A 144,179-nucleotide genomic window follows, 5' to 3' on the forward strand; every position below is an offset into this window, starting at 1 on the left:
GAGACTGGGAATTACCAGCTGAATGGAGGCTTCACAAGCAGAACCGGTGGACATCCCCTACAGCCTCTCTGTGTTTCTCCCTTCAGTCTTTAGTAAAGTTTTTGTTGGTTTGTTTGTTTGTTTGTTTGGAAAATTTCCAACCTCATTCTCATGGAAAGAAGAGGCAAAACTTTTACCCACCATGGTAAGGCCTGGTGGTCTTGCAGTAAAGCTGCCCTTGTGTGGCAGATTGGGCTGCAGAGGAAGTGGGTTGTGCATCTCCGTTACAGTGATGGAATGTTTGGCTTCCTTAGGCCAACAGCACGTTAAGTGAACGCGAGGTGAGCAGAGGTTTTAAATGTGCTCGCTTGGTTTGGCTGGGTCTTTTGTACTTCTGCCATTCACCATAAGACATCCTCTGTGAAACCTCTGATTCCAGAATGAAGCACATGGAACATTCCTGATCCTAACCCAAAGCCTAGAGCAGGTCTACCCCCAGATGACCCACAGACCCAGGAGCAAGACAAAGAAAGAGTGGTGGTTATGAGCTCCTGAGATTTTGTGGGAGGGGCTTGTCATGCAGCATATCACAGTGCAAAATCTGACTAACACACTTTGAAAGTGTGGGAGTTCTTCCGCTGAGGGAGGCCACTCTCTTGGAAGTAAGCAGTCTGTCAGGAAGTGGGTCCTCTGAGCTGTGGCCACTCTATATTCTTCCAAAGATGCCCTAGGAACACTGAAGGGCTCAGCCACCATATTTCAACCCCCACCCAGCGGAGTCTCCAGAAGGAGTTTCAGCATCTTTTCTGGAGCAATCTGCCCTACCCTGCATCCTGAGTCTCCCGGGATCTTTACCAGCTGTGTGGCCATAAGCAAGTTAATTGCCCTCTTTCAGCCTTAGTTTCTTCACCTGTAAAAGGGAATAATACTAATCCTTAGCTTTTGGGGGAACTAATGGAGAGAATGCACGCAAAACACACATTTATAGCACCTGGCACATGATAAATAGATCAAAAACTGTCAGGTTTATAATTATTTATTTTTGAAATTGCTGGAGGAGCAAAAATGCATTTGAATGTTCAGTCTGCTCCTCTAAGCCTCGGGAACACCATGCAATTGGCGTGTCTGTACTCCGGAGCAGACAAACCCCCAGGTGCCTAAACTCAGAAGAGGCATCTGGGCCACTGAAGAAGCAAATTTTGATTGGTTTTGTTTTGGTTTGTTGGGATTTTTTCTCCCTCGATTTTCAGTTTCTGTTTTGGTTACTTGAAATCACACAGCCGATTTATTTATTTTGATTGCTCTTCACACAAGTAAAAATAAAACAAAGAAGTGCGAACAGTGACAGCCTTTGCTACAACTTTAACTCAGGACAAAGAACCATGGCTAGAAGAAAAGTCACAATTCCATTAAGTGGGAAAACACTGAACTCTCACGCTTCATTTCCATCGGAAATTTACTGTGAGGTGGGATTTTCATGCCAATTGACAAACCGGCCCCCAGTTCAGACTCCTTCAGGCTCTGCCTTCCTCAGCCTTCTGTCCCTTACTGTGCAGTGTGCAGCTTGGAATGAAAAGAGTGATCATTGTTAAATTATAATAGCAGAGCAGCCATGTATTGGGCACTGACCAGGTACCAAGCACCACGCTCAGTGTTTGATGTGTTAAGTGCTTCATTGAGTTCTCAACACATTGCTGGGAGGCTGCTATGCATTCTCTCTCAGCCAAGGAAACTGCCATTCAGAGAATGTAAATGATGTGCCCAAGATCTGGGACTTGAACCCAGCTCTACTTCCAAAGTTTGTGCCCCATACCCTATTTTGGGCCACAGTGCGTGGTCCACGGTCCCGAGGACTCTGAGGTCCTGAGTCCTCAGAGGAGGTTGGTTAAGTGACAGTCATCTCCATCACGTGCGGAGCCCCAGAAGGCAGCTCAGCTCCACGGCATGCCTTCTCTTTATGCACGATCTGTCCCAGCCTGTGAATTGGCCCCGTGGCTCCCCTCATCTCCTGGAAGGGATGGATCACAAAGCTGCAGCTCCTTCAGGGCCCTCTCTGGCCACATCCAGGAAAGAAAGAAAGAACCTTCTGCCCTCACAGCAAACTGCCCAGTTCCAGCCTCGGAGGCAGGCGGGCTTCTCCACTGCCAAGGGCACTGAGTTAGGAGTGGCACAGCCATGTCTGACCTTTTCCCAGCCGTGTGGCCTAATCTCCCTGAGCCCCAGTTTCCCTATCTGTAAAGCAGTGGCACAAACTTGTCTCAGTGGTTTCCAGACACTATCAGGCAAGGAAAGCACAGATGAAAGCACTCGCAGATCTGTGTGCAAAACCAATGAAAGAGCAGCTGTTCCAGACAAAAGAGGCCTGGGTCTTGGCGCCCCACAGTCTCCACGGGGAGCAGTCACGATACTCCTGACCTAGCCCATCCCAGAGGCCCCACACGGCTCTGATTTTCTGTGAATCTTGGATCTTGACACATGTCTCACCAGAAAGGTTTTTCTTCCCAAATGTGCTCATCAAAACTCTTGGGGTGCAAGAGACAAAAACTCAATTCAAACCAAGTTAAGCAAAAAAAGAAAGGTATGGGCAAGATCCCTAAAATTCCACTTTGTCTTTTCTCAAAATCGAGCCGATCTTTATAACGAGGAAAGCAGACTCTGTCACTCCCCGGTTTAAGGCCTTCTTAGATGGCTTTCCTTCTTAAATGGACCTGGGGAAAGGTATAAATGCCTTACTTCAGCCTGTAAGTATGTGCACATTCTGGTCCCTGATTCTCACACCAACCCCATTTTGAGCCTTTCCTACCTCTGGGCCTTTGCACATGCTATGCCCCCTACCTGAGATGACCATCCCCTAGCTCTTCCATATCCAGCTCTTTCTCACCATTCACGCTTCAGCTCAAATGGCAGCCCTTCACAGTGGCCTTTCTTGTCCACCCCAGCTTAATTAGCCCACCCTTTTTACCCCCAATCACTCCTTAGCACGTCACCTGGCCTTGTTTTCTTATCATACTCTGTACTAGTCTTATCTATTTGCTCACTTATCTACTGTCTGTCTCCTCATTAGAATGTCCATTGCATAAGACACTTCGCATTGCTTCCTGCAATATTCTTGACATCTAACACCATGCTTGCCCATGTCCAACTGCCCCATAAATAATTGTCGAATGAATGAGTAGGCGATTGACTGTGATGCCCCATGCTTTATCAAGTCCAGACTCCTCAGATTCAACATGTCCCTGTAAACCAGATCCCCTTGCTTCTCTCAGTGAGAAGCCACACCACCCAGCCACACCTGTAAGCCTGTCCATCCATCCCTGGCACCTCCCTCCCATCCCCATGTCCTGCCAATCTACCCCTAATTTCTCAAAGCCATCCACCCCTCTCCATCTCCATCTTTTCCACTCCCCTCGAAGCCAAACTCCCAGCTCGCTCTTGGGGCATCTGCAGCAGCCTCCCCGAGGTCTCCGGAATCCCTTCTTGCCCACTTCCAACCTGATTGCCCCAGTGCTATCCTGAGAGTGTCACCTTTTGCTGATAAGTTATCAATTTCACCATCTGGTACATTCCAAGGAAGCTCCAGATGCCTTCCCCCGGGCTGCAGGCTCCACATAGCCTGGCCTCCCGCTGCCCCTTGCAGCTCAGAGCACTTATCACAGTTGGTTCATACATTTACACTGTGAATACCGGATCGAGGCTCTTCCCCTGCCTCACTATACACTCCATCGGGGGAGTGACCTTGTCTGGCTTTGCCGCGTTCCTGGCATTTGGTGGATGCTTGCTTGATAAATATGGGTAAATGAATAAATAAGTAAATGCTGCTGAATACCTATATATGCCAGATATTAAGCTAACATGGAAATAAATTTCAGTTGTTTACTCATTATTTCATTTTTTTCAACAATCTTATGAGGATGAATGATTGAACAAATGAATGGAAGAATGAATGAATGAACTATGAACTAACAAGGGAGGAGGAGTCACCATCCAAAAGCACACAGGAGGTTGGATGTGGTGGCTCACACCTGTAATCCCAGTATTTTGGGAGGCCAAGACGGGTGGATCACTTGAGTCCAGGAGTTTGAGGCGGGTGGATCACTTGAGGCCAGACTGGCCAACATAGTGAAACCCCATGTTTACTAAAAATACAAAAATTAGCCGGGCTTGGTGGCGTACGCCTATAGTCCCAGCTACTTGGGAGGCTGAGGGAGGAGAATTGCTTGAACCAGGAGGCAGAGGTTGCAGTGAGCAGAAATTGTGCCACCGCACTGTAGCCTGGGTGACAGAGTGAGTGCGACTCCATCCCCCAGAAAAAGATATACAGGAGCCAGGAGGGAATATAAACAAGTGAGAGGAGAAGCGCCAGTGTAAGGTACTCACAAGTGGATGGTACCGTGGCAAAATGAAGTGCCGTGGTATGTGTTAGGGGCTGAATTCTACCCCCCAAAATTCACATGCTGAAGTCCTAACCCCTGGTATCTCAGAATGCAGCCTTATTTGAAGATGGGGCCTTTACAAGGATAATCAAGTTAACATGAGGTCATCAGGGTGGGCCCCGATCCAGTGTGACTAATGTCCTTATAGAAAAGGGAAATTCAAGCACAGACATGTACAGAGGGAAGACAGTGTGAAGACACAGGGAGAAGATGGCCATCTACAAGCCAAGGAGAGAGGCGCAGAATAGATCCATCCCCTCCAGCCCTCAGAAGAAACCAACTCTGCCCACGCCTTGATCTCAGACTTCCAGCCTCCAGAAGCATGAGACAATTTCAGTTGTTTACTCCACCCACCTTGTGGTACTTTGTTATGGCAGCCCCAGGGAACAAATATAGCATCCAAAGGCATCCACGTTCAAAAGCGTTTTTCGACCCTGGCTAGGCCAAATAAGATTTGTCTGAAGGCCACGTTCTGCCCGAGAGGGCGCAGGTGGCAACCCCTGCAGCCTGGAGAGTTCTCAGAGCACACCCTGTCCACCAGGGAATCGGCACTATGGGAGGCTGAGGTCAAACAGATCAAATGGGAATTCAATTATGGTTTGGAGACAAGTCCGTGAGGTCACAGATTAAATGAGGGCAGGGACTGCAGCCTGGGCCTCGCTGTGGTGTTCTTGCTCCGGGCTCCAGAAGCTGCACTGCTGCCTCTCACAGAGCCGGAGGAGGCCCAGCCTGCTTGTCACATAGAAGGGAAACCGAAATTTAAAAAATAGATAGGTCGGATCAGTTTCTATGTGGCTGTGGACTAACACCCGCAGCATATGGCAACCAGTATGCTGCGAGGCACACTGGAACTCCTGTATATAAGTATCTGTTAATTATTGAAATTGAATCTATTTTTCTCCCCTTTATTTAGTTGAGAAATCTCACATTACACAGAAAGGTTAATTACAAACTGACTTCAAGAACCCTTTGTTGGAAGCTTCTGTTTCAGTTTCTCCAAGATGAGTCCTTGAGCTCCCTATTTGGGAATGCAGACACAGGCTGGCTTAGCAAAATCGCTTCCTCACTCTAGCAGACCCCAGATGGAGCAAACCTCTCAGATGGCTCCATGGAGCTGGAATTAACCAGAAACCACTTCAAACCACCCATAACCATCTAAAATGTGGTTTTGTTGCTTTTTCCATTTAGAACAAAGACCACCATCTTTTCAACATGTTGTCCTGGTTGCAAAAGTAAGAGGGTCTCAAGTTCTGGGACCCCAGTGGGAGACATACAATATTCCAGTGGCTACACCAATTAGGTCTGCTTGCCCCCGGCTTTGGGGAAGGTAAGTGGCCTATTACTTGGCAGATAATGCATACCACATGGCATTCCTTAGCCTCAAGGAAGCCTCAGAGGCCTCATATTTCTAGAGATAACTGGAATGGCAGGGTGCAGAGCAGGCCTTCAGTACCAAGGCTGAGCCTCTTCCCCACCAGAAGCTCTACCAAAGAGCCATGGCCCCATCACAGCCTTTCCAGATTCAGTTCTCTCCAGCAATGCTTGGAAACTTCCTTGCAGTAGGTGGACGTAGTACTGGTTTATGTCTATCTGACTACTTTCTGCTTCCTCTGCCCTCTTTAACTCCATGTGTTTCCACGTGGTCTCAACAGACTGTTATTATGGTGCCCAGACCCTGGGCATCATGGGTACATGCCTCAAACTGTGCCAGTCATAGCGCAGCTGTGTCCCTCTGTTTGGTTCAGGGATGGGCACATAACCCACATTCCCAGGGATTCAAAGCTAGTGTGTAAAAATAGTCCTTCCCTCTTTTTGTTTTCTTTTGTTTTTTTCTTACATTTTTGTGCTATAGGGATATAGATTCAGGCTTCTAAGAACCAACTGTCTGGCCTGATGGAATATTCCTGGCTGCAGCTGATCACAAAATAAATAATAATAATGATAATAACAAAGACTAATTTAGTATTTACTGTGCCTAACACTATTTTCAGCACATTACACATATTACCTCACTGAATCCCCACAAGCCTCCTCCTCCTCCTCAGCACCCTTACCACCACGCATTCTATAAAAATGAATAAACTGAGGCATAGAAAGGCTAAGCCACTTGCCCAAGGTCACATAAGAAGTAAGATTCAAACCCAGGTGTCTGGCTTGAGAGTCTTTACTCTTAACCATTACCAGAGAGTGAGCAAGGGAAAGAGGAAGGGATGACATCAATTAAGCCCCTGGATCCAGCCATGCCTGAAGCTACCCCTGGATTTCTCAGGTAACAAGCCAATTCATTCTCTCTAAGCTGCTTTGTTTTGCTGTATCTTACAACCAAAGAGTCTTGCTTAATACATACTTCTAACATGTTCTTCCTGGGTGGAAGATAGGCTAAAAGCATCTTAGTGTTTCCGATAGTGCGTTTAGCACAGTGCTCCTATAAACACAAAACCCCTTCCTGTGGTTCTATTAGTAATTTCATTCTGCAGACTATGAAACTATGAGGCCCAAAGAAGTTAAGCTACTTGTCTAAAACTGTAGAGCAAACAAGAGCAGATGTGCCAGAATCCACTCAGGTCCACCTGACTCACTTTCCATAATCCTCCTTCTAAATCTATAGTGTCATTATACTAATTTTAATGCATAGCCCAACTACTTTAAAAACTAACATAAAGGAGGCCGGGCACGGTGGCTCACACCTGTAATCCCAGCACTTTGGGAGGCCAAGGCAGGCGGATCATGAGGTCAGGATATCGAGACCATCCTGACTAACTGAAACCTCGTCTCTACTAAAAATAAAAATAAAAAAATTAGCCAGGCGTGGCGGTCCCAGCTACTCGGGAGGCTGAGCCAGGAGAATGGCATGGACCCAGGAGGCAGAGCTTGTCGTGAGCCAAGATTGAGCCACTGCACTCCAGCCTGGGCTACAGAGTGAGACTCTGTCTCAAAAAAAAAAAAAAAGAAAGAAAAAAGAAAAAAGAAAAAGCTAACATAAAGGGCTGTAGTCGGAACACAGAAGCCAAGACAGTTAAAATTAGGCTTAAAAAATAACATCAGCACCATAGCAAAAGGGAAAAATTTTAATTAAAAAAAAAGACTAATATATGTATGATTCACATACAATGCAATTCAACCATTTAAAGTGGACAAGTCAATTATTTTTGTATATTCATGGCAGAATATACAACCATCACCAAAATCAATTTCAGAACATGTTCATCACCCTCCGCAAAAGCACTGTGTGCCCATTAGCAATAACTCTGTGTTTCTCTCCAAATCCCTCCCCAACCCTAAACTACCACTAGTCTACTTTCTGTCTCTACAGATTTGCCTGTTCTGGACATTTCATGTCGATAGAATCATGCAATATGTGAGCTGTGTGTCTGGATTCTTTTACTTAGAACGTTTTCAAGGTTCATCATGTTGTGGCATGTATCAGTACTTTGTTTCTTTTTATTCCCAACACTGGAATTTATATGATACATTACATTGAATGTATCCATTCATCAGTTGAGGGATATCTGGGTTGTTTTCACTTTTTGGCTATTATGAATAATTCTGCCATGAATATTTGTGTGCAAGTTTTCGTGTTTTTTATTCCTTGGTTATATACCCAGAAATTTCTAGGTTCCTCGGTAAGTCTATGTTTAACATTTTGAAGAACTTCCAGACTATTTTCCAAAGTGGTTGCACCATTTTACATTCTCACCAGCAATGTATGATGGTTCCAGTTTCTCTACATCTTCAGCAACACTGGTTATTGTTATTATTATCTGTCTTTTGCATTTCCTGAATAGCTAATGAGGTTGAGCATCTTTTCATGTGCTTATTGGCCATTTGTATGTAATTTTTTACAGAATTGTCCGTTCAGGTCTTTGGTTCAATTTTTAATTGGAATGTCTTTTTGTTTTTTGTTTTTTTTGAGACAGGGTCTCACTCTGTTGCCTAGCCTGGCCTAAAGTCATCCTCCCACCTCAACCTCTCAAGTACCTGGGACTACAGGTGCACAACACTAATTAGATTGTCTGGCCCATCTAATTAGATTGTCTTTTTATTATTGAATTGTAAGAGTTCTTTATATGTTCTATAAGCAAGTCCCTTATCATAAGCAAGTCCCTTATCATATGATTTGCAACTATTTTCTCCCATTTCATGAGTTATCTTTTCAGTTTCTTGATTGTATCCTTTAAAACACAAACGTTTTACATTTTAATGGAGTCCAATTTATCAATGTTTATTTAGTTGCTTTTGTTTTGGTACAATGTAAAAAACCCAATCTAAGGCCATGAAGATTTATCATTGTTTTCTTCTAAGAGGTTTTTTTGTTTTTGTTTTTTTTCCCCCCCGCTTTTTGACAGGGTCTTCACTCTGTCACACAGGCTGGAGTTCAATGGTGTGATCACAGCTCACTGCAGCCTCAACTGCCTGGGCTTAAGTGATCCTCCCACCTCAGCCTCCCAAGTAGCTGGGACCACTGGTGTGCACCACCACACCTGGCTAATTTATTTATTTATATTTTTTGTAGAGATGAGGCCTCCCTATGCTGCCCAGGCTGTTCTGAGAGTTTTATAGTTTTAGCTCTTACATTTAGGATCTCGATCCATTTTGAGTTAATATTTTATACCATGTGAAATAGAGATCTGTCTTTCTTCTTTTGCATGTGGATATTCAATTGTCCCAGCACCATTTGTGGAAAATATTATTCTTTCCCTATTGCACTGTTTTGGTAACCTCATGAAAAATCAGTTGACCATAAACATGAGAATTTATTTCTGGACTCTCAATTCTATTCCATTGATCTATATGTCTATGTCAGTACCAAGACTGCCTTGTTTACTGTTGCTTTGCACTAAGTTTTCAAATCAGAAAGTGTGAGCCCCTTAATTTTCTTGTTTTTTTTTTTTTTTTTTTTTTTTAAGATTATTTTGGCTATTCTGAGTCCCTTGTACTTTCTTATGACTATTGGGATCAGCTTGTCAATTTCTGCAAAGAAGTCAGTGAATAGGGACTGTGTTAAGTCTGTAGAGCAATTCAGAGAAGTCCTGCCATCTTACCAATATTAAATCTTTTGGTTGGTGAACATGGGGTGTCTTTCTACTTATTTAGGTCTTGTAAAAATTTCTTTCAACAATGTTTTATAGTTTTCAAAGCATAGGTTTTGTACTTTTAAATTTTATTTTATTTTATATTTTAAAGGATACTCAACCTGAATTTATTTCATTTATAAAAATAATATGTATTATACATGTATTTATAAAAATAAAAATATACACATATAAGATCTGTATGCTGAAAACTACAAACACTGATGAAAGAAATCAAAGACCTAAAGCAATGGAGAGACATACTATGTTCATGGATCAGAAGATTGTACAGAGTAAAGTTGTCAACATTCCCCAAATTGATGAACAGATTTAACACAATTCCAGCAGGATTTCTGTTGTTGCTGATGTAGACAAGTTAATTCTAAAATTTGTATGGAAAGGCAAAGACACTAGAATACTCAGAACAATTTTTGCAAAGAAGAGTAAAATTGGAGGAAGATAATCAAAACGATGTGGCATTGGTGAAGGGAACGATTCATGTATCAGATAGAGAGAGTAAGGAGTCCAAAAACAGACCCACACAAAGGAGGTTTTGCACTTCCTTGTTAAACTAATTCTTAAGTATTTTGTTCTTTCTGATGCTATTGTAAAATGGAATTGTTTTCTTAATTTCATTTTCAGATTGTTCACTACAAGTGTATAGAAATACAAGTGATTTTTGTATATTGGTCTTTTATCTTACAACCTTGCAGAACTTGTTCATTAGCTATAATAGGTATTTAGCAGACTGCTTAGGATATTCCATATACAAGATTATGTCATCTGCAAATAGAGATAATTTTACTTCTTCCTTTCCATCTGTATGCCTTTAATGTCATTTTTTAACCTAATTCCTGGATTCCTCGCAGGGAGTCCCAGTACAATGTTGCACAGAAATGGCAAGAGCACTTCTTGTCTTATCTCATTCCTGATCTCAGGTGAAAGCATTCAGTCTTTCATCCCTAAGTGGGATGCCAGCTGTAGGTTTCTCATAGGTGCCCTTTATCACATTAAGAAAATTTCCTTCTAGTCCTCATTTGTTGAGTGTTTTTTAATCATAAAAGTGAATGCTAGTTTTAAAAAGAGACTTTAGGACTTGCAGGCAAAGGTGGACCCTTGAACACAGGTCATTTTGTTCCCTCTTGGAACCACTTAAACTAGAGTAAAGGATTTATTTTTTTCTTTACTGAAAAACAAACAGACAAACAAACAAACAAAAACTGCACAGGACTGGGAGAATGGAGAGGAGACAATGAGAAAATATTTTAAGCTAAAAATAGATGGGTAGGCAGGCACTACCTTGAGAAAGCCAAATCCTAAGCCAAGTTGTAAAATCCAAGAACCAATGGAATCCTCCAGAGCTCAAGAATTTGTTGCTCTTATAATTCCAGAAGTGGAGGTGAAGGGTGGGGAGGACTAAACAAGGAGTGGGTTAAAGCTGTTAAAAGAGTAGATGGATCTGCTCCTTAGATCTGCTCCTTAGTCCCGGCCCTCACTCTAGGCTGCAGGACACTGTCCTCCCCAATCCACTCTAGGTGGGGCTTTGCCCTCTGGAGAGGGTGACACAGAGGTCCCCAGGGCAGGATGTGTGACTTTACATAATGAAGACTGAGACTCCAGACTGCTGTCTAGGCAGAAGACTGGAAGGGCTGACTAGGCCAAGGGGGAAGACCTAAAGACTTTTATATTTGGGTTTCCCCCAAACAGAGCCAACCACATCCCTCTAAGTTTAATGCCCTCTGCTCTTGGGTTGGTGTTTTCACCTTTATTGTCCTCCACACTTCTTTCTTTTCTTTTTCTCTTTTTGAGACAGTGTCTCATTCTGTGGCCCAGGCTGGAGTGCAGTGGTGCCATCAGAGCTCACTGCAGCCTTGACCTCCCAGGCTAAAGCAATCCTCTCACCTCAACTTTCTGAGTAGCTGGGACTATCAGCATGCACCACCACACCTAACTAATTTTAAAATTTTTTGTAGAGACAAGCTCTCACTATGTTGCCCAGACTAGTCTCGAACTCCTAGCCTCAAGCAATCCTCCCACTTTCACCTCCCAAAGTGCTGGGATTACAGGCATGAGCCACTGTGCCCGGCTCTCCTTCACTGTTAAATAGGAAATTTAGGAGATTTAGACACACCTGAGAAAATCCTCTATGAAACAAGGAACTTGACAACAGAGACTAGTCTGGGAAAAGAAAGCTTTGAATATATGCATCATTAATTTTCTCAGAGAAATGAAATAATATATTGCAGGCATGAAATAAGAAGAGGATGTAACAGGGCCGGGAGCGGTGGCTCACCCCTATAATCCCAGCACTTTGGGAGGCCAAGGCGGGTGGATCACTTGAGGTCAGGAGATCGAGACCAGCCTGGCCAATATGGTAAAACCCCATCTCTAATTTAAAAAAAAAAAAACAAAAAGAGAGAGAAAGAGAGAGAGAGAAGTAGAGGTGACCAAAAGGATATGTACAAATGAATGGCTCTTGGAAATTTGAAACATGATGGAAGAAATGAAGAACTTAACAGTAAGAACTAGAGGCAACGATGGAGTATATTAGTTTGCTAGGGCTGCCATAACACATGTGAAAAGAAAAACTTTAGGTAAATTAAATTTAATGGAGTTTAATTGCATAAAGAACAATTTGACAATTGGGCAGCTCCTTGAACCAGAACATGTTCAGAGAGACTCCGGGGCTGCCACATGGTGGGGTAATATTTATGGAGAGAAAAAGGAAAGCGAGGTACAGGAAATGGAAGTGAGGCACAGAAACAGCTGAATTGGCTACACCTGGGTGTTTGCCTTATTTGAACATGGTTTGAACAGCTGGCAGCCTGTGATTGGCCAAAACTCTGTGATTGGTACAAGAGTAGGTTACAGTCTATTTCCACATCCAGTTGGGTTACCGTTCACTGTGTGCAGAGAAACCTCTAGGTTGAACTTGAAATATGTAAGGACGCAGCTTTGGGCTAAAGTAGAGGCTAAGCTTAATACAAGGTACCACAAACTGAGTGGTTTAAACAACAGAAATGTATCATCTCACTTTTCTGAAGCCCAGAAGTGAAAATCGGCAGTGTTGGTTCCTCCTGGGGCTGTGAGAGCCCATCTGTGCCCTGCCCCTCTCTTAGTTCCTGGTGGGTTGCTGGCACTCTTGGGCATTCCCTGGCTTGTGATTTATTGCCAGATCTGTCTTTATATGGTGTTCTCCCTGTGTGTGTGTTTGTCTCCGTATCCAAATTTTCCCTTTGTATAAGGATACAGTCATATTGGATTAGGGACCTGCCCTAATAATGATCTCATCTTAACCTGATCATCTGCAAAGACCCTATTTTCAAATAAGGTCACATTCACAGGCAATTGGGGTTAGGACTTCAACATCTTCTGGAGAGGCACAGTGCAACCCCCGCATAACATGAGGAATTCTCCTTCCGAGAAGAACAAAAGCATAAAGAGATACACAAGACAACACAATACAAGACAGAAATTGCAAGAAAATTAGAGGAGATCCAATACCTGAATAGCTGGAGGTCTAGGAAGAAAACAGAAAAAAAATGAAGAGAAGGAAGTCATTAGTGAAATATTTCAAGGAAATTTCCCAACACTGAAGGACTGAAAGGGCTCATTGGGTATTTGGCACAGTGGTGAAAAGAGACCCACACCAAAGAGCATAGTCATGAAACCTCAGTATACTGAAGACACAGAGAAGATTCTTTAAGTTTCCAGAGAGAAACTTAAAGAATCAGGAATCAGAGGGCTTTGATTTTCTCATCAGTGTCACCAGCTGTGAGGAAGGAAAACCACTTCCTCCTGGGAGATTATGCCAGTCAAGCTATCAGTCAAACGTAAAGGAAGAATAAAGACATTATTAATCTTGAAAGGTCTCAAAGAATGTACCTCCCACACACACATCCTTTCTCAGGAAGCTACTGCACGATGAGCTCCACCAAAATGAGGGAGTAAGCAAAGAAGGAGAAAGACAAAGCCTGCAGGAATTAGGATATACAACACTGAAGAGAAGGAAGGGAGTCCCAGGATGACCATCAAGGAGATCCCGCTGTGACAGCAGGGCCCCCCAGCCTGGATGGAGCAGGTCAGGAGGCTCTGCTCTGAGAGACATGTCTCCAAAAGCTGAAACTGCTATAATACCTGAAGCCTGTGAATCTGCTGAGAAGAAATGAGACTACTGGATGAATGTGCTGGGAGTCTCCACCATGGCCCACCTCTTTCTGCCTTTCTTTGGCCGGCAGCCTCCAGGAGGCTGTCTCTGTGGATTGAAACTCCTGGCTCCCTCACCTGGGTTCTGATTGAGTTTGGCTAATGGGAGGCACTGGAAAGACATGCGAGCAGAAGAAAAGAGAGAGGCCAAGTGTATTCCATGCCTCTCCCTGACTGCTTTGATGCCACCTGGTAAGGTTTGGATTTGTGTCCCCACCCAAATCTCATGTCAAATTGCAATCCCGAATGTTGGAGGAGGGGCCTAATGGGAGGTGACTGGATCGTCGGGGTGGACATCCCCCTTGCTGTTCTTGTGATAGTGTGTGAGTTCTCATGAGAACTGGTTGTTTAAAGGTGTGTAGCACCTCCTCCTTCATTCTCTTCCTCCTGCTCCGCCATGGTGAGATGTGCCTCCTTCCTCTTCACCTTCCGCCATGATTGTAAGTTTCCTCAGGTCTCCCCAGTCATGCTTCCTGTACAGCATGCAGAACTGAGAGCCAATTAAAACTCTTTTCCTTATAAATTACCCAATCTCAGGTAGGTCCTTATAGCAGTATGGGAGCAGACTGATAAACCACCATTTCAGCAGTGGCTATGTCATCCCTCCCCAAACACAGCTCCTACAGGCATCCCCTCCACAGCTCAATCTCCTAGGCTCCAGGAACACTATTTCCTTCCCTTGCCCTTCAGGCCTGGCACTGTCAACAGCATCCTACTGTTGCTGAAGTCCTGGGGTGCCTCTCCATCCTCGTCCACACCTCTCTCAACAGCCCCTTCATTTACAAACCCTTGGATTAAAACCTCTGTGTGAAATGCTACATCCAACCAGGACTCCAACTCCCCCTGCCCGTGTTTGTGGTAGAACTGATCATAAAGAAGCAAACAAAAAAAAAATCATAAACTCTAGGAAAACAAAAAATTGTGTAGGAAAGGTTTTACCTTAATATCATAGTTTTACCATAAAACACCACTGTGATGATGCGCATTAATAAAGTCAAAACAATAGAAATAGTGAATATTGATTTAGCCAAATACAGTATAATAATATCGCGAGTTGGGCAGGGAGTGAGAGAAAAGTCTGCTTACATGGGATGAGGATGGGCAGAAGGAATAAGGGCTAAAATCTCATCTTCCATAGTGGAAAGTCAAGAGAAAACACTGAAGATGGAAAACACAGCAAGGAGCTCTAGGCATGATTCTTAAGAGATGTGGAAAGAAGTACCAAAGAAATAATGATACACAACAGAAAATGTTTCCTCTGAAGAAGGGGAGAAGGGAAGAGGGTAGGGCTGGGGATTGGGGCTGCTATTTTCCTTTTTCTTTCTTTCTTTTATTTTGAGACAGGGTCTCGCTGTTACCCAGGCTGGAATACAGTGGCGCAATCTCAGCTCACTTCAGCCTCTACCCCCTGGGCTCAAATGATCCTCCCACCTCAGCCTCTCGAGTAGCTGGGACTACATGTACACTCCACCATGCGTGACTAATTTTAAAATTTTTTTTGCAGAGATGGTGGTCCCACGATGTTGTTCAGGCTCGGCTCGAGCACTATTCCCACCTCAGCCTCCCAAAGTACTGAGATTACAGGTGTGAGCCACTGCACCCGGCATGTTTTTCTTAATGTATTGTGATGCTTGGGCTGTCATAACAAAATACCAAAGACTAGGTGGCTTAAACAACAGACATTTATTTCTCACTGTTCTGGAGGCTGATCGTCTAAGATCAAGGTGCCAGCAGGACTGGTCCCTCCTGAGGCCTCTCTCCCTGGCTTTCAGATCGTTGCCTTCACGCTGTGTCCTCACATGGCCATTCCTCTGTGTCTCTTCCTCTTCTTACAAGGACACCAGTCCTATTAGGTTAGGGCCCTGCCCTTGTAACTTCATTTAACCTTGATCGCTTCTTTAAAGGCTCTGTCTCCAAATACAGGGTTAGGGCTTCAACATATGAATTTGGTGGTGGTAGCTTGGGTGGCAAGGACACAATCCAATCCATTACACTTAGCATGCTGTGTAGATCTAGGAAATTCCCTAAATTATGAGTATGTTAAGCAAGGTACTTCCAAGGAGCATGAACTATGTGTTAAAATCATCCTGATATAAAGGCCAGTACTGGGGGCATAAAGAGGCAGGCCCCAAGTTTGGTTAATTATAGACATTTGTTAAACACACCCATTTTACTAGTCTTCTCTTTTGCCCATCACAAAGACTCCCAGAGTCCAAGTGCCTCTGCCTGGTTTTGCTTTTCTTCCAATTTTAACAATGTGGCAAGAATGGAAAACCAGGTTTTTCTGTTGAGCGTGTCTCCTTGGCTGCAGAGGGTTGAGTAGAGTGAAATTGAGGAAGCTGGGTTTGGTTTAATTCCCGCTCGTTTTTGATCAATTTCTGTTTGTGTTCTTGTATCCCAATAAAATCGTGTGGCAGATCGATTAATGCTCAGAATGTGTGTTTCCTCTCCCTCTGGCACCCTCCTGGTGGGATGATTATACATCCCACTCTTCTGTGGTCAGGAGTGATCATGTACTTCTTAGGCTAGTAAAATGTGAGCAAAAGTGATGTGTGTCGCCTCTAAACAGAGGTTGAAGAGCCAGTGCATGGTTTGCTATCCCTTCTGCCTCAAGGTTGACAATAATATCCCAGAGAGAGGCTGCTCCATCAGCCTGGGTTCCAGAGTAATGCACAGATACACTGGTATGGGTGAGAAACAAGCTTTTATTGTTAGCCTTGGAGATTTGAGGTCATTTGTTACAGTAGCAAAACACAGCCTCAGCTGATTGATTCTGGTGGGCATATCTTCCATTCGAAGCAGCCCAACAGTGCCCCATTAACTTATGTGACCCTCACATTCTCTGCATTATACATATTCTTTTTCAAGGAAGAAGCCATTTAGCAGAAGAGAAGTGAGAGCCATACCAAGATTATCTGGATCCCTTTTAGCTTGCAGTAGCACTTCCACTTAAGACCATGGAAGCATTCTAGACTCTAATAAAAATTACAAACCTGGTCAGGCACAGTGGCTCACGTCTGTAATTCCACCACTGGGAGGCGAAGGCAGGCAGACCACTTGAAGTCAGAAGTGTGAGACCAGCCTGGCCAACATGGTGAAACCCCGTCTCCACTAAAAATACAAAAATTAGCAAGGCATGGTGGCAGGCATCTGTAATCCCAGCTACTTGGGAGGCTGAGGCAGGAGAATCGTTTGAACCCAGGAGGCAGAGGTCACACCATTGCACTCCAGCCTGGGCAACAGAGAGAGACTCTGTCTTTTAAAAAAAAAATTACAAACCCTGCCTCCAATAAAAATGCACATTTGCCATCACACACACACACATATTTTTGTGAAAATTTTCAAGAAGGAACTTGTGTCACAGACCCTCTGAGGCCATTCATGAATCCTTCATTTAAGACCTAACTTCAGTCTCATCTTCAAAAACTCCCAGCAGCAGAGACTAACTCGGCTAGCTGAAACCTAACTTAGCACTTAAGACAGTTTCCGCTAGAAGACAGGGACTCTATTATTCAGCTCTGGATCAATATGGTAATTAGTACAAAGCAGGCAGTCAAGAAATATATATTGGATTAAACACAGCAGCCCTACGAAAAAAGGTATTAATATGACCTGGTTGTATAGGAAAAATCCTCAAGGTCATCTAGTTATTAAGTGACAGGTGGATTTGGACCCAAAATCCACTAACCTTAAACCCTTGCATTGTCCATAGTTCCAAGCTACTCAAACCCAGGGCTACAGGAGGCTTCAGGAGAAATGTGGCCTATTTTTTCTGGGGGGCGGGGAGCATCAGTTTTACTAGAAATTTTGAAAATCAGTTAATACCAACTTCATCTACATATAACAGAAAGAAAACTCAAAAGTAATAGTGGCTTAAATAAAAGAGAAATTAGTTTATGTCACCTGTAAGAGGTCAAATGCTAGAGAGGGCCGACCTGGAACAGCAACTTCATGGTTCACTTGGGACCCGGGCTTCTGTCGTTCAGCTCTTGCCATACTTAATATGTGGCTTCCATCCTTAATGTTCCCCTTATGGTCTAAGATCACTGATAGAGTTCCAGGCATCACATTCAAGTTCCAAGCTGGAAAGCTAGAAGATGCTTGTCTCTCCACTTCCACTCCCATCATTTGAGAACACTTCCCAGAAGAGACACATGGCACTTCAGCTTGCTTTGCATTGGCTAGAAATGGTCACATGGCCATGCTTAGCTACAAGGGAGGCTGGGAACTGTTGTCTTCATCCCAGAAGGCAATCAGCCCGGCTAATCACTGGGATTCCATTAGGAAAAAGGAAGGGAAGAAAAGACCAGGCGCAGTAACTCACACCTGTAATCCCAGCACTTTGGGAGTCCGAGGCAGGGGGATTGCCTCAGGTCAGGGGTTCGAGACTGGCCTGGCCAACATGGTGAAAACCCATCTCTACAAAAAACACAAAAATTAGCTGGGCGTGGTGGCAGGCACCTGTAATCCCAGGTACTCAGGAGGCTGAGGCAGGAGAATTGCTTGAACCTGGGAGGTGGAAGTTGCAGTGAGCTGAGATCATGTCATTGCACTCCAGCCTGGGTGACAAGAGCTAGACTTCGTCTCAAAAAAAAAAAAAAAAAGAAAAAGAAAAAAGAAAGGGAAGAAAGGAGATTGAGAAGCAATTTAAATAATTTAAATTCTCTACCATGTAGTAATTGAGAGATGTCATTGCTTTTATATTCAAATACAAGCCCTTCTCATCAGACAAACCTGCTTTCCAGCGTGGCTGTGCGCTAAGAGAAAAGCAGCCAAGCAGAATCATACAAAACTCAGGGAATAAAATGTTACACCTTTCAAAGCGACAGTGGAAGGCTGACTGCCATCTTGGCTCCCCTCCTCCTGAAGGGCCTGCTGCTGCTTAGGATACAAACTCCCAGCAGGATGGGCGGCCCTGGAACGGGAGCACCTGTTCCCCAAGAGGATGGTGAGGTAGGACAGGGAGGAGCTGGAGAAGGGGGTGGTATTGACCATGTCACTGTCTTGCAACTGTGTCCTTTGATCCAAACAGCAGCAGAGGCTGGGCGCGGTGGCTCATGCCTGTAATCGCAGCACTTTGGGAGGCCAAGGTGGGTAGATCACCTGAGGTCAGGAGTTCGAGACCAGCTTGACCAACATGGTGAAACCTTGTCTCTACTAAAAATACAAAAAATTAGCTGGGCGTGACAGCTCACAGCTGTAATCCCAGCTACTCGGGAGGCTGAGGCAGGAGAATCATTTGAAGCCGGAGGTAGAGGTTGCAGTAAGCCAAGATAGTACCATTGCACTCCAACCTAGGCAACAAGAGCGAAACTCTGGCTCAAAAACAAAACACAACAAAAATGACAACAGAGTCAATGCTGGTCTTCCATTGGCTTTTTGGGGTGCTGGGATGATTGATTTTCATGCTTTTGAGAGGCCTTCAGGAGTATGTGTGAGAGACAGCCGCTGGCTCAATCTGCCAACTGCCAGAGACTAGCAAATGCACATGGAATCTGGAACAAACAAACAAAAACACCTGCTCATGGGAGGGCCTGGGAACTCATACTTTGTCAAATACATACCTCCCCCTCCTTCCAACCCTCCCCAAACTAGGCACTCTGTGGGGTGGGAGGTAGGAAGGTAGCAGGCTTTTTCAAACTTTCCAGCCAAAGTGCCATCAGGGCAGAAGAGTATACTAAGAACAGGAAATTTCTGAGTTCTTCCCTTTTGTTCTTAGAATACATGTTGAATTTGCATTTCACCAAACTCCATAATTTGGGTAGTGAGATCATCTGCTGAGCTCCTGCTGTGTGCCAGGTGGTGTGCCACCTTCCCTCTCTCCCCCTGGGGAGGGCCAGCCTTTTCCAGGAAGGCAAGCGTAGGCACTGATGAGGGAATTACCCTGGCTCAGGCAGAGTAAGTCCAAGGCTGGGCTCGCCAAGTCCCAACACACCTTCTGGCAGCAGAGTCTATTAAGCAAAATCTTCAGATGTCTGGGTCGCGGGGCAGCCGGGGATTTTCGAAAGCACTGAAGTGAATGGTCACGTCAAGAGGCTGCCAGCCTCTCACCTGCTGTCAGGAAGAAAGGCTTCTGGTGTCCAGGGAGTCAAGAACGACTCACTTAAGCAGGAGTGTGACTAAGATGAGAGCGGATTCAAGAGCGCTACTGACAGCCAGAGTACACTGTTAGATCTCTCCCAGAAAATGATGGACGAGAAACCCACAAGGCGGGAGTGCGGCTCCCTGCCACGGTGCCGGGCTGGGCCATGCTGTTGGCATGCAGATGCTCCGGGAGCATTTTCCGGTCTGCAATTATGATGCCAGAACCTTCCCTCTTCTGCAGTTGGGATTGCATTTGATGGCTCTGAATGGTCCTATCTGTAACCACTAGGCACCTGAACTGAACGTGAAATGAGCTGTCACGTTGCAAAGCTACAGTGGTTCCCAAAGCTACAGTGGCCCCTACGGTGGGAAACAGCAGGTTGCAGGACATCGGAGTTAGTACCCAAGTGGAGGAGGGAACTGTCATTTTCTGGGCATCTACCAGGAGCCAGGACCTCATCAGCTCACTAAATCCTTACAACTGTCTTACCGTTCTACAGAGAAAGAAATGAAGGTTCAGAGAGGTTTAATGATGCGCTCAAGGTCACGGATGCAAATTGTACCTAGTATGTCTTACCTGCAAATCCCTCGCTCTGTTCACTTAAGCTTTCACCCAAGCTATATAAGTTGGTGGAAGGTAGGTCAAATTTTTTTAAGTTTTTAAAACACCATAGTAAAGAAAGTTAAATGGGTCTCTTTCCTGCAGCACTTCTCAGAGCCTTTGATACGCTAATGATCACTGTGAAACTTCAAGAAGGCGTCTATGTCAAACAGTCATTGCCAAACACATTTGACCAAAGCTAGGCATCTGGCCTACTTGATGTTTCAAGGAACACTCTTTGGGGCAAGCTGTGCATTCAGTCTCTTGAAAACTAAAAGCCAGGGCTCTACATTAGACAGCCTTGATTCAAACCTTGACTCCCCCACTCACTAGCTGGGTAACCTTCCTGTGCCCAAGCATCCTCATTTGTAAAGCAGGGAGTTAGGATTCCTGCCTTCCACAACTATTTATTGAGTTCTTACTGAGTCTCCAGACATGGAGGGCTGTATCAGTGCTTACCTCACAGAACGTGACTAAGATGGTATTGCAGAGGTTCGCACACTTTTTCTAGAAAGGGCCAGAGTATAAATATTTTAGGCTCTGGGCCGCACAGTCTCTGTTGCAATGACTCCACTCTGCTGTCGTGGTGGGGAAAACAGCCAGTCATAGACAATACATAAATGAATAATTGTGCTGTGTTCCAATAAAACTTTATCTACAGACACAAAAATTTGAATTTCATATAATTTTCACATCACAATTATTCTTCAAAAATCACTTAATAATCATTAAGATTATTTATTTTATTTATTTTTTGAGATGGAGTCTCGCTCTGCTGCCAGGCTGGAGTGCAATGGCATGATCTTGGCTCACTGCAACGTCTGCCTCCTCGGTTCAACTGATTCGCCTGCCTCAGCCTCCTGAGTAGTTGGGATTACAGGTGCACGCCACCATGCCCAGCTAATTTTTTGTTTTTTTAGTAGGGATGGGGTTTCACCATGTTGGCCAGGCTGGTCTTGAACTCCTGACCTCAAGAGATCCACTTGTCTCAGCCTCCCAAAGTGTTGACATTACAGGTGTGAACCACTGCATCCAGCCTAAATTATTATTCTTTAAATATTTTTTTCAACCATTAAAAAAATGTAAAAGTAATTCTTAGCTTGAGGGCTGTGCAAAGACAGGCATTGGGATGGATTAGGCCCATGGGCTGTAGTTGCCAACCCTTGCTATATTCAATAGAGTCACTGTGAAGATTAAACGTGTTTACAATGCCTTATTAAAACAGTACCAATAAAATGTGCCATTCTTTCTATTTCGGTAAGTTTTGCAATGATGATACCAATCCATGTTGCATAGAACTAATGAATAACTGACCAGGCACGGTGGCTCATGCCTGTAATCCCAGCACTTTGGGAGGCTGAGGCGGGAGGATCACTTGAGGTCAGGAGTTTGAGACCAGCCTGCCCAACATGGTGAAACCCTGTCTCTACTAAATCCAAAAAATTAGCTGGGCGTGGTGGCACATACCTTTAATCCCAGCCACTTGGAGGGCTGAGGCAGGAGAATCCCTTGTATCCCGGAGGTGGAGGTTGCACTGAGCCAAGATTGCAACATTGCACTCCAGCCTAGGCAGCAAGAGCAAAACTCCATCTCAAAAAAAAAAGAAAAACAAAAAAGCAAAAAACAAACCACTAATGAATAACTGTCAGAGGGCTGGGAACATAAACAAAGGTTGTAGAGTCAACTGTTGTTCCCACCACTTCTCCTCACGTGTGTCTCCATTTCCAGTTCACTCAGTCTCAACTGGGCCTAAGCTCCCACTCGGGATTTATCAACCTCTGCAGAAGAGGGGTGAGCCCAGCCGAGGTGTTGGCATTCCTGCCTCTGCTCAGCAGCCCACCAAAGTGGTCCCCATCTTGCCGGCCAGCACAGGCCACACGCGACACCACGACACGACACGATTAACAGCATTAACAGCACTGGAGGCCGCTGATTGTTCTAAGATGGATGGAAGCCACTTGTAATTCTCCCTCTTATTCCCCTATTTGTTTGCTGCCTTCGTGTGCATTGTCAGGATGATTTCTACAAGCAGGAGTTGCTTGAAACTTCACAGTATAATTTATTAGAGGTTTTTGCCTCTTGGGAATGCCTTGAATTCACACATTTTCTAGATTGCTCTAATTCCAACCAATAAGATAACTTTATTGGAGACTTCTCCAAACGGGTACAAATTCCTTTTAATGTGAAGAGGCAATGAATACAATTTGTAAACCTGCCTGGCTCCCAGACACCGAGCGCTCCTCATTCTGAGGCTGCTGTGATGGTTGAATGACTCAGGCTGGAAAAAATGATTCTCATCTAGAATTCACTCCATGAGTGTATTTGTGGCAGATCTAGGGGTTTGTAGCTCAAACTTCTCTGTGCAAAAAGCCTGTGGCATTTATGCACCAATGAGAAAAAATCCCATTCTCAAGAAGATATACATGTATGTACGTACACATTTATTTATGCACAACCCAGGAATTAATGCTTAGTAAGCTTCTACTGTGTGATCACAGCAGGTACCATGCATGTCTCTACTTCTCCCATCAACTTTCAACTTTTACCTTTTCAATAACAACAGGACAGTAAACGTCATTTTTAAAAAATCGAATGTTTAATGATGAAAGGTCGTATCCATTACAACACTGTTTGTAGACATAGAAACATCAAGCAGGTGTCAAAAATCCCACTGGACTTTATTTACATGCAGGCTTTAACCAACTTTGCTCTTTGTTTTAGTACAGGAAAATTCATGAATTAAAACTTGAAAACACAATAAATCACAAAACAAATTCTCTTCGTTTCCGATGTCATCAGTGAAGCATCAGAATGAAAGTTCAGAAAAAGTTTTTGCTCCCCGTTATTAAAAACATGGTAACACACAACCCACCTCTGGGGGCACTGCGCCATGATTCCTTGCAGCAGAGAACACAGCAGGAGCGCATACACCTCTAATCCCTATTTGAGAACTGAGGGAAATGGCCCAGTCGGCTGACTTGCCCAAGGACACCCAGGCAGTCAGAGGTAGGAGTCTCGCCTAGTTCTGTGGTTTCCAGGAATCATATCCGTGTGATGTTCTACTCTGCTATTTGAGAGTCCCGGGTTGACAGAACCAGTGGGACAACTTGAGCAAGTAGCTCCTGGTCTGGCCTGTAGGGTAAGACACTGGCAGGGCTTCAGGTCTGGGGTTCAGGGCTGCATTTAAAGTTACAGTGCTCAATACTGGCCTCCCTAAGAATCCCCTGGTCTGTCCGTTTTCAACAGGAAGTTGAACTCTTTGAAGAGTTGGGTGCTAGATATGTAGTTTTCTTCCTTCCCGACTCCTCCAAGCCTTTCAGCTGGCCTTCTTGGATTCATGCAGTTCCACAATTGAAGCGTTCATTAAAAACTGCCTTGAAGGGTTTCCCAGTTCTTTGGGGTGGGTTTCGTCCAGGGAAGGACTGGCAAATGGGTTGCACCAGTGCTTCCCATGGCTAGAGTGTGACAGGATCATGCTTAGGGACTGGATGTCTTGTAGTGAGCCCCCATCCAGCCTTGTAGTTAATGCCTGGAGAGAGGCACTATCAGGCAGAACATCACACCTGCATATCTACCTTCCCTCCCCAGGCTTCTAGACACATCCTAGGATCCTGTCTCGGAAAATCAGAGCCCTCCTGCAGTATCTAGTTGTCTACGTCCATTGTACTTTCCTGACAGAAGCCCTAAAGACAGGCCGTGGGCTTCCTTCAGTGGTTAGCAAACACCTTTCTCAGGAGTTTTGATCCTAACACAAAGATTGCTCTAACCTTCCTTGCTATGGTTTGAAGGTTAGGAGTGGCCTTCCAGAACCGCTGGGAGGTCAGGGGCGTGGACGTCCCTTACGTTCTCTTCACTGCCCAAGGTGGAGTCTGGCTGGTTTCCATTTCCACATTGCATGGCTATGAAATCAGAGAGCACAAGCCTGGGCCCTTGCTGGCTGAAGTCGCCACTCCACCCTTGATCAAGAATAATTGAGCAAGAGCTGCTTCCATGATCCTGTCACATTCTAGCCATGGGATTTCTCAATACGGGGTCTGGACACTTGGTGTTAACACTAGAGTCTGGCTGAGGACTAGAGAAAACCTTTTTGCGTCCCTTTCCGTCCACACAACTGGTAAGAAATGACTCTTCCTTGTGCCTCCCCTGTAAAGGCCAAGTGCTTGCTTTGGCCCACACCTAGTAAGGGAGACAATTCCCATCCTCCTCCAAAGGGCCACCAGCAGTGGGGGCCCTCACAGAGAACTCCTCAGGCACAAAAGCAAGCAGAGGGGCATGGGGTTAGCAGATTGCACGTTTGTATCCAAAATGGCCTATGGGAAACATCAGAGACCCCATCCAATCCCCGTCCTTCAACCCTTCCAGATCCTTTCCTAGACTTTTGAGGGGCCAAACCTGGGTCATGTTCAGTACTAAAAAATGAGGACGAAGAACAGAACTTGCTGTTTTATCAAAACAGACCCATTTTCAGCTCAACATCCTGCGCTATCTACACTCTTTTCCTTCCGGCGCTAGTTCAGGTGCAGACCCAGGACAAAATAATCGGGGATGGATCTTGACGTGTTTTAAGTGGTTTCTTAATTCTTTGGAAGGTTATAGACTGGTGTGCCTCAGCACCTGCAGCAGCAGGCAGGAGTCTCCCTAGCATGGGGCAGTAAGTGAGCTTGTGTGGCTTTTAGGTTAGTAACACTCTTTATTCACATCTCTGAGACAGAGTTGACCTAAACTCCAGTTGGCCAGAGACAGGGGTTGTCTTCTGAGGATTTTCAGTCCTCAATTAGCAATTTTTAGCATTATCTCCATTTTCTTTCCTTAAATCCCATTTCCTTCCTTTACATCATTGCAATTTATCTCAAAGGTTACACTTAGGAGGCAGTCCATTTTCTTCCAAATTTTGGTGATTCTTTTGCTCAATTATGTCTTCTTTTGCATCGTTGAGGCATGTACTTAAGCACCCAGCTACTTCAGCTTCTGATAAGCTTCTGTATTCTAAAATACAAAGTGAGCTCCCTATTCACATTGGAAATATTCCACAGGTTAAAAATTATTATTCTAAAGGCTAAAATCTATACACACAAAAATAGAGATTTCCAATGTAAATTTTACTATTTTATTTGTGAAAAAACTACAAGCAGAATTCATAAATAGACATTTCTATTTAAAGCAGGAAAATGATAAAGTGGCTTCTAATAACATAGTCGTGCACATGCCAGTAACAGGAATATATTAACATCTTTTATTTGCTAGACAAAGAGCAGTGTCCAATATAAATTTCCCCCAAAACATTTAAGACCTGTGAATTTTTGACCAGTTCACAAAACCACCAACTGACACTTTAGCATGAAGAAAAAAAACAAACCTAACAGACTGTCAGCTCTAAAGACATTACAGAGCAGAAACTTCCAAAAGCGTTATACAAGCTGTCTTTCTGGGCAAATGAAAAATATAGCTCGTATAATACATTAACAAAAATTCACAAGATAAGATTGTTTTGACATACTTAACAAGCATTCTCTATTTGTCTCCAACAAACAAAGCTAAGGAAATAATGTAACCATCTTTACACAGTAAATTAAGGTTACAAGTCATACACAAGAACAGAACTGCTTGCGCATTAAAAACTGTTCAGCTCCATTGTCATACTCTAAATGTTGGCTCTTAAACCATTTTCGGTTACATACAAGCAAAGGTTATTATATATTCAGCAATTAATAAATTTTCAATAATTTAAGATACGGTAGCTTAAAAAAGTAGACTGAGAATGGTCTTGATAAGGCAGGTGAAACATCTTAGTGGAACTAAACTCACAGAAGCTTCTGCCAATGTTTTTAAATATCCAGATTGAAACTGAAAGGTTTTGATTAGAATATTGTGTGGGTGTCAAGATGTCTTTTTTTTTTTAACTGCATGACTCAAGCAGAGCAAAGTCAGGTAAGCTCTGTGTGCGTGCACACGCACCAGTGTAAAAGATTGCGTGGTATTAAAACAAATGGAAACTTGCAAGCATAACACTGTGCTTTTTGTTTAACCTGCTTTCTGTGCCACTGAATACCAAGTATTTCTGGTCCTCTTTTAATATATATCTTTATAATCTACACTAGTGTTTTTACACGCTGCCTACTAATTGTAGGGCAAACTGAAGACACAGGAAGTTACAGGAATTCCATTTCCAGAATACATGCCTGAGGGATGTCATCAATTTCCAAAATTAAAAGTCTATAAAGTACCTACTACCTCACTACCCAACAGAATACACCACAGCAACTAAAGGGCTGGCCCTGTAACATCTGATTGCTTAGATAACTCCCACTGTTAGCTGTGGTTTCTATGAAGATGGTAATTTCATGCCACTTGCTCTAAAGCAATCCTCCCCTTCCTTCACCCCTCCCCATTCTTTAATTTATCACGGAGGCAAAACTGAAAAACCAAAACATTGGCATGAATGAATTAGCAGCCTATGAGTAGCTGGTTAATCAGCTTTTTCCACTAATCTATGGGGTCCAATCACTTTACATGAAACTAGTTTTTGAAAAAGTACACAGTGTGTCTGAACAAAGTGCATACCAACACTTATTGGTTCAAAAAGCAGTGCAACCTACAGGAGTTTGGTGGCATTTAAGTTTTTTTTTAAAAAAGTTAAAAACAGCAATTCCTTAAACCTCTGGAAAATAAATATGGCTGACTAATTTACCCTCCCTGAGACCCTTAATAAAAGGAATATTAAAACTTTAGAAGGAATGTCTTTGCAATATCCCACTAATATTAAAATGTGGATTGAAAATTCATAGTCAAATCACTATGTATTATATATTCTGATGCCTACAGAAAGCATCTGATTTCCTTTGGTTCATTAATAAATACCTTAAAAATGTATTTAAAAAGGTAAGAGTAGCTTGCATCCCAGACACAAGCATTATTTTAAAAACGGGGGAACATTGTCCATGCATTTGAGAATAGGACCACAGCAACAAATGGCACTGCTTTATAATCTATACCTTTGAGAAAAGAATTTAAATTATGGTACATTAGTGACTACAGAATAGTTTTAATGTAAATGTGAAAGGAACCTTTCCTGTTGGCTACTCAATTCAAGCTGTTAATTTTTTTATTTGTTGCCTCCACAGACAGAAATTACTTCTATTATTAAGCAAACCAGGATTTTAACACCAAAATGTGGTGCTTCATTACAAATTAGGCTGCCCTCCTGAGTCCCTAAACGTCAAATAAAGAGAGGTAACCTCAAATTCTCATGCTTGAAATGTCTCTGAAGTACTACAAACTCTGTATCTAAATGTAAAAGTCAAATAGAAGAGAGACCCCACATCCAAACAACAGCAAAACCAAAATTTAAAAAATTATTTTAATAAGGAGAGGTGGAATTGTATTAGTGGTCTTTCATTACTATTGTTATTAGTATTTTTTTTTTTGCAAGACAGTAAAAAGAGTGAAGAGAATGAAATAGAACAGTTTATTCAAGCTATCTTTACGTCCAGGAAGAAAAAAGATTACATGCTGCTCGCAGTACGAGCTTTCCCTGCAACTCTGGCTGCAGGCGCGCAAGCCGTTCACCACTGGAGTTCCTACCACAGCAGGAGATTGAGAAACGTCTCCAAACACTGAAAAGCTCCATGTCAGGACTAGATGTGTGGTTGATAACCTTTGTTCAGTAAAACAAATCATAGTAGATTCTGAGAAGGAAAAACAAAGAATGCTCACAACTGAATCGGTAGAGTGAAGGTTTATGAGACGAAGGGACATGAGGCAAACAAATTTTAATTACAGAAACCACCACTGCAATGTCATGTAGAAAGTAGAAACAAGGGACAGCTTCCTGTATGGACCAAAAATACAGTTTATAGACCGCTTCAATCCTAAAACTAAAACAATTTCTAGATTTACCTCAGACACGAGTAGAGGTCTGGAAAATGGAGGATGGAATTCGAGTTACAGAATACCATATTTTCATGAGTGCTTATGTAAGAACAGCAAATGATAACATGTAACCATAATTTACACGAATACTTGGCATTCTGGAGCTAGTTTAGTTACTTCTGAATGATCAAAGCCCTCCCCAACTAAACCACTTGTGATTTGTCAGTTATTCCATTGCAAATGCAGGCTATCTGGAGCAGTCTTTAAATTTGAGATCACATTGTTTAAAAAATATATATTTTTATATCGTCCAGTATTCTTTAGACAGATGAGAGAGTCAAGTTCCCACATGGATTGGAACATACTTCATGTAAGACTGATTTTAGTTAAATTTCAGCACTTTCATAGAAGGGACTGTCCCAGATCTGTAACTGTTCAATGTTGTATTCACTTCACAGTGTATCAAGCACCAGCGTTGCCATGGATTGGTTTCAAATAACCCTTTATATATAATTTTATATTTATATATATATAGTTATATCAAAACTGATAGTACATAGTATAACTGGAAGAAAGAACTAAACTTAAAAGGATATGCTGAAAGGATGGAGTTTGTGAACACAATAAATAAAAGTTCCCTCCCCCTCCCAACCCTCCCCCCGCAACAAAACAAAAACAAAAAACCAGTTGTAATGTACATGGAAAATTGTGCACAGCAGATTTTTTTTTTTTTTTTTTTATAAAAAGTAGATTCAGGAGCACATCCAATTATAAATGATTGTTAGGAAAATCATATAAAACAATGGAATACATAAAAGTGTCAAGAGTAATCGTCAGGGTGCGAAATTCCTTGGTGGCCAGATGCCCATGGCAAGCAGAAATTATCCTGGCAGCATCACTAAGAGGTCGATGTCCACAGAAGATTCTCCAGGGATGCAAGCAGCATGGGCAGGTGGAGGATTTGAATTTCATACCCTGATTCATAGTTTTCACAATTCCATGTGCAATTTCAGAAAGATTCATCATTGACTGCTGACATGTCGCCCTTTGGCGTGGAGGAACGGGAGGAGCCCTTGTCTGTGCTCTCGGACCCCGAGCTGCTCTGGTTCTGCTGTTCTGACCCTGCACTGGAGGTCACTGTGGATGAGGATGTTGATGAGGAGCGAGTCTTTTCCTTAAAGTCTGTGATAATGACGGTGACGTTGCCCACAGTTACTGCCAACTGCTGTGCAGTGCTCCTGTCCACGTTTTTCAGCCGGGGCCTAGAAGCAACACCACAGGGGAAGAGCCAATTAAATAAGTTACGGATCAAAAACAGCTTCTGGCAGAATGTCATCAATACACACAAGACTTCACGACACTGTGGCAATGAATCTGAACTGCCTACCGCACATGCCAAAGCCGACTACAAAGTGTGCTGCTCAGCTTTAGCAATAATCAATACAACAAGCACAGACAGCAAAGTTTGAGACCACTGTAAAATTACTAGCCTACAAATCCAAGGCACAAAACCACCCCAGGTTCATGATTACGATTAAGTAAATCAGAGCGGTAATTTAGTATGTCATTCTAGCTTTCGAGTACCTTGAGGTGTGATTTGTTTCGCTGGTCTTTGTTGTAGCATTTGCAGACTGTATGCTGTTTGCTTCGCTAGGAGGATCTTTCAGAATGTCAGACTTTGGTCTAAATGAGGGAGATACAAAATAAACAAACAAAAAACAGGCATTTAGAAGATATCTTGAATTCACTTGCAAAGTAATATCCTGTACTTTGTTAACCAGAAACTTACTTGGTTTTCTTGTTGGTATTTTTCTTGGTAACACTAGGACTAATTTCCTTGTCTTTCTCAGGTTTCTCTTTGTCCTGCTTTTCAACTTTCTCCTTCTTCTCCTTTTTAGGGGGTGGTGGGGTGGCATACTGCTGTGCCACTTGCTGTGCCACCAGCTGAGAATTGATCCGAGGTTTTCTAAAATGTTCAAAAAATATGTATCACTATTTGCTTTATAATTTTTTTTTTAACATTTTTATCTGGTCTCACAATACCTTGGGTATTTTATTACTGATATCTGACAACTCAAAACTAAATTATATGGTTCGTGTTATTTCTGCATGATTTTGTATGGATTATTTAGTATGGATACTAAACTTTTCCTTTTTCAAAGGAAATGATACATTCACAAGTGATAACACTAACATACACATCCCCGTGCAGTAAAATAGTCTTTGAGCCAATAAAACATGACAGTGTTTCTGAGAGTGCTGAGAACACTACTTCTTTCAAGCCGTCAAGATTATACTGACTGACAGCTTTCAAATACTCCTGCTGCAGAGGGTTAATCTCATTTTATTAAATGGACACGAGTAATCCCTTGAAAAGAGAATGAAATTAGAAGTGTGACATTCACTCCTCAATCTAATTATTCCAACTTGTTCTGCTCCCCTGCAGCTCTGTGATTGGCACAGACAACATATATAGAGCAATAAAGGTAACTATAGCTCATACTAGCTCCCAAGGGAGTGAAGACTGAAAGTCACTGTAAAAAAAATCTTACACAAGTGACACATTCATTGTGCCATAAACCATTATGTCTGTGCCAATCTCCAACTGACACTGGCTCTTAGCACTATTGTTCACAAATTCTAAGAGATGCCAAACACTTTCACAATGCATGACCATTCACAGCCCTAAATGAGACAGAGAGAGAGGAATGCCTATGCTTTATTTCTACATAATATTAATTCTCCAAGACATTCCCATCTAGATAGATACTTACAATATAATAAACTTTCCAAGTTTAAGATAGAAAACAAATATAGAAATGGTTCATTAACAAAGTAAAACAACTGGCTACCACAATGTAACAGTCTCCTTTAGATCCAATAGCTCCCTCTCCAATTCCCCAGGATGGAGAAACGGACTGGAGAAAAATAACTGGACAGACCAAGTCTGACTCATCAATGGGAGAGTCAGTGGTGGAGGATTAGAAAACAAAAACCTAAAAACAAAACCCAAAACAAAGCTGCTGCATTCTTACCTAACGCTGTTATTGTTTGTTTGTTTTGAGGTGGAGTCTCACTCTGTTGCCCAGGCTGGAGTGCAGTGGCACGATCTTGGCTCACTAAAACCTCCACCTTCCAGGTTCGAGTGCTTCTCCTGACTCAGCCTCCTGAGTAGCTTGGTTGGATTACACGTGCCTGCCACTATGCCTGGCTAATTTTTGTATTTTTAGTAAAGACGGGGTTTCACCAAACTGTTGGCCAGGCTGGTCTCGAACTCCTGATCCACCCGACTCCGCCTCCCAAAGTGCTGGGGTAATACAGGTGTGAACCACTGCACCTGGCCAATTTTGCTATTCTTTACCAGGAAACAAAATGAGAGCCACTAGGTACATGACATGCTGGCTCCCTAAGCCATAAGTGTGGTGACTGGAGCACCTCTTGGGCAGTGGCTATGATATAGCTGACAGGGGCCACAGGAGAGGTGGGGACAGATGCTCATGCCATGACAGTATCACAGTTAATCTGAGCATTGAAGGAACTGGTTATGTTCTGAGTGTTTCAGAACTGGTCATGACTCTGCAAGAAAACACTGTGAAAAAAGGAGCAAGCTCAGAGCAAGCTTACCACTGGTCTCTAGCAACACAAGTTTTGGTCATGGGATGGCATACCACGAAACCTTGTATTACCTGAGCCTGGATCACAAGTGACAAGGGATTCAAACACATGTGAAAGCGCCCTGGAGAAGGGGCATGTACTTACTCTAAGCCCCTCTCTTCCAAGAAACACACAGGACCCCCTAGGTAAAAGGTGACTTTCCCTTTTTCACAGATTCTAACAGCAGCAGTAGTCATTCTAACACATTTTACTCCTTTTAAAGAGGAAGTATGATTGTGTTAATACTTAAAAAAATAATGACCACTACAAGACATTGCACATGCACTCACTAGGGACACAGATCAGCTGTCTACAGGGATTACTAAACAGTTTAAATTGGTGCTAAAATAAACTACCATACATTAACCAATATTCAGGTGTTAAAATGAAATAATGTAGCCAGAGTTAATAATGTGAATAAACCATTCAAACTATGAGAAACTACACCCTGATGAAGAGTTTCAATTAAGCCAATATGGGTACTTTACGCCAGAGAAATCCGATCCAAGAACAAGAGAGGACACCTGAACACCAATTTAAGACTATCCTAAACACGAGAAGCAAAGGTAAGCCAGGTGCTTGGCCCCAGAGAAATCTCAGCCTAATCACCAGGCCCACCCAATCTGAGACGGAGGAGCCTGCCTTACTCCGGGACAACCTATAAAAGTTGTCACTTACCACGTTACACTGTACCTGTCAATCAACTGTATACTACTCCATAGCAAAGACCACATTTAATCATCTTTGTCATCATGGCATTAGGCAGTGCTAGGTACTCAATAAAATTATCTACTGGATGAATAAATGAACACCACAGAGAAAGACAAAGTAAGATGCAAACTGAGAAGAGGGCCTAAGCTTTGGAGATTGAGGTCGCTGGTGACTTTTAGGAGAGTGGGATCACTCTCCTATGTGGGATCAGGGCGGCAAGAATTAAGAGCCTGAAGGTTGTCAGAGGAAGAGCACAGGAGCTCTTCCTCACCTCAGAACTGTGATGCTGAAGTAAGGGATTGCTCTGCTCATTACCCAAGCAAACTGAGGAGGATTTCTGTAGGAAACAGTGTCATGGATGATGCTGTACAATCAAAAAGGGAGAACGATGGAGGGCATGCAAGACAGAAGGGTTAAATCATCGGTCAAAGGGAGAGAAAGAACACAAACAAAAGGCCTAGGGAAAGGAATGGGGACACTTTCTACTGAGACATGTGAGGGATGCTAGGTAAAGATAAAGTGACATTTTTACTAGAAAAGATGACAATCTGAGGAAGTTCTCTCAGTTGGTCTCTCCCTTCCCAGGGAGGCACGCAACATGGCAGAGGTAGTGTAGGGGTCGTGAGCAGAATTTGGAAATGAGAAATCAGAAAAGAGATTAAATGAACCATGGAGATCAAAAGCAGTGCCTGGTTTGGTGAGTAGCAGGCACTAACAGTATAGGAGAAAAGAGAGCAGGTGATGAACGAGAGAGAAAAGGAAATTTACTTGCATCTCACAAATTACTCTTAATAGCATGAATATAGCATGCCTAAAAGAAGCAGGTCTCCACTACCCAGAGATCATGCTTATCCAAAATGGCTTATTCCCTAAAACACAGCCCATCTGCCAGGAATATTTATTGGCACACTGTAGACAACAGGTAAGGTGCCCTTTGAATGGTTCTGCCACTGATATCATTCAACAGTTCAGCAAATGCACACTCAGAATTCTTCAGTGCACGCAACACAATCTGGTATCTACAGGATGAAGTCTGTATGTACAAAAGGTAAATTTCAGCCGTAAGTCCTCTTAAAATGCAACATATAAGCACAACTGGGTGAAAGTCTCACTCGTTCCTAATGAAATGTTTGACTAGTATGGTGAAGTGTTTCTCCCTCTGTTGGTCAACAAACCAAAATTTCACAAATGAAAAGGATGCAAGACTATTCGGGATCTAGTTATTATCAAGAAAAATGGGGCATCTGCTAAACCACCTGTGTTGTTTGAAAAGTACTGCTGTGTTCCGAACATCCTGTATGTGTCCTTAAGTGACAACCTAACTCTTAAACCATCACTTGCCCCCCTTCCCCACCCAAATCCCTCAACAACAGGCAAGCATTTATCATCTTAACTAGTGTAACTGCTTTTTCAAACTAGTTCTCCCAACAAATGCCACAGTACTCCTAGAGTTGGGGAGCAGGGGATGAGGTAGGGAAATTCGCCTTTTAGAAGGCGAATGAACAGAAAAATACAAAGGCCACCAGGCTGAGCCCTCCCATATAAAGATGCTACATTGTCAGAGATGTTCTGGCGGCTCTTGCAATCTGTCCCCTTCCCCACTTCTAGGCTAATACTCTCTTCGCTGCATGGCAAGTGGAAGAATGAGAAAGTCCAATTTCCATTGAGAGCTATGCACACTCCCACACTCCACTCCTAGGATGCTGTGCCAGGCTCTCCAGGTTAAACATTACAAATGTACCTAACATGGGAGAGCGGCAGAACCTTTTCAAAGCTACCAGAGGACAGGCACATCAAGAAGTCAGAGTCAGCACAACATGCCCTCAAGGAGGAACTGTCATCTCCATGTTACAAATTAGGAAGACTGAGGAGCAGAAAGAGTAAGAAATTCATCCAAGGTTCAGCTCCATCTGTACTCTTTATGGACTCCTCTTATCTTCAGGTATCCTTAAACACTCTACAATGATGCCTTTGAAGAGTTCAGCCTGGCATGCGTGTGTCAGGGGTGGCAATGTGAGATGAAAAGGGTGATGAGGGTACTAGGGACTGAAAAACTCAGGTCCAAGTTACCGTTTAGCTAGACTCCTCCCTGAGAACAGCACTGCCACCTTTGTTAGCCTCACCATGCCTTACTCTGGCAAGGGAACTACTTAGTTGTCTTTAAGAAAAGAGAAGGGGGCGGGGGAACAGGCAAGACTGTTTTCCTTGCTTTCCACTGCCTTTAGAACATTCTAAGGAATGAACCCATATTATGATACTTAACACTGCTGATCGGTGAGAAATAGTGACTTCCCACAAATTCACATTGCTTAATGAAATCTTCTAAGTGTCATACAACACACTGTAAATAGCACTCATTTAATGGGCAAAACTTTCAACATGTTGTGGCAAGTCACTTCTTCAATACGAAGCTGACAGCTTAGTCTCCGAGATTATTCAAGTTTCCCCAACGAATCTTAAACAAGCAGATAAACACCTTCACAATACAGCAGTAAATGTTAGATCAGAGCCCACGGCCTACAGCTTTTGGTGTCTAAGTCTCAAATTAAAACCAATCATTCACCACCACCAGCACTACCAATCTCCAAAACAAAACAAAACAAAAATGACCAGAGATTCAAGATAGTAAACAGTTTCCCTCATAAATTTAGCAAACAAGCTTTTTGTGTCTTCTTCACGACTGTATTTTCTTATGAAAAGGGTATCTTCTTGAAATATTTAACAGGTTTATTGTTGCCATTTCAGTAGCATATAAATGAAAATGTGCTATGAAACTACAATAATAGACATCATCAGGAAAATATTTATTTGCATTTAAGCAGCTAACATTTCAGAAGAGTCCATTCTATAAAAAGTGAAGCAGATCTTTATCTGGGGCATCCTTAGTGTCTGGAAAGGAAAAACTTCAGAGAGTTCAAATGTACACAACCACAAATGAGAACAGAAAACAAGACACCTTTCCTGGATTGCTTTGGTATGTGTACTGATACCACTTTCAGGGAGCACAGGTAAAACAGTTATTTTTTAAAGAGGCATTTTTCCTGTGTACTACTCTTTTCCTTTTCCTCTTGTGCAACGTGAGATCTTACTGCTCATTTCTCACATACTTCTCTGGATCTCAGCTACCACAACAAGCAAGGAGATGACAAAGCCATCTTGTGATTCAGGCAATAAAGAGCAAGAAGAGTCTCTAATAAATTGCACCCTTTCCTTGATTATGTGTCCAGCTTTTCATAAACTATCAACCATGTGTCCATTTTGCTCACTTTCCGAATTCCACCTGGCATTTCACTTTTCAATTAAAATACCCACGGGTTGTGGAATTAAGACAATAAACCCATCCATCTCAAAGAAAAGGTACTTTACAATTAACACAGTTCCTTACAACCTACAAAATGCCTTCATCAAATCAGCTTACATCGAGCCCTTGAGTTCTTTGTATGCTGCTTTTATGTTCCCCCTAACCCTTCCTTGCTTTGGCAATCTATTAGTCTAAGAATTAGCAGCTTCAAGAATTTAACAACTCTGGGCAAGTCTCTCCACTGAATGCACTCTTTATCAGGATTCTTTATGATAGGTCACATTATGATACTGTAATTAGCCTTCTCACATGACCTGTTTTCCTGTCCCTACATCCAGAAGGTCATATACATGTACACTGTATAGACACACACATGTGGACTGGGTTGGCTAGGACAGATTTTACCACATCCAATAATGACTGAATTTTTATATTACTGATGTCCCAAAATGCATATATCCCACCTTGGAACCTACCAAAGTATACAACTCAGCTGTTATTCTGTAACACCTGCCGACTAAAACATTCTGAAAACAAAATAGGAATGGTAGTAAAATCCAACTGCAGGAAACTAGGTGGGCCACATGTGTGAAAATGCTTTATAAACTGCATACAAGTTTTTTTTCTTCTTTGCAAAAGTACCTTGTTAAAGCCATACTGAGGCTAAATCTTTGTCTGGACTTGTCTAAGATAACATATTCCAAGTTGTAAATAACCAAATTGCAAATATGTTTGTGGAATACAATCCATGTTTAAGTTGGGCAACATATCTATTTACTTCTAAGGAAAGCAGTGTTAAAGTGTGAAAGCATTGGAGTTGTTTTATCCCAACAGCACTGTCCAGTAAACACTACTGGTCTCTGGCTTTGATGATTAATACAATTTGTTTTCTGTTCGCTTAACCCATATACTCTGTTCCATTATATTTTTTATATACCAAGGAACCTATATGACCTCATGACTTGACTGAAGCCAACCATCATTATAATATGAATAATTAAAAACCCAATTGTCACTTTACCAAGATCATACATTGCAGGACATTATTAATTTCCCTCTGCTTCCCAAACAGTATTTTTTTCTGCAGTTCTTTTGTCTCTTAAATAGTACTTTCCTCTTTCACGTAAACACTTTTCTTCCATTTCTCAAATCCTTTGGCCCATCTACAAGGAGCTACTAGGTGACCTGAAGGAGGTCCTAGTCCCATTCTAGGTTACTCTTTCCCACATACATCCTTGACTCAAGAGAATCACTCTGCTCTGTATTAGAAAACTAAAAATTTCCCTCAAATTTAATCCTATCAAAATTTCACAACTCAAGTCATCCCCTTTCTTCCTAATCTTTCCTTCCGTCACCTTCACAGGTAATAGGGAAACAGAATAGTATAAAGGAAGAGTATAGACTTTGGAGTTAAGACAGCCTTTGGACTTTATCCAGACCTGCTACTGAGCTTAGGTAAATTACCTGAAATGAGAATGAGGCCACACCTACTTTCACAGGGCTGAGGTCAGGATGAAATGAGGATGAAATTAGGTACCATTCACTTAGCTCTTGTAACAGGACATGTAGATAGATAATCCACAAGATAACTCCCTGTAAAAATAATATATACATTCCAAAACACTACTTTTCCAGCCGTAGATGTGTCTGCCACCCTTCTTCAGATATACTGGAAGGCAAGTGGAAAGATTTACAAGTGAAAGAAGCTGGTAAGTCTGCCCTGGGAAATGGTTCTAGAGACATAAATCCTTCGCATATGTTAGCATCCTAAAGTTAATTATGCTGTCTAACAGCAACAGCAGCACTAAGGAGCCTCACCAACATAGCTACCAGTTTTTCTGCATATTTCAGAGAGAATTTTGGTTTTGCAGAAATCCCTTTTAAAAGAGGATGCCTTTAGGGAAGGCCACTGAACTTCAATTGTACAATATCCACACATGGTGTTACACAAACTCTCACCAGATACAGCTTGGTTAGAAACAACTGGCTCCAACACGACTAACAAGTATCTTTACCTTAATTAACAGCAGATTCTGAAATGTTCTCCTTCACCTTAAATTTTCATTTTGGATATTAAAATGTCTCTTATGTCCTGAAAACAGACTTTCACCTGAGCACCAACAGGTGAAAACACCATAACTTTTCTGCAACTCAGGAACATATATTCAATAAACAAAAAGAGCTAAAAGTGGTTCTGATTTTTGGAAACAAAAGACCTATTTTATAAATCAATCTGGCAGCAACAGTTATCTCAGCCCAGTGGGCCTCAAAGTGTTGATCCAGAGACTCTTGGGTGTCCACACGACCCTTTCAGGAGGATCTACGAAACAAAACTATTTCCATAATAATTTTAAAACATTACTTGCCTTTTCACTTTCTTTTCTTCAAGAGTTTACAATGGAGCTTTCCAAAGCAATGACATCTGACGTCACTGGTCTGAGAGTTTGTATATTTTCATGTTTTAAACATTTCTTAGTTTTAGTTTCTGATATGGGAAGTATCTATACATATAACTAAGATGAACAAAAGCTCCTTGGGGTCATTAATACTCTTACGAAACGTAAGAGATCTTCTGACCAAAACACTTGCGAACGGCCACCGCAGCACCATGCCAAATATTGGACTGTGCGACTCTACTGCACCACGGGTCAAGAAAGAGACAGTCTTCAGAAGGCAACTTCTCAGGCTTAAATTTTTCCTCAAAAAAAGGTGAAAAGCAGCATTGACTCCAATTGCTGGAAACATTTTGAAAATAAAGAAAAATCTTAAACTTATTTAACACTAGAACAACTTTCTAAAAGTGGGCTTCAAGTATTTAAGCCATAGACTATAAAGCTGGCTTCCTTCCATTTCCTCTCTCCTGTGGTGCCTATAACAGAATTTTATTTGTGGTTATTCAAATATTTTAAGTAAATGTCCCATAATAAATAGTCCCTTTAGCTCTCCCTCAGCCCTTCTCCAAAGAACATGCCCACTAACAAAGAATGTGTTAGTTCAATGTATCATGTAAAGAAAAGCATTCCCTAAATCGTTTTGAAAATGGACTTTTGTTGGAAAACGGCTACATTTCTTTTTGATACCTCCATTCCATATTTTCAACACAAACTTTCTTCTATGGTAAAAGATTTTTTTTGCTTGCTGATCATCCGGTTTAGTAGTGTTGCAGAATCACTGTCCCATCTGAGGCAGTGTGAGCACCACAGCAGCTGCGGGTACTACAACTACAGGCAAGGTAGAGGCAAACTTCTCCTCACCTGACTCCCTGGAAGGAGCAAAAGCCTACGTGGACATCCAACCCTACTCTCTGCGTCAGAGATGTAACATTTCTTGTGCCATCTCCTCTCGCATCTCAACTCTATCTTCGGCATTCTGGCTTATGCCACCTCCTCTCCATCTCAGTTTCACCTTCAGCATTTTGACTAACGTTCTCAAACTCATGCAACAGACTTCTCCAAGTGCCTAGCAAATGCAGAGGCACGGTGCTGTGCATTCTGGATGTGTGTGAATACACGTTCATTTTCCAACGGGCTGATTGAGATATAACACAAGAGATTCCAACAGCCCAGACCTCTGGTGAGGACCTTTGTCTTACATGGGGTCTGCCCTGTCATACAAGCTGGGACACAGCCCTTTAGAGAAAGGGCTATCTAGACCTCCCCCTTTTTGCTTTCATATTATCTTGGAACCCTAAGTCTGTGACTTTGGATGAGTTAGATAATCTCTCCAAACTTCAATTTCTTTGTTGACAAAAAGATTACAGTAAGTGATCTATAAGGTTCCTTTAGCTCAGACACTTGTATTGAGTATTTAATAAAGACAACTAAATAAAGTATTTGTTCTTGAGGTGCAGGCAAGTTTGCAGTTTATGTTCTTAGTAACTCATGCAAGTGAGAAATAAACATCATGCTTTTACAAACCTTCTACAAACTACATATCGTTGGTTTAGTGACTTAGACATGACTGTTCCTTCTTCCCCACCAAAAATGATACACAAAAGTACCTTCTAAACCATGTCAATGATGAAGATGAATCCCAGAAACTAAGAATCTCTAAGCAAATGCCATTTTCAGATGCAAATAAATGTGACAAATCAAGTCTTTCTCCAAGAAACATTACACTAAAGCAATCCAATCTGCTCTGCAAATTACTTTAAAGCTGTCAAAGATCCTATTTAAAATGCATTTAATGATTCTGAAATTACAGTTCATGTCACAAACATGGGTACTTGCAAAACACAAAAGAATTAGTAACTTACCAAAGACAGAAGCTATTAGATAAGCCACAGTCTAACAAATACTTAACTAGTTGCCCTCCTCAGGTGTTAGTTTCCTCACCTATCAAATTAAGATTCCAACTAAACTAAGGTAAATTTTAAGGTTTCCCTCAAATCTAACCTTTAAAACAAAACAAAAACTTAAATAATACAAAATAACAGCCCTGACAAATTCATTCATGGTCAAGAGATCTATTATAATTACTGGTTATTAAAACTTTATTGGTTTTAATACTTTACAATTCTATTAGTGGTTATTAAAAATCACATTACTGGTTATTAAAAACTTTCTTGAAGCCCATTATCACTTCAGAAGATTCTCAACACTTCACTAACTGCAGTGTTCACAATCTGAGCATTATTCATTATTTTGGGCCCCATAATTCTTTGTTGTGGGAGCTGTGCTATGCATTGGCGAATGTTTAGCAGCCCACTAGATGCCAGCAGTACCACTCTCTCTCAAGTTATGACACCCAAATTTGCTTCTAGACATTGCCAAATGTTCCCCAGAAGAAAAAAAATCACTCCCAGGTGAGCTTCACTGGTCTACTGTCTAACCTTAACTACAGGAATACAATATAAGGGAGTAGAAACTTTTGCAAATATGGGAGGGCAATCTAGAACAAAGAGAACTTCTCTTGTGCAGTTTTATCAAAAGATGCCTGCACAAGACATCTGCATATGTGTTCACTGTTCTGACTGGTAGGGGCTATAAAAGGGTAGGACATAAGGAGAGGAATCCCAAGAACACTGAGTATACTGATACTATATTATCTCTGTATTCAGACGTGTGATCACTCTTCTCTCGCCAGATGGAAAGACAATTTGATGGTCTCTATACAATTACAACTCTGACAATACCATCTATACCTCAAACATTTCTGGTAATCATGGTCTTTATTTCCATTAAGGAAAGGAAATGACTTTTGAGTAAGGGAAGAAAAGTTTTAGGGTATCTTTATTTACTTGGTCAAATGGCTGAAAAATCAGGTATGAGTGAAGGTGAAGAAGACTCTAAAATTACCAGTATCTATTACTAGAAACACTAGCACCAAGCTTGATAATTCCTTCAACTCCATAAAAATGGTTTTGTTTTTCTGGGGGCTGGGAGGGCACAGAGTGGCACAGGTAGATGAGAATTCATATGTCAATTTAAATAGTGATCTTTGAACTTAAAATGTTGGTCATATTTTTTTACATATGGATGAAATATTTATCAGAATAACCAGAACACATTTGCATAAGAATAGAAACTTGAATAAAGAGGAGAAACTTCAAGGCTATCAACAGTCATGTACTACATCCTAACACACCCAAGCAGGCACATCTTAGTGCCTAAGAAATTAATCATGCAAGTATCAAAGTCCACTCTAACTAAAGAAAACATCTGTCAGGAAATCTTAACCAATTCTTTCATTCTGTACTCTTTTCATTTTGAAGAACCAGAGGGTGTTAATAAGTATTTCTACATAAAAACTTAATTCTGCACAGCTCCCACTCATGAGTACTTTTCTTACCTAAGCAAAATTCTCCAAAGAACTTTTCAAGCAAGTGTGGTGAAATGATGTTTAAAAAAATGTATCAGAATGTGTATCATCTAATGTATTCAGCATCAATTAGTTAAGATGATTATGTTCGGAACACACTGCTGGGGATACTCCAGTATGTGAACTCTCCCCTCACCCTCATTCTTCACATGCCAAGGAAACCTCAGAAAGGACTCTCTAATCTCCTATACTCACCTTTCATCTTCATTGTCTTCCTCCGTGCTAGTTCAGGACCTAAGTATCTTCCTATGTCCATAAGGTCCTATCTGGTCTTTTCTAGTCCTCCCTCTAGCTATTATACATGATGCTAAAGGCCAAAGGGCCTAAAGAGAAAAGGTGAATTGCCTGTTCCTCTGATTAAAACTCTGCCTGCTGCTAACAGAATAAAATCCTAACTCCCTAGCATGATATATAGGCTCTTCACAAGTTTCTTCAGACACTTCTCTCAGCTTGCTTTTTCTCCACACTCACTGTCCCAGGCCTCTCATTCATAGGAGCTCAAGTCACACTAAACTTTATCTTATCTTTTTCAGAAGATACCTTTTACCACTTGTTTTATTTCTTATCTGCTATTCCTTAGCTTCTGCAATGCCCTTTTTCTCCATATTTCTTCAATAAAACCCATACCTGCTTTAAGATCCAGCTCAAATGCCACTTCTTTCCCAACTTCTCCTGGCAAGTAAGTTTGTGGCCAGGTTTTCAGTGTCCCCAAACCACCCTGACATACCTCCACCACTTAAGGTTCTACATTATAATTTATCACCCTAGTTGTCTATGTCTCCCTACTAGATGATGAACATCTCTGAGACAGTACCAACCTTTTCAATGTTATGTATACTCCCCAAACTTGCTTCAAAATAGTAATTTCTTGCCAGTAGGTCAGCTAATGCTGGCTGCAGGAGTGTATGTCCTCTGTATAATGCAGTGCAGACAGCAGATGCTACATCAGCATGTTGCATAACATTGTATTATAATGATACACTTAACTGTCTCTCTCTGAGCCTCAGAACTGAGCTCTTTGGGGATACTATATATATGAGAGAGAGAGATCTCAATGTATATGATACATGAGAGAGACAGACAAGAGAGATCCCAATGAATATAAAGATCTACCCAGAGATAGAACTGCTCGCCATTAAAAGAGGGAAGAAGTAAGAAAATTAACAGGTAATGAAAGTTTCCTATGAGGAAGCACTGTGTTGAGCATTCTACATACATCACCTCTCACTATCCTCATGACTTCTTGAAGTTATTAAATAAACCAAACACCCAACAGTAAAAACGAGACTAGTGCAAGTAGAGTTTAACCTAAGTTTCTGCTCTTTCCACCAAACCTTAAGAAGGAAGGGAGATGAACAGAAGCCAGTAAAAGAGGGGAAAACGAAGAGAATGAGATGCCATTTTAAAAGGGAAAGAAGATTTTCCAGGAAAGAATGGTCAATAATATTAAAAATAATCTTAAAAGCTATTAACAAATAAGGCCTGAGGACAATCCTATGAACCTGGCAATCAGGAAGGTATCCTTCCAAAGCGTTTCTTTTCCAATTCCTTCACCAGATTACATACATGCCCCTTAACCCTCCACCTTTCCTCCTACCTCAAATAGCCCAACTACCAAAACATGTCCCACCTATACTGGTATGAAAAAAGCTACTTTTGCAATCTGCTCTAGAATGCCTATGATTTTTAAAAATCTTAGAACAAGGAACTAGGACAAACTTCTTAGGAAGTTGAATCTAGTCCTTTAGGAATGCTCTTTGTCTTTTTCTGTTTCTCTATCAAAACAGAAAAGGTCTATAGGTAGTAAAACTGAGTCCCCAGAGCAGGGCATAATACGCCTGCTTTTCTAACCTCAGAGAAACTACGTTATCACAAGCCCAAGTATTGTGGCATCAAGTGAGATTCTCACACTACTAGTAAGATCTCCAATTACAGACTTACCTAAAATCTTAGCTTTAAGAAAGGGATATTTTGAAAATTGGGATTGTATACTGCATACGTGGAAGTACCTGCATGACCGTAATCATTCTGACACAAAAGCTTTTCAATTTAGTACTCCACTCCAAATTATCTACCTTTAGCATCAGTGTAATCCAGTTTTTATCACCTGTAAAAAGTTTCCAACAAGGTGAGGATTCTGTATGTTCCATAAATGACTTGGAAATGTCTTTATTTGAGGGGGGTGGGAGGGAAGCCAGGTGTGGTGGCTCACACCTGTAATACCAGCACTTTGAGAGGCCGAGGCGGGCCAATTACTTGACCCCAAAGTTCAAGACCAGCCTGGGCAACATGGGAAGACCCCATCTCTACCAAAATACAAAAAAAATTAGCTGGGTGCGGTGGCACATGCCTGCAGTCCCAGTTACTCAGGAGGCTGCGGTGGGCAAACTGTTTGAGCCCAGAAGGTCAAGGATGCAGCGAGCTGTGATCATGCACCACTGCACTCTGACCTGTGCGACAGAGCAAGACCCTGTTAGGAGAAAGAGAGGGAAAGAGGGAGGGAGATACTCTCCCTGTAAGTGTACTTTCTGCAAAGACTTGCTGAAAATGATTCACTAATTTGCAAAGACAAAACAGATTTTTCAAATGCCTTTTTAGAAGTAGAAATTTTAGATGCTTTATTAACTAGTTTTTGACTTACAGAAAAGTTGCAAAAATAGTAGAGTTCTCATATACCCCTCACCCCGTTCTCCCTAATGTTACTATCGTATATAAACACAGAATGATCAAAACTGGAACACTAACATCTGTACAATTCCGTTAACTAAACCTTTCCTGAACCTCACCTGTTTTCCCACTAAAGTCCTTTTTCTGTTTCAGGATCCTATCTAGGTCTCCCATCACATTCTGTTCTTATTTCTCATTTTTTGGGCTCCTCCTGATATTTTTCTGGCCTTTGTCCTTTATGAACCTGAAACTCTCGAGGACTGGTCAGTTATTTCACAGAAATGCTCCTTAATTTGGGTCTGATGTTTTCTCATGATCAGAATGAAGGTCGTGCCACGGCAATGATGTGCCCTCCTCAGTGTATCACATCAAAGGGTTCATGATGATGTTTTATATTTCTCCACCTTAAAGTTATTGTCTTTCAAATAAATATTCTGGCAGAGATACTGAGACTATATAAATAAGCTGTTTCTCCTGAAACTTTATATTAATTTTAGCATCCAAATGTGGATTCGGCACAAATCTCTAACTTTCTGTTGGTAGTGGTGGTATTTTTGTCCTAATGGTGATTTTCTAGTTCCTTCTTTCCTTTTATAATTATTAAGTGGAATTTTTCTTTAAGAGCTGTCTCTACTCTCCCATATTTACTCAATTATTTATATCAATATGAATTAATGGATACTTATTTTATCCTATAGGTTAAAACAGAAAACTGTCAAATGTTCATTTGAGCATTTTTTGCTCAAATTGTTCCAGCTTTGGCCATCAGGAGCTCCTCCTTCAGGCTGTCTCCTATTTTCTCTTCTTTTACAAAAAGAGACAGGGTCTCATTCTATTGAGCAGGCTGAAATGCAGTGAAGTGATCAAAACTCACTGCAGCCTCAAATATTTAGGCTCAAGTGAACCTGCTACCTCAGCCTTCTGAGTAGCTGGGATTACATACAGGCACATCACACCATGCCTGTAGGGACGGGGGCGTCTTACTGCGTTGCCCAGGCTGGTTTTGAACTCCTGGACGCAAGTGATCTGCCCACCTCAGCCTCGCAAAGTGCTGGGATAACAGGTGTAAGTCACAGCACCCAGTCCCTATTTCCTTTCGACAAGCCCCCATCCTTTTTTGAACCCTTAAAAGTCTAGAAGACTTTTAGGAACAAATGTTTCTTGGACTTTTTCACATTCCTAAGCACTGTACTCAAAGAAAACCATTACAGGCCACCTAAAGAAGGATTACAACATTCTAATCAGTAAGTCACGTGAAGTGATATATCATTATACCCTATCCCAATCAGCCTTATATTCCAGACAGCACAACCAACACCAAAAGTTAGGTGTGGGATGTCTGAATATCATTATGAATATATTTTCTCAGAGTTTTAAACTAATTTATATCACGAATCGAATACCTCTGCTAGTGGGAAACTGCTGTGTTCTAAAGACATACTTAAGCATCAAACAATTTGTGACCAAAAGTAGAAATATCAGGAGAAATAATGATAGATTCATTAGTTTAGACAAAGTGTTCTCTAAAACATTAAACATGTTTTTCTGGGATTGTGGGGAAGGGAGAGGAAAATATTTCAGTCTCTGAAAGAAACTGGAGCTATCCTGCCCAGGAATAAGGATTTAAGAGCCAAAGCTTCATCTTCCAAAGAAGACCCAAACAGCCTGTAGTAGAAGAAAGCAGCAAAGAATCCCATTACTTCTGACCCTATCCAGCCCTCCCTACAGCTGGAATAGAACTAAAGACTAGAGGTACCTCCAAAATTACACCCTGCTTGTTTACAGGTGAATGATTACCTGCCATTCAAACAAAAATAAAAACAAAAAAGGTGAAGAAGAATAGGTGCTGCAGTTTACTGACATGGCCAATGTTTGCCTAGGGTAAATTTTAATGAGGTACAATCTACATACAATAAAGTGTACAGTTTTAAGAAGTTGTGACATACATATACAACCATATAATCATCACTCCTAATCCTCTTCGGTGCCCCTTCTAGACAATCCCCATTCCCAGCTCCAGGAAGTCACTGACGTTTTCTGTCACTATGGATTTGATTTGTCTTCCCTGGAATTTCACATAAATGGAATTATACAGTATATATTCTTCTTTATGTGTAAGGCTACTTTCACTGCATAGTATTTCTGAGAATCATCCATGTTGTTATGTGTTTTGTTTATCCAGGCTCCTGTTGATGGATACTTGGGCTTCTTCCAGCTTGCCACTATTATAAATAAAGCTGAAATGAACATTCATTAACAAGTCTTTGTGCAGACATATGTTTTCATTTATCTTGGCTAAAACGCCTATGGCAAGTATATGTTTAACTTTATGGCAAGTATATATTCAACTTTATAATGAACTGCCACACTCTTTTTCAAAGGGATTGTACTACTTTACATTCCCTCCAGCAAAGGATGAGCATTCCAATTGCTCCACATCCTCAACAACACTTGGTTCTGTCAGTCTTTTTAATCTGAGCCATTAAAGTGGGTGTACAGTAGCATCCCAATGTGATTTTAATTTGTAATTCCCCAATGACTAATGGTGTGTAGCCAATTTTTTGCCCAGAATGCACTTTTATACAAGTGCACTGTTAAGCTGATGGCTTAACACAAACAATAAGCCCATACAGTATTTATGAAGATCAAGAGGCCTGCCAATATACAAACTGTTGATGCTGGGTGATGAACAAGGAGATTATTTCTATTCTTGTGTTTCAGTTATATCCATTTTTAAAAGTTAAAAATAAACTAGAAGCCCGCTGAGTTTCATGCCCAAAGAATGTCTTAATTGAGGTACAAGAACTCAGAAGAGAATGAAAGTAAAGACAGCTACTTGTCAAATTTTGGCGCAGAGTAATAGAATAAAGTATTTTTTACTCTAAGCTAAACAGCTTTATAAGAAGGTACTATCAACCACCTCTTAAAAATGAACCATTGACCTAGATGAGTAAGAGTGTATGCACTGCATAAAGGTTTGTAGAATCGGTGAATTGGAAGTAAACACAGAAGACAAACGACAAGACTGGAAAGGAGAGATGGATGGATATGCTGCACTTTGGATGAGACAACCAAAATCTGAAGGGGTTCAGCGAACTGGAATAATAGATTTTGAGATCAGACAACAAGATTTCACATCATAGTAATATTTAGAGCTCATCTGCTTGCTTTTTTTTTTTTTTTTTTTTTTAGGACAGGCTCTTGCTCTGTCACCCAGACTGAAGTGCAGTGATGTGATCACAGCTCACTGTACCCTTGAACTGCTGGGCTCAAGCAATCCTCCTCCCTCAGTCTCCCGAGTAGCTGAGAGTACAGGTGCATACCACTGTGTCCAATTTTGTTTTGTTTTGTTTTTTTATAGTCAGAATCTTGCTTTGTTGCCCAGGCTGGTCTCAAACTCCTGGCTTTAAGCAATCCTCCTGCCTTGGCCTCCCAAGGTGCTGGGACTCCAGGATGACCCACGTGATCGGCCCTTGCATTTCTTAATCTGCATGTAACTCTAGTGAAAAGAGTAACAGATGTTAAGAAAATGGAATTTTAGCCCTGGTTCTTTTATTAATTTGCAGATGACTTGTAAGAACGAATCACAGCCTTCAGCTTGTTTTCCCAACTGCTAAAACAAAGAAAATACCTGTCCTACATTCTCATCAATATGATTGAGGAAAAAAAGGTTGGAATCGGTAAAATAGACACTTGGAAGAAAAAGTATACAAGTGCTATTTTGTTTTTCTTACACACTTGTATATACGTATTAATAAAGCAAATTCAAGTTTTAAAAACTTTGGTCTTAGTGAAATCAGAAGAATATATTTTCCCCCAAGTTTCAGACAAATATATGCCTCAGAATGTGGATGCTACATAAAAAATATTCCAAAAGAAAAAAAGCCTTAATTGCCACACTATATTTATTGAGCACCACCACTGATTCTAGTTTTTAAAAACTGTATTCTATAGACCCTGTATCATTTAATACTACATGGAAAATAATGTTTTCTTCTTTTGATTACTTTAGGTTGCTATTACGGTGAGATTCCCTGAAGAAGTATTCAGAGCTGCCCTACGCAATACAGCTCCTGCCACTGTTTTGATGGTTTACAGCAATGACAGTGTCCCACCTGTTACTCTAGCAGCTGTCCATGGTTCCTGCTATTATTGTGTCTTCCACACCAGCACCCAGCCCTCATTATGGGAGACACACGCATTTAAAGCAACACACTAGAATTGAGAATATAATTGTTTCAGAAGCAGACCACAATTTTGAGTTCCATCCATGACCAATAACAAAGCATCTTCTCCAAGTGTCCTTTAAAGAGACTTACCCTCTTAAATAAGGTATTCCTGCATTAAATTTATCAGTCATAAAAAGCACGTTTAAAACTTCCTCCTATGGCCAGGTATGGTGGCTCACGCCTGTAATCCCAGCACTTTGGGAGACTGAGGCGGGCAAATCACCTGAGGTCAGGGGTTTGAGACCAGCCTGGAGAACACGGTAAATCCCGTCTCTGCTAAAAACACAAAAATTAGCTGGGCGTGGTGGTGCGCACCTGTAATCCCAGCTACTCTGGAGGTGAGGCAGGAGAATCACTTGAACCGGGGAGGCGGAGGTTGCAGTAAGCCAAGATCGCACCACTGTACTCCAGCCTGGGTGACAGAGCAAGACTCTGTCTCAAAAACAAAAAACAAACAAAAAAACCACCAACTTCCTTTCATACTCAACTATTTTTAATAAGCAACCCACAACACCATATTATTTCAGTATGTTTCCACATCCCAAACATAACATTTAGTAAGAAAAATTTCAAGAATACTCAAACACATCAATAGTCTCTTATACGAAGTATCATCTCATGGGAACAACAAATACAGTCAACCGGAGCTAAATCCATTGCTTTTCAAACAAGAGTTAGGAAATATATTTGGGATTGGTAGGGATATAAGTGAGGACATACCAGGACTAACCACTGAAACCTTAATCATAAAACAGGTGTTGCCTATCCAGCAAATGACCCATCTTCTCTGAAGGAATTAGCAAATTCAACTAAGAATATTTCCAAAAGCACAAAATTCAAAATAAGCCTTGGCACAGAAAAAAATACTCAATAATTATCAATTTAATTGATCTGTTTGCATAATAACAATTAACTTTATTTAACCTTCTGAAATATTTAAGATCATGACAAACCCCCCGGCTGACAAGGTTTTTGCAGAACTGAACAAACTGTCCCACAGATTAACTATGAACACGTTTAAAACAGAAGTGGTAAGTGTTTGATTGTGGGGGAGGGTACTGCATATGGTGATTTCCCCCTCTAAATTTTTTAGTTCTGAGTAGCTATCCACACTCAGACCAACAGCTGCAATGACTAGCCTGGACAGTGGCGCTGCCAACCAAAATCTTTCTTGTGCAGACTGGTTCCAGGACCCCCATGGATACCAAAATCTGTGGGTGCTCAAGTCCTTTACGTAAAATGGCATATTTGCATTTAACCCATGCACATCCTCCTATATGCTTTTTAATCTCTAGATTACTAATAATGCTTAATACAATGTAAACGCTATGGAAATTATCAAACTGTATTATTTTTAATTGTTGTATTGTTATTTTTATTGGTTTTATTCTCTTGAATACATTTTCAACAAGTGGTTGGCTGAATCCGAGGAGTGAAACCTGGGATACAAAGGACTGTATGTTGAAACTTCAACCTACTCAGAAATAAATACACACACAAATGTCTGCATGCAATTTCAGAGGCCTTGTGGATCTCAAATAATGAACGTCTGGTAGAGCAGATCCCCGTTTACAAAAAACAAACAATAGGGATGACTGGCTAAGATTCCATGTGGGACCTACAGAATCTCAGGTAGTACATTTAATATGTCTGATTTTTAATTTTTCTCAAGTTATCAACTATGAGAACTAAAAAACATAGCATTTACATTGGATTATGCCTTGACGACTATTCGAAAACATAGCTAAATTGACTGAAAATGACCACACACAAATGCCGTCTACCTCTTTTCTACAGATATTTTCATCTACACAGTGACACAATCATGGAGCAACTTAATATCTACACCCAAGAAACTTCCCTCTCCACCCCAGCCCCATCAATGCTTTTTATTGCAGAAGAATTGACAGAGTTTATATTCTGTTTTTACTTGCTTATATATTCTTAAATTGAGTTTTGGGGTATTTAATTTCGTAACTAAATCTTAAGTACCTCATGATCAAGAAATACAGTTTTCACTCTTTCTTTTAAAACCCAAGCCTCTGGAAAATAGTATCTCAAAGAGTAAGTAAGAATGTCAACACCTGGTATTGCACGATCAACCACCACTGTGTTTCTTTCCTCTGATGACACTTGACCAATAGCCTGATTTTAAAATTCACACTTTAAGGTCTTCTCAGAATAGAGATGCTCTGGGGTATGTTCCAATAGGAGGGAATAAGTCTTTGTATATTAATCAATCTCCTTCACAGATAAATCCATTGGGCCAATTTGGAACCATGAAAATTAAGAGTCCAGAGATACCTCAAGCAAACCCTCGAGTTGACGGAGGTAACCACAATGGGGTGGCTTGGGTGAGATGCATTCCACAGGCTTGTGCAGCGAAGTCATCCATATAAAATTCGCATGTGTATGTATGTACATATATATTGTGTATTTGTAATGAAATAATCCCAGTTCAGGACAAAAGCAGCCCCCAAAAGTAGAGATACGGCCTCTCCTAGGCGCCTCCAAATGAAATCCTAACCCACCTGATGACAGTGGGGAGTCTATTCTTTCCCACCAATCAACTTTCCTTCCAGATAACACAGCATCCCAGTGTTACCCTACTCCAACCTCACCTCAGACACACCAGCATACACTCGCCCTTCAGAGAGGTACATGTGCGCACATGCACACACACACAAACCTGCCCATGCCCCTCAAGCAATCTATCCCCACACAAGTGCACACACCCCTCAAATGCACATGCCTTCAAACACATACACACACCAAGATACCAACAAAAAATACACACACCATCCAAATAAACACGCCTAATTTCACCCAAAATATACATGCTCATGTGCCTCCCTTCTGCTGCTTGACTAGGCAGGTCACCAAGACCTACTATATGTAACCCAACCATATCCCTAAAAGAAATACAATCCATCAATGCCTTCCAATGCATATATACTACAGCCCACTACCATTGCCACTGCCACCACTACCACTGAAATAGATTGCAGTGGTTCTAAAATTTGTCCATAAATTTTTTGATACTCCTCCCTTAAAAGAAGAAAATAGGGAGCCTAATTCTATTCTCCTTCCTTGACTGTGGGGCTAGACTTAGAGAATCACAGTTAACAGAATATGAGATAAGTGACTTCTGAGTTAGAATATAAAAGAAATCCTGGCTTCCCACCTTGCTCTCCCTCGGGTCACTGGTGGAGGCTAGCAGTCACATCATGAGGACACTCATAAAGTCTTATGGAGAGGTTCGTATGGTCAACAATTAAGACCTGCCTGCCAAAACCCGGCAAGGAACAGAGGTCTTCAGCAGTCATGTAAGTGAGTTATCTTGAAAAGCAGATCCTCCAGCCCCAGTCAAGCCTTCAGATGACTGCAGCCCCAGTCAACATTTTGTTATAGCTTCATTAGGAACTCTGAGCCAGAATCACCCAGCTAAGCCACTCCCAGATTCCTGACTCTCAAAAATCTGTGTGAGATAATATTTAAGTGGCTAATTTCAGAGTAATGTGTTACACAGCAACAGACAATGAATAGACAGACATGCACTTTCCACACCCTCAAACATTCCTGGCCTCAGGTGATCCACCCACCTGGGCCTCCCAAAGTGCTGGGATTACAAGCATGAGGCGCTGTTCCTGGCCATGTATTGTATTCCTTTGGACCAGGGATCAGCAATTTTTTTCTGTAAAGGGTCTGATAATAACTCTTTTAGGCCAAGAAACAAAATCAAGAATATTATGTAGACACATACACAATCATTTAAAACTGTAAAAAACCATCCTGAGCTCCCAGACCCAAAAAATACAGAGGGTAAGTAGGGCAACTAGAGTGTAGATGACAAGAGCTACCTGGAATAGCAAACCTTGCTTTTTCATGAGAGTAAGGTTTGCTATTCTCAAGTTAACAATATTTGGTATCCACTCAACCACACAGCCCTAAAGAATAAAGACATACAATCCTGTCAAACTGGAAAAATGCACATTTGTTTCAGTTAGGATACTGGGGAAAATGGACTTACTGTGATACGAATGTTTGTGTCCTCTTCGCCCCCACAACTCATACGTTGAAATCCTAATCCCCAAGGTGATGATACTAGGTGGTAGGGCCTGTGGAAGGTAGTTAAGTCACAGCTCTCATGAATGGGATTAGTGCTCTCATAGAGAGAGGCCCCTCTCCCCTTACAGCATGTAAGAACAGCCAAAAGGTTGTGATGAACCACGTACTGACTCAATCTGCCAGCACCTTGATCTTGGGCTTCACAGCCTTCAGAACTGTGAGAAATAAATTCCTGTTGCTTATAAACTATCCAGTCCATGATATTTTGTTAGAGCAACCTGAACGGACTAAGACAGGGGTGGCGGTGGTAATGTTCCTAGCAAATATCCATCATTAAGCAAGTAAGGGGTCTGAGTAGCAAGGCTGACATACTGGTGACCCATGTAGGCAAACAAGTATACAATTTACCTTTGACTACTGATATTATCACATTCTTTGGTTACAGGCTTCATATTTTTTTTTAAAAAAAGAAAAAGCACACAGCTCTGTAAACTCAATTTATTTGAACCAATAGATGCTTGGGATGAAGTTAATCTGATTAAATTAGCCCTCATAACAATAAGGTGGTGAAGTGACCAACGTCTGGCCCTCATGCATAGTAACTAGCTGTGCGATCCTTGCTCCGTCATTTGTTTTCTCTGGCATTCAGCCTCTTCATGACGGGGCTATAATTTATTATATCTGAAACCTTTGAATGACAAGAAGAAATTTTGGTCTGGAAAATGCACCACTGCTTAGGTTCTCATATTAGGAAAATTCTTCTTTTCAAGAACCCGGTGAAATGTTTTCTGAAGGGAATGCCAGTCCCCCTGTTTAATTTGTCTTAAAACAGTGTTTTGTCTCTGTCTCTAAAATTATAGACCCATTAATCTTCTCAGTAGAATTCTTTTTTCCCCAATAAAAACTTCCCATTAAATGTCCATTTCTCAAGTGAAAATATCACTGAAAGCACTTGGAATCAGTCTAGTGGGCCAATCTATGATCCTGAATATCCCCATAGGAAAAATAAAAGGATCAAGTTACATCTGCCACAAATGCAGAGCTGGGTGCTCATTGTGAAATTATACATAGTCTTGAATTTGCTTGGCTATACTTGGTGGCTGAGAGCATTATCCTATATTTCACATCCGATAACAGGTAAGGATCCAGCTTGAATCTAACTACCATATGCACTGATAAATTGTTTAAAGTCTTCAAAATTTCAGACATATTTAGTCTAAAGTTGTGCATGTACTTTACATAGGGTATATACTAAAGTAAAATTCTTTAAAAACTGAAAAATATTAAGTACCTTAGGAGAAGTCAATAACAAGAAATCTTTTTTTAAAAATGTAGTTTTTAGTAAATTTAGCACTGTTCCATGGCTAATCAACTCCCTTCCAATAAACCTATTCTATATATTATTTTAATGTAGGTTTAAGACAGGGATAGAAAACACCTAGATGTTTCAAAGTAAAGAGTGGAAACAAATATTTTAAATGTGCTTATTAGTAGAAAATTGGGACTAGCAAAAAGAACAAATATACAATATACAACATGTTTGCAATGGTTGGGTGAACTCCAGGTAGCTCTGATGAAAAAGGACAGAAGACAGGGATGAATTAACGATGGGGACACAAGAGAAGCCAGCAAAGCAAGTAAGTTTCTTAGGGTTAAGACAAGAGAGGGTCCCTGCATGTTTGACACTCTTCTGGGTTCAGCAGCCTCTGATTAGCTCCATTTGATCCTTCAGGAAAGACAGCCTGGGGGAAAAGGGACTAAACTGCCTCTAATCTTCCTTAAATGCAAGTTTTTGTTTTTGTTTTTGCCACTTTTGGGAAGAAGCTGGATAGAAAGCAGTAGAGGAAACATTTTCTAAGGGGTCTAGATATTAGAAACCAGGTATAGAGATAGGCGCTGAAGTATGGCAAAAATTAAGGAACTTAAAATCAGGTCAGGCCATCCTACCCCACTGTGGGGTAAACAGTAGAGACAGTGGAAGGCAAAGCCATTAGGTATCTGGAGGGCCTACTGCAGCACATGTACCAATACTAAACTGACTCCCCAAAGTTGTACATCACAGGTCATTTAAGGCAACTTTTGCATGGAAAATTTTCCGACCAGGTGCCCACCAGGATCACAGAAAAGCCTTCAAGATACTGCCATGGATATTCTGGCTTTGACAATGCATTCGGATGAGCTTAGCCACTAAATAGGCTTAGGCTTCCTGCAAGGCTAGTCATTAGCAAAGAACACTGATAATCAATCCCCATGCATCTTACTCCCAGGACAATTAAACACAGGAACAATTACAGAAAAAATTAAAAAGCACCAATCATGATTACCATTTTTCCTTGTATTAGGATCTGTTTTCTTTTAAGCTGTGGGGTAAGTCCAGACAATAAATAGTGGGCAACCATACTCTGTTGTCCCTTCCCACTTAGAATATATTTAGTCCAATTTTTTCTACCAGTAGTCCATTTTATCTGCGGAGGATATGTTCCAAGTCCCCCAGTGGATGCCTGAAACTTCAGACAGTACTGAACCCTACATACTATGCTTTTTCCTACACTTACATACTTATGATAAACTTTAATTTATAAATCAGACACAGTGAGACTAACAATATTAAAACAGAACAATTATAATGTACTGTATTAAAAATTATGTGAACATGGTATATGTTGCTCTCTCTTCCTACCTCAAAATATCTTACTGTACTCACCTATTTTCCAATAGAAGTTGACAGTGGGTAACAAACTGGTAAGTGAAATCGCAGATATGGGGGACTACTGTATTTTACAGATGAAATGCAAATACTAAGTGATTTGCCGAAAGTTTTACTGCTATTTAGTGTCTGCTAACTTCTGGGTACAGTAGTCTTGCTTTTTTAAAAAAATCTTGTTACACTGTCTTCCTTATAAAATTCATATAAATATCTTGGATTTAATGTTCATAAATACATGAAAATATATTTCTAAAATATTAAAAATCTGTCCTGGGATTCATCTGCTATTAACAAACAATCAAAAGAATGAACAAGTAGTCTGCCTGCCAATTTAGAACTTCAAAAAGGTTTGGATTATCCTAATTTAAAAAAAAAAAAAAAGATCAACCCAAAGAAATCCAAACTACTTAAATTTTGCTACAACAAGCATTAACTATCATCTGATAACAATTCCTCTAAAAATTAACCACCCTTTATAAACACTAGCTATTTCTCCTCCACAAGGTTTCCCACACTGACTTTACCATTCATCCTTAGTCATTTCTCAAAAGCCCAGAGATGACAAACACCCAAGCATAAATAAATGCTCTCCGTCCTAAATCCACAGGAAACACAGCAGAAAATGGGGCTCCAGATTCCTCAAAACTACACTCCAGGAAGCCAAAATAAAACCTATATCCTACTCATTTCTCACACATAGTATTTCCAGTTCCTTCCTTACCGTTCCCACTTTAGCCTCTACCCTAAAGTTAAATTCATCTTTTAACAATACTGCTTTAATCCCTCCTCTAAGACCCTCAATGTCTTTCAACTAAAGCCTAAACCCCTCAATTTGATACCAATTTAATGTTTGCCTTTCCCAAGCAAGATCCCTATACCCTAAACAAATAGGTCTGGTTACTTTACCCATTTTCCCACTATTTCTCACCCCCAAATCTGACAACCATTACCCTCTTCCTTATTTCTACCTCCGATTTACAGCCTTCCCTGACTATTCCTGTCCATTATAATTTCTCCAGCCCCAGAAGCCTTTACATTACTGCATTGCTCTCCTATTCGGTTCTACATACAACTAATTGAATTTCTGTCTAGTTACCTTGTACTTTTCATTTATGCATTCATTCAACGTCTGCTGTATCTCAGGCACTGAGGAGATGCTAGAAATACAAAGATGGATAAGAATAGGCAGATTCAAAAAGCTTGGTCTAATAAGGGAGCCAAACAAGCAAATAATCACACACAGATAGAAAATTGCAAATGAAGGAAGTGTTCCAAAAGACAGGAACATCAAGGACTTTTTCAAAAAATGTGGCCATGTCTGGGCCAGGGGTGGAGTACGGGGTGGCCAAGGATGGGTGGTCTCAGTCAGGAAAAACATGGAAAATGACCCTGTGGTAGGAAGAAAAATCATACGTTAGTTAACACTAAAAGAAGACTAGGGTGGCTAAGCTGAAGAGACTGGGCTGGCAAGACTGGGCTGACAAGACAAGGCAGGAACTGAAGGCAAGGAGCCAGATCAGCACTGTTACTTACAGATCATGTATGTACTCAGCTACTATGAACCCTTATACCATACTATTGTACTATCTAATTGGAAACTTAAAATTCACTTGAAGATTAAACAAAATACAAACACACTACTAAAAAATAAGCAACCTGGGAGACAAAAGACACCAGATCACATCATTGATTCTCAACCATGCTTGTCCTAGAGATCAGTGGCTCAAAAATCTGACTGCACATTAGATCAGTTGGGGAGCCTTTAAAAGAACAATGAGGTTCTGGTCCAGCCTAAACTATGTCACAAATGGAGATCTGTCACCCTGACACAAGTGTCAGATGAAGTCTTTGAATGAATTAATTAAAAGAAAATCAAAGTCTGCTTAGTAAATGGCTTCAACCTCTAAAACTCCTAAGTTTAAATAGGTAAAATGTTGTTTCCTTAACAGACACTGATTTAATGGGTAGGAGATAGGCCCACCTAAACAAAGGTATTTTAAATAGCTCCCCCTAGGAGATTCTAGAAAGGTGAAATCCCAGTAGAGAACTACTTGCCTCAGGTACAACTCTCTTAACAAGCTTCTCAGAAAATAGAATTTTGTTTCTCACAGCCCTTCCTCAAAACACTAGACATTCCCCCACCTCATTCCTCCTAGATTTAACCCAACTCCTGCGGTCTCCTCCTACTCCCCATCTGAGTAGCTAAATCTCAGGAACCACACTGTTTTCATACCCTTTCAAACTAGCAAGTTTGTATCAAAAATTCAGTAGGGAGTGCAGTATTGGGCTGGAATAATAAAGCTACCCTGAAAGTAAGCAATTTGGTCTTGAATACTCTAATCAAAACTCTATTCTGTAGGAGATGGTGTAAAATCCATAAAGTGGCAGAAAAAAATGAGATGAGTGATTTCTGTCCAACAAAGAAGTTTCTCCCCTATTCTCAAGAAAGGAAAAAAGGAAAGGGAAACTACAGAACCCAGGTTTGCTTGTGTCCCAGGTAGTTTTTGAGAATCTGATAGATAAGGACAGACGCAGGGTTCCAAGAGACTGGAAGAGAGAAGCTGCACTCAAAACTACTCCTAAAGTTCCTGGCATATTACAGTTAGAAGAATTCAAATGCAAGTCACATATAGGTCAACTCTTAAGCTATTACAATTGCCTAAATACAAGTAGAGACACCTTGGCTGAAAAGCCTGTGCTCTGTTATATAAGAAAATTGATAGCCAGTGTTAGTTATCTGTACCAATAGGACTCTGCCCCCAATACTGGTTATATACACAGGTTAATGTATATAATAATTCAAAACTAAACTCCCTTTATGAATAGTTTTAGATTTCACTGGTTACTTGGACTTATCTGTGCATCTGTTTTTACCATCAGGCTGTCGCACATCTTTAATAAGAAATGTTCACATTAAAGCATAAGGAGACTTGAACCATTAAGCAGGCAGTTTTACACATGAAAAAAAACAAGACTTGTTTACCAAAATTTATCTCATAAGTAAAAAACGCAATGTAACGTTCACTTCTCTATTTTAAAAACAGATCCACTCTGAGGGCCAATTACAATTGCCATAATGAGAAAAATCAGTTCTCTCAAAGAACTAAGGTGAATCTGGGCCAAATGTAAATTACACCATCCTGGCACTATTGTTTGAAGTTGCTTTTCACTAAAACAGTCTCCCATCAACGCCAGAAATATCTTTCAATACCTATCCCACCTACTGTCCACAAACTTTCCACAGCTACACTTGTACAGTCTTCACTGACCACAGTACACAGAGACAGATGTGAGAACAGGTTACTGGGTTTCTTAAAGCTCATCCCACCTGTTAGCTAACGGCTGCACACCTGGCCTCATGACTGAACTCTGTAACACATGTGATTTTGTCAGCCTGACACAGATGCCATATGGAGCCTTAAATGAATGAAAAGAAAAACAATGCTTAGCAAATGCCTTCAGTCTCCAAAACTTCTAAGTTCCAATATACATGAAATGTTTCTTTAAATCTGTGAAGAACATTACATCCCACCTTTTGATGACATAATTTAAAACACATTTTATTCATATTTTTATTTCCTTCCCAAACACAGTTACACTTTGAAGAAAAAAAAAAGGATGACTTACATATGTCTTCCAATAGAAATCTCTGTTTTAACAATAGGTGAATTCTTAGAAATGTGTTCTGCTCCACCATCCCCATTAAAGCAATGGTATGTCTTTATATTAAAGTATTAACTTATAAATCAATCTCTGTGCTGACTGAAATACTGCTGAATTGCTTTATCGTACATCAGGCATCTTTTTCAAATACATTCCTTTTCATGCAGTACATATGTTATTTCTATAAACTCAGCAATTTCACACTTCTAAACCATTTCCTCCACTTTATTTCATCCAATTGATACAGATTAAAAAACTAAACTACCACTTCTTCCTAAAACTTTTTTTACAAGTAATAAGCCTGTTTATACTGGTTTCAGTTCAATTACAAGTTAGAAGTTATTACAATTTCCCTTTTGGAGATTATGAGCTAAACCTATGAACACCACAAAATATTCAGAGCACACAAAGCAAAAATATTTGATGCACGCGCCTATAGTTTGGATGTGGTCTGTCTCCACCAAAACTCATGTTGAAATCTGATTTTCAATGTGGCGGTGTTAGTGGGTGGGGCCTAGTCAGAGGTGTTTGGGTCATGGGAGGGATACCTAATAAATAAGACTATGTCATCTTGTGGCAGTGAGTTCTTGCTCTCACAGGACTGGATTCATTACTCCAAGAGTGGGTTGTTCCTTCTCCTTGCACATGCTGGCTTCCTTCCGTTTTCTGCCATGAACCGAAGGAGCACAAGACCCTCAACCAAAGGGGCTGCCTGATGTTGGACTCTCCAACCTCAGAATCATGAGCCAAATAAAATTATTTTCTTTATAAATATCCAGTCTCAGGTATTGTTATAGCAACACAAAATGTACTAAGATGTACACTAGAAAGTACAGTCAGTGGATTCGCAGTGGATGAATTGGCAAAGCAGTTATAGCAGTATGTTGTAATAAATCATGACTTTCTATAGAAGAAACTAAACACTTCTTGATATCATATGAATCTACCTGATTTAAATCTCTGGGGCCGAGGGGAGGAAGCTGACAAGATGCTCTAAGGCATTTCAGAAATAAATGTAATTACGAAGAAGGTTTGCAGGTAGGAATTAAAAACAAGTGACTCGCTCTATCTGTTCTACAGAAGGTAAAGAAGTGTGAGAGAAAAAAATGTTGTCCATTCCATAAAGGTAGCTTTGAAATGTAAAACGATATAATGTATACAGCCAAATATTTGAATAAAAGTTCTATTTTCATTACTTCTTTGGGTGGTTAATATGGTTAAATTACTGACGTGGGAAGTTAAATTACTACACACAGTTCTTAGCTTTACTTTCAAGAAAATTCAACTGTTATTTTCCTCTGCAAATTCAGAGCTTTCACAATACACTGCTACTACTCATTCATCACTTGATCTTTTAAAAATATGTAATAAGCATTATCAAGTGTGACCCTTCCTCACAGTATGAGCAATGTTCAATGAAACAGAACAAACGTAAAAGTCTGACTAAATCCTTCAGTAAATAATTAAAACAAAAACAAGTAACTGTTTCCAAAAGAAGGAAAACCTGCTTCACCTTTGTTCCCCACCAAATCTGTAAAGGCAAAGTCTGAGAGATCCAGTGTGAAGGGCAACCCTTGCAGCACCACAACTACCATCCCTCCTGCTTTCTTCTTCCCCTCTCTCTTCCATGTAACTACTTCATCTGCAACTTAAGTTACTGTATCATACTACCTTCTATGTATTTTCTGGATGGCTTATTTCTATCCTCATCTTTTAAATGGGGGTAAAAACAGGTGTCTTCAGCTGCTGTCAAGACAAAAATCATCTATAAGGTGCTTTGTACTTGGTCTAACATACAACGGTCATTCAATAAATGGTAAGTATCCCACCTCCTGCATCAGATCAAAGTAGGGCTACCTTGGAAGTATCAGCTTGGGTTACCACAATGCACTACAGGCCAGATCTAAGGTTTTAATTAACTTCACAATCCATTCCCATGTAGCACTGGTACTTCCAGACATTCTCCAGAGGCCCCTTTTGCATAGACTACTCTTTCTGGGCCCCAATTCAACCTGGAGTGTCATTCTTGTTAATTCTATCTTGGAATTTCACTTCTTTCATTGGCTCGACAAACATTTACTGAACATCCACTATATGGCAGACTTTATATATTAGTCTCTCTGACTGACAAGAGAAGTGATAGAAACCTCTCAACAATCCACTTAGAATTTGTTCACTGCAGTTCACGCATCTATTTTGTTGCCATCTCACTTTCAACACACTTGCTCAAATATTCAAGAAACTCTCCCAAAACAACAATTTTACAAATGAGAAAATGGTATGAGAAGCCCAGAGATGGTGGTGACCTTTCAACATATCAGGTGGTGACAATGCAGGCAATCTCATCTAGGTCTTCTGGGTACATACCTCCTTTGAAGCCCTATCTATCCATCTATCTATCTATCTATCTATCTATCTATCTATCTATCTATCTATCTAATCTATCAAATACTATGCCGGCTCATTCACTGCAATTAATTACATACCTGCATTTGAAGTATTATGGTTTTACATCACTCAGAATGTGCTTTAATGTTCCTATGCCCAGTCAGGCTATGGTTACGGATTCAGCTGGGTTGAGCGTGGTATTTTAATGAAGCCATGATGGTATTTCTATCTCCACAAAGGCCAACGTGTTCTGCTGTTTGGTGCCCTCTGAATGGTTCATTCTGGGTTTTGGGGGTTTGTTTTTTGAGACGGAGTCTCGCCCTGTCACCCAGGCTGGAATGCAGTGGCACAATCTTGGCTCACTGCAACCTCCACCTCCCAGGTTTAAGCGATTCTCCTGCCTCAGCCTCCTGAGTTGCTGGGACTACAGGAACCTGCCACCACACCTGGCTAATTTTTTTGTATTTTTAGTAGAGATGGGGTTTCACCAACATGTAGGCCAGGCTGGTCTTGAACTCTAGACCTCAGGTGATCCGCCTGCCTCAGCCTTCCAAAGTGCTGGGATTACATGCATGAGCCGCCGCGCCCGGCCACTGCCATTGTTAATACTGCAAAACTTTACTGTAAAATGCCTACCTTATACAGCAAACGTGAACCAACCACTCGTTCAACATTCAACCAACACACATTATGCGTTAACAAATCTAACAGTCCCTGCCTTCCAGGGATGGATAGAAATAGGAATGGTGAGGCAATTCTGTAAAATATTATTTTTAAATGTGATAGGTAATGATTTTAAGTGCAGGTACTGCAGCACAAAAGAGGGAATACCAACCTTGTGCTGGCAGATGACTAAGGGCTTCACAAAGGAAGTGACTCTTCAAGTTCAGTGAACTAGGTGAACAAAGGGAACATCCCCAACAGAGAAGGAAACCTATGTAAGGTGAAAGACAAATAAAAAGTACAGGAATTCCAAATAATTTGAGCAGCCAAACCACATTACTGCCCGTGAAAGAAAGGACTACAGGAAGTTCACTAAGTATTTGGGTTATTGAAAAGCCAAAAGCATATGCCAGGTGATGTCTCAAAGTACTAAGAACAACTCTGCAGCCAGTTTTGTTTTGCATTTGTAAATCTGAATGAGAAATAATAATTATATCACAGTGTACTCTCTAGGTCTATGACCCTTCTCAGTCTGAACCACGGAACACCCAAAAAATGATGACAGTGATTATTTTCTCAATTCTTCCAAGTATCTATTATAACCAGTACCATTCTGAATGCATACGAGAAAAAGTAACTGTCTACAATGGAAGTCTTAGAGCAGGAGGGCTTAATTCTCTCAGAGCTGGTTAAGAAAGGCTGATGGGTATAAGAACTCTTTGCAGTTACCCAAATACTGAACACACAGAACTCTGTCCTGAGGTTTGTGCTCTTATCCGAAAGCTAGTAAACAGTAAGGAACTTTCACTGTGATTACAAAAGCAGTAATGCTATTTTCCACAATCTATAAAAATGTGCAAATAATTTAATTGTTAAGCCTTATCAGATAATTACTTATCTTTTACTCTAAGCTATTCAGAAATTTTAAAGTGTATTATAAACTATATAGACATCTCAGAACACAAACCTAAGGACATTTTACATACATATAAAGAGAATGAGAAATCAACTTTAGCCCAGATAACAAGTTCTAAACCAACAAATAGCAAAGATTAAGGATGGGTCAGCCAATTCATAAATCGGTTATAAGAAGCCATCTCAATGTTTATCTATGGAAATCAATGTTTTTTTTAAAAAAAAAAAAAAAAAAAAAAAAGGATCCCCCATATCCCATGAAGCCATTTCATCGGTGACAAGAACTACAGATGCACTTTAGATGTACTAACAGCCATGATCTGCAGGGAGGTCAATAGTGAAGTTGGTTTATTCTTATCAGTCTCGAAAGATTCAGAAGGGTTCCAATCAATCCTCTTTTGCAGCTATACTAATGATGAGAATAAGAGACAAGAGATACTACATTTATATTGCACCAAATGAGATTCCATTATTTGTCAGGAGGTTTACCTTTTCACACACATTATGCCCACATGAAGTAGAGCAGCCTAGAGCTGAGGTAGTAGCACAAGTCTCCCAGTCATATCAGCATTCCTTCCCCAAATGCCCTCCCCCTCCCCACTCCCAAAGACACTAATAAACAAAAGTGTCAGAGAATACGCTTCAAAAACAGAAAAGTAAAAAGCATCATTAGTGCTGAATCTTGTAAGGAAAACGTAATTAAACCATACAATGAAAATGCAGCTAATGAGGGCAAAACCTGTCATGCTTGGGAAAGAATTAAAGAAGGAAATCAAGTCCAGTCACCTGTTATCCACATTTCAACAGCCTGCAAAACATGCTTCCTGGTTTGTAACTGAGGGAAAACATCCAAATCAGCTTGGACAATCCATTCAGTTTATTAGGCAGTGCTTGGTAAGAGGACAAAATCAGACTACCTACATGGCCACATGTAGCTCTTTGCTAACTAACTGTAGCCTAACTAAAAGACTGTGGTTAACTCAGCAGTACCCATCATCACCAGAGAAGACTTGAAAACACTCAAAATCCATTTCAGGCAAGCTCCAAGATAATGTATGTTTAAAAGATTGCAACATGCTTAGTAAAACGCTGTCCTTATTATCCATATTAGCACTTCTGTGCATCAACTATGCTGGAAAAATATTGTGTTAAGTTAATGTCTGCATGAAGCACGTGCTTCATCTGTTACATGAATCTCCACATAACTGTAAAATACAAAATAAGAGAGATCTTCCAAAAAGGCATAGCCAATTCTCTGATGTGAATAATCTTGCACCAGAGCTGATATGTGAATCCACCAACACTCCAAGTCACTCACTTTCTCCCTCGTAGAGTTCTCATTTAAAAAGCTTCGCAGTAAAGCACCAACGAAATCCCTATTAACTTTTTCCCCATCTAACCACCAGTTTAGGGAGGTCAATTTTACTTTTTAAGCAAGAAAAATTTTTCTTTTGCAGGCAAAAAATACGTATGAATTGGAAAATGTATACTCCTACTATGATGTGAATGTTTGTGTCCCCTCCATAATTCATGTTGAAAATCCCAAGGCAACAGCATTTGAGGTGACAGCATTAAGCGGTAGGGCCTTTAAGAGGTGATTAGGCCATTCTGGCTGTGCCCTATAGATGGGATCAGAGCCTCCTAAAAGGGGGACCGGGCGCACTGTAATCCCAGCACTTTGCAAAGGCCGAGGTGGGAGGATCACTTGAGGCCGTGAATTCAAGAACAGCCTGGGCAACATAGGGAGATGCTATCTCTATAAAAAAATTAAAATAAAGAGAGGGGCTTGGAGGGAACTAGCAAGGACTTTCTGCCCTTCCACGTTCTGCCATGTGGGGACACAGCAACAAAGCTGGAAGTAGAGAGCAGCCCTCACCAGACAATCTGCCGGTATCCCAATCTTGGACTTCCCAGCCTCCAGAACTGTGAGAAATAAATTTCTACTATTTTTTGTAACTTTAAATTAGTCTGTGGCTTGATTACTTGTTCTTCAAGAAAAAGACCTGAGCAGGCCTAGGCTGAGAGAATATCTATTGCTTTTCACTACAAAGTAATACAATGAAAACTTCTCACAGATTTGTAATACAGTAATCTCCTTTTATCTGAGACTTTGCTTTCTGAAGTTAACCATGGTCCAAAAACATTAAATGGAAAATTCCAGAAATAAACAATTCTTAAGTTGTGAACTGCATGCTGTTCTGAACAGCGTGATAAAATCCCTCACTGTTCCACTCTGTCCCACAAGGGATATGAATCACTCCTTTGTTCAAGATATCCATGTTGTAGACACCATCTGCCTGTCAATAGCCATTTCAGTTTGACTGTGGTGGTATCAGTCTTGTGTTTAAGTCACCCTTATTTGACTTAATCATGACCCAAAATGCAAGAGTAGTGAGGTTATTTTTGTTAATCTCTTAACTGTACTTAATGTATAATTAAACTTTTATCACAGGAATGTATGCACAAGAAAAAACAGAGTTTATCTAGGGTTCAGCTCTATCCACAGTTTCAGGCATCCACTGGGAGGTCTTGAAATGTATCTCCCACTAATGGGGCAGGGAAGACTAGTATACATCTAGAAGGTTCCGAACAGAAATACAAATACGTTAAATGGTTTTTTCGTTTTGGGATAAGAAAACTAAAAACCAAGAATCAAGGCAGTATCCCAACATGGTTTTAGAAACTAACTTAAAAAGGCTCATGAAGTATACCTCATTGTTTCACTGATAAAATTACCTTCTTGAAAAACACATTTCTATAGAATTATAAAATGAACTCTTAGTCCATCAAAATGCCTGATACTGGGTAATTTATAAATAACAGAAATTTACTCCTCACATTTTGGAGCCCTGGAGGTCCCAAATCAAGACACCAGCGTATCTGGTATCTGGTAAAGCCCATTCCTCAACTGTTTACAACTCAATAAATAAGACAGACAACCCAATGTTTAAAATGGTAAAATATACGAATAGACGACACTTGACCAAAGAAGATCTACAAATGGCTAATGACAAGAAATGGTGCTAAATATCATTAGTCATTTGAGAGATGCAAATTTTTAAAAATCACAATGAGGTTTCACAACACACCAACTCAAAAGTCTATAATTAAAAAAATACCAAGTGTTGGTGAGAATATAGAGAAACTGGAACCTTCATATGTTGGTGGTAATATAAAATTACCACTTTGGAAAAACAGCGTGGCAGTTTCTTTAAAAGTTAAAATATCTCGTTACTATATAACTCAGCAATCTATTCCTACATATCCACTCAACACATACAGACTGAAAAGAAAAAATAAAACTCTTTACTGACAGTTTACACGACTGTCTATGCAGAAAATCCCGCAGAACATACAAAAAATTACTAGAATAAGTGAAGCTAAGCAATGCACAGGATACAAAGTCAATATATAAAAATCATTATTTCTGCATACTAGCAATGAACAATTAAAAGATTAAAGAAAAAATATCACTTTCAATAACATCCAAAAATCATTAAATACTCCAAGAAAAATTTAACAAAATATATACCATAAGATCTTTTATGTATGCTGCAATCTCAAATGTTTGGACTCAATAGGGAGATATACCACATTTGTGGGCTTTAAGGCTTAATACTGACTTTCAGAAGTCAAAATAATATATAATTGTGCCCAAAATAATCTACGTTATGCTGTCCAATACAATAGCCACTAGTGACATGTGACTATATTTGAATTTAAATAAATCAAAATGAAATAAACTTTAAAATTCATTTCTCCAATTTCACAAGCAACATTCTCTTTTTTTTTTTTCTTTTTTATTTTGAGACGGAGTCTTGCTCAGTTGCCCAGGATGGAGTGCGCTGGCGCGATCTCCGCTCACTCACAAGCAACATTTTATGTAGTCAACAGTCATATATGGCTAGTGACTACCACACACTGGACAGTGTAAATACACAACATTTCCATCATTACAGATAACTCTATTGAACAGTATTGATCTACACATTCAATGCAATCCTGTCGAAATTCCAGCAAGTTTCATAGAAATTGACAAGCTGACTCTAAAATTTACATGGAAAAAGAGAACACCTAGAAGTCAAAACAATTTTAGAAAAAAAAGTACCAACTTGAAGAGCTGATGCTACCTGATTTCATGATTTACCTATTTACAATTTTTAAGACAGCGTGGTATTGGCAAAAAGACACTTAAGAGTCAATGGAGCGGAGAGTCCAGAAATAAACTCACACATATATATTAATAGTAATCAGGTTTTTTACAAATATGCCAATCTAACTCAGTGGAGAAGAGAGTCTTTCAACAAATGGTGCAGAAAAAAAATGAGGTATCCATTCATCAAAATTAAGAACCTCGATCCATATCTTTCTCCATATAGAAGAACTAAAAAAGCATAAGCCATTAAGGAGAAAAATTGATACACTGGATTTCATAAAAATTAAACATTTCTGCTCTTCAAAAGACACCATTAAGAAAATGGAAAGTCAAAATCAAAAGAAAATGAAATGGAAAGTCACAGACTCAGCAAAAACAGTTGCAAAACAAATACCTAATTAAAAACTATTATTCAGAATATACAGAAAACTCTAAAAACTCAGTAATAAGAAAGCAACACAGTTTAGAAATTGTGGCAAAAACTCTGAACTCACTTCATCAAAGAAATATATAGATGACTCATCTAAGCACGGGAAAGATGCTTATGATTAGTCATCAGGGAAATGAAAATTAAAACTACATTATTTTTTCTTGGTTGTCATCACAGGACTTAAATTCATCAAAATTCACAGAACCTATACAGCAAAAAGGGTTACTCTTACTATATTATCACACCTCAATAAATGTAACTTTAAAAAGATTTCTCACGATTACAACATTCTGGTTTTCCATTAGAAAATTCCTCCTGAACTCCTGAAGATACTTCAGGAAGATACATGTACTTCCTGAACTCTGCAAGATAAGGTGACTGGATGTTCCATATTACTAGACAATCTGTTTCTAATGCATGGGAATGTACAACCAATCAGATTAAGCTTCAAAAAGGATAAAGACATGTAAAGCATTCCACTTCAGCCAAAATGCTCCAGGTACTCCACAACTATCTACAAAGAACGTCAAATAACCAATATGAGAGGATTCTAAAAACAAAGGAAATCTTACAAAGGGAAAGGAAGTGCTATGGATGTGATACAGATGGTAACTTAAAATCACCAACCCACACTCATACATACTGCCCGTTAGGGGGAAATTAGGTGGGCAGAAGAACAGAAATATATGTCAAGAGAAAGCAAGTTCACACCCCAAAGCCCATCGTACCAAATTAAAAAGTTGGTCAAGCTAACTGCTGTTTGAGAATAGCAAGCCAACCTAAATCATAGACTTCCTAAAGTAACATAACTGGAAATCTGAGATAGTTATCATTGTTTGTGGACTATAACAAAAAATAGTTTCACAGAAGTGTTTGTATGGAGAAATCAAAAAGTTGGAAATTGAGATAAAGCACAGCAGCAGTCACACTCACAGGGTCCAGAGTAGTATCTCTGGTCATCTTCCTAGTACTTGGTTTGTCAGAGAGGTGGTGTAATTTGATGGGAAGACCCAAGGCTAGACCAGGAGTCCAGTGCAGGCTCTATTACTATTAATGTGCTCCATAACCTTGTGCCAATCACTGGATTTTAGTTAATGGTTGGACAATATCTCTAAAACCTATCTTAAAGAAATTTTTCCAAGGAGAAGGATACAGTAGCAACCAAGGGCAATCTAAAAGAGTCTAGCTCTTCTTGGTCTGATAGGCTATGGCATATTTCTTAATATGAATGAGGATTTAACATTCTCATAAAAATTCTATGTATTTCCCAATAGGATATAAGCTTTAAATAAGAAGGCAAAATGCTGTTCAGCAAACCCCAAGTCCAACAACCAAGAAGAAAACTATACCAAGGCCCTTTATAATCAAAATGCTAAAAAAGCAGTGATTAAGTGAAATCTTAAAAGCAGTCAGAGAAACCAAGACTCATTTTAAAGAACAAAGATAAGAATGATAGAATGATAATCAAATATTGGCCGGGCATGGTGGCTCACACCTGTAACCCCAGCACTTTGGGAGGCCGGCGGATCACTTGAGGTCAGGGGTTCAAGAGCAGCCTGGCCAACGTGGTGAAACCCCGTCTCTACTAAAAATACAAAAATCAGCCAGGCGCGGTGGTGCAGGCCTGTAGTCCCAGCTACTCGATGAGGCACGAGAATCGCTTGAATCCAGGAGAGGGAGGTTGCAGTGAGCAGAGATCGCGCTACTGCACTCCAGCCTGGGTGACAGAGTGAGACTGTCCCAAACAAAACAAAACAAAACAAAAAAGAATGATAATCAAATATTACGTAACCCAGGAGACAATAGAGTAACATCTTTTAAGACAACTAAAAGAAACAAACTGAACCTGGAAATTTTATACACATTGAAAATATGTTTTGAAACGAGGGCAAGAAATGGGAAACCACTGTTGGGAGGAATTTATTCATAAAATGCTACAGCCACTTTGGAAAACCGGGGCAGTTCCTCAAAAGGTTAAAAGGCAGTTCTTACTTGACTCAGCAATTCCACTGCAAGGCATATATCCCGGAGGACATATATCCACACAAATATGTTTTGTTTCCAAAAGTGGAAACAAAGTGCAAGATGGTAGATTTAAAATTGATCATGTCAATAATCACTTTAAATACAAATCGTCTACAAATCACAATTAAAAGGCAGAGATTACGATATCTGATTAGAAAAACAAAACCCAACTACATACTGCCTATAACGAACTCATTTCAAATACAAAGACACAAACACAGTAAAGGGATGCCATGCTAACACTATTTGAAACAAAGCTGGAGTGGTTATATTAATAATGGCCAAAGTACATTTCAGAGCAAATACTATTACCAGGGATAAAGTGGGTTTACTTCAGAATGAAAAAGGGATCAATTCATCAAGACATAATTTTAAATGTTTATGCACCAAAGTAACAAAGCTGAACATCACTTAATTAGAAAGCAAAAACGGAAGGGTATTTGAAAAATCCTCACATATCTAGTAACTAAATGACAGTTCTAAATAATCCATAAGATTAAAAAAAATTAAAAGAAAAATTAGAAAGCGTCTGAAACTGAATGAAAATGAAAACACAAAAATATCAAAATCCGTGGGTTACAACTAAAGTAGAACTTGAGGGAAAAAATTTTAGCGCCAAACACCCACACTTGAAAAAAAGAAGTTTCAAAACAAGGAGCAAAGTATACATACACCTTAAGAAACTAAAAACTGAGAGCAAATGAAACTCAACATAAACGAAAGAAAATAATAAATGTCAGATATCAATGAAATACAAAACAAAAAAGACAGTGAAATCATAAGCTTGCTGAGATCAATAAAATCTTGACAACCCAGACTCATCGAAAGACAAAGACATAAATTACCAATGAAAACTGAGAAGTGACATCTCTACAGATTCTACAGGTACAGATAAGGAAATCTCATGAACATTATTTCAATAAAACAAATTCCTAAGTTTCTTGGAAGGTACAAACTGCCAAAGCTCACTCAAGAATAAATCAATAATTTGAATACCTTTATGTATTTTAAATAAATTGAATCTGTAGTAAAACCTCCCCAGAAAGAAAATCCTAGCCCAGATGGCTTCACTAGTAAATTCTACCAAGCATTTAAGAAAAAAATAATTTCAATTCCTCACACACTATTCCAGAAAAGTGAAGAGGGCAGAACATTTCCAACTCATTCCGAGACCAACATTGCCGTGAATCCAAAACCAGACAAATAGCCTAGAAGGTAAAAATAAGTACAGACCAATGTTCTTCATGACCACAGAAGCAAATTTTCTTAACAAAACAAACCAACATGGATTATTCATCATGAAAATACATCATGACAAAGTGAGATTTAATCCGGGAATGCCAAGTTGGTCTAGGATTCCTACAATCAAAAATCAACCAATGTAACCCAGCATTATATGGAAAACTATATGACTGTCTTACTAAATGCAGGAGGAAAAGATATTTGACAAAAGTCCAACTTCTATTCCTTAATAAAAAGGCTCAGTGGGCTGGGCACGATGGCTCCCAACTGTAATCCCAGCACGCTGGGAGGCTGTAGCCAGGTGGGATGATGGCTTGAGGCCAGTTCCAGACCAGCCTAGTCAATACAGTGAGATCCCATCTCTACCCCTTGGCCCCCCCAAAAATTAGCCAGGCATAGCGATACATTAGTCCCAGCCACTCAAGAGGCTGAGGCACGAGGACAGGTTGAGCCCAGGAGTTTGAGGACACAGTGACCTGTGACTGCACCACTGCACTCCAGCCTGGGCCACAGAGCAAGACCCAGACTAAGAAAAACCCCTCAGCAAATTAAAACGGAAAGGAATTCCCTACACCTATTTAAATGTTTACTACAGCTAACATCACACTTACTAATACAAGAATGTCCACTCTCAGAACTTCTATTCAACACTGTACTGGAGGGTTTAGCCAGCCCAACAGGCAAGTGAAAGAAATAAAAGGCATCCACATTGGAAGGAAAGTAAAAATTGTCTCAATTCACAGACAAAATTGTCTGGAGAAAATTCTATAGAATCTACAAAAAAAGTTCCTAGAACCTATTAAATTTAGCCAAGTTACAGGAAACAAGATATACAAAACTAACCTGTATATAAACTACCTGCAAACCACCAGAAATTGGCATTTTAACAGTAACATTTACACAGCATCGAAAACATGAAATAGTGATAAATCTAACAAACGAGACTGAACACTATGAAACGCTGCTGACGGAAGCCCTAAATAAAAGCAGAGATACCTATGTTCATGGATTGGAATACTAAGTCCAATGTTTTGGATTGTCAGTTTTTCCCAAATGTATCTATATATGCAATGCATCCTAATAAAAATTCCTGACCATCCCTTCTACGTCGAAATTGACAAGCTAATTATAACATTTTAAAGGAGATGCAAAGGATGTAGAATATCCAAAATAACTCTAAAAAGAACTGAAGGTCTTACTCTTCCTAATTTTCAAGACTTATAAAGCTACATTATTTTAAGTGACAGTATTGGTGTAAAGAAAGATCAATGAAACAAAATGAAGAGACTCACACATATACTGATTGTTTCAAAGATACCATGGCAATTCAATAAGAAAAGGTAATTTTTTCAATAAATGGTGCCAGGACATTTAGATAGCCGTATGTTTTTAAAAAAGAAAAAATGAACTTACCTCACCCTTAGAAATATGTATTCAAATATTACCTCAAAATGGATCCAAGTACTTAATATAAGAGCTAAAATTATAAACCTTCTAAAGGTAAAGCTATGAGAAAATCTTAGTGTTCTTGGGTTTGGTAATGATTTCTTAACTATGACACAAAAAGCAAAAGTTAAATCTGCTCTTCAAAAGACACTCTTAAAATATATACATGAATCTAGGATAAAGGACAATTCAGTAATGCCAAACAACCAAATTGAAAAATGAGTAAACAATATGAAGACATTTAAAAAATATACAGGGGGGCCACCAGCCGCGATGGCTGATACCTGCAGTCCCAGCACTTTGGGAGGCCAAGGCAGACGGATTACTTGAGGCCAGGAGTTTGAGACCAGACTGGCCAACATGGTGAAACCTCGTCTCTACTAGAAATACAAAAATCAGCCAGACATGGTCACGCATGCCTGTAGTCTCAGCTATTGGGGAGGCTGAGGTGGGAGAATCGCTTGAACCCAGGAGGTGGGAGTTGCAGTAAGCCAAGATTGTGCCACTGCACTCCAGCCTGGGCGACAGAGTGAGACTCTGTCTCAAAATAAGTAAATAAATAAACAAATAAAAATACAGGTGGCAAATAAGCACATGAGAACAGGCTCAGCATCACTAGTTATTAGGGAAACAGAAGCTAAAACCACAATGAGCTATCTTACCACTAGACACCTGCCACCAGCCTAAAATTAAACAGACTGACCATATCAAGGCTGGCAAGGATACGAAGAAACTGGAGTTCATACAGTGCTGGCAAGATTTCAAGTGATACAACCACTTTGAGAAACAGCTTGTTAGTTTCTTAAAAAGTTAAAAATACCCAGCAATTCCACTCCTAGGTATTTACTCAAGAGAAGTGAAAGCATATGTCCAAAGACTTGTTCAGGGATGTATACAACAGCTTTATCTGTAAGAGCTAGAAACTGCAAAAAAACTCAAATGTCCCTCAACAGGTGAAGGGACAGTTAAATTGCAGATTGTTCACCCAATGGAATATTACTCAAAAATAACAAAATAAACACGGATCAACCTCAAATAACCACGATGACTGAAAGAAGGCAAACCAAAAAAAAAAAAAAAAAAAGAACGCATACACTGTTACATTTATATAAAATTCAAGAAAATGCAAACTAATCTATAGTGACAGAAAGCAGATTAGTGGCCGCCTGTGACAAAGGAGCAGGAAGGAGGAACTACCAAAAGGCAGGAGAAATCTTTTAGGGATGACAGATGTGATCATTATCTTCACGGTGGTAGTTTCCCAGGTAATATTTTAAAAGTGAAGTTACTTACATGCCAATTACACTTTAATAAACCTGAAAAAATTTAAATGAGGATGGCAAATGCTGTGTTTTTATGATGGTTGCAGTATAATACTTGTTGGATTTTCTTAAACACAGAGACTAATTCAAAATTACACAATAGTCTACAGCATTTACTTTAGACAAGTTTTATCAGGAGATAAAATCTAATTGTTTCATATTATTTGATGATGTAGTATAGAAATACAACAAATAAATTCTATTTTTGTAGGCTAGGTGCGGTGGCTCACACCTGTAATCCCAGTACTTTGGGAGGCTGAGGCGGGCGGATCACAAGGTCAGGAGATTGAGACCATCCTGGCTATCACGGTGAAACCCCATCTCCACTAAAAATACAAAAAAAAATTAGCTGGGCGTGGGGGCAGGCGCCTCTAGTCCCAGCTACTTGGGAGGCTGAGGCAGGAGAATGGAGTGAACTCGGGAGGCGGAGCTTGCGGTGAGCCAAGATGGAGCCACTGCACTCCAGCCTGGGTGACAGAGTGAGACTGTCTCAAAAAAAAAAAAAAAAAAATTCTATTTTTGTACAGCAAAGTATTTTACCACAAACTTGTATTTTCAAAATGCTCTATCTTCATTCCGGGTAATTTTAACTGGCAATAGATTGTAACATTGTAGCAGTAAATTTGGTATGAATACCATCATTATCATTACCCACACATACACAAAAAATGCACCCCATAAATTATAACATGCATCTCTTCAGAAATAACCCATGTTGCCAGTTTCAGCAAGGCATGAAGTGGTTTTTGTGGTGATTGGAAGAGATAATCAACCTAGCATATCTACACTGGAACACAGCTTCATATATTTTGAATATATTTCCCATATTCCCAACAATAAAGTAATCCTACTCTTCTTCCTTATCTTCATACCAGTATCTGGTCCAAAGTCTTTCTTATCTACCACAAGACAGAGAAGAAACAAAGCCTGAGTTTACTCAAAAGTCAACTATCTAGTTAGTCCTTTCTTGCTTCATGTCATGTGAAAGTTTCTGTGGGCAGGATATAGGGAAAAGTGTGACTTGTTTCACCACTTTTGAGTCTGAATCTTGAAAGGCCAGAGGTAAGGAAAGAAAAGTAAATCAACTTTATTTGCCAGAGTCTTTTTTTGGTTTAATTTTAGGGCTTGGGTGGGTTTTTGTTTTTGATAGGGGGAGGAGGGGTACGTCTTTGAGGGAGAAAATAATGAAAAGGTTAATGATTAAAATAAATTATTGTGTTTACATGAGGAACTTTCCAATCATATAAGACAACTGAAAACTGGCAGCTACACTAACTGTTCTGCATTCATCACTCTCACATTGCTTTTACAGTAAAGCAGCAGAGACCAACAAGCCTTGCTTCCTCTGATTCTAAATAGCCTGTGACAAGAATAAAAAATGTGTTCATTCATATACAATGAAGAAATAATGCACAACTCAGTGCAAATATTCACTAACCTGAAGGTCAAATTATGTCCTCCGTCACAGAAATATAGAAGAATTTTGGTTTATCTATATACTAAAGATATTCTGACTCTAAAGAACAAGTCATCAGTCAAAAAGCCCACTTTCTTAGAGGAAAAAATGTATAAACACAAGAATACCACAAGTATCACTCTCTTAAAAATGAAATTTATAGCTGGGCGTGGTAGCTCACGACTGCAATCCCAGCACTTTGGGAGACTGAGGCGGGCGGATCACCTAAGGTCGGGAGTTTGAGATCAGCCTGACCAACATGCAGAAACCCCGTCTCTACTAAAAATACAAAATTAGCCGGGCATGGTGGCGCATGTTTGTAGTCCCAGCTACTCGGGAGGCTGAGGCAGGAGAATCGCTTGAACCAGGAGGTGAAGGTTGCAGTGAGCTGAGATCCCACCATTGCACTCCAGCCTGGGCAACAAAATCGTATCAAAAAAAAAAAATGAAATGAAATCTACAATCCAGATAGGTTTACTCAGTTATACGGAGGACATCAGAAAGTCAGCTCTTCCTCTTTCCTCTAAAGTCTGATTCATTAGCAGATTAGAAAAGTTAAAATGACAAGAGAACTACACAAAAATATCCAAGATGTATTTGTCATTGTGTTACTTTGCAGGGTTTTTCAATTTCAGCACGCTGCCTATTAACTGAGAAGTTAGAGAATAAAAACTACTGTAAGTATGAATTTTGCTTTATAGACAAGATAGCTGAACAGGAATTACAAATAAATTGCTCATTCCTAAAGCATTATTCAATATAAAACTCTCTTGCCTGGATAAATGATAGTGAAATAGGAATAATTAGGTGGTATTTACTTGACAAGATCATTAAACTGAGAACAAAAACTTCCAGGGATACCTAAACTAAAAACTACACTTTAAAAGATTATATTGGCCACCAAGAAAAACAACGCATTATCTTTACACCAAAGTTCTCTGAGCATGTTATGAGGGTAATAAAATTAATTCTGAAAATACATCTTTCAAAACCACAAAAGGATCAAAATTATTCATGGCATCACCAGTTGATTTAACTATTAGGATTAAATCTAATATTAAATTAGCAAAAATCCCCCAATCTAGGGATCAATCTGGTCACTGTGTACTAAATTTATTCACTTCTATATAGAACATTTCCTAATTTTAATTTTTTTTAAACTAGGTACTGAGATTACAGAAGTTTCTACATAGCATCTACTGAGAAACTAACTTTGTAGTTGAGCATTAGTCTCCACACGTACTGTGCCCCAGAAAGTAAATGCTTACTAATGTCTAATAAATTAACTTAAAACAAAAAAAGTTTGATTGAAACATTCCAATTCATCAGGAAAAATGTCTTCTCTCATAAAACTTACTAGATCAAAGAGTTCTGAAAATACTAATGAACAATTCAGAGGCTTCATTTATTTATAAAACAGTACCAGCTGAAGAGGAAGATTATCTAGGAGGTGGCTCCTGAAAAAGAAGAGAAAAAATTCCAGTATCTAAATTATTTATCAGTTCAAACAATTATCTAGCCCAAGAGAACTACAACTATTCTGAGTCCTATTCAGCTGCAAAATCTCATGAAGAATACAGACTTCACGATTTTCTCAATTTTCATCCCCTTTGCTTCCTTACACTGTATTCTAACCCTAGACCACTCCAGTCGCTCTGTTTCTAAAACTTTCAGCCAGAGAGCAGAGCGCAGAAAAGAACTTCAGAAGGCATTCTATGGGAGCCCTCCTAAGAGGGATCACCGTTTTAAAACGGACCCTGCTTCAGAAGCATCCTATTTAGCAATCAACTGTTGTATCAGCTATGAACAGAAAAGTAGGCATGAACTTGAAAGAGAGACAGATAATCAAGGGAACCATCTTAAGAGTAACAACAGAGATGATGCACAGAGTAAAACTGGAAACTGAAGTGAAAAGGGAAATAGTGTAGCAGTATTTCCAAGGCATTTCCCAAAGGTTTTAAGTGAATAAACCTATTTGCAGAGGGGGTTAACCAATATATTACACAATTATTTTAAAAAGAAAACATTTTAAATAAGAAATCAGAAGAACAGACTGCACTCTAAATACATTTGAAGAACACAAAAGCAGCACAGTAAGACCCTGCCTCTGAAGATTCAACATCAGGTTACAGTCTCTATCCCTGAGAGCCTCACACAGGGGCGGATGTGGAGCAGCAAATGTAAACAAGAAATTCTAGTACAAAATGACTGTGTGGTATAATGTATCACAAAGTGCTTCAATGATCACAAAAGACAAAAATCAAGGCCCAGCAATGGCTCACACCTGTAATCCCAGCACTCTGGGAGGCCAAAGTGGGAGGATCATTTGAGGCCAGGAGTTCAAGACCAGCCTGGACAACATGGGGGAGATGACATCTCTCAAAAAAAGAGAAAAAAATTATCTAGGTATGGTGGCACATGCTTGTAGAGTCCCAACTACTTGGGAGGCTGAGGTGGGAGGACTGCCTAAGTCCAGGAGTTCTGAGGCTACAGTGGGCTTTGATCATGCCACTGTACTCCAACCTGGGCAAAGGAACAAGATCCTGTCACAGAAACAAAAGAATCAAGGAAGGTTCCCCTAAGAGTTAACATAAGCTGGGTCTTGAAGCAGAAGCTAGCATTTACCAGGTAGCAAAGAGGTAAGTCTTCAAGCAGTTCTAGAAACACATGTGGCAGGCAACACAGTGGCATAAAAGAACATGTTCAGGGATCACTGAACAGTTTGACCAGAAAGTGCATGCTAAGAAGGGCAATATCTCTTTGGGCAATGAGGCAGTATCCAAGGTTTTTAAAGCACACTACATGATCTATGTGCTTTCTAGAGGTATCCTCTAGGCAGCACAACAGACTAGACTTGGCAGAACAGTTTCAAGACTAGTGCAATGGTACAGGTCTGGGCAATACAGGCTTGTAATTAACAATTGAAATAAAAAATGAAATATAATGAGAACCTAAATTAAGGTAATCGCAGCAGGGATACTACAAAGTCAGCAGAACTTGGTGTCAGACTGAATACTAGGAATGGTTATCAATAAATGTTAAGCAGGAGAAACAGCCAATGTACACCCTGTTCTATTAGAACAGCTTTGCTGTGGAGCATGATTCAGTATTAACAATTTCAGTAATAAAAACACTTTTCAAAAAAAAAAAAAAAGATCTATCAGTGTCATTCTTTTAATTAATATAACCAAGGTCTAAGTAAGAACAGCCTTAGGGCTGCAGTACACCTGTTTATACTTGAAAACACTAGCCTTCCACACCAGGTGTTCTGTCCTGAAGCCCTCATCTCAGAGATCCTGAAAAGGAGATTCACTGAATCTGGTCTTTGGTCAGTCGGCATTGAGTCTAATTTCTTAGAATGGGGCAAGGATTTGTTAACCCCTGAATGAAGATTTCAAATTTAAAACCTTAATTATAACTTAAATAAAACCATTCAGCTACACATAAATAACACTACCAAAAAATTTTAAGATAAAGCTTTCCTCTTCAGAAGTCACAAAATGCGGCTGGGCACGCAGGCTCATGCCTATAATCCCAGCACTTTGGGAGGCAGAGGTAGGTGGATCACCTGAGGTCAGAAGTTTGAGACCAGCCTGGCCAACATGGCAAAACCCTATCTCTACTAAAAATAAAAAAATCAGCTGGGCGTGGCGGCAGACGCCTGTAGTCCCAGCTACTCTCGCACCACTGTACTCCAGCTTGGGCAACAGAGCGAGACTCCATCAAAAAAAAAAAAAAAAAAAGAAAGAAAGAAAAAGAAAAAGAAGTCATCCCCAAATGCATGAATATTTATACAACACACTGTGGGAGAGTAAATGACAAATTATTTTCTCTATAGATTTTCAGACAAGTAATTTGGCATTGTAAAATTTTAAGAGTCATCTTACTGTATGATAAATTGCCCAAACTGACATAGCACAGTATTTCAGAACTGGAAAGGACAAAGACATCATCTAGTTCTGGCCAGGCTCGGTGGCTCATGCCTGTAATCCCAACACTTTGGGAGGTCAAGACAGCAGGATCACTTGAGGCCAGGAGTTCAAGACCAGCCTGTGCAACATAGCAAGACTTCATCTTTACAAAAAAAAATAATAATTAACCAAATTAAATTGTGCCTCGTGGCACAAACCTGTAGTCCTAGCTACTTGGGACGCTGAAGTGGGAAGACTGCTTAAGCCCAGAAGTTCAAGGCTACAGTGGCCTATGAGCATGTTCCTGCACTCCAGCCTGGGCAACAGAGTGAGACTCTGTCTTTAAAAAACATAAAGAAGGAAAGACATCGTCCAGTTCCATGAATTTCAGGGAATCTTTTATTTTAATTGCAACCCAAGGTTTTAAATCTCAACCTAGCATATACATCTTTACATACATAAAGTTGTGTCTTATAATTAAAGCATTTATAACATAAATGCAGGAGCAGAAACTGTGTACAGTGAAATTTTTCAGAAATTCTAGGCATTGAGATCCCTCTTCCAAAACAGAAATCTTTGAAACTATCATCACTCCCATCCTAAGCAACAAAATATAATTCCCTTCTTACAAATTTGCTTCAGTGGTCCATACCGAAAGTACTTGCCAAGAAGAGCTGATAGTTTACTGTCATATATTTTGTCCCATAGTACCCAAGAACAAACTGGATGTCCTGTGACTTCCTCCATATTTTAACTGGAGAAGAAACTGGAAATAAAGCCAGCAACGGATACAGTGCAAACAAAATCTACATATTAGAACACAGAGCCTGAACACCTAATGAAATAGCTCCATCTAACTCTGCCCAGGTAACAAGTGCCTTCCACTGCACCCCTGCCCTGGGAAAGTCAATCACTCACAAACTTACTGCCTTTCACTAGCGATTTTAATGGTGGCACGCAGTACCTTAAAAGAATTGTGTAATTTTCTGAATAAGTGAAGCGACAAACCACACTTCAAAGAATCCAACTTTAAGGCAGTCAGCACAGAACGCATATTCTTGGCCCGTTTTTATAGGTATATGTATCCAAAAGACAGGATGAAGAATACTCAACTTCATAAAGAGAAACACTGCAACGAGCAAAATAAATCATCTAATCTATGCAGGCTTATGTTAACTTTTTACATTATAGATTATCTGAATAGGTTAATAACCTCAGGATAATTTGGAGCAAGGTAACTCCTCAAGTGACATCATATTGTCCTCCTCTAATTTAAATGTTCCTGGAAATGATGGCAAAGTTGGAAGAAAGAATCAGAGGAGTGTAGCTGAAACACTTTAAACATCATATTAAATTGTCCATTTAATTAAATCACCTGTCTTCTATTCTACTAACTGGGTATGACATCAAGTAAGCTACTTTTCTGAAACTCAACGTCTTCAACCGTGAAAGTCAGAGCAGTCCTGACTTTGAATATTACATTGAAAAAAAAAGACACAAAAGTGGCATGCAAAATGTAAAGTTACTTACGTAAATATACACTATCTGAGGATACCATCTTAAGACCTACCTTCTAAATGTTCAAGTGGCTGGTACCATATTTTGCACATGAGTACTAAACATTTGTCCATTCGATCAGTCATAACTTAAAAGGACCCAAAACTTTAATTGTAAAAAGTAAAGATTATTTCATGAACTGCTTATATATTTACTCACTACTACTGTTAAGAAATCAGTCACACTTTTAGAATGGTTAGTCCTTCAATTCAGTACACAATATATTGGAATTTTAAAAATTACCACTGTATAACATATACTACTTATAGTACATATTCTGTGCCCCGTCCTGTGCCAAGCATGCTACCTACACTGACTCATTTAATCCTTACAATACCACTATGGAGAAGTTATTATCCCTATCTTATAAATGAAAAATGAAAGCACAGGTTCATGTAACATACCCAAGGTCACAAGGTGAGCAAATGGCAGAGCTGCTGTTACTCAAACTTGGGTCTGACATCAAAGCCCTCACTCCCAACTACTCATCCTCTTCTTCAATATGGTACCCACTAGCCACAGGTGGCTGAGCACTTGATATGTGGTCTAAACCAAACTTTGCTGTAAACCTAAAATGTACACCAGATTTTAAAAACTTTGTTTGAAAAAAAGAATGTAAACTATCTCACTGTAATTTTATACCAATTACATGTTAAAATAACACTCTGGATATAATTGGTTCGATAAAACATATTCTTAAATTAATTTCACTTGCTTAATTTACTGTCTTCCTGTGACTACTAGAAAGTTTAAAATTACATGTGGCTTACAATATATTTATTTTGGATAGCACTGATTTAGAACATCACATAATATGTCTTACAATACATATGAAGAGTACAAAATAATTTTAAATTTACAAATACATTTTAAAAGAATACATTCAGATACTTTCCAATCTTAACAGCTGTTTTAATACTAAGTTAGTAGTGTGCCCAATAAAAATTTTAATCCCTTAATGTAAAAACACATTGTCACTTAAATATTCCAGATTAATTCTAAAAATTTCCTATTAGGAAAATTGCTTTCTTCCAACTATGAAAGTGATACAGACTCATCTACACATACACTACAGAAATACAAAAAAGAATCCATCATCTCAGAGTTAAGGTTTTTATCAGTCATTCCTTCCAGGCATATGTATTAGGATGAATGGTATGAAATATTTGTTTCATATAATTTTATCATTTTGTAACTTTTACTGATTATGAACCTTTTCCTTCATCACATATTCTCAACATTTTTAGCCATTTTGAAAATAATTATAAATTCACAGGAAGTTGCAAAACTAGTACACAGAGGTCCCATGTAATCTCCACCCAGTTTCCCAACATGTGTACCTTCTTGATGATAGCACAATGTTAAAACCAGGAAATTGACACTGGTAGTTATGCATGTCCCCTTTATCACCTTTAGATTCGTGTAACTACCACCACAATCAAGATACAGACCTACTTCATCACCACAAAGATCTTCCTCTTGCTGCCCTTTTACATTTATATCCATCTCCCTCCCTCCCGCCACTAGTCCTAACTCCTGGCAACCACTAATGTGTTCTCTTATCTCTATAATTCTGTCATGTCAAGAATGTTAATGGCATCCTATAGTATGAGACCTTTTAAGATTGGCTTTTTTCACTTAGCATAAAGCCCCAGGAGTCCACCCAAGTTATTCTACGTATCCATAGTTTGTTCCTTTTTGTTGCTGAATAGTATTCCATGGTATGAAGGTACCATTCACCAACTGAAGAACACATGCGTTTTTTCTAGTTTTGGGCTATTACAAACAAAGCTGTGGGCAGGTTTTTTGTGAACATTAGTTTTCATTTCTCTGGGATAAATGTTCAGGAGGCAACTGCTAGGTCATATGGTAAGTATATGTTTCATTTTGTAAGAAACTGCCAAACTATTTTCCAAAGTGGAATGTACCATTTTACATTCTTGCCAGCAGTGTGTGGCAGATCTGAAAACTTTTTTTAAAAAAAAAGACAGGCATGAAAACCTACAAAACATTTTTAATAGCTGCAAAATATTCCATCATGGTGGTTCCATAATTCTGGCAATTCCCTAATGATCCCTATTAAGGTCATTTTCAATTTTTTGCTATAATAATGATGTAATTCCTAACAGAAATTTTTATGTGCAGGTCAAATTCCTAGAAGTTATATTGCTGGATCACAGGGTACAAGTATTTTAAAGGCATTTGATACCAACTGCCATATTGGCATCCAGAAAATGTAAATCAACTCCCATACTCACAAAGAGTCTATAAGAATGCCTATCTCTCAGTCTCACTAAAGTTTTTTTTTTTTAATCTTTAAAACTTGATTTGCCAAAAAAATGGTTATCTTATTTTGTAATCTTTGAGTAATGGGAAGGCTATACATTTTTCATATTTACTGGCTTAATTTGTAGTTCTTTTATTACTTATTTGCATTCTTTGCCGGCTTTTTACTGGAATATTGTTTACTGATTATAAGACCTGGTTCCATCTCTCTACTGTGCAACACACACACAAAAAAAATAGGATTTTTTTTTTTTTCTTGAGACCAGGTCTTGCTCTGTGGTCCAGGCTGGAGTGTAGGAGCACAATCATAGATGACTGTAGCCTCGAACTCCTGAGATCAAGGGATCCTCCTGACTCAGTCTCCCAAGTAGCTGGAATTACAGGTGTGCACCACCATGCCCAGCTAATTTTATTTTTGTAAAGACAGGTTCTCACTTTGTTGCCCAGGCTGGTCTCAAACTCCTGACTGTGAGCAAGCCTCCTGCTTCAGGTTCCCAAAGTGCTAGAATAACAGGCATGAACCACCACATTCCAGCCAGAAATGAGATTTTTTTAAAACATATCTGAAATCCAACCCTAAATGCTAATAATGCAAGATAGATGATTTTAGAATGCAAAAAGATACGAATTTAATTGATATGGTTCCCTAATTTATAAACACGCCTATACTTTGCACAATGTTTTCATCAATTAAGGAATCACCTCAAATGCCAAAAACATGGTTCCTATAAATGCTGACCACTTAAGTTTACTTTGAAAATGCCAACATCGGCAGGTCGCGGTAGCTCACGCCTGTAATCCCAGCACTTTGGGACGATGAGGCAGGCGGAGCACGAGGTCAGGAGATCGAGACCATCCTGGCTAACAAGGTGAAACCCAGTCTCTACTAAAAACACAAAAAAGTAGCCAGGCGCGGTGGCAGGTGCCGGTAGTCCCAGCTACTTGGGAAACTGAGGCAGGAGAATCCCTTGAACCAGGAGGTGGAGGTTGCAGTGAGCCAAAATCACCCCACTGCACTCCAGTCTGGGCGACAGAGCGAGACCGTCTCAAAAAAAAAAAAAAAAATCCAACATCTAATTTTTTGAACCTCTGGGAATGGGACCCAGCAATGTGTTGAAGAAGGCTTCCAAGTGATTCTGATAACATGCTAAAAGTTTGAGAACCAGCACTCTAAACAAATTTAGAACAAAAATATTAAGTCTGAGTTCCCTTGTATACATAATTATTCTTTAATGGAAGATTTGGGCAAAGTTAACTATACTATAAGAATCCAATGTTTTGGTTCTTCCCAAAATGAAAATAATCCTGAAAGAAATCTAGATTTTATCTTTATTTTCTACAATTAGAACTCTAAAACCATTAAGTGTTCATAAAACTTTTCCCTTAGAAGAAGAAACCAAAATGAACTCTATCAACCAACAAGCCAGAATACATGCCTTTAAAAATCAAACTCAATTTGTTTCATATAACACACGGCATAATTCTCCCACTCCCACAGGGAATCATCATTTTGAAAATTCAATGAAATATCATTATAAAAGCGAAGTACCTAGAAAACCGTAGTTACTCAAGTATGTGAGGTCCAATGAACAAAATGCTCAATAAATAATTCTGAATAGCGGGATGATGGATGAGCTTGGTTTATTTGTTTTTCTGTTTTAATCTAGGGACTAGTCAAGTGACAGGAGTCCTGATTCTTGCAGTTCTTCCCATTTCCCTGAGTTCAAACATCAACCTTCTCTCATTGGCTACGTGGCCAGTACATTTTTGGCTTTTTTGACCTAAGGTAGTTTGAGCAAGATTCCTAATTATTACAATCTTGACTATTTTTGTAGCACTTACGATATTAAACCTGTTTAAGGTTTAAGGTTCTTTGTAAAAGAAGGACAAGAACAGTTAAACCACATAGATACACAAGAAATCTGATTTGTTCTTAAAAACAAGTCACCAGGTTTGTTTTCTCCCTATGACTAACTACCATGCATTGTATGTATTATGAGACCCAATACATCAATGATACTGGCATCATATATCACCCTTAATTTCATTTCTCGTCCCTCTCAAAGGCTATTAAAGTTTCATCCTAGGTTGTATTTGCTAATGCTCTTAAATTGTAGAGAAAAATATTTTCAATACATTTTAATAAAGAGGTTTTTTTAACATATTCCTTCCACTAGTTTCTTTTCCCAACCACAGGATAATTTAAGTAGATTTTCTAAATTGACAGAGGGAAGAAAGGAGGGAAGAAAGTCATATCTAATCCTATTTGAAAACAAAATTTTCACCATTTACCTTGTGATTTCAACTATTCATGATTTCTGAGTAACACAGTAATTTATGTGCATTGCCCTTACTGAGAATTCCTTTTTGGCACCATAGTCTGTGTCACTCACTGCATGGAACTGAAAATACAGCTAAATAAATGAGTGAAGTGAATGAGTCAAGACTTCAATCTAACCAAACTAATTAATCCAAATTACTCAAGAGGATAGTGGCATACACAACGTACAAAGTATGACTACCAAGGGTACAAGATGCAACTATCAACTTAAAGGTATATTAACATGGCAGAACAGACAACGTAACATTTCCAACAATACTCAGAATGGTTTTGCCACCATTTTTAAACTGCCGTAGACGCCAGTTTACAAATGGGAATGTAGTTGCTTATCACATCTTATTTTTTATTCCCCACAACTGGTTTGGCACCACATGACTGATCCCCCGCTTTATTATCAGACTTTCCAATATGACTACTGACCACTGAAATCACCAATGGGCAACAGCAAATAGAACTGTCACAGTTATTTAGGGAAGTGTGTCAATGCTCTGAAGCTCAAAACCACTCCAGAAGTACTTTAAATGCATTGCCTACAGCCTCCAAGACTACAGTTCCATGTTTAACTTCTAGTACTTGTTTTTTTGGGGGCTATGGGGGGTGGGAACTGCAACAGAAAAACAGGAAAACTAGTTTTAAGGGCACACTTCATAAAGACAACTTTCCCCTAATCCAGTAACTTTCAACACACAAGATGAAAGCCCCAAGACTTTGAAAAAAGTTATTTATTAGAACTCTTAACTGGAACTCCTTCTCCCAGTCTTCATTTATTCTGTATATATTTACTCAACCACTACCAAATGCCAGGCATTGTAACAGACACAGCAAACTAAAGCTATGCAACAAAAAGGTCTTGCCCTCAAAAAAGGTGACAACCTAACAGAGGCAGATTGGAAATCAAATAAAAAATACAGTCTATGTGTTATGACAGAGGTATGAATGACTGGAGGGGAATGGAAAGGCTTCCTGAGACACATGGAAGGACAAACAGGAGTCGGCCTGGACAAAACGAAGAAGCATTTCAGAAGAAGACACAGAGGAAAAGTATAAGAAGGTAAGGTAAGGAAGTGAGATATCATGGTCCACTACTGGAAAACACCAAGCAGTTTGGCGTAACACACACAAACGCTGTGTATGGAGGGCAGATGAAGCGATGATAGGCTGCTTCCAGAAATTCTAAAGAACAACACAGAAAAGGACCAAATCACAAGCCCCTTATGATACTCAGGATTGGATTTTATCCAAAAGGCAGTGAGAATCAGGAGATCATTTTAAGCAGGAATGGGACATAATCAATTTGGGATTTTAGAAAACACTCTGACAGATGAATTCAGCTTTTCACCCTGTGGGATCTGAACTGCCTTTAAGTTGTCAAGTAGAGATGCCAGGGAGCAGCTGGATTTGTTTGTACTGTGTGTGCATGGGAGTGGTGACGCTAGTTAACGAATAGTATCTGGGAATCACCAGCTCCTGGGGAGATGTGGGAAGATGTGGATGTTGTCACCTGAAGATAGTCAATAGGGAAGTGGGCAAACAACTATTAATAAGTAACTTGTATTAACCTATACAATAAACCCTACATCCAAGAATCATAAGGCCCAGTTTAGATCCCAGATTCAGTGAGGATTTTCCCGATGAAGCCCCAGAGAATGAATCTCTAACTTCTAAAAAGCACTTGCAGTCTCTATTATGTACCTGCTCATTCCATGCCTACCATAGCGTTCACATCACTGGGTGCTTCACTGGCTTTCCTCTTATGGTCTCATCTGTCAACAGGTCTGCTAAGTTCCTTGAAAGCAGGAATTTTCCCATTTATTCAACCAATGCCTCGAAAAAGAAATGACTGATAAACAATACTATTGATGAGAGGCAAAAGCTGACTCCTTTTACGTCCTCTAGAAAGTTGTACACACCGTGTTTCATTCCTTTTGCATAATGATGCCTGGAGGAGACAGCTGTTCAAGTATGTGGGTAATAAACACAGGGTGAAGACAGGTCCTCCCTCTAGAACGTGTAAGGAAGGGTCTGCATGCAGAGTTGAATGCCTAAGATATTCTTAGGATAGAACAGCACTGGTAAAATAAGCAAGAACTGCACACAACAACATGAATGAATCCTGCACACCTGACCATGAGTAAAACAAGCCAGATTCAGAAGTATATGTATGTACCACAGTGCATACACTGTGGCTACTAAGCAAAGTGGTACATACAGTATATACACTTCTGAGTCTGGCTTGTTTCACTCACTGTGGAGTATACTGTATATACATATATACACAGTGGTACATACAGTACTTACTGTGTACTGTATTCATAGTATACTCCACTTGCAGAAAGTTCAAAAACAAGCACAACTGATCTCTAGTATTAAAAGACAGGATGGGGGTGGGGGAGGTGGTCCACAGGGGACAATGTACAAGGGGCTTCCAGTAATGTTCTAGTAAGGTTCTCTTTAAGAATCTGATTAAGAATCTAGGTGCAAGCCAGCACAGTGGCTCATGCCTATAATAACTCCTCTCTGGGAGGCTGAGGCAGGGGGATCCCTTGAGCCCAGAAATTCGAGACTAGCCTAGGCAACATAGGGAGACCCTGTCTCAAAAAAAAAAAAAAAAAAAAAAAGCTCTTAAAAATGTGCCAGGCATGGTGACACATGTCTATCGTCCCAACTACTCAGAAGGTTGAGGTAAGAGGATCACCTGGGCCCCAAAGTTGGGGCTACAGTGAGCTGTGATCACAGCACTGCACTCTAGCCTGGGCAACAGAGCCAGAAACCTGTCTCCCAAAAAAAAAAAAAAAAAAAAAAAAACTATCTAGGTGCTAGTTGCAAAGTGTGCTCATTTTGCAAAAGTTTATCAAATCCTTATACTTACTTGTGCACTTCTGTGTATGCTACAGTAGGAAAAGTTTGTATCTACAGGTAAAAAGGGAAGTGGGAGTACTAGTTATGAAAAGTAACACAAAAGATGCCACAAAGAGAAAAAGCATGGGTAATGAGGCAAAAGAGAGAACAAGGGCAAGACTGTAGAATGTATTAGCTCAAGTCATTTAGGACACGAGAGACCTACTATTTACTGAAAGTACTAATGAACTGAGTTAGTTCTAATAACTATTTTGGCAAACTACAGCTACTTGAGAAAGTTTTTCTTAATCTTAGAATTTTCTTCAGCACTTACTGAAATACACAACAAATATATGCCACATGAATAAATAATATGTAAGTGAATCCATTCATAATCTTCCACCTTAATGACTAATAAAAATACTAGTAAATTAGCTGGCCTGGGCTTAGTCTACAACATGCAACTAAGTTTACAAGTTTAGTAGCCTATGCACAAGGGCTCCAAATCTAAAAGCTGTCCGTCCCCCCGACCAAACGAGCTAAATGGCACAGGTAAACCTACTTAAGAATTATCCCTGGCTCCAAAAGGAAGTAGCCTTACTTTTTCCTAAAAAAGTAAATGCATTATCTCAACACTGTCTATAAAGCAGTCACTCCACCCAGTTCTCATCACTCTGTGTAGTTCCTTATCCTGTTCTAAATTCTTCATAGCACTTGTCGCTAGCTGAAATTCTTATTTTTCTGTTCACTTGTTTACTTTCTCTTCCTGTCCATAGTATTTTAAGCTCCATAAGAACAGGGACCTGGTCTGTCTTTACACCACTGTACACCAAGAGCACAAATGGCTGTGTGCTCAATAAAAACTTGTCAAATGACCACAACTACTCAGGTAATTTACTTTAAGGTCACCAAGTACACATAAGATCAAGTCATACCAATAAATCAGTAAGTCCAATGCAACAGTAAACACAAAATAAATTATTACTCTGTTCCTGGGTAAGAATGATCTTAAAATTGTACCCGTTTTCAGCTTGAAAGGTTTGATAAAGTTTCATTTGGAAGACAGGTAATTTTTACATATTTTTATGGAGAATTTTTATGAAAGACAAACACTACAACAAAAACAATATGACGAAAGGAGCAAAACCACTGCTGTGGATTACCAGGAAACATGAGTAAGAGGCTTGGCTTTGCCCAGTGCAGGTATCTTATCTTATTCTGGGAGTTTTTCTACCTAAAAAGCATCACAAGATGATGCCTTTTTGAAGATTCCAGCAAAGATCATAACTATGTCATGTTTTTCCATAAAACTTCTAAAGTACTTCATGACTGTTCAAGAGATTTTGGGTTGCAGGGTATCTCAATTTAAGGGGGGGATGGACAGTCCAAAGTTACAACTGCGAAAAACTGGTAAGCTCTCAAACAAGGGAAACATTACATATAAAACAGCTGCTAAGAAGCAATTCAATATCCTGAATACCAACTTTTTCCAAAGATAATTATTTCTACACAATTTTATTCTACACCTAATTTTCTCACTCATACTTGTCTACAAAAGCTCCAAAAACAGCCAACTTTTTCAGAGCGGCAGTATTCAAATAAACAGGGATGAAATAAAACATGATCTCAATACAGTGATACATTTCTGGAGTTGAAGACCAGAAAGTTCTAAACCTACGGTAATTAGCCAAAGTAAAAGTTTTCCAATTTTGCAAGTGACTGTGATTAAGCAGTAGCTGAATGTAAAAATGCAGGACTACTATCAAGGGAACACTAATCAACAACTATATTCAGCAATGTCTTGGTAATTTTTATTTTACAATTAAGGTAACATTGAATGCAGAGAAATAACAAGACCACAAAAGTAAAATTAAATCACCAAGTCTAAGAAGCTACTCTGCCCAACCTTGAGAAATACAACTTAACAAAACAACAGTTAGGGGGTGGGCAAATCCCAGCACTTTGCGAGGCCAAAGGAGGAGGATCCCTTGAGGCCAGGAATTCAAGACCAACCTGAGCAACACAGCAAGACCCCGTCTCTACCAAAAAAAAAAAAAAAAAAAAAAAAAAAAAACCACAACAACAACAAAAAAACATTAGCTGGAACTGTAGGAAGGTAGAAAATACAAAGAAAAAAAAACAAAACAAAAACACAGTTGGGTACATTCATTCATTTGCAGTTTTTTTTCTACTTTTGGAAGCTGGTATCCTCTTTCTTGAGACTGGCAAAGCAGGATGGGAAATACTACTTTAGCTATCATTTAAGGAACGGATAGTGTTTCTCCCCCAGCCACTTGCCACCTTCCACACACATTCTAACATACACTCTTTTATTTTCTACCTTGAAAGGCTCAGAGTACATCAGCATGGTAGGGAAACAACACCTGTTGCCCATGACGTCTCCATTCTGTTGTGTTAAAGACTTACAGAATGGATATGAGGAAACCATTTGACATGATGGAAATGTTCTAAAACTGGGTTGTGGTGATGGCTGCACAACTCTTTAAAATGACTAGAAATCATTGATTTGCACACTTATAATGGGTGTTATAAGTAAATTATCATTCACGCCTGCAAGGCAGGAGGATCACTTGAGGTCAGGCGTTCAAGACAAGCCTGGGCAACAAGGCGAAACCTTGTCTCCACAAAAAATACAAAAATGTGCCGAAGGTGGTGCACACCAATAGTCCCAGCTACTCAGGAGGTTCAGGTAGAAGAATCGCTTGAGCCAGGGAGGTTGAGGCTGTAGGGAGCCACGATCAAGCCACTGCACTCTAGCTTGGATGACAGAGCAAGACCCTGTCTCCAAAAAAAGGATATACATAACCAGAAAGGCATCAAGAGTAGACAGTCTAGTTAGAAAAACAAGTGTATCAAAGAACCAAAGAAACCCAACACATATTGACAATACATCTAACATACAGATCTCTCCTGCTGCCCCTGAACCTCCACACAGCCTAGGTCACCTTCTTCCCTTAACAGATTCCTTAAGACCATCTCATCGTTCATTCGGCTCTATTGCTGCTCCAAAAAGAAGAAAAAAGACTTCATTCTCAATCACCTTAACACTTCCACCTGCAGAATTAAAAATATCTGATGTACATGGTAACAGTGAAATGGGGCCAGGTGATTTTGTAAAAACTAACTATCCTTGTCCAAAAGAAATGGAGAAGAAGGAATCCTTCTAACTGATTCCCTAAGCCAGACCCCTCCTTCCGTAGAGCCTTTATAATTGGAATTATGGTCATTCCCATACATGGTTTATCAACCTTTTAACACTCCCCTCGACTCTCTCCAATCCCTTCAGCAGCATCTTTCATATCCTACGAATTTAATAAGTGTTCTTTAGACGAATGGCAGTATTTTCCCGATCAAATCAGCAGTATCAACTCTACCCTCAAAGGGCAAATATAGTTCTCTATCATACCGGCCTACCACTAAGTCATAGGTGGTTTCCTTGGTTGACTGGTAGATGATCAGTGATGAGAATGATCAAAAACTGCCAAATAACCACCGGCTAGCCAACTAGCTAGAATTGTTAAAATACATAACACCAGCTCAGAGCAATGAAACACAATTTCTGTGCCCCGAAACAAATTATTCTAAAAATCACAAATATTTGCCTATTATCCAGCATTCAAAACACAAGTTTTCTACTGCCATCATTCAATACCAAGTCTGATTAAAACTACACAAGACAGAAAATGTCAAGTTCATATTCAAACCTTTGAGGTACAAAAAAAATACAAGAAGCCCAAGAAAAAAACATGGCAGTAACCAGTATCACAAAGAGATTAACCAACAGTTAACACACGAGACAGGATAGGATGAAAACCTGTCAAACTCACTTCTCCACATAAAACCTGTTATAATGTAGGAAAACCAAAACGTTATTTGTATTCCAATCAATGATGACTTCTGAATAGCTCTAGAACACCAAAATATTGACAATAACCAAATTGAAACAAATTGTGGCCAGTTAAGAGTGTCATGAATGGACAGAGTTTTCAGTCCTCATACCTGTTAAATCTGTACTCAAATCCTATTAAATGGCATCAGAAAATTACTCGAAGACCCTTAAAGTACATGCCTTTCCTTGTTCCTGAATAGATTCTAAAATATTTTCACTGTGAATAATTCAGTATTTGTAAGCGAAGTTTCAACTGTCATCTGTGGCTCTGAAAAAACTTTAAACATATATACTGTTTTCAAAAGTCAAAACCTTCCATGTGCTTCCGAAAAATTGATGAGTAAGGTTTTTTTAAATGCATGTTAAAAACTGAAATGCATTTCATTATGAGATAATCATTCCCAGCAATAAATCAGACATAAACTTTTGAATTTGGTTTACGTTTCTCTTCACCAGTAAGGTTCTCAAGTTCTTAGGAGTTTCCTAGTCATTTACTTGAACATCATCTACGGTAACACTCAAAGCAAAACCACAATAAAGAGGTTTGGCCTCTGAGGGATTCTACATGTAAAAAACATTACTCATAAATAATATACAATCACTACTGCTTTAAGTAACAAATACATTTCTAAAAACTTTCATGCCATTTGATGGAATTCCCTATTTTAGACAGCAAAACAAAATCTATGAAACTACTGATGCGTGTTTTTTACTTTAGATATATTCCATGATAATACAAAAATGCACTTAAAACAACGCATGGGGTAATATTTTTAGTTGAGTATTTTTATTCAAAGGTCTCATTATTCAAAGAGTGCAATTCACAGAAACAATAATTAGGCCAATTAATCCCAGAGTTAAGATTATTTTGGGTTGCCCAGTAATCCTATTTAATCCCAGGTATAAATAAACCAATGAAATCTTAACATGACATATTCATCTAATCAAAGAACAATATCCAGTTGGCACTGTGAAGTACTACTACACAGTCATACTGGAATGTCACCAATTCAAAAACAGTACCTGATAAAATGAGACTTTTGGCAATCAACTGTAATGTTTTAAAGGATTCACCAAAAACTCATTCTGTCTCACACAAGCCAATGCCTGTTCACTAAATGACACCAAGAACAGTTTCAAACTCTAACGTCAATGAAACAATTCCAGACACAAATTATAACATGACCGGAAGACTACAAAATCAGTCTTGACATTTTATCCAAGTATTTATGAATGTTAAATCTAAAGTAGTTCAACTCGTTTTAATACCACATGCAGTTTACGACCTTCATCAAAATGGAAAGGAATTCTTTCAACATTCTTTTAATCATAATAGAGCTTTAAACACAAACTTCCATATAGTTACGCCCATTTCACCATTGTACAAAATCGTCCCCCATCACCACGCCACATAAGCTAGTCAAAGGAAAAAAACAAAACAAAACAAAACTGACAGCTCAGCCTCCCACAAAATGCACTTACTTTATCAAACAGCGACATTTATTTTCCAGTGCAAGAAAGTAACAGACATTTGCAGCTCAATACAGGAAAAGCACAGCCAGCCTTACTACCCCCACTAAATTTCTCAGACAAGAGAAAAATAACTCGGGACAGGCAAATTAAAACCACTCTACACATGGCAAAAATATAAAAGGTCTATGTCCTACAATCCATAGCGATAGTACTGCTTCCTCTCTTCCCCAGTCAATACCAATAAGCCAACAGACACAAGTGTCAAATAAATCCAGTGTCTGTTTGAAATAAGATGAAAACCTGGGAAAATTCCCTCCCATAAATCATTTAGTGAACACAAGGCTTTTCACCCAACACTTAAATACACTCAACCCAAAAACACACACAACCCACCCCCAAATGCAAAAAAAAAGCCTTAATCAACAAGTTGGAAAGAGGGCAGAAAGTAAGGCTCACTACCCTCTCCCTCACTTTAAAAAACAAACAAAAAAAAAAGTCCTTTAACAAAAGGTAACACAGATCTTCAAGTACCTGGTGGAGGTGCCTTTCCTCACATCGCAGATGCTGCATTTAAAGGCTTCAGCACTGTTTCTGAAGGTGCAGACGCTACAATCCCAAAACCCCTCGTCTGCGGCAGGTTTCGCTTGTCTTTTTGGCCTTCGGAGGAGTGGAGAGTGGGGGGAAAGGGAGGGCAGAGGCAGGGAGCAGGAAAACGGGGGAGAGACAGCAAAACACAAGCGCGGGTGAGCCGTCGTAATTTCGCAGGAATCCAATGCTGGAAACTTCGCTCGAGAGACCACCCACCCACCCTTTCCGGGGACTGGAAGAGGGAGCGAGGAAGGGAAGGGGGCGCCCCCACTGGCACCCTGCAAGCCCCGGGCCCGGGCCGGATAGCCTTGCACACCAGGCGGTGGCGGCGGCGCCCCGGGAAGGGCCGCGGCGGGCGCAGGAAGCGGGCGGACTTGTGGACTTGAGCGTGGGGCTGGGGGGGCCGGGAGGGGAGCCGCGGGCCGGATCTGGAGGGGGCGCGCAGGGGCAGCCCGAGGCCGGCGGCGGGGAGTGGGCCGGCTCCTTCCCTCTCCCCTCCCAAGCTCGCGCCCTCCCTCCCTCCCCACCTGGTTAAATCTCCCTTTGTCTGGGAGGAGTGGCGGCGGCGGCGGCGGCGGAGGGCGGCTGAGGAGGAGCCGCCATGGCTGCGGCGCGCACGGCCGCCGGCCCCGAGCGGGAGCGACACCGCCTCCCGCCGCCGCCGCCACCGCCCGCCGCCTCCCCCCGCCCCCGGATCTCCATCTTAGCAGCGCCTCCCCCCGCCCCGGGTGGCTCCGGGGCCTAGTCGTTGCCGGCCCCCGCCCGCCCCCAGCCCTCCCTCCCCTTCCGCCCCCTCCGCTCGGAGCAGGTACCTGGTCGGGCTCTTCTTGTCGCCCATGGTCATGGATGGGCTGTACCCCCGCCCCCCCCAAGCCGAAACCGGCGCCGCTCGGAGGAGAAACGCCGTCCGGGGAGTCGTCGCGGACCGGCCCCCCTCCCTCCCCCGCGCCCGCCCGCCCGCCCTCAGCCGCTGGGGCTCGAGCTCCGGCCGCCGCCGCCGCCGCCGCCGCTGCCAGTCTCCGGACGAGACTAGTCCCCGCCAGCGCCGCCTCCGCCGAGTGACTGACGAGGGGCGGGGCCGGGCGCCGCGCGTCACGCGCCGTGCGGCCAATGGGAGGGCGGCGGCCGGCGCCGCGAGGGCGGAGGCGGGGCGCGGGGGAAGGCGGGGCGTGGCGGACGTGGGCCGGGCCGTCGGTGTGCGTGCCCGGGAGTGTGTGCGCGCTGGGGGCGCGCGTGCCTGTCGGTGGCCCCGCGGCCCGGCGCGGCGGAGCGTGCAAGCCCGGCGGAGCGCACGTGGCCGCGCCCGGGAGCTGGCAACTGGCTTCGGGCCTCGCACAGCCGCCCCGTGAGGCTGTTGCTGGGACCCCGGCCCCGAAGCCGCCCCGGGGAAGTAGTTCCACGCAGTTTGCGCGCGCCGCGGGAGCTTGCAACAACCTCACCGCTCGCAGCGCCTCGAGGCTTGCAGTGCCCTGGGGGCCGACAAGGTCCTCCTTTGGACCGCTTTCCCCCGCGCCCTTCTGTTCCTCTGCCACGCGGAGCTTTGTATTTGCCTCTTCTGAAGTCCCTGCCTCCGGCCGAGACGCTAGCCCGAAGCCCCCCTCCCTGTCAGGCCCCTGACGCGGGAGAGAACTGTGCAGAAAGGGTGTGGCATAACTAAATGCCCCAGGCCAGACTCTGAGCTCCTGCTGGCGGACTCCTACTGGGATCCTCCTCTCCCCTGGAGTCTAAAGAGGGCGTTTCCTTAGGGAAGTTGCTATTCAAATTCTGGCGACCACATGCCCGCTTTAAAACCTCGTTCCTCAGCTCCTTCATCTCCAATATGGGGCTAATCCTCCCAGGGTTGTTTTGAAAATGCAGAGAAATCATGCATGGAAGGTTCGCTGATGGATGCCTGGTATTCACGAAGGACCAAAACAAGATACTGGGTATTAGGAGCTGTTATAACTGGGCCTGAATTGTGCACCATTCCCCCCGCGTTCGATTTTTGAAGTCGAGGAACAGGGTAGTGCCCTTCACTTTCTGCCTTGCTCCAAAAACGCTTGCCAAATTGTCTTGAACGTGACTCAGGACCTCTGTCCTCAGGCCGGGAGATCTGGTAGGAGGAGGACCCCAGATGATAAGATAAAAGACACAGATGGGGCTGGGCTGAAGCCCCAGGTTAGGGGAGGGACGGAATCTTAGAATGCTGCTAGGAGTTGGGCCCCAGGGATGGGGGGGTTGGAGATAAGACAGACCCTCAGCCCGGTTTATGTGCAAATACAAAATAGATTGTTATCAAGACTGCCCTGTGGAAGGGAAGCATATCAGGGCTTGCGACCAGGGAAGCTCACTGAGACTGAGCACCCAGGGAGCAGGAAGTCCTAGGGATCAGTCCAGGTATCAGAAGGGAGAGAATAAAAGAGAGAAGGAATGTGTCAACAATAAGTTTGATCAGCACGCAGTGTCCTCTCCAGGCAGGCGCACCCAGGAGGGCCAGGAGAAGCAACACTGTTTAGCAAGGATCAGCAACCTCTCAAGGCCTCAATGCCACAGCTGCCTCCTTAGGGGAGGGATGAAAGAAGGAAGAGGAGGGGAGAGAGAAAGGGTTCTAGGGGTAAAAGAGCCGTAGAAAGCCAAAGGGTATGTACACAAGCCATGGCCCAGTGCAGCTGCGCCATGGAGCAGCCTTGGCCTCTGGTGTCTCCCTGGCATGCTCCCAGGACTCTGCCCCTGGCATAAAGGTCGTGAAAGAAACGGGGCACTAAGAAACCCCCACTGGAAGAGTGGCCTCCGGGGAGGTAGCTGGGAGCCATACGTAGTGGAAAGGAGACTTTGTTATTATTATTCCATACATAGAATAAAATACACAGATTTTCACACTGCAGCTTAGTGCATACATCTACACCCCTCTTTCCACCATTAGAACAATAAAACATTTTATCCTCCCAATGAGTCATCCCTCACTTAGGTAACCGCAATTCCGACTTCTGTCACCGAAGATTAGTTTTGCCTGTTCTTTAAGGTCATATGCAGGGGTCATATTGTCTGTACTCTTGTGTCTAGCTGGCACCTTTCGCTCAGCATAATATTTGTGATAACCATCCACGTTGTTGCCTACATCAATAGTTCATTTTTGTTTGTTTGCTTAAGTGTGTAGAATTCCATTGCAAATACACTGTAATTTATCCACAGGAGACTGACTGTTTTAGTATATCTTTTTGTATCTTTATCTTGTGTTATCTTTTCAAAAAAGTAAAAGTTTTTAAAAATGTGTTTAAGAAGGGCCAGGCATGGTGGCTCACACCTGTAATCCCAGCACTTTGGGAGGCCGAGGCAGGTGGATCACCTGAGATCAGGAGTTTGAGACCAGCCTGGCCAACATGGTGAAACCCTGTCTCTACTGAAAATAAAAAAAAAAAATGAGCCAGACGTGGTGGTGGGCACCTGTAATCCCAGCTACTCGGGAGGCTGAAGCAGGAGAATTGCTGGAACCAGGGAGACACAGGTTGCAGTGAGCCAAAATCACGCCATTGCACTCTAGCCTGGGCGACAGAACAGGACTCGGTCTCAAAAAAAAAAAAAAAAGTGTTTAAGAAAAAGAATTTTGGAGTAGAGAACTAATCTCTAGGAACTTATCAGACCTAAGGATCACCATGTGGTTGTAACTTTAGAGGCTGTAATTTCATTCAGATGTTGGAGGCAAATGTCTGTTGAAAGTCTCCGTGTAGGTGTATGAGCCAAATGGGACTACTTCTGGTACAGTGTGCTCCAGAGTCCCAGCTACTCGGAAGGCTGAGGTGGGAAGATCACTTGAGCACAGGAGGCAGAGGTTGTAGTGAGCTGAGATCACGCCACTGCACTCTCACCTGGGCAACAGAGTGAGCCTCTGTGTAAAAGAGAAAAAAAAAGTTGTTTGAAACCCATGGTTTTAGTGTAGATGCTGGTTAGAAGCACTGGCCAAGAAATGTCCTGTATAACTGTTTCCACAGATACAAAAGACACATTCGAAGTCTACATTTTGACTTTCTTCCCCTCATTCGCTTCACTCACACCGGCTTCCTGGCGGTTCCTAAAACAGTTCCCTACCTTCAGGGCCTCAGAGGCTTCGCACTTACTGCTCCCTTGGCTTGGAATGCTCTTTGCGCAGATACCCACATTCATTGTCAGCTGCCTCAATTCCTTCGGGTCTTTACGCAAAAGTCACATCCTCACTGAGATTTTCCCTGGTCACGCAATCTACATGTGTTTTGTTTTGTTTCGTTTTTTTCCTTTTCCTTTTCTTTTCTTTCTTTTTTTTTTTTTTTTTTTTTTTTTGAGACAGAGTCTTGCTCTGTTACCCAGGCTGGAGTGCAGTGGCATAATCATGGTTCACTATAGCTTCAACCTCCTGAGTTCAAACAATCCTTCCACCCCAGCCTCCCGGGTAGCTGAGACTACAAGCATGTAACACCACACCCAGCTAATTTTTGTATTTTTTTTAAAGTAGAGAGAGGGTTTCACCATGTTCCCTGGGGTTGGTCTGGAGCGCCTGAGCTCAAGTGATCCTCCAGCCGCAGTTTCCCAAGTTGCTGGGATTACTGGCATGAGGCACTGCACCCGGCCCAATCTAAAAATTTCATACACCAACCCACAAAATGATGTCTCATGTCCCTCTGTCCTGCTCTACTTTTCTCTCCTTAGCATACCCTACATTTGGCTGTTATAATGAGGAGACTTTCTCTCTAACGTTCCCCACAGTTCAGTTATCTTGTTTAAGCAGATCCTTGCCCCAGTAGAATACCTGCTTCATGATGGCAGGGATTTTATCTTTTTGTTGTGTTCCCCCACCACCTCCCACCGCTAGTATATATCAAGTGCCTCCAACAGTGACTAGTGTACATTCGTTGAAAAAAACTTTCAATTAACAATATATTGAGTAACAACTAGCTATCATGCTCGTGCCAGGGACTGGAAGATCAGATAAACAAAATAGACTTCATTCCTAATCTTTTGGAGTTTACATCCTAGTTGAGGAGCCAGACATTATACAAGTAATTACAATTGTGACAGTTGCTACAAAGACCAAATACGAGATGAGAGGTGAGAGGGTACTAAGAGAGGGAGGGTGTTGATGTAGCCGGTGGAACTGGGAAGCTCCCCAGAAAAAGTTAAGTTGCCCACAAGAAAAAAAGGCAAAAGCAGTCAGGTGTCTGGCGCTTTGGAGGAGCTAAAGGCAAGCAGCTGTGGCCAGAGTCCCACAAAAGAGGAGAAATGAGGCTGGAGAGGCAGGTGCTGGATAGATCCATATGGCAGGGTAGGGAGTGAGTTGGGAGTGAGGTATTTATCCTGAATGCCATGGAAGCCATGGATGAGTTTACCAAGAATATGTCTACTTAGAACTGTCAGTGTCCGCCTTAATGAATTAGATGCTGGGAGAAGCAGACTCCTTGAAGGAGAGGAGGTAGTGGAAGGACCTTTAAAATGGCCCAGATTCAGACCATGAAGGGCAGCTTGGTTGGGCTTCCCTCCTATCTTCAGCTCAAGAAAGAAGTGAAAGCCACTGAGGCTTGCCAATGGGAAGGGCTGGAAAGTTATCAACTCAGACTTCCTCCTGCCGTTAAATTTGCAAGTGCTACTCCCCAGAGGGAAACCTGAATACTCACTAAGCCTAGGACTTTGAACCTTAGGAATCCCCAATGAAGGTATTATAAACAAGTGAGAGAAAAAATGTTTGCTGCAAACACCTCAGTGCTTACCTCTGCCCCACCCATGATACACCTCCTTATGGTCTGAGTCCCACACCGTGATCTGGGGTGACATTTTCAACAATCTGCTGTGAAATGAGAAAAATAAGGGGTAAATGTATGAGTACTTTCCTATGACGAGATAAATTACCAATGGTTGATTCTTAGGAAAGACTAGTTTTTATGCTGAGATTACGTTCTTTCCCTTTTTTCTTTCCTCAGAGGTTTGGGTAATTTAAGCATCCCTTCTTTAATGGAATGATGGCGATAGTATGTGGTAGTTGCCTTTCCTAAAATGTCCTGAATTGACCAAATCACTAGTTGGCAATCTGGTGTTGATTTCTCAATTCTCTCCCCTCGCTGATTTTATCCTTTAAGTTTTAAGGGCACCAAGACCTAAATGATCTTAATGAAGCTTTCTGAGTTATGTGTGATTGAGGGGAAGAGGAGGGAGAAAACAGTATCATGAGGTGACTGAAAAAGCCACCCAAGAAGGAGTGAAGCCAGAAAGGCTAAAATGTCAATCCTAATCGCTAGGAATTAATGCCCTACTTTGCACATAATGTTCCTTCAGTGGCTTAAGAGAGAAAACTGTTGCTTGGAGCACCTACCTACCTGGAGCTGGAGGGTCTTAGGAACTGGGGAGAACCCAGCTCATTTCACTTAAAGCCTCAGGCTTGTGCTGGTATCACTAGGGACATCTGGAAACTAATGCAGAAGATAAGATTAACTTCTAAAGAAGCTCTCCTGGAGTCAGAGCGAGATGGAACTTCCCTGACCATCTGCTTTGAACCTTCACCAGATTTTGCAACCTGGTGACATTTTACAGTGTCATCTGTGCACGTGCTTATCAGAAATGTGAAGTTTCATTGATCTGCCTCTTCTATAGTAGGAAATATCACAAGTCAAAATTGTCCTGGCTTATACGTCACACCCTTGACAAAAATTAACTCAAACTGTATCATAGACCAACATGTGAAACCTAAACCTATAAAACTATAAAACTTCCAGAAGAAAATATAGGAGAAAATCTTTCTGGCCTTGGGTAGGCAAAGGTTTCCTAGATATGAAACAAAAAGCATGATCCATAAAAGAAAGAGTTGATAGCTTCTACGCCATCAAAGTTAAAAACTTCTCTCTGAAAGACACTGTTAAGCATATGAAAGGACAACTCAAAGACAGAGAAAATATTTGCAAAACACATATCTGGTAAAGGACTTATATCCAGAATACACGAAGAACTTTTACTATGCAATAAGAAGACAGTCCACCTAATGAAAACATGAACAAGAAATGGGAGTGGACATTCCACCAAAAGATACACGAATGCACAATAGGTACATGAAAAGATGCTCAACATCATTATTCATTAGGGAAATGCAAATTAAAACCACAAAGAGATACCGCTGCACATCAGAATGGCAAAACACACACACACACACACACACACACACACACACACACACCCCTGACAATCCCAAGTGCTGGGGAGGATGTGGAGTGACCCTCACACATTGCCAGTGGGAGTGCAATATGGTACAGTTCCTCTGGAAAAACAGTTTGGCAGTTTCTTATAAAGTTAAACATACACTTACCATATGAGCCAGCAATCCCACTCCTAGGGATTTACCAAGAGAAATGAAGACATATGTTCACATAAAAACCTGTGCTCAGATATTTATAGCAGCTTTATTCATAATCACCAAAACTTGGAAACAACCCAAATGCCCTTTAACTGGCGATACAATAAACAAATTGTGGCACATCCATACTGTGGAATACTACTCATCAATTAAAAGGAGCACACCACTGATCTATGCAATGTGGATGAATCTCAAATACATTATCCTAAGTGAAAGAACAAAGTCTCAAAAGGTCTCATACTGTGTGGTTCCATTTACGTAACTTTCTGGAAAAGGCAAAATTAGAGGGATAGAGAACAGATCAGTGGTTGCCAAGGATTAGGGGTGGAGGGAGTATTTGACTACAAAGGAGTGGCAGCAAAAAAGAATGCGGGGGGTGGAAGTTATCTACATCTTTACTATGGAGGTACTTACAAGATAGAATGCATTTGTCAAAACTCAGACCTGTACACCAAAAAGAGTAAATTTTGCTACTCAGGAGGCAGAGGCAGGGAGATTGCTTGAGTCTAGAAGTTCGAGGCTGCAGTGAGCTATGATCACGCCACTGCACTCCAACCTGAGAGACAGAACAAGAACCTGTCTCTGAAAAAAGATAAGTACATTTTACTGTATGTAAGTCACATCTCAATAACTCTGGACTGAAAAGTTACCTAAGCATCTACGTTCCATATTCCTTCCCCTCTTAAAGTAATAACCATAAGACCTAGCATTTTGTAGCTTTGCTGTGTGCCTGGCACTGTGAATACTCCTGTCCTTTCCAGAGTATTCTTCTTTTCAGTAATTTATCCAATTACTCAGGCCATAATCCTTGGAGTTTTCCTTGACTTCTCTCTTTTTCTTATACCCCACATCAGTCCAGCCTTTGCACTTGCCCTTCAGTATATATCCTGAATCTGACCACTTCCCATTATCTCTATTGCTATCACTCCAGTCCAACACAGAATTACTTCTCAGCCTCCTAACTGAAAAGAGGAGGACTTCTAGTCTTCTCTTCTTGCACTCTGTACTGTCAGGATATGCTTGGTTATGCTATGGTAACCCTCCCAAATCTTCGTGATTTATCCCAACAAAGTGATTAAAGGGATTTCTTGCTGAAACCACATATCTGCAGGTCAACACCTCCACCCTGTCTCTCTTCACTCTTTGGACCTAGGCTGTCATGGCCTGAATGTGTCCCCCACAATTCATGTGTTGGAAATTTAATTCCCAATGCAACAGTGTTGGGAAGTAGGGCCTTTGCAGAGGTGTTTAGGTCGTGAAGGCTCTACTCTCATGAATGGATTAATGCTGCTATAAAAGGGCATGGCAGAGGGAGTTCATCCTCTTTGCCCTACTGCCTTCTGCCATGTGAGGACACAGCATTCCTCCCCTCTGGAGGATGCAGTGTTCAAGGTGCCACCTTGGAAGCAGAGAGAAGCCCTCAATAAATGCTAGCACCTTGATCTTGGACTTCCCTACCTCCAGAACTGTGAGACAATACATTTCTGTTCTTTATAAATTACCCGGCAGTCTTGAGTACTTTGTGACAGCAGCACAAACAAAGACCCAGGCTTTCTGAGCTGCATCTGGCTTGAACATCACTGGTGGCTGTAAAGGAGCTCTGGAGGCACACATTCTGGCAATCAGCTGCCTGGCCTGGAAGTGACACAGTAACCTGTGCTCTCAACTCATTGGTCAGAGTTTCATGGCCACACTGCCATGACAGGAAGCATAAACAGGAAGCCAGTATGTGCCCAGGAGGTAGACAGCAAGAGATATTTGGCCATCGGCTTTGTGATTACCATGATTCTTTAAAATCTTCTCTCAAAACCACGTCAAGAGATCCTTTCAAGATGTTGATGACTCACTTGCACAAAATCCTCGAATGACTTTCATGACATTTAGAAGAAAATCCAGAATCTTGACCCTGGCCTTCAAGACCTGCTAACTTCATCCACCCCTGGCTTCTTCACCCCCAGCTGAGCTCTAGGAACTCGAGCCCATTGGTGCTTCCTGCCACGCCCAGCCCCTCCTCAAGGCCTTTCTGCCTGCTCTCCCCTAGATATTCCCACAGCTACATTGCTCTCATGGTCCAGGTGGATGCTAAATGCCGCTTCTTCGGGGAGGACCTCCCTGACTAGGACATCTTACATAGCATAACCCCCAGTCACTGCCACCCTCACCCTGTTTTATCTTTCTTTACACCCTTAGCATGGCCTAGCATTGTATGATGGGGTGTGTGTGTGTGCATGTGTGTGTGTGTTTTGGCCTGGTTCATCCAGTAGAATGTAGTATTTGTTGGGACAGGGACTTTCCTTTGTTCAATCCTAGTTTGTGGGCCTGTGAGTTTTTGCCAAAGCAGTCCAGCCACGCGTGCCAGAGCCCAGGAAATGGATGATGAGCTTTAGCACTGTTCCAGTTTGGGCCTTGTGAATATTCAGGTGAGTGGTTCCCTATCATGGTATGATTTCCTTCGTTTTTTCTATAACTTTTTTCTGGGTTTTTGTTTTTTGTTTTTTGTTTTTTTAGATAGAGTTTTGTTCTTTGTTGCCCAGGCTGGAGTGCAGTGGCGTGATCTCGGCTCACTGCAACCTCCACCTCCCGGGTTTAAGTAATTCTCCTGCCTCAGCCTCCTGAGTAGCTGGGACTACAGGCATGCGCCACCACACCTGGCTAATTTTGTATTTTAGTAGAGACAGGTTTTCTCCATGTTTCTCAGGCTAACCCGACCTCAGGTGATCTGCCCGCTTCAGCCTCCAAAGTGCCGGGATTACAGGCATGAGCCACCATGCCCGGCCGTGTTTTCTGTTGTTATTGTGATTATTGTTGTTTGTTTTTTGAGATAGGGTCTTACTCTGTTCCCAGGGCTGGAGTGCAGGGGCGTGATGTCAGCTCACTGCAGCCTTGACTTCCTGGGCGCAAATGATCCTCCCACCTCAGCCTCCCAAGTAGCTGGGACTACAGGCATATACCACCATGCCCAGCTACTTTTTGTATTTTTTGTAGAGACGGGATTTCACCCTGTTGCCCAGGCTGGTCTCAAACTCCTGGGTTCAAGCAATTCACCTGCCTCAGTCTCCCAAAGAGATGGGACTACAGGCGTGAGTCACTGCACCTAGCCAGTTCTGCAATGTTTATTAAAGCCCTGGACCCAGAAATTGCTTCCCTAGCAGCTTGTTCTTTTATTATTATTATTTTATATTTGAGACGGGGTCTATTTTTCCCAGGCTGGTCTCGAACTCCTGAGCTCAAGAGACCCTCCTGCCTTGGCCTCCCTAGTATCTGGGACTATAGGCACACACCACTGGGCTCGGCTACTGGCAGCTTATCCTTGATACTTGAATTTCCACCCTTAGAGTCAGAGTCATAGAATGTTGAAGATGGAATGAAGAGTTAAGACCATCCATCTAGTACTGTCTTAGTTCAGAGGCAAAAACCCATGAGCAGAGAGATCACAGAGGGCCTTCACATACGTCGCTGCCTCCCACAGCTGCCTCTGTGTGAATTGCCATTGACACTGGCAGCCTATGTAGCTCATCCAGGTTCATTCCTGCAACTGACCAGGTTTTGTACCTGGACTTCAAAACCTGCTTTTCTGATTGCAGATTCTATTATGCCACAAATGGAATCCCTAGAACTTAAATATCCTGACATTCATGAAGAGTAAGATTAAGAAAGAGACTTACCCACAGGAACATCTAATAATGTTAGGGTCTATGTACACATTGTTACGAGCTGAACTGTGTCTCCACCCCCACTCTCAAATCAATATGTTGAAGCCCTAATCCTGGCTACCTCAGAATATGACTGTATTAAAGATAGAGTCTTTAAAGAGGTGATTAAGTTAAAATAATGCCATTTGGGTGAGACCAATCTGCCTGGTATCCCTATAAGAAGAGGAAATTTAGATACTCTACATAGAAAAATGAAGACAGGTCGGGTGCGGTGGCTCAAGCCTGTAATCCCAGCACTTTGGGAGGCCGAGACGGGCGGATCACAAGGTCAGGAGATCGAGACCATCCTGGCTAACACAGTGAAACCCCGTCTCTACTAAAAAAAAAAAAATACAAAAAACTAGGCGGGCGCCTGTAGTCCCAGCTACTCCAGAGGCTGAGGCAGCGTATACCCGGGAGGCGGAGCTTGCAGTGAGCTGAGATCCGGCCACTGCACTCCAGCCCGGGCGACAGAGCGAGTCTCTGTCTCAAAAAAAAAAAAAAAAAGAAAAGAAAAATGAAGACAAATGCACACACAGAGGAAAGACCACATAAAGACACAGCAAGAAGGTGGCCGTCTGCAACCCAAGGAGAGAGGCCTCAGGAAAAATCAAACCTGCCGACACCTTGATCTTGGACTTCTAGGTCCTGAAATGTGAGGAAATAAATCTCTGTTGTTTAAGTGGCACAGTTTGAATTACTTTGTTACAGCAGACCTAGCAAACTTATCCATACATCATGAGTTTGTGGGTAGCTAAAGAGAGGCTGCCCTGGCCGGGTGCAGTGGTTCACACCTGTAATCTCAGCACTTTGGAATGCCGAGGTGGGTGGATGGCTTTAGCTCAGGAGTTCAAGACCAGCTTGGCCAACATGACAAAACCCTGTCTCCACAGAAGATACAAGAATTCGCCAGGCATGGTGGTGCAAGCTTCTAGTCTTAGCTACTCAGGAGGCTGAGGTGGGAGGATTGCTTGAGCCAGGGAGGTCAAGGATGCAGTGAGCTGAGATCATGCTACTGCACTCCAACGTGGGCAACAGAGTGAGACCCTGTCAAAAACAAAAACCCAAGAGAGAGGCTGCCTATGAGATAATAATAACCAACGTATACGGAGTGCTTACTCAGACAAGGTGCTAAGCATTTCAGGTGTTAAATAAGAACTGATAACTCAATGAATATTAACAATAAGCATATGAGGTAGATTATATTACAGTGCCCCTTTTATAAATTAGGAAGTTAAGAAGCAGTAAAGTTAAGTCACTTACCCTGAGTCGCACATCTGGAAAGTGACTGGGCTGAGACTTGAACCGAGGCAGCTTGGGCTCCAGAGTCCAGGCTCTGAAGGAACCAGTTAGTCAGTTATGACCATTTCTATCTTCCAGATGAGGAAACAAAGACTTAGACACTGGTCCAACCCACAGCCAGGGTGTGGCAGAACCAGAATTTCCAGTTCTTTGCACTTCATCACAAACCGAATCCCTGGAATGCAAGAATCCTGAAAGTTGTTAACTGAAGGAAGGAAAGGGGCCCACCTGGAGGAGGAAGAGCAAAAATCTATTTACACACAAAATAGCTTTGCAAGGGGAAGAGGCACCTGATATAAAAGTTTTGGGCCACTTGAAGCATGACAGGGAGATGGTAAGATGGAGCCAGAATCTGAGAAGTCTGGGAAGAGGTGGAAGTACCAACTGCAGAGCTTTGAAGAGCGCCATATCCCTCACCTCCTCTTCAGAGCCTCTCCTCCCTGTTGCTACTGCCAAGAGAAGAGAGGTAGGGTATCTTGCCTCAGGTCACACAACTAGGAAGACAGTTGGCGGGATGCATTCAGGTCTCCTGACTCCAACTCCATTCTCTTCTTACTTTTATTTTTAGTCTTGACAGTGATGCTCCCTGTCTATGTGCAGAGGCCACTGTGCATAGCTTCCAGGATCTCTAGCCTGGGTTGGGCATTGCCAAGACAACTCCCGGACTTGAAAGGGCCATGAAGAGGAAACTAGGGATATCTCTATGGCAACCTGTGATTAACACATGCCCTGAGACCAGATAGATAACCCCCTTAGCACTGAAATTGAGTCAGGATATGGGTTCCAAATAAAAATCAAGGAGAGAGAACAATAAGGTAAGACATTTCTGGCATGCCTGAAATTCCTACCTGCTATATTATAAGAGACACAAACCAAAGTACATGGGAACATACTGGCCAACCAGTATGGTTCAGGGAAACAAGTCAGGAAGGGCATTCAAGGTCAGGGAACAGCACATGCAGTGACACTAAAGAGAGGAGTCTTGTAGACTGCAAGGCAACCAGTGTGCTGGAACTTGGAGTGCACGTGGATTGGTAGATGTGAGCATCCAGAGAGGTAAGCTCTGCCTTGAAGCATCTTATGAACCATGCTGATTGGTTGGATTTTATCTTGAAGACAATAGTGGGCTATTCACAAGCTATGGCTGGATTTTATTGTGAAGACAATGATGGCCTATTCACAGACTATAATTGGGAAATTTATGGAATTTACATTGAAATTTTAAAATGTCTTTAGGGGCCGGGCGTGGTGGCTCACACCTGTAGTCCCAGCACTTGGGGAGGCTGAGGCAGGCAGATCATGAGGTCAGGAGATCCAGACCATCCTGGCTAACATGGTGAAACCCCATCTCTACTAAAAATACAAAAAAAAAATGAGCCAGGCGTGGTGGTGGGTGCCTGTAGAAAGGGAAGAGAAGATGAGTAAGCTACTCAGGAGGTTGAGGCAGGAAAATGGTGTGAAAGGAGGACCTAAGTTATAGATGTGATGAATTTGATGTGTTATTTGGGACGCTTGTGGCTGCAAGTAACAACCACCACAGCAACTAAGTTATAGATGTGATGAATTTGATGTGTTATTTGGGACGCTTGTGGCTGCAAGTAACAACCACCACAGCAACAATAAACCCATACAAACCGTGAGAAAATGTATTATTAATAGTCAACATAGTCTAAAGCCCCAGTCCTAGATGAGGTACAATCAACTTGTTCATAAGCACACGGATTCCATCCTTTTCTTACGGCTTCAACCTGACATTGGTTCTCCTCATGGCTGCAGACAGTTGTCACCACTCCAATATTACAAGGTTCAGCATTGAAAGGAACAAGAGGTACCATTTTTTCATGTGTCTTCTTAGGAGGGAGAAAAACCTTTCCCAGACGTCCCCAGCAATCTTCCCCTTCATGTCTTACTGGCAGAAGTGGGTCATGAGCTCGCTCCTAAAATAATCACTGGCTTTAGCCAACCATCAGGAATGAAACGGCAGTTGGGGAGTCCACCACCCCACCTCTATAAGGAGGCTGTGTCACATGCAAATGGAGATAGCATGAAAACAGTTGGAAACCAGCATCAGAAGACAGAATTTGGCTGCAGATATCATAGAAGAGTTAACTGCAGGCAAGGCTGAGAAGGAGCCCTAGCCGAGACAGGGGCAGAGAGGAGAAAAAGGAGCAAAACACAGAACTCTGGAGAACACCTCTATTTAAGGGAGGGGCTACTTGAGAAGGCGACATTAGAGTTTAATAGCTGAGAACTTGACTCTGGATTCAAACAGACCTAGGTTGGGATTCCCATTCCTGCTACTTATTAGCTATGTGACCTTGGGTGAGGATCCCTTAAATCACTCAGAGCCTTAGTTTTCTTATCTTTTTTTTAATAATAATTTAATTTTTTTTTTTTTCTGAGACAGAGTCTCACTCTGTCACCCAGGCTGGAGTGCAGTGGCGTGATCTCAGCTCACTGGAAGCTCCACCTCCCCAGTTCAAGTGATTCTTGGGTCTCAGCCTCCCAGGTAGCTGTGATTACAGGCTCACACCACCATGCCTGGGTAATTTTTGTATTTTTTGTAGAGATGGGGTGTCACCATGTTGGCCAGGCTGGTCTCGAACTCCTGACCTCAAGTAATCCGCCTGCCTTGGCCTCCCAAAGTGCTGGGATTTCAGACATGAGCCATCGCTGCCTGAAGTTTTCTTATCTTTAAAATGGAACCAATAAGCTCAGGAATGCTATGAACTGTTGATACGAAGATGCATACAAAGCCTAAGCACAACTTCAGTCCACAGTTGCTACCCTATAGCTGTTGAGGAAAAAAGAGAGCAGCCTAGGAGAGGGTCTTAGAAGGAGTGATAGAGAAAGCTGGAGGATAGCCAGGATGGGATGGTGTCATTGAAGCCACAGGGTAAGAGAACTTCAAGGAGGAAAGAGTGGGCAATTATGTCATCTGGCTGAAGAGAGGTCAGGTCAGAAGAGGACTGAAAAATGCCCTTTGGATTTAGCAATTAGAAGATCACTGGTACCCTTGACAAGAACACTTTGAGTGGAGTGCTGGGGCTGGAAGCCAGGAAGCCGGGGTCAGCGGTCAAGCCCGGAATCCAAACTGCCTGGCTGCCAACATCAGTGTTCTCTTCGCTATGCCAGGAGCTGCTTCGTTTTGAGAATCCCCATTGAAGTCATGCCTCAAAAATACTCATTTAGAGAGCAGTAAACAGTAGGATTCCACAATCTGTGAATGAAAATGGCCCCTCTTCATCCTTTTACATTTTTTTGTGGATAAAGCGAAGGTGTTTGTTTCCTTTCATTAGAAATATGTTACATCTTTTTGGAGGGTTTGTATTTACCATTTTATTGACATATGCGTCTTTCTTATATAACGTATTTTGCAAAAATTAAAACAAACAAACAAAACAAAACCCAAACAACATACGTGCTTTGCATGAAACTCAGAAAGTTCAAACCCCTCGCTCTGGGTACGTGTTCGAGGCAAAGCGTGGGACTAGGAAAACTCTAGGAGAACCGTGCAACTTGGCAAATCCTCCTTTAATAAATGCTAGCAGTTGCATTTGAGATTGATTTGGTCATACCGATCGTGTTTGTCAGGGCTGTCATTAAAAGCCTAATATTTTCCCCATTGCAGACTGTCTCCGAGTAATCCAAACGTGGGCAGCAGCTAAGCACGGTCAATTTCAAGACCTCCTTCCTGCTACCCACCTCCCCCTCCCGGCTATCTCAACTCCCAAGTGGATGATCCCTCATCCCTAGCAACAACTGCAGCTGCTACTGTTTCTTGACTCTGGCGAAGAAAGTGGGCTTGGGGCCAGGCCTTCTGTCCAGTGCTCCCTGTGGAAGATGCTAGAAGAGAGCAGCACACACTCTCTCACCGTCAGTGACCCGAGTTCATCACCTTGACCAAACATCTGGATTACAACACACAGAGTTCAAAGGTCCAGAATGTGTGTCTGCACCTGGCCGGGCTGTTTAAACGGAGCTGACCTTAAACCAAACACCAGTCCTTGGTGCTGTTATTTATGTGGAAGATTGGATGCCAAGTATTAATATTAACTACAGCATCTTCTCTCCGCAGGCTTTGTGACTCAAGGATGCATATAAAGGATGCATATTCACCATCTACTGTGCATGAAGAGCTACCCAACTCTACTCTGAGTACCAGACTCTTCTCCCTAGCAGGCAGATTTCCTTTCTACCAACCGTTTTTTAATGTTTGTTTGCCTGAATTGTATCGCGACTCCCTTCTGCCGTGGAGCCCTCACTGGCCTCTTCATTTCAGGTCATCAGGTGGAAAGCACGCTGCAGAAAGGACTGTTCCCATGCCCAGGAGAGGCTTGCAAGTGAGTTCCATGTAATTACCCCCTGGCAGAATGCAGTGCAGGAGGCTGGGGTTACAGTGAGCGAGGAGCGAGGCACAATGATGCTTTGGAGTGGAAGTGAGCTTTCAAATCTCAGCAGCCCTGAGTGATTCCTCTGCTTCGGGTAAGTGTGTGTGTGGTGGGTGTGGTTGAGAGCTGCCAGGGGCACAGCAGGCATGGCAGTCGAGGGACAAGTTAGACCATGAGGTTGCTGGGCACAGCACTGGACTTGGTTTTTCTGTTTTTAGAAAGAGGCCTCAAGATAGAGCATTATTTTTTTCCCACAAACATGATTTCACCTATTGTCTTGATTGTCATTGCTATCCAGTGTACTAAGTACTAGGGAACAGGGCCATGAGTGATAATATTATGGGGGAAGAGAAGACAAGGCTCAAAACTCTGACTAGGATACTTCGGTTAGAGAGAAAGAAGTGATTGAATGGGAGCATTCAATCATTCCTTCATTCAACACATACTTACTGAGCACCTATTATGTGCCAGCACCACGCTGGCTACTAGAGCTATCATGATGAAGATGACAGCTGCTTGCATCACAGAGCCCACTCTTCCATGAAGCTAGGCTGCATGCCTACTGGGTGCCATGCCCTGGGAGGTGCCCTCCTAGATAACAGCCTTTGGAAGCAGATGAGACAATCAGACAAGTCACTTCAAAAATGTGGCACGAGCTGGGAGTGGTGGTTCATGCATGTAGTCCCAGCACTTTGGGAGGCCAAGGTGGGCAGGTCGCTTGAGGTCAGGAGTTCAATACCAGCCTGGCCAACATGGTGAAAGCCCGTCTCTACTAAAAATACAAACATTAGCGAGGCATGGTTGTGGGTGCTCATAATCCCAGCTACTCAGGAGGCTGAGGCAGGAAAATTGCTTGAACCTGGGAGGCAGAGGTTGCAGTGAGCCAAGGTCACACCACTGCACTCCAGCCTGGTGACAGAATGAGACTCTGTCTCAAAAAATAAAATAAAAATGTGCCGTAAGTGTGGTGATCAAGGAAGACCAGGAAGCCATGGATGATAAGAAGGAGACCTGGTCTAGTTTCATAGTTTTCTACTGGGGGCAATTACTTTCCACAGGTGACATTTACAGTGTCTGAAAACATTTTTGGTTGTCACACGGGTGGGCGGGGTTGCTACTGGCATCTAGTAAGTAGAAGCCAGAGATGCTGCTAGACATCTACAAGGCACAGATCAGTCCTCCACAAAAAGAATTATCTAACTCTAAAGGCCAGTAGTGCTGAGGTTGAGAAACTCAGGTCTGGTCCTTGGGTCAGGTAATGATTTTGGGAAGAAGTGCAGTTTGACTTGAAAACTGAATGAAGACAGGAGTTCAGAGTGCCGGGAATTGATCTCCACCATCTAGTCAGAGGAAGTAGTGGAAGGAAAGATGAATTCACAGGAGCTTGAGCTCAGGATTCAGGGACAGTGAGGGGAGGTCATAGGAGATGAAATGCAAAAATTAGTGTGTACTCAGAGAGACTAGAGGGCCTTCTATGCTGTGCTATGAAATGTGGACTTTATTTGGAGGGCATGATAGCTAATACAGTCTCTAAACCATACCCCCCTCACATACACACATACCCTCTTGGAAATTTTTTAAACCAGTGAAATGATTCAATTTGCTTTTAGAAAACCCACTCTACCAGCAATGCAGATGATTGGAGAGGGGGAGATTGGAGGCAGGTGAAGCCTTGTGCACTATAGAAATGATAAATGGAGGCTGTTGCAGTGAACATGCGGAAGCTGCAATAGACTCCTGAGAATAGAGAAATTTTTATACTTGGTGATTAATTGGATATTGGAAGAGAAGGAATTGCTTTGGATGACTCTGGGGTTTCTAGCTGTGGGCTAGTATGAGTGGTAAAGTGTGTTATAGAGAAGTAATTTGTAAAGGGACACAGTTCAGTTTAGGAAATGCAGTGTTGACGGTTCTATGAGGACATCCAACTGGGCATGTTCTGCTCACCTCTGGTGCTGCAAAAAGATCTGCCTATGAAATATGAATGGGACCATTGCTAGCACCCACAGATGGTAACCAAAGTCTTAGAAGTGAAGGCGGCATGCTGGGAAAGTGCTGAGTGAGAGAAGAGAAGGCAAAGGGCAGAATGTCAGGGTTCATAGGTAGGTAAGGAGGCAGAAAGAACGGTCCACAGAGGAAGGGCCAGAGACGTAGAAAGAAAGAGCAGTGAGGCCCGCTGAGGGAAGGATTCACTTTAGGAATGAGAACATGGTCAAGCTGTTTAATGGAATAGAGGTTCAGCAGAATGCAAAATCAGTTGGAGCTATTGGACATGTCAATCAAGAGGTCATTGATGACCTTTTCAACAACAGTTTCACTTTAATAGTGAGGGTGGAATTTATTTAAAGACACTTGACTACCCAAATGTAGAGGAAGAAAATAAGAACAGAATGTCTTTATATCTCAGCAGAATTTGAATAGCAGTCATTTTCCAGGCTTGGCAAACAGAAAAGGAGTATACTGATTAATTAGTAGAAAACCAGATTAACAGTAGCCCAAATCATAAGAACAGTTATTGTATACTAAGAAAGAAGTCTGGAGAGCAGCAGCCTCCAAGTTGATTTGGCAGCTTAGCAATGTCATTAAGAATCTGAACTCTTCCTATTTTTCTGCTCTGCCATCTTAGCAGTGTTGGCTTTTGTCCTCATGCTGGTACCTCCCTCATGGTCCCAAAATAGCAACTTGCAGCTCCAAGCATCCCATGACAGTAGCTAAAGCAGGGAGGAAGAGGGCAGGGACCAAGATGAGGCTCACCTCATGCTCCTCTCTCCTTTTATTATGACACTTTCCCTTATGTCTCAGTGGCGAGAATGCATTCACATGCCCTCACCTAGACCAACTAAGGTAAATCCGAATGAGACTGCCATAAATGGCTTGCATTAATCAGGCTTTTTACCCTGGGGCTAGGCACATGGCTGCCTAAGCAAAATTTGTGTTCTGTTCACAAGGAAGAAGGGGGACTTGCAGTGGGGTGGCCACCAATGGTGTCTGCCGCAGGAAATCATCCTTTCATAGGGTGAGAGCAAGCTATAGAGGGCAAACCAGAGGCCTTACAGAATGAGGCAAGCCCTTGGAGAGCTTCAAAAAGAATAATTTGCTTCTGTAGTTGATATTCACAGCAGAAACATTCTAATATCCACCATTAATAGCATACCAATGTCGGACAGAAGGCTGATTGTTTTGCAGAGCTTATATTCTATATCCAGTAACGCCAAGAGCTAGGTAGTAATTATGAAGATGGTGCTGATGATAAAGTTTACTTATTGATCGCTTACTATGTGCCAGGCACTTTATATTCATTATCTTAATTAATCCTCAAAACACAAGTGAGATAGATGCTATTTTACAGAAGGATTTCCATTTTACAGAGGAGAAAACTGAGGTGTACGGAGGTCCAATAATTTGCCCACTCTCTCAGCTAGCAGCAGCCAACCCACGGCTCTCTCAGCCCAACCTCAGCGCATATACTGACTACATTCTGCTATCTTCCTACATAAAAAGAAGTCGCTGGAAGGTTTTGTTATACCCTGGAGGTGGAAGCAATTGCATGTGAGAATGGAAAATCTGCTGCCATGAGCATTCTCTAGGAGTGTCCTGAGTTTTCAGCAATTCTGTTTTCCCACACAACTTTGTAACTAGAGCAAATACGTTGGGCAGCCCATTCTTACCAGCTTTGCACCCTTGTTAACAAGCTCACCAGTCTTACATTGTACTCCAGGGACCTGGAGAACGAGATCATTAAGCACGCTCACAGGATAAATGCATGCCATGGCAACCAGAGGTTCTCCTTGGTTGGGGCAGTCACACAGATGAGATTTGGGGGACAGTGAACAAATTCTGAGGGGATTCACACTGAGGAAACAGGGGGCCCCCAACAAGGGTACAAAAACTGTCTTGGATGTTCAACATGTTTCCAACCAGAGTTGAGGTTTGCATCTCAATTTCTGAGAAGAGGAGCTGGCATTTCTGGGTGCTATGTTCTTGGCTCTATGCTAAGCATTCTATTATACATGCATCAGCTCACTGAACCTCACAATGAAGTTTTGAAGAAGAAGCTTTTACCATCTTTGTTGAGGAAAATGAGGCTTAGAGTGTTTAATGAATTTGTTTAAGGAGACACAGCTAGTGAGTGGCAGAGATGAGATTTGAACCCACCCAGATCTGTCCCTCCAGACTGATCATTTTTAACTCCTACACTTTACTGCCTAGGTACTCCCTAGGTACTGCCATGCATAAATATCTCTAGGTATCAAATGAACACCTGGGGCAGAAGGAAGGAGATCTTAAAATTCAGTTTTTCTGTCTCCTTAAAATCCAAATTCCATTCCACATATATTCCAAAATGTATATACACATTTTGTATACACACATACATAATTAAAATCATGGCAGCATGTTGGAAAGGCATTTTAACAGTACCTAGAAACAAAATACTGTGTAACACTTTAGCTGTGCCCATAGTGTCTTGTGGGTTGGATAGAGGATTTTCACCTTCCTTAGAAAGAAATCAAAGACAGCCAGGCGCAGTGGCTCACACCTGTAATCCAAGCACTTTGGGAGGCTGAGGTAAGCAGATCAGCCAAGGTCAGGAGTTCGAGACCAGCCTGGCCAACATGGTGACACTCCGTCTCTACTAAAAATAAACAAATTAGCCAGGCATGGTGATATACGCCTGTAGTCCCAGCTACTGAGGAGGTTGAGGCAGGAAAATTGCTTGAACCCAGGAGGCAGAGGTTGCAGTGAGCCAAGATTACGCCACTACACTCCAGCCTGGGGCTACAGAGCAAGACTCTGTCTCAAAAAAAAAAAAGAGAAAAACCTCTAAGACAAGTCAGGCTTTCTCAGGAATAACTTTGGATTTCCTTAGTTTGTATCTTCACTGAGTTGTTTTACTAAACCAAGTTCCAGTTTCTTTCCCCACCATTCCCAAAGCTGCTCAGATTGCCCTCTGTGGATGAGACTAGGGGTATATGGGAGACAAGCCAGGAGGTGACAAGAAGAAACCCCCCCCGTGAGCATGCGAAAACCCAGTTCTAGGTACCAATATCAGCCCCTCTTTCCCTTGAGAATGACTTCCAGAATTTGGATTCCTCTCTCCAAAATAGAGATTGGAGATATTATCCAGAAATAGAATGTCACAAGTCATAATCAAAATCTAAAGCAGGGGATATCTGAAACAATGTTATATCCATCCAAGGCTGCCCCTAGCCCACAAGGCACCCACAGGGTGGTTTAGGATGTAAATTAGAACACAGCATCTCTTCCCCTGGGCCAGACAGCCTTGTGCCAGAGTACATGACTTGGCGGGTGGAGGCCAGGCTCGATTCAGCCCTCACTGTGCAAGGTACAATAAAAAACGGCAGGTTTGACCCAGGTCTTGACTCAGATTTCCAGATTGTTTTTCACTGGTTAAAAGCAGAAAGCTGGAGGTTACATTCTCACTCAGCTAAAAGGAAAAGGAGGGAAATTCTGAGAACTTTTTGGTTGTTGAATTACTTAAATCCTGCAGCTCAGCTTGGAAAGACTCAATTAAGAGGAGTTGTAGGAAATCCTCAGAACCATGAAAGGCCCAAGGCCATGTTCAAAATGCTTTCAAAAACTGTTAGAACGGAACAATTTTGTTTAGTTCCACAAAATTGGCATTGACCCAGCCAACACCTCTCCTCTTAGCCTCATCTCTCAGCCTCGTTCACAATTCCTCATAGCACTGGAGGAAAGACAATACAGTGCTTAAGAGGACTGGGCTATGATTTAGGTTTACAATTGGCCACAGTACTTTGGAATTGTGTGTAGTTAGGCAAGTTGAGCTCACTTCTGTGAGCTCTGGTTTCCTCAAAGGATTATTGTAGTGGATAAATGGGATAATAACGTATAAAGCACTTTATGCAATGCTTGCCCCGTGGAAAATGAACAGTAAATAATAGCCATTATTAACCCAAGCTGTGCTGGAAGAAAGAACTCAGGAGTGATCAAAATATATGACCCCCTTTCTTTTTCTTTCCTTTTCTTTCTTTCTTTCTTTCTTTCTTTCTTTCTTTCTTTTTTTTTTTTTTTTTTTTTTTTGCCTCAATACCAAGTTAGATTATGATTAGCACTATTAGAAACATACATGATTGGGCTAGGTGTGGTGGCTCACACCTGTAATTCCATCACTTTGGGAGGTTGAGGTGGGCAGATCACTGTAGTCCAAGAGTTTGAGACCAGCCTGGACAACATGGTGAAACCCTGTCTCTAAAAAACTACAAAAAAAAAAAAAAAAATTAGCCAGGTGTGATAGCATGCACCTATACTCTCAGCTACTAGGGAGGCTGAAGCAGGAGGATCACTTGAGCCCTGGAGGTCGAGGCTGTCGTGAGCTGAGATCACACCACTGCACTCCAGCCTGAGTGACAGAGTGAAACCCTGACTCCTAAAAAAGAAAGAAAAAATAGTATGTATGATTGGAAAAAGACATGACCACCTTTATATCTTTTTAAAAATTTATTGAGCATCTTCTCTGGCTGAGGCACTGAGCTCAGTATGGTAGTGAAGACAAAGATGTTCTTTCCCTTTAACAGGTTTGCAGATGGGTGAAAAATAGAAGTAGCAAAGAGGCATCTGCTATTATCAGTTCAGAAAATATTCTGGAGGTGTTCTGTCATCTCTTCCCTACTTCATCTGTCACTTGGAATAGCCAACTCCCACCATGTCATATGTCCCCTGACTCATCCTGGATACAGCTGATTGGACCACACGTAGACACCAGATCACACTAAGCCAACCAGATTATCTCCTGGGAATTTAAAATTGGGTGAATTTGAATTCAGAGTCAGGCCAGGCACGGTGGAGCTACTTGGATGGCTGAGGCAGGAGAATCACTTGAACCAGGGAGGCGGAAGTTGCAGTGAGCCAAAATTGCCCTACTGCACTCCAGCCTGGGCAGCAGAGCAAGACTCCATCTCAAAAATAAATAAATAAATGAAAACTAAATAATGAATTCAGACTCAGAATGAGGTTAGTCTGTGGAATCAGTTCCACAGAGTTGAAAGTGATATAAAATCAAAGTTGATGGAATTTTCAGCCCTGGGCATTAAGAAGCAGAGAATTCCAGGGGAAAGCAATGATGAGAGGCTAAGTAGCTACAAAGAGAGAGAGAAAGAGATGGGAGGAATAGCCTTCCTTTGTTCCTAATGGTTTTTCAACTCCTATGAGTCTTGGCTACGCTTTCTTTAATGGGGCTCCATGCCTCTTCTTTTCTGATAAACCCTTTTTGACTTGAGCTATCCATGACCACTGGTTCCACACAAGGGCTGAGTGTGTGGACCTCACTGACTAGCTCTAAGAAATTGCCAAAGGCCATTCATATATGGTCCCTTTAATCAAAATAACTGCCTCTTGAAAGCCTAATTAAATTAACCATTTGGTTTTAGTCCAAACGGCTGTTTGGCAATTGATCCCATTTGAAGAGATCGAGGAAAACAGAAGTATCAACACCTTTTACTGGGAATACCACAGTGTTATATGATGATAGACCATTGTGAAGTGTTCCCTGAAAAATGCATACTTTGGGGGAAATAAAATCCTGAAAGTTGTAGATAAAGGAGAAGTGCAATTAAGGTTCTTTGGGGCCTGCTTTCTGATTTCTGAGGCGGGGTGTAACCTGCTTGCTTTCAGCTCCTGGGCCTATAGGCATGTGCTTGTTTTCTAGGCTGGCTTAAGGGACACTTGATGCCAACATCACCCTGTTATGCCGAAGACAGGGACATCTAGTCAGCATTCCAAACAAAGTATCCATCCAAAAGATCTTTTAAAAAATCACACTGTTACTTTAATCTAAGCACTCTTTCTAAAGATCCTGAGCTTGCTGGTACACTAGCAACATTATTTTGTCATTGCCAGCGCCTCTAAAACTTAATTCAGGAACGTCTATGAAAGGGGTATTGTGTTCATGGAATATGTATATTGCCCGTACATCAATTGGCATCTTGGGACAGCTCTGGGGCCCAAAGGTCAAAGTTTAGTGATGCATGGAGTTGTCATCCTAATGGTAAGTATTGATTAGTAGCCTCGTAAACAACCAGCAGGCATTCAGTCTTTCTCCAGCCAGACGCCAGGCTCCCAAAGAAGAAGTGTCTTTCCAAGAGAGCCTTAAAAACAATGCATGGAACACTCAACCCTGCAATACTCAGAGACGCTAAGAGAGTGAATGATTGCTTCAGCAGAATACGTGGAAAATGATAAACAGCATTGTGCAACATCTGCATAGCAATGATACTTGGTTGCAAAGTACTGAAAACCAATACATATCATATATAGATATGTTTTCTATTGCTGCCATAGCAAATTATCCCAAACTTAGTGAACTGAAAATAACACAAATTTATTTATCTTAGACCTCCGTAGCTCTGAACTCCCAGCTGGCGCGACTACTTTTTCTTCCCTGGCTTTCACAGGGCCAAAATCAAGGTGTTAGCAGGGCTGCATTCCTTTCTGGAGACTCCAGCACTGAATTACTTTCAGGCTTTTTCGGGTTGCTTCAATTCCTGACAGTTGCAGAGTCCAGGTCCCCGTCTTTTTGCTGGCTGTCAACTGGGGTGGGGTCTTTGCTCCTAGAAGCTGCCCATCTTAATTTTCATGCTTTACATGTTGCCTTTTCCAGCAACAGTGAGGTCCTCTCACACTTTGAATCTTTGCAACTTCCACTTCTGGCAAATCTCTCCTCCCTCCAGCCAAAGTTCTGTTTTTAAGGGCTCAGGTAATTAGATTGGACCCACTCAGCTCATCTAAGATAATGTATTTTAAAGTTTGTAACTTTAATTACATCTGCAAAGTCTCTTTTGTCTTGTGGTGTAACTCACAATATGTTCCAGGAAATTAGGAATGTGGACATTTTGGGAGGCTCATTATTTGGTCTACCACAATATAGATACTTTTATATCCTGAAAAACAGAGTTGCAGCTGGAGCTGTAGTAGGGTCTGCCTTGCAATTTGACTGAGCAAAATGTATTTGATGGTGTATTAGTTACCTATTGCTGCATAACAAATTACTCCAAAATTTAGTGGCTTGAAACAATAAATCTTCATTATTCTACACATTCCCTGTGTTGAGAATCTTCCACAGCTCAGCTGGGTACCTATACTTCAAGACAGGGGTTCCCAATCCCCGGGCCATAGACTGGTACTGGTCAGGAGGTGAGCGGTGGGCAAGTGAGCATTACGCCTGAGCTTCACCTCCTGCCAGATCAGCAGCAGCATTAGATTCTCATAGGAGCGTGAAGAGGGATCTAGGTTGTGTGTTCCTTATGAAACTCTAATGCCTAATGACCTGAGGTGGAAGGCTCAACATAGGGGTCAAAGATTCACTTCCCAGCCTATTCACATGTTGGCAGGCCTGGGAAGATACATGTCTAAGTTCACCCATCTGATTGTTGGCAGACTCCTCACCATGCGAGCTCCTCCATAGGCTGCCTGAGTGTCCTCCCAGCATGGCAGCTGGTGATCTGAAAGAGAGAGCCAGTGAACAACAGAGTAAGCACAGCAAGACAGAGTGAGGGAGCTCGAGATGAAAGCCACAGTCTTTAAAAAAAAAAAAAAAAAAAAATCTTTTTTTTTTTTTTTTTTTTTTTTTTTTTGATACAGAGTCTTGCTCTGTCACCCAGGCCAGGAGTATAGTGGCATGATCTCAGCTCACTGCAACCTCCACCTTCCGGGTTCAAGAGATCCTCCTGCTTCAGCCTCCTGAGTAGCTGGGATTACAGGTGTGTGCCGCCATGCCCAGCTACTTTTTGTAGTTTTAGTAGAGATGGGGTTTCACTGTGTTGGCCAAGCTGGTCTCAAACTCCTGACCTCAGGTGATCCACCAACTTCGGCCTCCCAAAGTGCTGGGATTAATCCAGGCATGGTGGCGGGCACCTATAATCCCAGCTATTTGGGAGGCTGAGGTAGGAGAATTGCTTGAACCGGCAGGCAGAGGCTACAGTGAGCTGGGATCACACCACTGCACTCCAACCTGGGCGACAGAGTGAGACTCCATCTCAAAAATAAAGAAAGAAAGCTATCTTTACCATTTTTAAGTATGCACTTTCATAGTGTTAAATATATTCACATTGTTATGCAACTGACCTCCAGAATTTTCATCTTGAAAAACTGAAACTGTGCTCATTAAACAACAACTCTCATTTCTGTTTCCCCCCAGCCTCTGGAAACCACCATTCTACTTTCTGTGTCTATGAATTTGACTATACTAGGGACCTCATATATATAAAAGCATACAGTCTTTGTCTTTTTGTGTTTGGCTTTTTTCAGTTAGCATAATGTCCTCAAGGTTCACCCACGTTGTAGCATGTGTCCAAATTTCCTTCGTCTTTAAGACTGAATAATAGCTCATTGTATGTTGCTGTGGTTTGGATGTTTGTCCCCTCCAACACTCACGTTGAAATGTAATTGCCATTGGAACAGTATGAAGAAGTAGGACCCTGAAGAGGTGATTAAGCCATGAGGGCTCCACCCTTATGGGTGGGTTTAGTGCCTTTTAAAAAGGGCTTCGGGGAGTGGGTTCTCTGTCTGTGTCCTTCTGCTTTTCTGCCATGTGAGGAACACAGTGGTCCTTCCTTCCAGAGGAGGCAGCAGTCAAGGTGCCATCTTGCAGGTGGAGATAGGGCTCTTACCAGACACTAAGCCTGCCAGCACCTTGCTCTTAACCTCCCCAGCTTCCACAACTGTGAGAAATAAATGTCTTTATACATTACCCAGTCTGTGGCATTCTGTTATAGCAGCACAAAATGGACTAAGGCATGTGTATATATCACATTTTAAAAATCCATTCATCCATCAGTGGGCACTGATGGGACTGAAGGGTCCATGCAGAAAGATGGCTCAGGCCTTCAGTGTGCCAGACTTCCCTTTTGATACGGTTTCCTAAACTTCCCGTTTGATTCACTTGGTAGGGGGTGGATGTTAAAAAACAGATTCTTGTATTCCTCCACTGGAAGTGGTAAATCAGTGGGCTTCAGTGGGCCCTAGGAATCTGTTTTTCTAAACAATTGCCCAGGGAAATATTTTTTTTTTTTTTTTGCCTTTAAAAAAAATTAAGGTATAATTCACATATCATATAATTCACCCTTTTATACACTTCAGTGGTTTTTAGTATATTCACAAAGTTGTACAACTACCACTACCATCTGAGAATATTTCATCACCCCATAAAGAAACCCATACCCATTAGCAGTCACCCCCATTCCTCTCTCCCTCCAAGCCCTTGACAACCGCTGATCTACTTTCTGTCTCTATCGATTTGCCTACTCGGGATATTTCATAAAAGTGGAATCATCTGATATGTGGCCTCTTGTGTCAGGCTTATTTTACTTAGCATAATGTTTTCAAGGTTCATCTACCATTGTCCTGTATATCAATACTCCATTCCTTTTTATGACTGAATAATATTCCATTGTATGGATATACCATATTTTATTTATTCATTTATTTGTTGATGGGTCCATGGGATTCTTACCATAAAGGAAACTTAGGAAAGGCTGCATGCTAAATTGTACAGGGAGATCAAAAGCAGATAGGATACCTAGGATGCTTGTAAAACTGCAGGTCTCTGGACCAAATTCCAAATCTCCAAATCTCTTGAATTGGAATCATGGGAAAGCCCAGCAATCTGTCTTTTTTTTTTTTTTTTTTTTTTTTTTTAAAAAAAAAAAGGGTCTGGCTGTGACTCACAGGCTGGATGCAGTGGTGTGATCTCGGCTCACTGCAACCTCCTCCTCCCAGGCTCAAGCAATCCTCCCACCTTAGGCTCCTGAGTAACTGAGACCACAGGCACATGCCACCATGCCCGGCTAATTTTTTGTATTTTTAATAGAGATGGGGTTGTGCCATGTTGCCCATGCTGGTCTCGAACTCCTGAGCTCAAGTGATCTGCCTGCCTTGACCTCTCAAAGTGCTGGGATCACAGGCACGAGCCACCATGCTGGGAAGCAATCTGTATTTTGAACAATCTTCCCAGGGAGATTCTTTTGCCTACTGAGACTTAGTCTTGGAGTGGAAGTGAGGTGAAATGGGTGGCAGGAAAACTGATTATTGCCTCCGAGAACAGGATTTCCAACAGTTTTTAAAGATCATGTGATGAAATGACAGTTCAACATTTAGCAATATAACTATGATGAAAAGATATGAACAGAAACCACACGAACACAAAACCTTGAGACACACAGAGGAGGGAGTCAAAGAAGAGGACTTTTGCTGTTTTTCCTGTTTTCTGTTCTCTCTCTCTGTCTCTGCCCACTGGGCAGACCTGCTCCCAGATCAGCTTTTTCTTATATAAGAATTTAACTAAGTGGATCTAATGCCATAGACTCTTAGAGCAGAAAAGTACTTGGAAGCTTGTCTTGTCCAGTGGCTCCCAAACACAGCTGATCTTCCAAGGATTCTTTTGAAAATCCAGATTTCCAACATTCCCCCTTCCCCTTCAAAGTCTGGACCTTGAAATCTGCAGCTTTGAAAAGTTCTCCAGGTGAATGTGATGGTCAGCCAGATTTGAGCTCCACTGGGCCAGCACTGTCATTTTTCAGAGCAGGAAATTGACCCAGCGTCAGCCAACTCAGGGAAAGAGCGCTACCTAGAACTTAGGGCTTTTAGGTCCGCATGAATATTCTTTCAAGCCTGTGTGGTCAAAAAGTTCTAATCATTAGAGTAAATACTATATGGAATCTAAGAATTCAGTTGTTGACACCAGGGTATAAGCCTGTACACAAATGCAGCACTGTTAGATGTAGGTCAGTCTTTGATACCATGGGTAGTAGCTGGGCAATGTCAAATTTTGAAAGAGTGAATGATTAACAAAATTGTCATTGCCATATCAATACTATTTAGAATCAGCAACCATTAGTATTTCAATTCAGGTGATATCTCCCAGTGATCTGATTATTGTTAAAATTCAGAAACTAGAAAATTTGGACATCAGATATATCATCAATATGGATAAAATTCTCACTCACATATATTTACTATAAACCTGGAAAATAACAACTTTGCAGCTCAGTGGCTCTCCAATCTCATTCTGTATTAGAATCACCTGGGAATGTTTAAAAATATACCCTTCACCAATTCTGACCCGCAGGATCTCAAAAAATAAAATCTAGGTCCAGGGCCCAGGCTCATGTATTTTTAAACCAAGTTCCCCCATTATTCTCACGCATAACCAGGGTTGATAACCACTATTCTAGCTCCTTAGATAGCTAATAAAATGAGAATAATTAGAAAACTTTAAATTTCACATAATATTCCTGAGAAACATTTTCACCCAGAATGGACTTATGAAGGATACCATTCTGTGATCATACAGCCTGGAAATTGTAAGTAACATTTGTGCGCGGCTTTATAATTTACCACACACTTTCACCTACATTTCACCACCCAGGTCTGATTATTTATTAAGTTTCTATGATACCTTGTCTGCTTAAGTTCAAAGTGATGGATTCTCCTGTCCATTCTAAAAATGACTCCATTAATGAGGCTTTTCTTTTTAGAATTTGAAATTAAGGAAAATGAAAAAAAAAATGTCAGAAAACAGGGCAGAAATCTTTTCTCCAGGAAAACTGCACTGTATTTAATGATACCAGGACTCCTTGGACATTATATGTTGAGATTGGGTTAATTTCAGCCTGGGAGGCTCATAGACCCTTGGGGTTGAAGTAATGATAAGAAACGAAACAAGAGGGAAAAATGTAAGTTCTAGACCAGTGGTTTTCAAATTCTGAAGTGCATGTGAATCAACTGGGGATCTTGCATTAAAATGCAGATTTTGTTTCAGTCAGGCTGGGGTTGGATTTTAGCATCAGCATTTTTAACAAGCTCCCAGGTAACATCGATGCTGCTGGTCTACAGATCACATTTTGAGATGGAAAGTTCTGGAACGAGGGACAGGCAGTAGGAAAGAAGTCAGGAGATCTGTGGTTTTCTTTTCCACAGGTTCTGCCACAAAGTCACCAAGATTCTTTGGAGAAGTTACTTCACCCCTCAGAACCTTAGATTTCTTATCCAAAAATAGGGCCTTTGGATTGGTCTAGATCAGAGATGACAAATACCTAGTCCTTGTCACTGCTCTCTCAGATGCTGTGGAAAGACAGAAGATCCTGGAGGCCAGATGGGAGTAATTACTGGTCCTCCAGCCCAAAACATGCAGGCTGTATCTTCAGAAAGCATCCCACTTAATTGTAAATTGTCACATACTTCAAACTGTGACCCTGGATCTGATTGTCAAAGCAATTAGATTTCAAGAGAGTTGGACATTCTCAAAGTGCTAGTGGATGCATTTTGATGGGGAAAGAAGTTGCAACAAGAGAGCCTGAAGCACCAAGAGCTACTCTGATGAGAAAGATGCCAAAAGGGAAGGAAGAAGTCTAGCAGGAGATTGGCAGGGAGCCACAGGAGACAGACTTAACCCATTTGATAATGTCCAAGTCCTTGGATCATCATCTGAAACCTTGGTTTTCCTATGATGTCAGCTTCAGACCCCAAAACCTGGATTCCTACTAGAGAAGGACCCCCTGTTACCACCTAAGCAGGAGAAGAAAGGAGACCCTGCTCCAGGCGGAGTCCGGAGCTGCCTCCTACCCACATTCTCCCTTCAGGGCCCAGGTATCCTTTCCAGGCCTGACTGATGCTGGTGCTGTGCTCCTGGGACTTCTCAGTGGGCTTCCGTGCCCCACTGCCTCGAGTCATGCTCCATCATCTCCTAATCTCACGGGAGGCCGTTCATGGGCAGAAACCTTGGGAGTCGTGTGGCTGGTACTGCTTTCAGATTTTCAAGGTTAAGGGAGATATTCCCAGAGAAAAATATACATATTCTTAGGCACACTGTGTCAAGGCATCATGCTGACGACTGTCACTTTTATCTCATTCAAGCACCAAAATGTTGCAAATTTAGTGTTATTATTCCTGTTTTATAGATGAGGAAACTGAGTCTCAGAGAAATAAACTCCCCCAGCTCACACAGCTCAAATGTAGATGACCTGGCATTTGATGCCAAATCTGATGCTCATCACACTTAATATTACCTCACTGCCTCCACACCCAGCACTTGGAAAGAATCCACAGAAGCTGAAATTGAATGAGATTGATGAAATGGAGTGAATTTCATTTCATCTCTCTAGTTCAGGACAAAACAGATGCCCAAAACTTTGAAATAGTCCTTGCAGTTCTTGTAATTTTTTTTTTTTTTTTTTTTTTAATGTGGACCTAGCTCTTCTGTCTCCAGGTGGTGGCAACCTGACCTTGGGGTTCCCGAGTTACAAATAGATGACACAGAGAAGGTGCCTGGGACCCTGACTATGCCCCTTGAGTGGGGTCTAGTTCCTTCTGGACACAAATTGTGGATGCCCCTAGTAACTTTCTTGTGGACAATCCCCCAAACAGTGCACTCAATTCAATCAAACATGTTTTGAGAAGTATGAGCTGCCAGACTCTGAGGCAGGTGCTGAGAGGCAGATACAGGTGAACAAGGCAGATGAGGCCCCCTCTCTGGGGCTGATCTGGTTGGGGCATGGCGGGCCAGGGGAGCTGGTCACAAACAAGACATTTCATGTGTAAGGCATATGATGAAAGGGGGCACACAAGGACCCAACCTCAGCAGGCAGCTCAGAAGACCAAATGGATTGAATTAAACTTAATTAACCTTTCCCTGCCTAGAGGAACTTAAACCAAACCAGAGGGCAAGCTATTTCTGCCACCTGGAGCCAGAACTGCCCTGCCTCTCATTTGAAGAAACACTCTCTACTGAGGTTGCAATAAATTCTCCTTCAACTTGGCTAACTGCTGATGTGCAGAGCCTCTCTCCATCTGGGCAGAGAAGCACCAGGCGTGTACACATGTGTGCACACCTGCACATGCACACAGATGCACAGCCTACTGCCTGCTCGAGGTCATATTTCACATCCTTCCTCCCCACAGGCGAAGCTGAGTGGATGGGGTTTCCTTCAGAGTTTGCCCTGGATATGCTGTTAATGTAACGTATTTTAAAACCATGTCTTTTGTTCTTAGGGGCACATACTAAGATATTAACTGTGGTAGATCTGGGTGAGAGAAGTATGGGGGAATGGCTTTTCTTAGTTTCTTTTTCTTTAACCCTCAATTATTTCTATCTTATAGCTTTTCCATAGTGAGTATGGGTCACCTGTGAACCACAAAAATTTAAAGAAAAGTAAGATTTATCTTGCTACACTACAGCTGCTTTTTAATTCCCATTTGCCCTGGAAGATAAGCAGGCATGGGGTGTCTTTGTGGCTTCATGGCAGCTGTGAGGTGTGATGGAAAGGACAAAACTAGGAACCACAACATGGTTCCCAGCCCTGCAGACCTTTTTAACTGTGGGACTTCGGGGATGTCATTTAACTTCTTTAAGCCTTCATTTTCTCATCTGCAGTATGGGGCAGTAATCGCTCTGAGGAGATGAAATTGGTGCACAAATGTCAAGAGGGAATATTATTATAACTATTTAAGTAGCTGAAAATTGGCCAATGTTATACTCATGTAGAAAGAAGAAAAAACAGTGGTTCTGAGAATTATAGCATAGAGGAGGTGGCCCTTGTCAGACAGCCCCAAATGATTCCCACCTCCTGGTATTCGTGCCCTGTCCTTCCATGGTGAGGAGGGCTGACCTATGGAACCAATAGGATGTTGCAGAAATGACAGCACGTGACTTCTGAGGCTGAGTTATCAAATACTAATATGCTTTGGCTCTGTGTCCCCACCTAAATCTCATATTGAATTGTAATTGTTGAGGGAGGGATCTGGTGGGAAGGGATTGGATCATGGGGGTGATTTCCCCCGTGCTGTTCTCATAATAGTGAGTGAATTCTCTTGAGATCTGACGGTTTAAAAGCATTTGGCAATTCCCCCTCTCGCTGTCTTTCTCCTGCTGCCATGTAGGACTTGCCTTGCTTCCCCTTTACCTTGTGCCATGATTGTAAGTTTCCTGAGGCCTCCCCAGCCATGTGGAACTGTGAGTCAATTAAACCTCTTTTCTTTATAAATTACCCAGTCTCAGGCAGTTCTTTATAGCAGTGTGTAAACTAATACAAATACATTGAGACTCTGCCTTATTCTCTCTTGGGTTACTCATTCTGGAGGAAACCAGCTGCCATGTCATGAGGACACTCAAGTGGCCCTATGGAGGGGTCCTGCAAGTAAGGAGCAGAGGCCTCCCTGTCAACCTGCCAGCATGTGTGAGCCATCTTGGATGCAGATTCTCCAGCCCAGAACTTCAGATGACCACAGCCCCAGGTGACCTCCTGACTGCAACCCCAAGCCACAACCATGCAATGCAGCCACTCCCTCTTTCCTGCCTACCATAAACTGTGTGAGAGAATAAACTGTGAGTATATTGTTACTTTGGGCTATTTAATTGAGCAGAAATCTGTTATGCTGCAATAGACAAAATCAACCCTTCAGCTTTGCAACCATCTAGGAAGGTTTAGGGACCGGCATGGCTTTGGGAGGAGCAATTCATTCCAAGCCAATTTAATTTCCTCTCATGATGAAGTGACCTGGCATGTGGATAAGGGAGCAATAAGTGTATCTCCTCGCCTCTGGAGGGCTTTTAATTCAATACCACATGCCACTCTCATCAACATGCAGGGAGGCAGGGTCTGAGCAGTGGTTCATTGATTTGGCCCTAGGAGAATACATGTAGGAGCTCATCCAGGACTTGAGGGAGGGGAAAGAATATGGATATTGCTGTAATATGAATGTGTCCCCCAAAATTCATATGTTGAAAACTTGATCCTCAATGCAATAGTTTTGGGAGGTGGAACCTTTGGGGAGGTATTTGGATCAGGAGGGCTCTGCCTTCATGAATGGATCAAGGCTATCATAAAAAGGCCTGATGGAGGCAGTTTGGTTCTTTTTTGCCTTTCCTTCTGCCTTCTGCGTGGGAGGGCACAGCATTCAAGGCACCATCTTAGAAGCAGAGACTAGGCCTCACCAGACACCAAACCTGCCAGTGCTTTGATGTTGGACTTCTCAGAATCCAGAACTGTGAGAAATAAATTGATAAATTACCCAATTTGTGGTATTTTGTTATAGCAGCACAAACAGACTAAGACAGATGCTAATACTAATACAATACCAACATCAATACTGCTAGCAGACTGGGCACGGGGTTCACACCTGTAATCCCAGCACTTTGGGAGGCCAAGGCAGGCAGATCTCTTGCAGCCAGGAGTTCGAGACCAGCCTGGCCAACATGGTGAAACCCTGTCTCTACTGAAAATATAGTCAGGCATGGTGGCATGTGCCTGTAACCCCAGCTATTACTCGGGAGTCTGAGGCACAAGAATCGCTTGAACCCAAGAGGCAAAGGTTGTAGTGAGCCGAGATCCTGCCACTGCCCTCCAGCCTGGGTGACAGAGCAAGATTCTGTCTTAAAAAAAAAAAAAAACACTGCTAGCAATGCTCTTCACTAATACTCATTTTAACACTGCTAATACTTGTCACCCAGATACCTCCCTCCTGGAGAGCCCCAGGTTTTTCAGAACTCAGTAATCACTCTTTAACAAACAAGGAAAATGGTTTCAGCCCCACTGCAGCACTCTGACACATCTTCAAAAACTCCACAGAGTTCCAGAAAAACATGCCTTCTCCTGGTCAGTGGGGGTTACACTCTCAGTCACCACTGTCATCTGGTCCTTAGCCATCATCCTGTTCCTGAAGCTGCCATTCTCTCTCCCTATCTCTGTTACCCTGGACCACCTCACATCTGCTATGCCTCGTAGCATCATGAACACAAAGCTGGTTCCCAAAAGTGTTTGTGGATAACGGAAGGGGTATTGCAGTCCTGCATATCTGGTCAATTACAGCAACATAGCATCCTGGTTCTTGGCTGGGTGCAGCAGCTCACGCCTGTAATCCCAGCACTTTGGGAGGCAGGTGGATCACTTTAGGTTAGGAGTTTGAGACCAGCCTGGCCAACATGGCAAAAGCCCATCTCTACTAAAAATACAAACAATCAGCTGGGCATGGTGGTGCACACCTATAATCCCAGCTACTTGGGAGGCTGAGGCAGGAGGATCACTTGAACCTGGGAGGCAGGGGTTGCAGTGAGCCAGGATGGTGCCACTGCACTCCAGCCAGGGTGACAGAGCAAGGCTTTATCTCAAAATATTTTAAAAAGTAAAAAATAAATAAAAATTTAAAAAGCAATATAGCATCCTGGTTCTTAAGTTTTTTGGCCTGTCCCTACACCTGGGACTTCTCTTGCTCTAGAGATGTCCTTGCTTATCACTGCTCTCCTGAGCTGCCTCTGTTTTTCTCTGGACCCTCTCCTCTCAATCCCTTCCTGCTTCCCATCTCCGTGGCCCTGGCTTCCTTCTCACAAGTTTGCCACCCCCAACTCCAAGTTCCTGTCACTTTGTTGTAAACAAGCTACCTCTGTTTGTGTCTTGCCTTTTCCCACCAGGGAGGTACAGACATGGTTCAAGACACGACTTCTGGCACTGTAAGTCCTCCTTTTCACTCCCAGCTAGGCATTCTTCAAATCCTTCCTATCCCTATTTTATAGCTGACAAAACTGACTTCCGGGGGATTTGGTTTTGCTCAAGGACCCAGGGTCCTTCAGGGGTAGGTAGGAAGGATCTGGGACAACTCCCAGGCCTCTTCCAGGCAGAAGGAGAACTAGGTTGGAGAATGCTAGTTGAGGGCACCTGCAAAAGCTAAATCAAGCCTGCCTGAAGCTTAGGAGGAAGGAAATGTGTGTAGATTTAGTTCCTAGAGGGCTTATAAATAGGACCATTGCTCATTTGTCCTGAAAAGTCGCTGGGCAACCTTCCCGAGGTGAGGGGTGGGGGAGGGGCCACACGCCCTCCTGAGGTCATTTCTAGCTTGATGATTCACATGGCAAAATTCCAGCGTGGGTTCAGCGCCCCTCCCCCACCCCACCCCGTGTACTTTCATTTTGCATTATGATTTTTCACTCAAGCTGATGCGAACCCAAATTGATGTCATTTCCCTCCCAATAAGCTCTTGACCAGAAAACATCTAATTCTCCATCTAGCTGGGATTTTTTTTTTTTCCACTGAATTTCCATAAAATCATGCTGTAGTTTGCCTCGATATTTTCTTCTCTTTTAAAGATAGCATTTGTCAAGGCTTATCTTCTGGTCGTAAAACTAATATATATGCTCAGTGCAAAAGAATCTGGAACACAAGAGGCCTGAAAGAAGAAAATAAAAATTATATATAACGTCACACTCATAGACAAACAGGAAAGATCACAGTATGTTTTCTTTCTATCTTCCCCTTGTATATATATTTTTATCATAATTAGATCAAATGCTTTTAAAAAATCTATTTAAGAGCGAGAGGGAAGAATCATAGATTCTGGCTTCAGTAGAACATGTGTTTTAATAGGTTACATTTATTGAGGGCCGAAATGTTCTAGGCACTTTACTCAGTGTGCATTGGTGGAATGTCAGCCATTTATGTTCATTGCTTTTTTAAATCCTCACAACAGCCGCTGAGAAAGCTATTAATACCATGCCCATTTTACAGATGAGGATGCTGAGGCTCTGAGAAGTCCCAAGAACAGCTGGTTCATAAAGCAGCTGGGATGAATTTTAATTAAAATCATCTTGCTTCCACAGGCTGGGCTATCAAACTCTTTATTTATTTACTTTTTATAGAGACAGGGTCTCACTGTGTTGCCCAGGCTGGTCTTGAACTCCCGGGCTCAAGCAATCCCCCCACCTCGGCCTCCAAAAGTGCTGAGATTACAAGCGTGAGCCACCACACCTGGCCAGCTATTAACCTTTATAGTACATATAGAGTTTGTCACTCCTTAGGGATGAGTGCTTCAATTGGGAATGCCATGAAGGAAATACTGGCCTGCTTCTCATGTTACTGAGAATTTTTTTTTATTTTTGAGACAGGGTCTCACCCTGTCACCCAGGCTGGAGTTCAGTGATATAATCTCAGCTTACTGCAATCTCCACCTCCCAAGTTCAAGCGATTCTCATGCCTTAGCCTCCCGAGTAGCTGAGACTACAGGCGTGCACCACCACACCTGGCTAATTTTTGTATTTTTTGGTAGAAACGGGGTTTCACCATGTTGGCCAGGCTGGTCTTGAACTCCTAACCTCAAGTGATCCACCCACCTCAGCCTCCCAAAGTGCTGGGATTACAGGCGTGAGCCACCTCACCGAGCCTGTAACTGGGAATATTTTAATCAAAGCACAACATATTCATGGAACAAAGATCATGCTCCATTCTGACCTTCTGCAACCCTTTGCTTTAAAGAATACATAGGGAGAAAGGAAACTGGAGGAAATGGTCATAAGTGTACTCACCAGTGCTACTACAAGTTTGCCCATGCTTTCCTATAAGTGTTGCTATTTTAGTGCTTGATGGACATCTAAAGTGTCCCTGGGCATGGGGGAGCTGACAGGTGCTGGGGCTCAGCACAGATTCTGTAAAGTGACTGCTCATTCTTTCTGTGGCCATTGATTGAGTACCTACTGTGTGTCTCTCAGGTACAGTGTTAAGCATATACTCCAAATGTAATCTGTATGCCCATGGGGGCAACCAGCATGCCCATGGGGGCTTCAAAGTGGTGAAGTGATATCATAATGTATTAGTCATTCTCATAAAGTATGCTCATAAAGACATACCTGAGACTGGGTAATTTATAAAGGAAAGAGGTTTAATTGACTCACAGTTCCACATGGCTGGGGAGGCCTCACAGTCATGGTGGAAGGTGGATGAGCAGCAAAGTCACGTCTCACATGGTGGCAGGCAAGAGGGCTTGTGTAGGGAAACTTCCCTTTGTAAAACCATCAGATCAGGCTGGGTGCAGTGGCTCATACCTGTAATCCCAGCACTTTGGGAGGCTGAAACGGGCAGATCATTTGAGGTCAGGAGTTCAAGACCAGACTAGCCAACATGGTGAAACCCCATCTCTACCAAAGATACAAAAAATAAGCCAGATGTGGTGACGTATGCCTATAATCCTAGCTACTCGGGAGGCTGAGGCATAAAAATCGCTTGAACCCAGGAGGTTACAGTGAGCCAAGATCACATCACGGCACTCCAGCCTGGGTGACAGAGTGAGACCCTGTCTCAACAAAAAAACAAAAACCAAACAAACAAAAAAACCATCAGATCTCGTGAGACTTGTTAATCACCATAAGAACAGTATGGGGGAATCGCCCCCAATGATTCAATTATCGCTACCTGGCCCCACCCTTGACACATGGGGATACAGAGACACAGACAAACCATATCACATAATTCATACAACACACATACACACCACACACACAGTGTATCTGGAAATGAAACATTATTTCAAAATAGCTCAAAATATTATACTGGCTATATCTGTGAGGGTGCTTTGATTGCAAGCAACAGAAACTGCCTCTGCTGATCTAGGCAGAACGGGAATTTCTTGGAAGGATATTAGAGAGCATGCTGGAGCAAAGGAATGGCTAAAGAGTCAGGCTTGGAGCCATTAGGCACCCACCATCTCCAGAAGGTTCTTGGCAGCAGAAAATGCTCAACAATCTCACTGAGCTGCTGTGGCTGGAATGAGAACACTCCAAATGTTCTCTGCTTTGGGCCTGAATCCATGATTGAGATTTCAGGGAGGGAGCCCCCACTGGCCTTGCTGGCAGTCATGTGCTGGGGAGGGAGGGCTGGCCTGGCTAACCATTCCACTAGACAATTTGGAGAGCTAGTAGCAGAAGATGGACCAGCAGCTGGGCAGATGACAAACAACAAAGGTCTTTGCATTTCTTGAGAATGATGACAGCCAACTACTGAGGCTATGACAACACTTATAAAAAAATCCCCCTTTCTCTTCTATCCATTTCTCTCACACGCTGAAGCTGCTCCACAGAATCTGTCTCTACAGTTATATGCAAACCTCACCCAGCATCCACTCTTTTATACCCCGGCTGTGCAAAATGTATTCTGAGGACCAGCAACATTTATAATCTCCAAATGTAATCTGTATAAAACCAGCATGCCCATGGGTTCAGCTTCAATGTGGTGAAATGGTATCATAATGTATTAGTCCATTCCTTACACTGCTAATAAAGACATACCTGAGACTGGGTAATTTATAAAGAAAAGAGGTTTAATTGACTTAAACTAGCAAGTTGGGAGCTTGCTAGAAATGTAGAACCTCAAACCTCACCCCAGACCTACCAAATCAGAATCTGCATTTTAACAATATCCCAGGTGGCTCTGATGCACGTGAAGTTTAAGAATCACTCATTGATACACTCTCCTCTCCTCCTCTCTCCATTTCTTTTTTTTTTTTTTTTTTTTTTTTTGGAGACAGGGTCTCACTCCGTTGCCCAGGCTGTAGTGCAGTGGTGCAATCATGACTCACTGCAGCCTTGACCTCCCTGGGCTCAGGTGAATCCTCCCACCTCAGCCTCCTAAGTAGCTGGGACCACAGGCACACACCACCATATCTAGCTAATTTTTATATTTCTTGTAGAGATGGGGTTTCACCATGTTGCCCAGGCTGGTCTCAAACTCCTGGGCTCAAGTGATTTGCCTGCTTTGGCCTCCCAAAGTGCTGGGACTACAAGTGTGAGCTACCGTGCCGGCCTTCCATTTCTTTATTATACAGATCAATCTAGTCTCTCACCAGCCTAAACAAATCCCTCCTCTTTAGCAAGAAGAAAGAGATGGGCTGTCAATGACAAGGTTGCCTCTGGTGGGGTAATAGAAGAAATATGAACATTTGTAGGCTCATAATTGTCTTGTAAACAAGGGTGAATCAGACACAGTCTGTGACCTCGGTGAACTCAGGTTCTGGAGGGAAAAAGCTGGTCGGCCAGTCCCAATGGATATTGAGGTCTTTCAAGGCAGTATGGCATGGTTCTCAGGGCTAAACTGGCTCTAGAACAGCTTGTTCTAAGGGAGGATACCAGGGACAGAGGGACAGAATGGGAAATTAAGTTTTATTGGGCTGCACAGATCAGTTTGGAGGTCCTGTGGTCCTTTGAGTCCTCTCTGAAATGCCATGCTAGACAACAGTGCCAGGGTACTCAGCGTTGGTCTGTCTCCTCCTCCAAGAGAGCAAAGAGGGAGCCAGGCCTAGGCACTCACACAGAGGGGGCTCAGGAGCCAGTAAAATGAAAAACGTTGAATGTAGAGTTCCAAAGAGTCTGGAATCTAGGTATTAATCTGTTGGTCCGTCATCATATCGGTTTTTGCAACATACAAACAAAGCAAGCACGAGATTTCCCCCAAAGTTAGCAATCTCCTGTGAGTCATTTCTCAGGAACTTGGTGGCAGCCACTTGGCTGAAGGCAGCTGTGAGGAGGAATGTCCATGGGGGGGTCGGGGACGGTGGTGGCCACAGTCACGGGAGTGGCTGTGTGGGCGTGACCGTAGCTGGGACTGCTGGGCTATGAAGCTGTGGCTGTGTCTGTAGCTGGGAGTGGGGCTGTGGCCATGGCCGTGGCCGCCAGCCTCACAGCAGTAGCTGTAACAAAAGGAGGAGCTGCTAACTGGCCTCATCTCAGTGACCACGTGGCATCACTCAAAGATTCATGCTCCTGGTGCCAGTAGAACTTTCGGCAGAGTCGGAGGAAACTGAGCCAAAGGCAGCGACAGGTTGTACCTACTTGGGCCATGGACCCTGAGGAGCCTGAAAAAAGATTAGGGAAGAGGTCTCCATCACACATCTTGGTGTTTTGTGGCTGCTGGTGGCAGTGGGGTCTGGCATGAGGGTGACCTGAAACCACATGTACCCAGCTCCTAGGTTCCTGGAGCTGACAGTGTCTGTAGCAGAGGGGCTTGATGTGAGGATGCCGTCCCCAACTCCTCTGGTCCTACCCAGCATTTTCCTGTAAGGTGGCCCTAACCAACCCCGCCCGCGTCATTCAAATACCTGCTTGAAGGGATGACACCATCTCACCCTCTTCCTCATTTTCTGTCTTTCTCAGTCCTTGCTGTTCACAGAATAGTCTCCTCTCTTCATCAGCCAGAAACAAAATGCCTGTGTGAACTGACGCTGTGGTCTCACCAGCATGGTCCTTCCACAAACTCAGGGTTCAGTTTAGGTGCCTCCCCCGCTAGAACACTTTGTCTCAGTAGCCACCGAGTTAACAGTTGTGAAAGCTTTTAGAGAAAGATACATTCTTGTGCTCTTGAAAGAGTATGATTTACATTTCTTTGACATTCTCCAGTTTCAAAAGCCACTTGCAAATGCCAGTACTTCGGAGCTTTATTTCTGTACCTACAAAGAAAGGCATCTTTCATAAAAGAGCTTTTTAAACCATGGCACTCAAGAAGGGAGAACCTAAGATGCACAAAACCGTAATGATAAAGTAAACAAACAAATCAGTTTGTGAAGTAGCTCGGGCCATGGTCCCTACCATTCTAGGGCCTCTTCATCTATGCTGATGGCTGAGGTTTACTGAGCATTTATTTGGTGTCAGGTACTCTTCTAAGCACCTTACCTGAATCATCTCATGTGATACTTACAGGAACTCTAGAACTCTAGACCAGTGATTTTCCTTTCTTTCTTTCTTTCTTTTTTTTTTTTTTTTTTTTTTAAGAGACAGGGTTGCTCGCTCTGTCACCCAGCCTGGAGTCCAGTGGCGTGGTTGTGACTCACTGTAACCTCAAATTCTTGGACTCAAGTGATTCTCTTGCCTCAGCCTCCCAAGTAGCTAGGAGTACAGATGTGAGCCACCATGCCTGGCTAATTTTTAATTTTCACACAGAGACAAGATCTCCCTACGTTGCCCAGGCTGGCCTCAAGTGATCCTCCCACCTCAGCCTCCCAAGTCATTGGGATTATAGGCATGAGCCACTGTCCCAGACCAGAGATTTTCAATTAGGGGTTATTTTGCCTCTCACCCAGGGGACATTTGGCAATGTCTGGAGACATTTTTGTGTGTTACAACTAGGCGGGATGCTACTGGCATTTAGTGTGTAGTGGCCAGGGATGCTACTAAATACCCTATGGTGCTTGGGACTGTCCCACAGCGAAGAATTATTCAGGCCCTACTGTCAATAGCACCCAGGATGAGAAGTCCCGCTCTCAGAGATAGAGATTATTATTCACCCCATTTTCCAGATGAAGAAACAGAAGTACACAGAGGTACTTCAAGATACTTAGGTTTATAAGCAAATATAATCAGCAAAAATGAGTTTTAGCAAAAGATTGAGAAAAGTTTGCCAATACATATATTTTTTAGTTTTTAGTTTTTTGAGACAGAGTCTCCGTGTCACCCAGTCTGGAGTGCAGCGGCCCGATCTCAGCTTACTGCAACCTCCACCTCCTGGGTTGATTCTTTGCCTTAGCCTCCCAAGTAGCTGGGATTACAGACGTGCACCACCCACACCCAACTAATTTTTGTATTTTTAGTAGAGACAGGGTTTCACTATATTGGCCAGGCTGGTCTCAAACTCCTTACCTCAAGTGATCCACCCACCTTGGCTTCCCAAAGTGCTGGGATTACAGGCATGAAGCACCACACCTGGCCAAGTTTGCTAATATTTGGAATGAACTAAGAGTAGGAGGAAAAGAGAAGCCATTAGTTCTATCTCTGTCCTGTAATTTTCTGTTTTTGGATAACATTAATCTGTGGATCCTGAACCGACACACTGCAACAGCTCATGCGCAACGGGGAGCTGTCCGAGACGCTTGTAGTGGCTGTAGCGACACTGCTTTCTAAACTCATTGCTTGCCTCCTCTTGACTATCACTCTGTTTTCCAATTTCACTGCCGTACTCCTCATTCTCTTCTCAATTTGCAGCCTGTCCTTCCACTCTGTTAGGTCCATTTGTGATAGTTCAGTGTGTGAAGGAGGGAGGCCTCTGCCCTCTCGACCCAGCGCTTTCTCACATTAGACAGCCCGCAGCTGTCTGGGAGGTTGTGGCGGATGGGGTAGGTGACCAGCTGTCTCCAGGTCTTTCCTGGGTAAAACCTCAGAATCATTGCAAATATTAGCTGACAGCCTATACAAGGAATGGGGCCAAAAGGAATTAAAAAGAGGATAAGACTCCTTCCACATGGGTTAGGATGAAAAAATGCTCATGATATTTTCAGTAAAAAAGCCAATTACGAAATTGAATATATTGATGATGACTTGTTAAAAGCTTTGCATTTTTGGATGTTCCATTTTCTAAATGAACATGTATTACTTTTATGAGAAACAAACATACTTATTTTAGCAAGAATGTTTTCTAAAAAACAAACAAACAAACAAAACATATAACGGCCAGGCGTGGTGGCTCACGCCTGTAATCCCAGCACTTTGGGAGGCCAAGGAGGGCAGATTATTTGAGGTCAGGAGTTCGAGACCAGCCTGGTCAACACGTCGAAACCCTGTCTCTACTCAAAAATACAAAACTTGGCCGGGCGTGGTGGCGTGTGCCTGTAGTCCCAGCGACTCTGGAGGCTGAGGCAGGAGAATCACTTGAACCGGGAGGCGGATGTTGCAGTGAGCTGAGATAGCACCACTGCACTCCAGGCTGAACAATGAAGTGAGACTCTGTCTCAAAAAAAAAAAAAAAAAAAAAAAAAAAGGGCAAAATTAATCTGGTGACCAAGATTGACTGGGAAGAGGTACCAGGGAGCCCTCTGGGATGGCTGAGAAGGAGTGCCAGTTCCCTCTTGACTTCATCACCCAGCACGCCACCCAGAGGGTTCCACATTTGCATAAACTACTCAGCAAAACAAATGCTCTTGGAAGTGACAGGAACCTGTGTTTCCAGAAGGCAGTTAAGCCACAATTTATTGGCACTCAAGTGTGCTGCTGCCTTGGGGTCTCACCCCCCAACCCCAAAACCATACTTACCTCCACTCCCAGAGGAGTTCTGATCATCACAATTGTATGGGGATCCCATTTCACCAACCTTATGCCTACAAGTAATTTTGCTTCCTACTTTAAACTGTACCTCTTTGCCACGTCCCAGCTCTAGGGCTGAGCCAAGAGGCTTACTGCCTAAGGGAAGGAGAAAGAGCAGAGAATAAAGAGGCCATTGATCAGCATTAGCGTCTCCAGGCTGACATTCTTGACCTCTGTGGAGGGACAAGGGCCTTGAAAGCAAGGCTTTATGGAGGAGAAAAGGTATTTCTCAACTCCCCAGATCCCTTCTAGCAAACTCAAGTTGAAAGCTCCAAGGAGAGCTTTCCCAATCAGAGTGACTCACCACTCCCTGAGAGAGTTGATACCCTCTGTCCTTGAAGCAGCCTGGCAGGATCTGGGCAGTAGGGGATCTCATTAGTCTTCTGGTATAGCCTCCACTGAGGTTCCAGATCCCCTCTAGGCCACAGAGCGCATCATGCCCTTATTATTTTCTACGTTTGCCACTCCATGAAAAAACGTGTCGGCCAGGCACAGTGGCTCATGCCTGTAATCCCAACACTTTGGGAGGCCGAGGCAGGTGGATCACTTGAGGTCAGGAGTTTGAGGCCAGTCTGGCAAACATGGCAAAACCCTATCTCTACTAAACATGCAAAAATTATCCAAGCATGGTGGCACATGCCTGTAATCCCGGCTACTCGGGAGGCTGAGGCAGGAGAATTGCTTGAACCCAGGAGGCGGAGGTTGCAGTGAGCCGAGATCCCATCACTGCACTCCAGCCTGGGCAACAGAGTGAGACTCTGTCTCAAAAAAGAAAAAAAAAGAAAAGAAAAAGGTGTTAAAGATCTGACCGAGATCCTTGACTTTTGCCATTTGCAGGAATACCCCAAACATACTCATGCTACCCTGGGAGGATGGTAGGAAGAAGGAAAATCTCAAGGCCACTCATAAAGTCAGATGTCTTTAGGGAGCTGGGGAAATTTAGAATCATCCAAGAAGTGATGGGGAAAATTTGAGAACATCAAGGTAAGTGGATCACATCGAAGGGTACTGCGTGAGGAAGTCTGCCAGCCCCAGGGGACCTCACCTCTGGCTAAGCACCATGCCTCCCTGGGCCCAGAGCAATGGAATGCAGGTGGTGGCAAGAATGTGGGTAGAGGAATCTGAGAAAGATGCCTTGGCCCTCCATGGTCTGTCCGTGGACTGTGGGGGACACCAGATTTCCCATGGGCCTGGGCTGGGTCCAGGGAGATGCCAGAAGAACGCTGGCCGGTGATCAGGATGAACAGGCTGACATAGGCAGGGAATGCAAGGCCAGAAGCAAATGACCTGGAATCTGGTTGCTGGCCAGGGCCTGCCCCAGCCCATGGGATGCCTTTGTGCAAATGAGGAAAAGGCTTGCTCTTCTGACTCACACAGCCCCATGGGCTCATGGCTTGGATGGCAAAGCACTGGCTAGATTTCAGCTCCTCTGTGGACACCCTCAGAGAGGGCATAACTCCCACACTACTTAGACATGACACTCGTTCCAGGACATCACTACAAAAATCTGGGTGGAATGATAGTCCCCAGTCAGTCCACGGAGGCTCTCAGAACAGCCATTCCTCAGAGCCTGGGTGGATTCTGTTTCTCTTTCCACTTCCAAATTTTACCCCAAATTCGCACATGCCTAGGTACCATCATAAAAAGATGGAGGGCAATTGGGAGGAGATGAGAATTGGGAGATGGGATTCAGAGCTCTGATCGTACTTCTCCCCCTCCTCAGTCACTTAATGACTGGGTGGTCTCAGAGACTGGATACGATTAGCCAGGCATGGTGGTGTGCACTGGCTTCTTGGGAGGCTGAGTCAGGAGGATCACTTGAGTCTGGGAAGTCGAGGCTGCAGTGAGCCGTAGTTGGGCCTCTGCACTCCAGCCTGGGTGACAGAGTGAGGCCCTATCTAAAAATAATAATAATAATACTTAGAAAATAAGCTACATTTTCTTTTTTTCTTTTTTTGGGATGGAGTCTCACTCTGTCGCCCAGGCTGGAGTGCAGTGGCGAGATCTCAGCTCACTGCAAGTTCTATCTCCCAGGTTCAAGCAATTCTCCTACCTCAGCCTCCCAAGTAGGTGGGATTACAGGTGTGCACCACCATGTCTGGCTAATTTTTGTATTTTTAGTAGACACAGGGTCTCACCATGTTGGCCAGGTGGCCTGACCTCAAATGCTCTACCTGCCTCGGCCTCCCAAAGTACTGGGATTACAGGCATGAGCCACAGTGCCCAGTCAGAAGCTACATTTTCTTTGCATATATAAGCACTGGGCAAATAAAGCCACATCCCTGCTAAACAATTTTCTCCCTCTTCTTACATTTTTTGGGAGGCGTAGGTACCTCTTACAGATAGGTAGGGTGGCTGAATGCTATTGTTTGTCCTGGAACTGTCCTAGATTTTGCTGATTTTCATGATTATTATTAATAGCACTCCCCCTCTCAGAAATGCCTCAGTACGAATAATATGGTCACCTATTAATAATGATATACAGATGTCAGGTCTGCCTGCACAGCCCTTCCTTCTAGCTCTGGTTAACACCAAGGAAGAAGGGCAAAGGCTGAGTGCAGTGGCGCACACCTGTAATCCCAGCACTTTGGGAGGCCAAGGTGGGCAGATAATTTGAGGTCAGGAGTTCGAGACCAGCCTGACCAACATGGTGAAACCCTATCTCTACTAAAAATACACAAATTAGCCAGGCGCCTGTAATCCCAGCTACTTGGGAGGCTGAAGTGGGAGAATCATTTGAACCAGGGAGGCAGAGGTTGCAGGGAGCCAAGATCGCATCACTGCACTCCAGCCTGGGTGACACAGAGATACTCCACCTCAAAAAAAAGAAAAAGTACAAACCTGGTGATGATGCTTAGAGAGAATAGTGATCCCTCTGGGCTGGAGAATCTAAGCCAAAGGAGGAATTTGATGTGAATTTTGAGGGACAGTGATTTGGAGAAGAAAAGAGTAACCTTTTGTAGACAGGAGGATATATGTATTAATTTCTAATTGCTACATAACAAATTACTGCAAAACTTAGGAGCTTAAAACAAAAATAAATATGACCCCCACAGTTTCTATGGATAGTGAATTTGAAAGTGGCTTGGCTGGGTGGCTCTGGCTCAGGGTTGCTCACGAGATTGTGGTCACACTGTTGGCCGGAGCTGTGCTGAGCTAAGGCTTCTCTGGGGCTAGATCTGCTTTCGTGATGGCTCATTGGGGTGGCTGGTGGCAGAGCCTCTCACCACATGGACCTCTCTGCAGGTTGCTTGAGCTTCCTCATAACATGGCAGCTGGCCTCCCCCAGAGCAAGAGATCCAAGGGAGAGCAGGGCGGAAGTTGCAGTGACTTTCATGACTTAGCTTTGGAAAGCACACTCCATTGTTTCTATAACATCCCATTTATTACATAAGTCAGCCCTATACAAATTGCAAATAGAAAGAGGTGGGGCTCGTTGGGGACCATCATGGAGGCTGGCGCCCACACTGAGTGTCACTAAGGCACAGAGGCAGAAATAGGGAGCATGTGCTCAGAGAACAAGTGATTGAGCAGTTTGTCTGGAATGTTTAGTGACTTCCCTCTGTCCTTAGCCCTAATCAGTCCTCTCTAGCCTAAGTCCAGCCATCCAGTCTTGGAGAATAGTGACCCACTGGCACATTTGGCAAAATGAGCCTTTACAAGTTCTTTCCATTGCTGAACTCCAGAGTGAAGTGTGAGGAAACATTTTGTTTTTGCCAGCATGAGAAATGGACTGTATAGGAAGCACATTGTTGCCTTATCTAGGAGATTAAGATTACCACTTTTAATAAGTCTACTCCAGAAAAACACACACACACACACACACACACACACACTAAAAAACCATCATTTTAAATTCATTTTCACTTTCGACTTGAAGGCATTTTTCTCATTTTAAAAACTGATATATGGCTTATGTAAGTTTTATAGGATGAAAAAGCATTAAGGAAAAATACACCCTGCTCTGAGTTGCTGCCATTCTCTTCTAACACCTGACTCTTCTGAAACAAAAGAAGATGAGGCTGAGTTTCTGGGAGTCTGTGGTCCTGCTGAGGAATGAAATGCAGCTCAGGTTGGGCCGACAGCATCCACCGCAGTTCCTGGCTGCCTGGCTCCTGGTGAGATCAGCATTTTAAGCAAGTTCAGGTAAGATCTGGGACACTTGGGTTTTGGAGTCACAACTGACCTTTGCTTTACTCTGTGATCCTGGGAATACTAGCCCTTTTCTGGATTTTTCTCCACCCTTAGCTAACATGTTAACAATGTGTAATATCCTTGTCTTAAGTATTGTTATCACTTAAAACTGGCTCGGATGTCCTTTTAGAGAACAGTTCCTCCATGTGTGACATTTTATTTAACAATTATTCCTTGGTAAATTCCAAGGGATACTGTGAGACAATAGCAGGTACAGCCCTGCCCATGGGGACCTTCCATTCTGGTGGGCAAGGAAAGGAATACTGAAATTTCATCCACAGAGAATCCACCCCAAGGAGAGCCTGCTGTCTCTAAGTCTTTCAGGTGGCACTAGAGTGAACCAATTAGAAGGAAGGCTGGATGGACATACTAGATAAAGAGATAAACACCAAATAAATGCAACAAACAGCCAAAATGTCCAGAACCGTTTACATCTTAGGTATATCTATGATTTACCTCTCTTTCCCCATGTGTATAACAAATAAATGATATCAACTATTTGAGCTCTTAGGAATACATCCTTTCCACATTTACAAAGCTCAGAGAGTGAGTGCTCTGTGTATGCCAGGCCTAGGGCTGATGGCCTCACTTGTTTTATCTCTATTAACATATTTATCTCCCAACACATCTTGGGTAGGTCTTCTTTTTAACCCCAATTCACAGATGAGGAAACTGCAGCTCCAAGTCAGTGTGGTGCATTCAATATCACCCCAGTTAGTAAGCAACAGAACTGGGATTGAAATCTTGTGGATCTGAAACTCTCAACTACCACTGTGTTAGTGCCAGTTACAACTTTTGGCTTTTAGTTGCCTATGGAGTCTATTTTGACATTAGCCAGAACTGAAATTTTGCTGTAGCTCCTATGAACTGCAACGGCAAACTGAAAAAGAGGAAAGAAAACAGCTTGAAACCTGTTTCAGACCCTGCATGAGGCACAGAACGAAGTCAGCGTAAATGAGAAGCCAGCTGGATTCTGCTAGTACTCAAGTGAGGGGGGCAATGGGAACCAACTTAATTGGATGATTATTTCAATTATCTAATTAAGAAAGATTACAGCTGAACAAAGACAGAAAGGGCCTCCAAGGTGATTTAAAAAAATAAAGTATCATAAAAAGTTGATTAGCTGGGTTGGCCTTGGAGGAATTGGGAGGTTAAAGGGACTTCCCATTGGAGGCCCTGACCCTTGGGACAATTAGTCACCAAGGGCCTCTGCTCTCTCTTCTCTTCCCTCCCCAGCTGAAAGCCATCTGCCACCTTAGCTACTACTTAAGACTCAAATGGTCAGTAGCCTCCTTCCTTCCTTCCTCCCTTCCTCTCTTCCTTCCTTCGTTCTTGCCTTCCTTCCTTTCCTTCTTCCTTTTTTCTTCCTCTTTTGTTTCTGTATTCACTTA

At 42.0% G+C, this 144,179-nt stretch overlaps 1 protein-coding gene and 1 long non-coding RNA gene across 2 annotated transcripts; both read right to left on the bottom strand.

Moving 5' to 3' along the window:
• Positions 1-25,468: 25,468 nt before the first annotated feature.
• RYBP (RING1 and YY1 binding protein) lies at positions 25,469-95,072 on the bottom strand. The gene is made up of 5 exons (XM_050781360.1): positions 94,824-95,072; positions 93,955-94,080; positions 30,034-30,210; positions 29,829-29,927; positions 25,469-29,506 (listed from the first exon to the last, which is right to left on the bottom strand). Exons 1-5 carry the CDS (start codon positions 94,853-94,855, stop codon positions 29,254-29,256), a joined length of 687 nt encoding a protein of 228 aa, XP_050637317.1. The 5' UTR covers positions 94,856-95,072; the 3' UTR covers positions 25,469-29,253.
• Positions 95,073-95,518: 446 nt separating this feature from the next.
• On the bottom strand, positions 95,519-106,426 carry LOC126948897 (uncharacterized). Its single transcript, XR_007723568.1, has 3 exons — positions 106,312-106,426; positions 96,639-97,556; positions 95,519-95,624 (listed from the first exon to the last, which is right to left on the bottom strand). It is a non-coding gene; the product is annotated as an uncharacterized LOC126948897 (long non-coding RNA).
• Between the last annotated feature and the right edge of the window lie 37,753 nt (positions 106,427-144,179).

The sequence above is a fragment of the Macaca thibetana genome, chromosome 2 (genome assembly GCF_024542745.1).
Source record: "Macaca thibetana thibetana isolate TM-01 chromosome 2, ASM2454274v1, whole genome shotgun sequence".
NCBI classification, from domain to species: Eukaryota; Metazoa; Chordata; class Mammalia; order Primates; family Cercopithecidae; genus Macaca; species Macaca thibetana.

Excerpts from the sequence above, each read along its gene's own strand:
- RYBP (XM_050781360.1), bottom strand. The coding sequence starts at position 94,855 with ATGACCATGGGCGACAAGAAGAGCCCGACCAG. Across the intron at positions 94,081-94,823 it reads GACAAGAAGAGCCCGACCAG|GCCAAAAAGACAAGCGAAAC; the intron begins GTACCTGCTCCG and ends ACTCCTCCGAAG. Across the intron at positions 30,211-93,954 it reads AGGAAAGGCACCTCCACCAG|AAAACCTCGGATCAATTCTC; the intron begins GTACTTGAAGAT and ends TGAACATTTTAG.